The sequence below is a fragment of the Melozone crissalis genome, unplaced genomic scaffold (assembly GCF_028551555.1).
Source record: "Melozone crissalis strain CALT ecotype California unplaced genomic scaffold, PUWL_Pcris_2 ptg000007l_1, whole genome shotgun sequence".
Classification (NCBI taxonomy): domain Eukaryota; kingdom Metazoa; phylum Chordata; class Aves; order Passeriformes; family Passerellidae; genus Melozone; species Melozone crissalis.
Window position 1 is genome coordinate 6,344,140 of NW_026535785.1, and position 121,896 is coordinate 6,466,035.

Below are 121,896 nucleotides of genomic sequence, written 5' to 3' on the forward strand. Positions count from 1 at the left end.
TTTCTTGCTGGCATTCCTGGTGTCATGGGGAGATGGAGAGGTGGCTGCTGCAAATCATTTTCTAGAAGTTGGCAGAGAGCAGCAATTTCTGAGCTGTTCAAAGGCACCACAGGCAGAATGGGAGATTTGGACAAGGTTTATCAGGGAGACCCTCCCACTGAGTCATGAGAAGCAGAAAGGAGCCCCTTGCTTTCTAAACCCCTTCTCAGAGACAAGATGCAGCTGGTTCCAAATCTACCTCCAGACTTGATCTACAGTTTATGTCTAAAGGATTATCTAGGTGTAATTGAGCCTTTGTCCTTCAGGAGTAAGGATGGTAAACCAAATACATTTATATGAATAAAATAGCTTATTTATTTGAATTGATGATGATTAGATTAAGAGATCTTAATCAGAATTATTTACTACACAGAATAGGCAATGCACTACCTGTGCACTATTTATTGCAGCATTATTGAAGCAATTGTAGCCAAGCCAGCAAAATAATTATTAGGTAGAGGTTGATGTTACTCACCCATAGCAAGGATGGACAAATCTCTTTTGCTCCTGTGATGTTTAACTTTGGAGTTGGTGAGTGTGGCTGGTTTCAGCATTCTCCAACACCAAAAACAGCTGACCCTCCTCCTCCTCCATCCAGCTCTGCTCACTTTAGCACTGGGTGAGTTTGGAGCTGTTTCGGTCCCAGGCAGGCAGAGCATCTGACACAAAGGGGTGCCTGTGGGGCCCTGCAGGTTCCCCCACATCATTTTCCTGGGTATTTTCCAGGCAATCCCAGGTGTGGGAGCTCGGGAAGCATGGGGGGAGAGTTTGAGAGGTTAACCATTGGGGTCCAGGGACTGAGGGGAAAATGCAGTTGGTTTTGAGCATCCTATCTGGAAGAATTCCAGTGATTCACAGTGTGGGGGAATGCAAAGAAGAGACAAGACAGGCAGCTTGCATGTCTGACAGCTGAATGGCTCTGTAGTTCTGAGAACATCCTGTCTCGGTGTACCCTCAGATCTGACAGCTTTGCTCTGCCAGGCTGGGGCTGCTCCGTGATCCTGTAAAGTTTATCTTGGTTTTCATGAAACACCCCTGAACATGCCCAGCAATATATCTCATTGCCAGCGAGCCAGCAGTGTGCAAGTGCCAGCAGCTAAATATCCAGGAATGTTATATTCAAAAGTGACAAAACCCCAGGAGATGTGTTAAAAGCAAACACATTTTCTCTGGACTTTGTGGCTTGTACTCTGTGGCAGCCTTTATCACACAAACACAGATGAGGATTTTTGACGGGGTTTTAACCTCTTCTAGGAGAAACTGTATATCTTTTGATTTCCTCACTTTTCTTATAATCCTGTATTTACAAGCAGAGTTAGTAAAATAACAGAAAAACACATTAAGTGGGGAAGGTTTGGCAAACACAGCATAATCTTATTGAGATGACTGATGGGTTTAGATCTTGTTTTCAGAAAAAGGAGTTCAAAAATCTATCTCCTCACAGAATTACAGACAAAATATCTCCATAGTATAAATAGATGTAAATCCACTACAGAAAGTGCAGTTTTCATCAGAACCACTGAGGGTGATTTTGTTGTTTTGTTGATGACATCAACACGTATCTGTTGATAACAATTCAATATTACAATTAGCAGTCCCTAAAGACAGTGACACCTTTGATGGTTGCCTCAATGCAAATGCTTTGTTTTTGTTCTCTTTTGATGAAGTCTCCATCTTAGAGCCTCAGAGTGCATTAAGTGTTGTGTCACAGACATTTTTGCCTTTCCCTGATGTCCCTTCTGAGACTTGCATGCAGGGCAGAGTTGTTTCTGTGCTCCAGTTCTAAATGCCCACAATTCTATGGCTTTTCTAGTAGAGATGCCAGACTGGATGGTGGTTGTTTTTCACTTCAGGTGAAACACGATAGAGTTTGTGGTTCCTAATGAGCTCCTTCCACAAACCAAGTCCCAGCTTTTTGACAGTGAAATGTGTGAGTCAGACCTTGAAGATAAAGGTCTTATGCAACTGCTTAAAATTGCAGCAGGTTGTTTATCACATCCTCAGCATTCAAGCCTGCTTTGGCTTTAAGCATCAGGCAGAATTTTGTGGCAGAGCAGTGCACTGGATCTGTCAGGGTTGGAGTTAACTTTTGTCACAGCTGCCTGGGTGGTGCATTTGTGCCTAAAGCAGTGCAGGGCTCCTCCTGCTCCCTCTGCACTCAGGGCTGGGGTGAGCTGAGAGATGGGGAAGTGTTGGATTAAGCTGGTTAAGCCTTTTTTTTTTTTTTTTTAATTTAGAGATGGGGTAACTGAGAGGTGTTTTAAACATTTTTATTCTATTTTCATGGAATCTTAACCCAACAGGGAAGGGACATGACCAAAGGGATATTCCATTTATCATGACAGTAAAAGCTCAGGGAGAGGAGGTGGAGCAGGGGGATATTTGTGTTCTCAAGCAATGCTGCACATTCTGAGACCCTTCTTCCCAGGCAGGGACTGGGCATCTGCCTGCAAATGGGAAGCAGTGAATGAATCCTTTTTGCTTTTGCTTTCCCTCTTGAACTTGAGCCATGAGCCTTTTCACCTTCCTCTCTTTCTCCCCACAGAATGGAGTGAGCAAAAGGCTGGATGGGTGTTTGGCTGCTGGTTGAGCAGCTCAACCCATCAGGAGCACCAGAAAACAGCAGACACTCAGCTCCTGCTCCTAATAAACATTGCTCATCTTGTTTCCCTGCATGGAATTACATGGTTATTGCAGGATGTTCCTCTGCTTTTACATTTTCACCTACATTCACATTTTCCCTCACATTCAATTTCCTTCCAAATAATTAGTTGTGGAAGTAATGACATCATCTCAATTTGCTCTGACTGCCCACACCAAAACAGCTGGCTATTTCTGCAAGGCTGATTAGGAATGGCACCCTTCAAAACATTGAATTCAACTAAATTAGCATTTAGTTTTCAGAGAGAATGTCTCATGGAAACCCAGCCTCCTGAGATGTCAGAGATGTCTTCACACTAGTGGAGAGTACAGTTATTTCACAATTGTTGTTATTTCCTTCTTTTCAGCTTTTCTTTTGCTTGTGCTTCCTGCAATTTTTATAGAAAGATATTTTTTAAAAGTGGGTGAACTGGTTCGTTACTAATGGTGTTTGCTCTGTATAATGATGGGCATTTCTAGCAGAATCCATCCTTTTAATCCAATTCTTTGCCACATATACACAAAGGGAAACAAAATGCCTTTAGGATATCATATTTGTAAAGAACATTAGTAATGCAGTGAGGTAGATCAGCTTCATGCATTCATTTGAAGACTAGGGTCTAAATTTAGATTTATTCCCAAATGAGAAGGGATTTGTGGCCTCAATTTCAATAGCTGCTGTTTCAAGCCAAAGCCGCCACAGGAGTTAGTGCAATGAGAAGTCCTTGATTTGGAGCCTGGGAAGGAATGGTAGATTAGAAGCTGGACCTTCAGCTTTCAGTGGAAATTCCTGGCAGAAATTCCGTGGATGTCTGACTTGGCTCTCTGTCCAACCTTTCTGTGAGTCCTCAATGTCACCAAATTCCTCTTGATTTACTCCAGGTCACCCACAAGGCCCAGGTGTCCCTGGTAAATACAACAAAGCATTCCTGTCTGTCTCAGGTTGGTGGTGCTGGAAGCATGGGTTTGGTGTGGCAGCCTCTGAGTTTGCTTTCTGTGAGCCATTCCTGCAGTGGGCTGAAAGCCACAGCTCCAGGTGAGAGATTTGGTTTGGTTTGAGGTGTTACCCTGCTTTACCAAAGCCACAGCTCCAGGTGAGAGATTTGGTTTGGTTTGAGGTGTTACCCTGCTTTACCAAAGCCACAGCTCCAGGTGAGAGATTTGGTTTGGTTTGAGGTGTTACCCTGCTTTACCAAAGCCACAGCTCCAGGTGAGAGATTTGGTTTGGTTTGAGGTGTTACCCTGCTTTACCAAAGCCACAGCTCCAGGTGAGAGATTTGGTTTGGTTTGAGGTGTTACCTGTCACCAGCAGTGCAAGGGCAGCACATCCCATCCTCAGCACTTCTGCTGGTCAGAGTGACCCTGAGATGTGTTAAAAAGTCTCTTTTCTCAGCCCAGCAGTGGAAGAAGGAGTCAGAACTCTTCTATTTTCATTCTCAAGGTTGTTTATTATCTATAAAATTATTTCTCTGGTCTACCAAGGTCCACTCAGCAGGACAGAGAGAGGCACTCTGCCTGCCCCCAGGATGGTGTTTTCTTTTTATACTAAAAACTACGTGTACAATATTTACCATAACTTTCCAATACTTATCACCTATATTAGACAGTGAGCTTCTACTCTAAACCAAGCCAAAAGTGCCAGCATCACAGCAGAGGATGGAGGCCAGGAAGAAGAAGGAGAAAGACTGGACATGCTCAGATTCCTCCATCTTGCCTCCTGAACCCCCATTCTAAAAACCCCAAAAATCTATTTTTCACCCTGTGACAAACTAATTATTATTCTGCTTAGACTTTCTTGGCTTGCAGATCCTCATATAAGGTTGGTAATTTTTTCCATGGGTCATAATCAAAACCACAGGTGTCCTGGGCTCTGTGCCAGGGTCTCTGAGCCCCCTGGCAGGGGTTTGGGCAATCCAGGGCAGCCAGAGGGACATCCTGAATTCCAGCAGTCCCAGAGCTGGTGTGGCTGTCACTGCAGAAGAGCTTCTGTGTTATCTGTGACCCTGAAAATGACAAAGCATTTTAAAGACTCACAAAGTTATTGTGTCGTGTGCAGGATGCAAAGCTGGGGTCAGTTCTGTCCTTTTGTCTTTCTGTATTAAGTGTCATAATCTTTGCCCCTTGTATATGTGCAGCCTCCATCAGGGATAATGGTAATGAGTTTTCATACCAAGGGGACATTAAATCCCCATTCCCCTTCAGTAATGTGTAATGTCAACAGCAGCCTTTGATGAATTCAGCTTCTTAATTAGATGCTTGAGCAAGAGATTATTAATCCATTTATCTCAAATTCTAATTGTGCCATGAATTGCTTGCTGTTTCATGCCCAAGTTTATGATCATAGCTATCTTCTTACAACCTTTAAGGAGTCATGCTCTTAAGTGAATGTATTTCTGGAAACTTGAATTTTTGTGTTCTTATTTGTATTACTTTCCTCAATATGTGTGTGTGTGTAGATATTCCAAAAGCCTCACTGCATCAGCCAGGGCTGTCCTGCAATACAGCAATTCAGCAACTGCAGCTAGATGCCATTGCCATGGGAGTGACATCAGGCCTTTAAAAAATGAATTTTAGCACCAATAAGGGGAACTGGGTGCTTCTCATGGCAAAGGCCGGGGGTTTTATACTGGAATTACTGAGTGGGTTTGATTTGAAGACCTACCAGCTTTGAAATGCAGGTTAAAACCGTAAACTTCAGTTGTGATACTAATGTATAATTACTAATGATCCTATAGATCTAAAAATCAGTCCTAGGACACTCAGGGCAAGCCAGCTCATTTGTTGAAAGAGCATGTAGCTGCCTAAGTGACACACATTTGCCTGGATACAGCCAAGGATTCTTTTGAAAATGTCCTCAGAGCAGGCAGAAGGGTTTTTTCCCTTTTAACAGGGTGAACTGGCCTAGTTTGCAATCCTAGTTTGAATATTGCAATGGCTCCATCTGCTGAAACAAGTAAATCACTGGGAGCTTCCAAAAGTTGCAGCAAATGGGATTTTTTTTTTTTTTTCTCCTGCGGTCTGTGCTGTTCATGCCCTCTGTGTTTCTGTGTCTGGGGTGGGCTATTTCAGAATGGACCCAGAACATTCTGTAGCTTCTCTGTGTGTCCCCACAGAGCACTGGGTCTGACAGGCACGTGGCTGACGTTCAGTCAAGTGCAATAACAAATGACAGTGGGTGAAGCCACTTTCTCACTGCTCCTGTTTTTATATGGGCTGCTGTGTGCAAACAGGGATTTAATGGCACCATCTGAATGCTACAGTGATATCTGGGAGGAGAGAAGGGTATTAGAGTGAGGGTAGCAAGTTTTTCTGTTGTGTTCCCTGGTTTTAGCCATCTATCTGGCTGCTATTAAAAAACACAAACAAACCCTGCCACAGTCACTTCCTATCCTGAATCCTGTGGCACATGACAGCTCCTCTGGCTCTGCAGGGCTCAGGTGCTGCCAAAGGATTGCTTTGCACTGGTGTTCCTGATGTCCTCACTGACAGCTTGTCCTGGCTGTCCTCTCCAGGGCAGAGCTTGTTTCTCATGAGGTCCCTGTTTCTCATGGGGTGTCTGCATCTCACTGAGGTCCCTGTATCTCACTGGGGTCCCTGTTTCTCATGGGGTCCCTGTATCTCACTGGGGTCTCTGTATCTCATTGCTGAACAAATCCCACCCAGGACAAGGCTGCTCTGGCTGTTCCCGCCCCTGCAGCTCTGGGACAAGCTGTGAGCGTGTTCACAAGCAGCTGGGCTGAGTTTAGCTCCAAACACACCTAAAATAAAATCATACCTGCACAGCTGAGTGCCACTGTGTCTTGTTTTGGATGAGAGAATGGTTTAGGTGTCTGTTTTGAATGCAGACTGCATGGACTGCAGGGATCTCTGCAGTCAGAGTAACAAGCACAGGGGAGTTTCTTGCCCTGGGAAGCTGTGCTCACTTGGTGTGTGAGCTCCTGCTTCACTGAATAAGTTTTGCTCTCATTTCTCATAGTTGGAGAGCAGCTGACCTTGTTTGTGTATCCCAGTATCCCTGAAACTGTTCCCCACTAGCAGGTGAATCAAATGTGAGAGGAACAGCCAGGACACAAAGCCAGCTGATCCAGAGCCCTTTGCCAGCCTGGGTGGCAGCAGCCATTGAAAACTGAGATCTGTTTGTGCATGGGCTGAGCTCAGAACTGGGATTTCTGCACCCTGCACTTTTCTGAACTGCCCCAGCTCTGCCAAGGATGTGCTTTGTGACCTGGGAAAGTCAGATCTCTCTCTTTGAGCCATTTAAATATCTCCTGCCTCACCAAGACTGGGAGGATTAGTTGATCTGTACATTTGAAGTCATAAATTGCCATGCAGGGCCAGACCCTGCACCAGGGCATAAAGGGAGGTTTTATCATTGCTTTAGAAAGGAGGAAAACTCTGGTTCAAGTGCCCACAAGTGGGCAAACCCCACAGTGACAGGGCAAGTTAATTCATAAATTCTTTCCCCTGTCTTCCTCAGACCTCCCTGTTGGCTTTTCTTATTCACTCAGAAATATTCCTGCTCAGTCTTCAGGCTCAGCTTTCTCCTGAGCTTTGTTTGTTCCTGCTGCTCTTTCTAGCAGGGCTCTTCTGCTTGAAAAGGGCACTTTGATTCACTCTGTGCTCTTGACTTGAAGCTAATGGGGTTCATCTGATCTGGTGAGTCACAGAAAGTTCCTTTGCATCTCTGCCTTGTGGACTGAGTGAAGCAGAGCCTCTGTGAAGGCAGACATGGGATCGTATAAGAGTGTATACACTGTGCCTGACTCAATCTTGTAACCAATTCAGTGTAAAACTTGCCTTTTTTGCCATGAGTGTATGGGGAATAATGGCTAAAATTATTTCAGTTCCTCTCTACCTTTGACAACTTTGAAAGCAGTGCTATGCTGATGCTGAGGGGTTTGTTTTGAATATTACACTGCATGCTTCTTTTTAGTCAAAGTCTTATTCATTCTGCTTTTTAACTTCTCTGCTCTCCACTTCTTAGAACATATGAATCTCTTTAATGTAGTACACAATGTTTTCTGGTTATGCTACTAGTATTTTGTGGGGCACATAACCTCAAAGTGGAGATTTTTCATGACAGGATCTCCTTTAAAAGTTTTTCATTAAAGATTTTTTATTACAACCCAAGAATGGCAGTGCTGGATTCAGCCTTCCCATGCTGTCCATGTGTGGCAATGAAGAAGCCATTGGTACCAGAGGCCCAGCTCAGGGCTGAAACCTTAGAGACAGGAGGAAATGCAGGAGCTCATAATCAAGTGCCACAACACAAAGAGACACAATTAATAATTCGATTAATACAATTAATAATTCTTGCAGTGGTCTGACTGCTCTCTGTGCCCCATTTGGGCAGCAGTGTGGGGGTAAGCAGGCATAGCAGGTAGAAACTGTGGGTGCTCTGGCTCTGGGGTGGTGCAAGGACCCAGTGAACCCCAGAACACAGAGCAGAGGGATCCCTGACCCTGTTTGCAGGAGAATTCCCAGGGGTGAAAGCAAAAGCAGAAGGGGGTGCAATATTCCTGCTGATACCTGATGTCATGAGAAGCTGAGTAGTGCAGGATCAGCCATTCCTGGTTATGTAACTCATTTGTGGCCTCAGATTCATTTGATCCCTTTTATGCATTTTGTTGGCAGCAGAACGTTCTAGCCATTGCCCCAGGAGGGATGAAAGAGGGCAGTCAGAGCAGATCACATACCCAGTGAACCTGAAAGGGAAAGGTAACCAACCATCCCTTTCCAGTGGTTACCCTCTTCTGTGTCAGCAGAGCAGGATTTCTATCACAAACCCCACCCCAAAGGCCAGCAGGTGGGTAGCTTCTTCTCCCACCAAAGGAATAACCATCCCTTTCATAACCTGTTTGATGTGACATCATTCCTTCAAAATCCAACCTCTGCTGGAAATTACTGATTTTAGAAGTGACCCAAGATTGCCAGCTTCAAGCTTGGTGTTGTACATTTGACAGCACTTTGGGTATAAGAAGTTCTGCCACCTCCTCCTGCCTGGTCTGTTTTGTGTCTTTCACCAGGAATCAGAGAAAAAAGTTCAAATGGGAAGCATTTTTAGAAAATCACAAGTGTCGGTGGCTAGTGAGTATTTCAGGGCACATGCAGGTCCTGAGAACATTTCCAAACACATTTTTGAATTATCCCTTTTTGGCGACTGATAAAACTAATTTGCATCTTTGAACAGTCCCTTCCCTTGGACTCCTTGGGTGCTGCGAAGCTTTCTGCGTTCTGAAGGTCAGGGTGTGAGCTCAGGTTCCCAAATGGCAATCTTACATTAGATATGTGTTTTTTGAACATCCCCAAGCTCATCATCACGAGCTGCACATGTGATGCATGTCTCACAGGCCTGCAAGCCATCAGGGCTGCTGTGCAGACACTGCTGCTGGTGGCTGCAGGCTGGGCAGCGTGCAGGGCTGCTCTTTGATCTGCTGGCCACAGATAAGGCCCTGCCCAGGGGATGTGTTCACCTCAGGAGCTGCCTTTGATGGGTCCTCTCGTGGGTGAGAGCAGAGCTCTGTGTCTGCTCAGTTTCTCTGAGCAATCAGCTCATTCCAGCTCTCAGCACAAGGCTCTGGGTGCTGCACCCCTGCCCTGGGCAGCACTCAGCCCAGGGGATGGATGCAGAGGATTTTATCTGCTCTGAAGTGCAGATGGGGCTTAGGAGCCTCTTTCACCTTTGCCCTTAGATCAAGGCTGCAAGTCTCATGAGCACTTTGTCATTTAGGATATGCAAAAATGGAGAAAAACCTTTCAGTTCCCCATCCTTTAATATCAAGAATAGTCTTAGTGGCCTCAACAAAGCAGCAATCACCCAGTGCCATTACAGTGTAGATAATTTCTCTGTGTCATTCAGTGTTATCTCATCAGTGTTGCAGTCCTGAGCTTGGCACCATTCTGTTTACTGCCACATTATTAGTCCTGAAGGGAAGCTTAAAGTCCCAATTCTTCTTTTTACTTGGGGTTATTTTATGGTAGGGGTTCAGTGATGTGCTGGTCATGGCTCTGTGCAGGCACAAGAGGATGAACATTCCCCATTCTCAGGGCTGGGAATGACCTTCACAAAGCCTGAGGTTCTTCAGGATTTGTGTATTTACATGGGTTTCAGCAGAATGGTGACTCCCATATATTTCCCAGCTACAGCAATGAAACCATGACCAGGTATGCACTGATACAGAACCATAGAACAAGCTGAATGTCAGAGCAGAACAGTTTTACACTAGATTTTTCATTTAAAAAATCAATGTGGTATTTCCTTCTTTCTTCCCAGCCTCACACTACTTTCTGCTGGACCCCACAGTTCACTACTACTTGAATTTTCCAAGAAACTCAAGGGCAAACACAGCTGTATCATTAAAAGGCACCAGAAGTAGTGAGAAAATGAGACTGCACTTATCCCTGTCCCCTTCAGAGACTCTCCTTGGATGGTAACAGTTCTTGTGTCGAGCCAAGAGATTCACACCAAGGCTGACAAATGCTCCCTGGGATCCTGACACTACAACTGCGTGTCAAACACTGCCCTATCACATCTTCTGCTGTTTGGCAAAAAGTGGGGAGCTATTTCTGAAACTGAAGAATTATTTTCTTATCTCTGCTGGGCCCTGAAGGACTAAACACACATCCTGCAGACTGTACATGCACTGCTAGAAATGCAGCCATCACCAGAGCTGTCTGACACTCCTCTCCTTGTGTCCAATCAATGCAATCTTGCTGTGAAATAATGACAATTTCAGACATTGCACAGTGGTATTTTACTAGTCATGGCAATTTTACTCATCTTTTTCTAATCCCTCTCCCCTTCTTTAGGATAATTGAATGAAAGTTACTAATTTGTTTATCAAGGATTAACCTTTTAAAGGGCTCTTGTAGGGTCTGATGATTTCACAGACATGATATGAAGCATGTGGGGCTTTCACCTCCTGCCAGATTAATCCCTCTGGTCTAGCAGCTCATCACAGGCAAGACTGAGCATGGTTCCCCCGCTGCCAGTGCAGGCAATGAGCATGGCGAGAGCTCTGAAGCACTGACAGCGAGAGGAGTCCTTGCTCTGAGATGTTGACATCTTGTGCTGGAGTGAGTAATGTGCTGGGATGTGTGCCAGCCTCTGAGACCTTCATGGGGAGGCAGCACCATAAGCAATTTCAGTGTCAGTTAATTACACTTGAAGACACTGTGGTGGTTGTGGTATCTACACACAAAATAGACAGAGATGCAGAGAGGTGCCTCAGGACATGGTGACTTTACTGTGACAGAATCAATGAAGGGCTTTGAAGTCTTGTCTTGTTTTCTTTGCAGATATTTCTCTTTGATCTCATGCTGGGATTTGTTTGGGGTTGTTTTTTGGGTTTTTTTTTTTTTGACAGGTGTTGGTTTTTTGTTTAATGTTAAAAACTCCTTGTCACATATAGCAAGAACTGCTGGATGCAGCCTCTGACATTAAAGTTATGCTGACCTGCATTGCTCAGTTGTCCAAACCTCCTCTGCAGCACCTTGATGCTGGTGTCCTGCAGGGCTTCCCCATTTTGTCATGGCTGTACCCTCCTCATCTCCCTGAAACACAGTGCCTGCCCCACAGATGATGATTCCAGTGCCCACTCAGTGTAGGGAAAGCAAAGGGAAGACACTGTGATCAGAGCTGCTGCCTGTCTCATTTTATGGCCTATTAGATGATCTCTGGATGTTTTCTCTTCTCTGTGAAACACTGACATTTTTCAGGATACTTTGGGATCCACAGAAGAAAAGCTTTGTAGCTGCATTAACACAAATAATTCTTTTCCATGCTTCCTGTGGCTCTCTCCCAGGAGCTGTCACTGGCTTTGTGCAGGACCTCTGGCAGAATTTCTCCAGAACTCTTTCTCTGCCAACAGTGTGGGCAGCTGAAAATAGTAAAATAATATTTTTTCAAAAATTAGTGGGGGCCATAAAGTACATTTTTTATGCCAGTAAGTATGATGTGGTTGTATTAAAGCCATTGCTGCGTTGAAGCACTTAAAATAGCTTCCCCTGCAAGCTGCTCACACTGGGGGATTTGCTGTGGATGCTCTTGGCTGATAAACCATCCCAACAGAACTTTTTTGTGCCTTTCTGTCCCGGACAGAGAAGACTGGAGGGCTTTGTCCTGCTGCCCTTTGTCCTGCCTGCACAGGAGGGCTTCAGTGGGGAAGGCTTTACAGCCATCCTCATCCTCTCTCTGCCAGTGCCAGCATCTCCTCAGTCTGTGTGGATTTACATGCACCAGGGGCTGCAGCTGTGTTTTCTCAGCAGAGCAGGCACAAAATAATGAGTCACTTTGCAGGGCCTTCCAATCAAAACTGTGTGTACCTTAACTCCTCTCTATTTTTCCTTTCAGTGCATTTTACCAAATATACATGAATCAGCAGAGCTAATAGATGTAAGCAAATAGTGCCAGTTTTATTTTCTTTAAGCATATTCTGCTTCATGTCACTGCTAGGGGTGATATTCTAGTCTGTTTTATTTGGTTTTTTTCCTGGAAACAGACTGTTTCTTTCTTACAGAATACATCTGAAATTAGCAGTAAGGTCAATCTATAAGGTTTTTGTTGAACAGCTGCTCTGATGTGTTTGTTACAGAGTTCACCTTGCACTGTAGAACAAAGGAGGTCAGGGAATGCAAGCACGTGAATTCTGTTCCCTTCTCAATGCTGTCAAATTCCATCCATTGCCCTTCATGGTGGTGTTACTGAAACACCTTCACACAAAATACCAATATCAAAACCAATGGATTTCCTGGAGTACCTGTGTCTCTTGTGGGAATCATTATTTTGTGTAGGTGCTTATAATCAGTTTTTATGAGGCTTGAAGAGGTGTCTGTACTCTGCAGTGGAAAGCCTTTTTTGGATAAGAGCATTTTGCAGTATTTTTTAAAACCTGCCTGGAACTTAATCCGCTACCTGGAGAGTATTTCATTTCCAGCTCTTTGCCTGCTCATTTTTGGGCTGCTGTGTCCTGGCAGTGTGACTCTTTGGTGGTTTGGGGGTTGAAGTGTGGGATCTGATCTAGCAGCACCTCGTGCACCCCGCTGATGCTGAGGCAGGACCTGTGAATGGCTGGGTGTGAGCTGGGCACTGACAGCCCGTGCTGGCTGCAGCACACGCTCTGCATTCACAGCCAGCTCCATGCAGGGACTTGTGGTGACACAGCCAGGAGGAGAGGAACACACAGACTCTGGGCTCGGAACAAGAAACAGATATTTTTTTTTTTAGAGTTGGAGTGAAAATTCCAGCACTATTTAGCAGCCAAGTCTCTTGTCCAAACACTTGTGCAGGAAGAACCATCCCATAGCTGAGGGAACCATGTGGGTTTTTTCTCCCCTGGTTTCATTCTCCCCACTTCAGTCACGTCATATTCCTGTGCAAAGCCTCTCCCCAGCTCCCCACCCACTGGCCCTGACCCACTCAGGGGGTCTGCAAACACTACCTGGGAATTCATGAGCAAAGCTGCTGCTCAGGAGGAGCAGGGGGTCTTTGCTGCTGCACCTCAAGCCCTGGTCACCTTTAGAGCCAGTTACTGCCCTCCCAATAATTCACATTATTTTAAGTGGACTTGGGCCCAGACTCAACAACCAATTTAATCCCCAAACCTCCTGCTGAAATTAATGGGCTGCAACATTCATGTTGACTTTAGTGGGATTTCTGTCCTGTGATTCATTCATTGCTCTTTTCTGTATCTGAACCTTTTCCTTTCTATTTAAAGTGTGCAGGGACTGAGCACAGCTCTGCTGTCTCTGCTTGTTGCACAGAGCTCTTTGCACACCCTTCAGGTTGTTAAATCCCGTGATATTTGAGGAAGAGTATTAATAGCCAGGATCCTGCTCAGGCACTGGCTTTGAAGGCTCCTAGGATGGCATTCAGGGATTCAGTGGGATTCTCTGCCACTCTTGCCTGGCTCTGTGACTCAGGGCAGAAGGTGGCCTGTGGACAAGCCCAGGTCACTGCCTGAGCATGGGCAGGATCTCAAAAGATTCCCAAAATCTCCCAGGCTGTTCCTGTCTGATCCAGAGGTGTGACAAGGGGATGACACTGAATTCCTTGAAAGCCTGTGCTTAAAGCCTAAAGGCCCCACACCTCTATTTTCTGTTTCTGGGAAACTATTTATTTGAGAAAATACTATTTCTCTTATTCCCCTGCTTTTATCACAATACTGAGCTGTAATTAGTATCTTGTGTAAGAGCCCTCATGCTTGGAGAGTAGCATTGGTGTAGTTCATGACAATTAGCAGGTTTAATTAACAGCTGCTGCGTGCAGGCAATGTTCAGGTTGGTAACACTCCTGGAAGGTAACATTGTGTTTAATAAACAAGAATTTGTGAACCAAAAGTCTTGAGTAGATGTTTTTGCTGACACCCTTGTATCTTAATGAAGGCTTTTCTTAAAATAACAAATTGCACAGGTTTGCCACCACCACAGGGCATTCCCTGCATCCATGCCTGGAGAAGGACGCTGGGGAATACAAGCACAGACCAAAGCTGTCTCAGCCTTGTTTCCTCAAGGGCTGTTTTCATGCTCTCTATTCCAAAATTATCTCATTACACAGCATAGACCTGTACAGCTTTGCAATAGTACCCTGCCCTCCTTTGGTCTGTGAACTTATTTATATCTGAAACATTTTTATTTATTGTCTTTTTAATGCCATATTTTAAAGCTTCTCGTGGTGCTTGACCTGCAAATGGATACTTGAAACCAAGATGAGCTAAATCTCTCTATAAGAGCAGTTGCTGTGGAGGGGGTAGATTTATATTAGATTATATTCAAACTGTGCTGAAGGAGTGGAATTGAACCAAGAGGGAAATATTATTTTTATTGCCTGCTTCTCCTGTAAATGGCACATCATTTCATCTGGCTCATTTTTTTATTGGTATTTTCCCTCCTGCTTCAGCTGCAGAATTACTGTGATTTGGAGACTGGCAATTTCACTGAGACCAATGTCTTTCAGGTAAGGTGCCTTCCACCTCTTTCAAAAAGTGTGCTGCTGCTTCATTTGAAATCAGACTGCCAGACAACAAGATTTGGGTTTGTTAAGAACTGCAAATCAGTTTTCAAACTAGAACACTGGCACAGGTCTAATTTGACAGATCTCTGGCAGGACAGAATTTAACAAGTCAGGTTCTGTGCATAATCCATGTTTGACGAAAGCAAGATAAGACTTTCACAAAAAAAAAAGATTCAAAGCCCTGGTGTCTCTCACATTTAGGATTGTCATTGATGTTGTGGAGGACATCTTGATATCACTAACAGATGGCAAGGAGTCAGCAGCTCAACAAAAATGTGTGTGTCCAACTAGAGGTTCCTGACTAGAGCTGAAATCTTTCAGAAGCTGCTGTACTTCCCATTGAGACAGAACTATTCTGATCTATTGATTTTTTTTTTTTAAGTGAGATGACATTTTATCAGAAATTCATTTTGTCTGTTTGATTTTTAAATATTTCATTTTCAAATGGACACTTTTTACCTTCTTTAGGGCAAGATGAATTCATTATACCTACATACTATAGCCAGTAAAATCCTCTTAATACCTTTTAATACTAATTACCTATATATGTATAAACATGCATTTTATATTTTCATTAGATATCTATTTACAGGATATTCTAATATCTAATTCTAATACTAATTATTCTTTTGAAAAATATTAAGAAGTGAAAGGTTGAATGCCCAGAAGTTCAAATGTGGGCTTCCAAAGAGAACAGCAACTTGTATTGACCAAGAAGGGAAACAGGATCTGCAGTGCCTTAAAGGAATGGGGTTAGATCTGATAGAGAGAAAGAATTGATGTAAGATCTGATGTTAAAAAGTTGATTATGATCTCTCAAGTTGTGTCACATTAGTCAACAATACAGCTTTTTGTTTTGAAACATTATTAGATTTTTTAAAATGTGGGAAATGCATTTAAAATTGTTAATGCTTAATGTAGATATTTTACTATTATTTTATACTAAAACCAGCAATGATTTACACTTGCAGCAGGGCAGGGTGCGGGTCAGAGCTGTGGTGGCAGTGGCACAGAGCAGGCAGGGATGGCAGAGGGATGCACAGCACGTTCTGGGCTGTGTCATTGCTGCTCTCTCACTTTCCAAGGTGCTATGAGGAGCTCTGTGTCCTTGCCATATCCTCTAAGCCAAGGAGATCTCAGTGTCACAGTGTCTGGTCTCCGGGGATGCTGGCTAATAAAGTGCTCTCCAGCTGGCTGCCAGTGCCTGCTTCTTAGAAATAACCCAAACTCAGGAGGTTACAGAATCCATTAACCCCAGGATGTGTTATTATCCCTAAGCAACAAAGATTTTTATGAGCTAAATCATACCTTTGACAACAATATATTTTAGAAAATAATGCCATGGTTCCTAAAAGTCATGAAGATGTCTTAGAAGTCATAGGTTTTGGGTCTGAGATTTATTTTTTAACATTAGTATCATTATGATGCCTAATTCTTAACAATTTTCAAGTTTTAAAAAAGTACTATATTTTTTTCCTTCTGATGAAATGTGGCTTCAGACCTTGGCCTCTGAGGAAATCAGTAAACATTGCAATACAAAAACATTCCACAGTCTTTTAAATCCTGACTGGTAATTTTTAAGACAGTATGAATCAATTGCAAGTTTCTGACACAGACACAGCATCTAAGAGAACTGCAAGATTACAGTCCCCAGAGTATAATCAGAAGATGTTTTCTTTGGATCCTTCATCCTCTTTCACTGCTGAAAGCATTGAAACGAAGATGAAACTTTATTATTGTGGCAGAGTCAGAGCCAAGGCAGCGAGTGCTGGTAGCTCTCATCCAGCAGAGGTTTGTCACTCGGCCTGACCAACCATTCCTGTTCTCCCTGGTGCCACAGCTGTGGAAGGGAAACTGGCCCTGGAGCTGTTGCAGTGACAGGCTCAGACTGCTCCAGCCCCCCAGCAGCAGCACTGGGTGTGTGGCACAGCTCAGGTGTGCATCAGCCAGGTGTGGGGGCTGCAGAGAGGCAGCTCCTTTCCTGCTCCTGGGAAATACCTACAGCTGGCAGATCATTTCCAGAATATTTTCCAGCATCTGATTTTGCCAAAATCTAAACCTGGTTTTGGTTGGGTTTTTTTGGTTGTTTTTTTGTTTTTGGTTTTTTTTTTTTTTTTTGCCAAAATCTAAAGCTGATGGTTTTGGAGGCTTTCTCTTGGTGCCCATGACTTCAGACATGTTTTGGAGCTAAGCCTGATACACCTTCTTGTCTGTCAAGGGCCAAAAAAAAATTTATTATGCTTAAGTTAGTTGATTTACCACTCCAATGCTGCAGCTGTTGTGTTTGAGGTCATGGTCTCTAAATTCTATAGCTGGAAAATAAAATAGGATGCTGCTATAGAAATGGCTCACAGCAAACAGCAATTGTTGCCTGCATTTCTGGAATCAAGGGTGGCCAGGAGTCCAGCTGCTCACAGGAAGGTTTCAGCTGTGCTGTAAAAGCAGCCCACATGCAATTTGTTTCTTAATGCACCTTCCCCTTGCCCATGGGGAAGGATGCCCATGCAGTAGGACGGGTGTGTGTTTCCTCTGGAGCTGTGTAATGAAGCCTGGTTTAACTCTTCCTCATACAGGAATGCAGACTGCTGCTCTTGCAGCTCTGGTCCAGATGGAATATCCCAGCCCAGAGATGGTCAGACAGGCATTGAATGCTCCAGCTAACATGATCTGTGTTTGAAAGAGGAAATACTGGTCCTGGGAAATCAGTAACATTAACCATCTTCATCTTTTTTGAAGGATGAATTTGCTATGGGAATGCTTGTCTGTCTCCTGCATGGCTCTGAAAATTTGGCTGCCTTGAAATTTAACTCAGAAGCATTGTAATTAAACCTTGGCATTTGAAGTAATTAAGAAGCAGTCTACATTTTAGCATAATCTCAAAGCATCAGCAGGGTGCTGACAAAAATGAAATATGTTAATTTAAAAGTGTCAAAGTTCCTGTAAGCACGTGGTTCATACTGTTGGCAACAAGCTCTTCAGAAATAGCACTGTAGCCCCAGTAATCCAGAACCCAGCCCTTCTCCAAGGAGGGGTCAAAGAGGAGAGTCCAACTGCAGGAAACTGAGGGCCAGAGTTAGCACTCCCCATCAGAGAATACATCTTATATCACTATCTCTGCTCCTTCACATCAAAAATTTTGGGAGGTCCAGGAAGCCCAGACTGTGAGAATCTCCAGGAGATACCTAGGAAGCAAGCAGAATCCAATCCACTGCTTAGTACTTCATCTGGAAACTGAATCTTTTTACATCAATAAATAGCCAGAATATGTTTCTTTCCATCAGTGCCTCTGGGAGCCTGCTCATCACCACATGCAGATTCAGAAAACTAAAAAATAGTGATGTGTTTTAGCCCAAAGGCCTCCAGGAGAGAGACTCAGTCACCTGTCACCCAGTGCCAGCCAGGGAGTGGGTTCACAGGTCAGGATTGCTGCCGTTTTACTGCTTGAAAGTGCTGAAAAGGCAGCAGTGTAAATACCAAGATTTTCAGTGAAGAGCTCAGGACTGGCAGCATCTGTGACGATGACTCAGCCCCTACAAAGTCACAAGCATTTTGTGGAGCACCCTTGTGTCAACCCCTTGGTGATAAGAGCTTTTGCCTAGTTTAAAAAAGTAGTTCATGAAGTCAAGCTCCCAAGGCCAATAAATCAGAAGACAAATAAAGGTCCTCAGATGTATTCATGGCATCCAATAAATACTGAGCACTCAGGAAAAGCAGACGCAAGCTGCACGTTTTCAGCGCCCTCAGGTTAAGGAAACTTCCCAGTCTGACCATTCAGGAGACTCTCTGGAAGTCACACTCCCAGTGCCAGAATTCCACTGCTGGGACATGTTGCATTCACATTCTCTGAAAAATTCCTTTGCCCAGGATTTTTGTCCAGGGAAGCTGAGAAGCCTCAGAGAAAAGGAAAACAATTCTTATCTCATTTTTTACTCTGTTTTACTCATGTGTGGAATGTGTTTGGAGATTGTTTACCCACAGGTGATTGTTTCATTGGATTCGGCTGTGAGTTGTTTTGATTCTTTGGCCAATCAGGGCCAAGCTGTGTTGAGACTCTGGAAAGAGTCACAAGTTTTCATTATTAGCTTTTTAGCATTGAGTAAGTATCCTTTCTGTATTCTTTAGTATAGTTAGTATAGTATTCTTTAATATAATATAGTATCAAAAAGTAATAAATTAGCCTTCTGAGAACATGGAGTCAGATTCATCATTCCTGCCTTTATCAGGGCATTCCCTGCAAATACAATAGGGACAGAAGCCCCTTCACAGTGGGTAGATCCAGTGGATCCTGCTGGACCCTCTTAACACACAGCCAGACCAGTTTAACCCATCTCAGAGTCTCATTTGTCTGCTTCCATTAAGTAATTTATTCCTCCAAGGAGAAGCTGTGACAAAGGAACCCCTGAGCTTTTATAACCTCACAGTCTCCTGACATGCAAGCCTTGCTCTTCCTGCTGACTTCCCATCTCTCTGTGCACCCACCTCACTGACATCACTCCTCTCCATCTCTTAAGAAGTTCATTTTCTAAGTTCTCCTCCTCCTATGTCACTAGATTTCTGATGTGCACGCAGTAAAAATGCCAAGGAGGGGTTTAAACAGATCCTGTATCAAAGCACACGGGGCTGGGCAGTGTGTGAAGGTTTTATTTCAGCAGCTCAGGGCAGCCTCCTACCAAGATCCATCTCTCAATGCCAAGGTTTTGGAAACCAAGCACGTTTCCAGCAGAAGCTTTAGCTGTTGTATGAGATGCTCCCCTCACTCAGGTGTGTGTGTACCTGGAGCAGCTCCTCCAGCAGCTCCTTGGCATTTTGGGGTTGACTCATACAAACCACATTTTCCTGCTGTGTGTGATTAATCTTGATATTAGTGACTAATAGTGTCTATCAAGTTTTTTCCCATTTTTTATGTGCTCTGTAAACAAGCACATCTACAAGCCCTTCCTGCACCATGGTTATGGCAAGGGGCAGCCCCAGCTGGCTGCATTCCCCCTCCCTGTGTGTTCCTGCAAAGCAGGTCACAGGAACAGCTGTCCTGGTCACAGCCACAGCCTCTCACACCTGGAAATCCCAGTTTTATGTGCAGCAGCTCAGGCTGTGTGCTTTGCTTTAGTTGCCTGCAGACCCCAAACTTGCCTTTAGCTGCAACCACATCTAAACCAAAGGAATGAGGTTTGGGGGTGGGAATGAGCTAACAAATGGTTTTACATAGTGATGTGAGTTCTAGTGAGGGGAATCACACTGCAAAATAACACTCAGACTTCACAGACTGATGAGATCACACTCCAGCATGCTTGCACTGGCACTGCTGAGTGGTCAGGTCCCCAGTGCCTCAGTGGCTTGATTGCTTGAAGTTCCTGATCTTCCACCTATGCTAACAACCTGCTAACTTGGGTTCACAGTAAACTCTGGATTAAGCTAGAAGTTTCAGTGATTAAAGGTAAGGCCTTTAGCTGCCCTCTGAAGAAATTTTTTTTATTTTCCCAGGACCTAGGACACAGTGTCTGGGAAAAAGAGTCAGTTAAAGGTAAGTACGCCTGGGGGAAAGTGGCACTGCGGCAATTTAACAAAACTGGCTGTGCCAGGCTCTGCCTCCCACTGCAAAGGATCCAGCACCCAACAGGCAGAGATGTCCATGAAAGTGTCTGTCCCCTTTTGGGACATTTTGGCATTTGGGACATTGGCATTTTGGCCCTGACCAGCTTTCTGTCACAGACTATTGAGCCTGACCCTGTTCTGCCATGCAAACTGTTTCATTAATCATTGGGTGCTCCATCAGTCATTCATGTCTTTGGGCATCCTACAGCTTTGAACATGTTAGAACAGCCCAGTTCCACAGGGATTAGGGATAGGTCACACAAGAAAATGTAGGGAAATTTCACATCCTCACACTGATGAGTTGGGATAGCTGGATGTAGGCAGGAATAAAGGCAGAAACTGGATGAGCCATTGGTCTGCATGGCATCTCCTGCTTCTGTGACAGAAGAATTTGTAGCACAGATCATACTGTCACTTGTACCAAGAACATTGCTTTGTGACTTCCAGCTACTGCTCTGGGGAAGCCAGTGGTGCCCCAATCCAAGGCAGGAATGGAGTGTTAAGCAGACTTCTTTCTCTCTACTCCTGATTCTCACTGCTTAGACTGAAGTGGACTTAGACTATCAGAAAAATGGACAGAGCTGGAAAATTTTTACTTGGGACAGGTGTCCTGGCTTGCCAACTCACTTTTGTTCCACTTAGTGGGAACAGTGCCAAAGACTGGTGGCCTGGCAGAAGCTGTGAATCTCGAGGCCTTCTTTTTGTTTTCCAGATTAATTTTAACTTAAGTTTCCCTCCAAACTGAAGTTTATGAATTCCCACTAATACTGGATCCTTCATGCTTCCTCAACTACACCTCACCTGCTGTTGTACAGAGCCAATACAAGGCATGGTCACACAGATTTCCTCACTGTAACAATCTGTCAAAAGCAATGATTTCTGAGTGCAAAACTTGTGGCCTTCTGCAATCCTTCCCATCTAGCCTATTCCAGCCTTTAAAAAAATTCCATACTCTTTCCATTCCCATGAGACCTGGCAGGTCTTGGTTCTGTGGGAAGGGAAAGACCCTTTCTGTGCTAGCCTGGTAAGATTTTAGCATTAATGGGGTTTTTAATTGTTTTATTATGAACTACACAGACACAGAGCCCTTTGGCAAGGGCACCCTGTAGAAATAAATTGAGTCATCATCCTTATAATAGAAAAGCTAATTCAGTATGGATCTGTCCTCCAGTTAAGGGCATGCACATCCCTCAGAGAATGGTTTTACCAACTGACCAGACTTCTGCTTTAACCACTGTTTGCTTTTCCTGACAGATCCTACTGTCCTGCCTATGGAAAGGACTTATTCATGGCTGTAGGATCAGCCTGGTCCCAGGCCCCCCTCTAACTGTGCTGCTCTACTTCCAGGACTGCTGCATCATCCAAGGCTAGAGGGACTGGGCTTGTCCTGCCCAGAACTTTATTGTCCTCGACCTTCTGCGTTCTTTTCTACACAAAACGTAGCAATACAACCCCAGGTTTGAAATACTCTTCTCCTTAATATGTGAGTCTACAGATGCTGTAAAACTTCCATCTGGTTACAGAGAGAAAAATTAAGAATTTCAGGTTGTTGTCTGTCCATAGTGAAGATGTATTTGTCCTGGATCAGCTCTTTTACCATTGTTATGACAGTGGACAAATGCCTCCTCAGACACTTCCTCTTCTGCCTTGGCTTTCTTAATGCCTTCTCTCTTTTGATTTGATATCCTCTTCTTATTGAGAAGGAGGGATTTCATGTGGGGCTGGGCTAAATGGAATTTCAATGGTCCACTTATTCCAGTATCCTGCAAAAGGTACTGAGTCACTTCACAAAATGTGTCTTTGTGGCCTCTCCATGACCAGGATGCTCCATGCAAACTCCAGACAAGTGACTCCACTGAGCTGCCACCAGCCATGCATTGGAGCACTGAGGGTCACACCAGGGAACAGATCCTGCAGGCAGCACCCTCGAGAGCCTCCATGTGTGCTCTGATAAAAAAGCAAGGTTCCCATCCAGAGGTGTGCTCCAGGAGCTGGCTAAGTGAGCTGTACAGCCAATCTCCTGTGCAATCACTCTGCCTGCCTGGAGCCATTCCCTGCTGGCCACACAGTCCCAGGCCACCTTCACTGAGGATGGCAGACACCAAGGCCTCTGGGGGGTAGATGGGTTTGCACATCTGTGCCCAACATCTGCTGAAAGGAGCTCAACCAAGACAAACACTCTGGTGGCCTCGTTCTGCTGGTACCTGACCCATCCAGGCTGTGCATGCCTTTGCCATGGGAGTCTCTGTTCCAGCACAGAACCAACACCATCCATCACAGCACTGGAAATCTTCCAGGATTACTCACAGGTGGTTCAAATTTTATCTTGGAGTCAAAACTTGTCTTGAGATTTGTCTCCAAGGCAAGATTTGAACCATCTGTGAGTAATACTGTGAGACTTGAAGGCACCAGCGGCCAAAAGCTGTTTTCTTGCAGAGTTCCTCAGCGAAGACAAGGTGCATCATTCCTGCCAGGCACCTGGCCAGGAGGGCTGTCACCAGGAGTCACCAGGAGTCACCAGGAGCCAGGACCTCACTGCTAAGGCCAGCAGCAAGGGGAGCAGCATGGTCCAGAAACACAAGAGGAGAAGCACAAAATGCCAAGGAAATGACATAAGAACTTGTCTTTGCACAACAGCAAACCAGGCTTGGGGAAGGAAGCGACCTGCAAACATCTCACTGCGCTTTGGTAACACAAGCTGTACTCAAAGACTCCACACTGGTGACGTTGCAAGTACCACACAGCATTTGTTTTTCTGGGTGGTAAATTGAATGGACGTGTCCTGAAGGCTGTGAGGGTTGTGCTGTACAGACTGGTTTGGCTGGGTTGGTGCTTTACTGTGGTTGATAGATTTTTATCAGATGCTTTTACTTGTTAAATTTTCCTTGGTTGTGGGAACAATCCAGCAAATAGTAAAAATGATGGAGCACCAGGAGACATGCAGCCAAGGAGATCATTTGTTTGGCTGGATCCCTTCCTGCACAAGGGAGGCTTTGTGTGAGCTCACAGAAGAGCCGTGTTCATCTTGCTGTGGGCAGAACTGGCAGCAGGCTTCAGGCTTTGTCTCCATGCAGAGTCAGGCTGGCTTGGTTCTCCACAGAGCTGAAAACTCATTATTTCCGAGGTTACAGCCAGGCTGCTGGGAGGCTCCAGCTCCTTGTGAGAAGTGCCTGTCTCCCAGCAGCACTGGCAAGGAGGCAGCCGGGCCTTTGGACAAAGGAAGATGTTTGTGCTGGTCTCAGAAAGGAATTCCATGCTGCCTGGGAGAGCTGCCATGGGGTCGTGCTTCTTTGGCAGTGCTGACCTCCTCGGAGAGCTGCAAAGCTGGGGGAACCCATGGCCCGTGGGTCAAGGACACGGGGTGGTCATGGTGCCACCAGCAGCTGGTCTCCAAGGTGAACTGCTCTGGTGCAGGTACAAATGCAGAACTGGAAACTGACCAGGTGCAGTACAAATGCATGTGTGGAGGATTGGCTGCAGTGACGGTGTGATGGCAAAGGGACAGCCCTCCCTGGGGTCTCCTGGGGTGCACATCACTCCTGCTCCTGCAGCACCAGCTCCCAGGAGCTCCTGATTAGGCACTGCCTCCAGCTCCTTGGCACCAGCTGTGCCAGGCAGGACCCAGACCAACAGCTGGGTGGCCAAGGCTCCAGAGGGCTGCAGCAAACACTGTCCCCCTGCTCACATCTGAGGTACATCTGCACCATGGTGGGTGTTTCTCTGTCTGTGACACTGCAATTTCCTCTTACAGACTCTGCTTTGTCACAATCTGGCTGTAAAACTGGGGGAACAGTAGCACCAGCCCTGAAGGCAGCTGTCCCTACAGGCATGCCTAGTTTTAGGAGCTTTGGGAGGGTGTGGAGAATCATTTGAAAGTATTCCTGTTGCTGGATACAGACCATGGCACAGCAGTGTGCTCTGACTTCTCTGTGCTGGATGCTCGGGGCCAATGGCAGTGGGTGGCAGGTCTGTTTAAATGCGTTTGTGTCTCCCCCAAAAGCTGATGATGTGGTCACAGCTTTTTTGGGATGAGGGGTACAAGTCAATCTAATCATATGTACGTGAGGAAAATCAATGCCCTGGCAAAGCCAGTCCCGTTTCTGGCTAGAACATGTCAAAACTCATCTTCAAAATGCATCTTGACTCATAACCACATCCAGTTCATGGGAGGAACCTCACTTTCTGGCCTTGTTGGGTGCAGGGATGAACATCCTTCATTGAGGGATCTTCACCACATACTCAGTACCAGAAATTTACTGTTTTGGGATGAAGAGGAGGGAACAGCATGCATGGGGCATAGCCTGGAGCACATCTTTGCATGCAAGGTGGGATGGGGATCCCATGAAAAATCTGAACAGGGGGACATGAATTAAAAGCTGTCTTCAAAGCAGTGCTTGTGTGTGTTGGCTGATTAAGACTGCAAAGGTAATTAACACCAAGTCTCCACACCAGCCCATGGCTGTGCCTTAACCTGAGACAGGCCATGGTTCAGTGGGTTGGGGAGAGGCAGCTGAGTGACCCAGCAGAGCCATGATGGGATGGTGAGCAAGGATGTCATCACTGGACAGCCAAGAGGTTCTGCAGAAATGTGGTGCGCAGATTTTTAAGGTGTTTATAGCTCTGTCCAGCCACACAAAGCTGTTCAAAGGTCAGCAGGAGACCCAGCACTTTTCTGCCAGATTTGTCCCTTGCTAAACACCAGACTCCAGAGATCTTGTCTTCAGACAAGGTGATGTTTTAATGGTTGAACAAGTATTTTCACTGACTTTGCTCTGGGAAACAGATGGGATGTTATGGCCAGATTTGAAAATAATAATAATAATAATAATAATAATAATAATAATAATAATAATAATAATAGCAGCTCTCTAGCATTTCAGTGAAAGTAGGTAAAGCTTGGCAAACTTCCCATAACTGCAAACAGGGCTTTTTGCTGTGGGCAGTGCCAGGCAGCATTAGAAGGCATCAGGCAGCCGTGGTGCCCAGAGCTGGGCAGCCCAGGCACCAGCTGGAGGAGCTGGCAGCACACTGGCCAGCTTTCCTGCCAGGAACCAGCCTGGCCAGCCAGTTCAATAGCCTGCCTGTGTCCCACTGGAAAGCATCAAGGAAGATGTCACCCGTGATGAAATTGCTGATAATCCAGTGTACTCTACCAGGAAAATTATCCATCAGGAAAAAAAAATTAAAATTGCCAACTCTATGCTTGAGCATCTCTGCCCAAATAGTAGCACCTTGTGGAAGACAAATTCCCTTTTAGCACAAGATTTTGCTGTGGTCCCATGCAGAATTTGCCATGAGAGAAGAACATCTCAGCTGCATACCAGGGCAGCTCCAGCCACCTCACTCTGCAAAACAGCCACCTGCACATCCCAGTGTCACAGCACTGCTTCAAATGGTGACTCAGGCATTGGCCTTTGCATATCTGCCATGAACTCCAGTTTATGCAGGGCCTGATGCTTTGTTTATGCATTTCTACATCTCCTCCAGATCCTAGGAGATGATGTTTGTCTTCATTCTGCAGTCCTGGTAGGAAGGGCCAGTAAGCTGGGCTCAGGATGGGGCAGCCTTCCCAAAGGACAGCTGATCTTCCTCCTGCTTTGTTAAGACAGGTTTAGCAGGAGTGGGTGTCACATTTGCCTTTTCTCTCCAGGGCTGAGTGCCCCAAAAGAGCAAGCACCACATCCTCCTTGTTTTTCAAAGATCCTGTGAAGATCTTGCACTGCAAGTCAGTCAGGACTCAAATATAAAGTCCTCTCGGGTTTTTTCATCATTCAGTCTCAGGCACACAGAAAGGTCACTGGGTTTCGCAGTGTCTGGTTGAATCCACATGCTTATCTTTCCAGGGGTACTTGGGAGTCAAGGCTGATTTCCTAAGCTGATGTTTTGGGGCCAGCCATAAGCAGCCCCACGTCCCAAGCTCTGCTCTGTCACCTCAGGCTGGTGGCTGGTGCTGAGGCCTGGCTGCACCCAGCCCAAGGGGCTTGAGGAAGAGCTGGGGTTGGCAGCTCCCCTGGGACTCGGGGAGGTGAGGGGGATTGAAAACTGGCCCAGAATGTGGTGATTAGCAGCACAAAGTCTAGCTAATCACAGTGTCTCAGGGGTCAAAACCACATCCAGTTCTGTTGGGAAGTAGCTTTTCAGAGAAGGATCTGGGGATCTTAGCAGGCACCACACTGAACATAAGCCACAGAGAAGACAAAGGGTTGCTTTAGTCAAAACATTGCCAGGAGGTGAAGAGAGGAGATGCTTCCCCTGTGCTCAGCCATGGCGGATCACCCCTAGAGCCTTGTGTCCAGTGCCAGGGAGACAGGGACACAATGGGGAGAGGCCAGTGAAGGGACACAAAGGTGAACAAGGGACTGGAGAGCGGGTGCAAAGCAGAGGGAGCCAGGCTCTTCCCAATGGTGCCCAGTGCCAGCACCAGAGGCCACGGGCACACGCTGGAACAAAAGAGGGTCCCTCTGAACTTTGGGAAACACTTTTTCTCTGTGAGTAGGACCAAGCACTGGCACAGCTGGCAGGGAAGGTTGTGGAGACTCCATCCTTAGAGATGTCTGGACATGAGCCCGGACAGCCAGCGCTGGGTGACCCTGCTGGAGCAGGGCTTGGACCAGGTGAGCTCCGCAGGTGCCTCAGCTCAGCCAGCCCTGCCTCTGTGAGCTCCCCCGGAGGAACATGGAGCCCTTTGTTCACCCCAGGTATCACCTTGGGGCTGGCAAGACGTGATGGGGTGACAGGGATAACGAGGGAGTGTGACTGGAGGTGGCGATGGGGTGACAGGGCTGTGACCAGGCTGAGGTGGCAGAGGTGAGGGTGGCAGAGGTGACAGTGTCTGCAGCGGTGTGAGAGAGTGGCGCGGGAGTGGCGGGAGTGGCAGGCTGCGATGGCGCGGGCAGGAGGAGGCTGGGCGGGTGACACGGCTGCAGAGCGGTGTCAGGCTGTGGCGGGGCGGTGACACCGGACAGGTGACAAGCGACGCGAGGTTCGCGTGGCGGGACCGGGAGCCTGAGGGGCGGGCGCGATGGCGGGAGCCGCCGAGGGGCCGGACCTCCGCGCCGCCGGGGGGCGCTGCGCGGCGCTGGGCGGGTGCGGCGGCGGCGGCGCCGTTTCCGGGTTGGCTGCGCGGCGCTCGGGGCGGCCCCGCCTGCAGCCGCCGGCACCGGGCCCGGGCCTCGGCAGCTCCGCGGGCCCCGCGCCCGCCGCCCCCGGGCCGGCCCCGCCCCGCCCCGGCCCCGCTCCGGCCTGGCCCTGCCGCCCGCCGCCGCCGCCCTCCTGCGCGCCGCGCCCCGCCTCGCCGGCCTCCCGCGCCGGCCCCGCGCCCTCCTCCTCCTCCTGCTGCAGCCGCCGCCCGGCGCCGCCATGCCCGGCCCGGCCGCCGGCAGCCGGGCGCGGGTGTACGCGGAGGTGAACAGCCTGAGGAGCCGCGAGTACTGGGACTACGAGGCGCACGTCCCGAGCTGGGGGTAAAGCGCCATGCGGGGACCCGCCCTCCCTGCCGCGGGAGGGCCTCAGCCCGTGGGGAGGGTTCCCGATCCCCCGTGCCGGGCTGGGCTGGGCTGTCCCGGGGGGCTGGGAGGGGACCCCGCTGCCCCGTTCGTTATCCACTCTTCCCCCACCGCCGCCTCTCTCCTCTTGGTGCCCGCAGCAACCAGGACGACTACCAGCTGGTTCGAAAGCTCGGCCGAGGGAAGTACAGCGAGGTCTTTGAGGCCATCAACATCACCAACAACGAGAGGGTCGTGGTGAAGATCCTCAAGGTGAGTATCCCGTTGATGATGTAGGGGCTTGTGGTGGCTGGGAGCGAGAGAGAGAGGAGCTGGGTTGGCAGGGCCAAAGAACTGTTGGATCTCTTTCTTTACCCCAAAACTCCTCTTTTCTCGGACATCGGGATGGTGTGTTTGGAAATGGATTTGGTGTCTTGCGGGCTGTAGCGATGTTTTGATGTCTCCACCCCTCCTTGTCCAGCGTAGCTCAGGGCTGAGAGTTCCTCTGGTGGGGGAGAGCTCTGAGTCCTGACATTTGAACAGCATTGCGTGTTCTGCCTGTGTTTGGCAAATCGTGTCTGGCAATGCCCGTCTAAAACAGCCCAGGGACTGCCATTTCAACAGGAATGTGAAGCCTGGAGGGGAGAATCCTTCTGTTAATCTCTAGACAGCCGGCATGTGGCCTTTTCAGAGCCAGGCTGTGGGATGCTCAGCGGTTAAAAAAGCACTAATATTTTATATTCAGTCCTTTAGAGGATCTGATGTGAAAAATAACTTCATCACAGCCAGACTACAAACGCTATGGAAACTTGAGGAGACTCAAGGAGACCTACCAAAGTTTGGCAGTGTTGGTGACCTGTGTGCTGGTGTGTTGACCCTGGTGGGGTTGGGCTATGGGGACCTCTGTGCAGCACTGGGAGGTTGTAGTTTGGGATGGCTGTGCACAGGTTGTACACTGCAGGGCATGTCTCGCCGTGTTTGACACTGAAGCAACAGCTCACAGCGAGCTGTGCTAACTGTACTAGCAGCACTCTGTGTTGGTGATCTCAGGGCAGGCAGGGGAGTTAAGACAGAGATGAAAGGTTAGAGTTGCAGTGTGTTTGGTTCTGGCTTGGCTGACACTTGTGGCTGTCACTTGTTGGTCCAGCGACACTTGTCACTTGTTCCCCAAGAGCACGTGGGAACCAGTGTCTGACCATGGGTGTCCTGAGAATTTGGGCACACATTTATCCACAGTGTGCAGGGGTTTCTGAGCTCAGTGTGCCCCTGCAGCCACTGAGAAGAGCAGCTTTCCAGGACTTGCATCTCTGCAGGGCTGTAGCCTTAAGGCATTCCCTGGATCCACTGGGATAGCGTGTCTGGCTGTCTCTGCTGACATTCCCACTCTCTCTGTGCCTGCTTCCTTGAGATCTGCATTGCTTTCCCAAAGAACTTGTTATGATTTGTCCAGCCAGCACTCCTGGGGAAGGTGTGATGTTCCATCTGCCTCTGGGAGGAGGCACACAAACCCAGCTTTGGCTGTGGGCAAGGACGTGCCCAGGTGAGCTGTTTGGGAGAGCCTCTGTGGCTGAGCCTGACATCAGGGCAGAGTGGTGAGGTTCATGTGTCCTTGCCAAGCCAGGTTCCTCTGGCATGCTCCCCCTCCTTTGGATGCTTTCTGTGATTTGGGGTTTTGTCTTTTTTAAAGCAGATGCAGGCAGAAGTTTTTGCTGCGAGACAGTGGTCACAAGTGGCAAGTGCAGAGCTGGATTTTACAGCAAGATGCCTTGTGGCTGGCCTGGGGAAACTGCACACTTGTGCATGCTGCTCTGGAGCCCCTGATGGCCTCTTTGGGACTGCTGTGGTTTATTGAAATCCTAGATCTTGTCCCACATGGAAAGGCACCACGAGGCTGAGAGGAGGCTGCAGGGAAAGTCATCAGAAGCCCTGCTCCTGCCTCTTCCCAGCCCAAAGAGCCTCCCCTGGAGCGATGCTGCCCTGCCTGTGGCAGCTGAACTCTGTCACAGCTGGGGAGCCTGTCAGCCCTGGACAGTGAGTCAGCTGGCAAGAGTCATCTCAGGGCAGCTGGGTGCTCCTCCTTGGGGCCTGAATGTGTTGCCTTAATGCCCTGCAAGCAGGAGACTGGATTGTCCCAGATATGAAGTGGTTGGTGTTGCCACTGGTTCCCCTGGCCCTCCCCACTAGCATTAACATGCAGACAGCATTCCTGTGAGTGAGCAAGGAAAAGCAGAAGGTCCAGATAAATAAAGATGAACTTTCTCCTCAGTGGAAAGTGGGTCAGTGAAAAGGGAGTTTCAGAGCACCACGTTGTGTACATTATGAAAACCTGTGAAGTGTGGCAATAGCATCACTCTGATCTGTGGAAAGTGCCTCTGGTTTCCTGTAACTAGGCTCAAAACTTAATTGTGAATGTAATTGCATCTATCTACACGGGAGCCTTGGCAAAGGGGCAGAGGGGCTGGGTGTCTCTGTTCCTCCTAACTGGGGAAAAATTTGGATTCTGTGAGATGGGAAATGCAACCAGAAGTCTTCAGGTTTTTGTGTGGTGCAGGGATGGATCAAAGGGAAGTACCATGGTTGGGCAATGGATGCAATTCTTTAGCACAGCTGCTCCTTTCTCTTTAACATTTTTGAGAGTACAATTTATGTACACTCTAGGTGTTAGAGGGAGTTTTAGCAGGAGTCACTGTCTGGATATCTCAGCTTCATGGGAAGTCACTGGTGATTCTCCCTGGCCTTTGCTCTTTGAAGCAGCTTGTCCCTTCTGAGCTCCAGCTAGCACATAGCAAGTACTTCCCCTGCTTTGGTGTTGTACTACCTGAACATCTTGTACCATCCTCCACAGAGGTCAGGAAATTTTATCACCCTTTGATGCAGAACTGAGCCACAGAGATTTCCTGTGTGACTTTGGGCAAGTCCCTTAGCCTCAACAAAGCTGAGACTAGAGCATGACTCCTGGTTTAGGGCTGCATGAGGGAGATAACTGCTCTTCCAGCCACTTGCCTGGTTTGTCTGTACGTGCTCCGTGAAGAATTTTAACTTTGGACAAGACCAGGGAGCTGAGGGCTCTGGTTGGTACCACAGTGCTCTCAGCCTTTTGGGCTTCCACAAAGCAAGGTGTCCTGTTTCCCTGGCCAGCACCCAGCATTTCCTTTCAGTTCTGCTACCCCAAGTGCAGCACCAGGCATATCCTGCAGGGAAATGGGTTGTTGTTTGTTGTGGTCATAACGTGTATCAGCAAAGGAAGAGAATTAAGATCATGCAAATGGCTTTGACATTACTATTTTCTGGATCAAGGGCCTTACAAATATGATGCTCTCAATGTCACTTTTCCCGGGAAAATTCTGCAGCTCTTTTTTAAAAAGGCAAATGAAGCAAGCAGGTTGCTTCTCACTCCACTGCAGCAGGACATCAGGATGCACTGTGTAGGATGGTGTGTGCAAAGCAGTGGGGCAGGAGCCTGGTTTGCCACACAAGACACCTCCTGCCCAAAATCCTCCAGAAGCTTTTATCCTGAGCACTGAGGCAGAGGACAACTCCCCCATTTTCAATGTATTCAGGGAGCAAAGAGTGAGAAGGTTCTGAAGTGTGGGGACTGCACTGTACTGACCTTCCTGCCCCTCAGGTTAGCAGGGCATGGAGTCAGCCAGCAGCTCTGCTCCACACTCCCTCCCTGGTGCTAGAGGTTCCTGTCTGCTCTTTGATCTGCCTGGCCTGGGCACAGCTGTGGCCCTGCTTCCTGCCTGCCTTGGGGCAGCCCACACCAGGAAGGGGGAGTGTGTGAAACTGTTCTGTACGTGTTTTCATGTCGTGCTTAAATCTGATGCTAAGGTTTGACTCCCAGGATGGGGCCTGACATTCCTCAGCCTGTCCAAAGGAGCTTTAAGACATCCTTGTTGCCAGTGAGCCCTGTGTTGTCTACATGCAATGCAGGTATCTGAAGCACAGCTCTCCTCTTCCACATCTTACCACACAGAAGTTTTTGATGGAGCACTGAGGTCAGTCTGTGCTGTCTCTTTGAAGAGCTTCTCATTTTGTTTTTCTGCTAATGCCGCTCTAAAATGTCTCCCTGCATGCCTTTAAAGTGAATCCTCTGTTCTGGGGTAACTGTTCTTGGAGGATATGAACAGTGTTGCAAGCTGCCACTCTAGAAGCCCAAGGCTGACTTTCCACATTGCTTGTAACTGCTACAGGTGATACCATGTAGTGAGAATGATGCTGCCATAAGGAGTTACCTGCAGTTAGTGCTGAGTGCTGGCTGTACCACCTGTGTAGGTGTGTCCTTCACCTCCCAGTACTGCCTCCATCCCTACTGCACCCCTCCATGGGGTGGAGATTACAGCATCCATGTTGGGAGGTGTCTACAGGAATCAGGAGTCATCCTGCTTTTGTGATGCCCCTATGTGTCCATGAATGCTCTGCTTGCCTGCAAAGCATTAAACCCATCAAAAAGAGGCTGGCTTGTGTCCTAGTGTGGTTACTCTGCATAGGCACAACATGAGTGGAGGTAGGGGAAAAATGCAGATGCAAGGAGAGGGACCAGTAAGATGGAGGTCCTGCAGCAGTGATGAAATAGCCTTTTTCTCCTTTGGTGGCTTTTGTCCCTCTGTGCTGAGTCCATGCACTGGAAATTTCAACCATGTGCATGGTTTCACAAGTGCATTCTTGCTCGTTTGGCTTTGTTTTGCCCCTGTTCCCGCATTTGGGCTGTGTGAACCCTCCAGAGCTGCTCCTTATACCAGGCACTCTTGGAAGATCCTGCCAGTGCTGAACTCGGTTGTCACTCCAGCTACAGAACCAAGTTGGGATGGTGGCTCTGCCAAGTTTTCTTCTGTCTCTACAAGCTTTAGAGCCCACATACATCAGCTTGTTCTAGAGGGGAGATGAAATGACCCTCATGCTGCTGTGCAGGAGGGATTGCACAGGGAAATAGGATTGGCTGCTGTTGGTCCCTCAGGCTGGAGCTTTTGACTGCATCAGTGACCTTCCACCAAAGCCGTTCAATGCCTGCTCCTGCTAGCTCTGTGTCTCTTGCTCCTCCTGCATTTGCATGCACTGAAGCAGCTCCCCCTGGCCCACTTCCTCCTCTGGCAGTCTTGAAATGAGCCCTTTTGCAAGAGAGATGGGCACACAGCTCTGCTCTTTCAAGCACCAGTTGCCCACAATGAGCTTGGCAGAGTTGTCTGCTGGAGCCTAGCCTTGTGAGAGCTGAGACCAACTGGGACAGCACTGGGTGCCTTCAGAGGCCTGGAGATGCAGCTGGAGACTCTCCTGGTGGTGGTGTAACACCAAGGAACTGATGAGCTGCAAAGCTGCAGCTCCCACGTGGACAAGGGTGAGATACAGCCCTGTGTCTGCAGGGGCCTGAAGGAAGATTCCCATCCCATGGAATGGTGGTGGGGATCAGGGCTTGGTCCTCACATGTCTCACTTTTAGCTGCCTGCAGAATTCTTGATGTATCATGGGCAGTTCTGCAGCCCCAGGAGGGCTGGTTTGGGGTGTGCCATGTTGGAATGAAAAGGATGCTAAAGGAAAGAATGAAACTGCCTTCAGAATACATGCTGGGATATTCTACCAAACTTAAGTATATTTTATTTAACTAAAAAAGCAGTAGTACTTTTGTACTTTCAAGGTATGATTTCCCCCCCTCTTTTCTAAAATTCAAGAGCAGCTCACAAAAGTTTGAATTTCCACAATGGAAGTGGTAAAATGCAAACAACCAACAGAATGTTCACATAAGTGGGCTCCTCGATTTTGTAGCTCTTTGGAATACGATTATTTGGTTTCCCAGCTGATGTCTGGCAAAATAAGCAGAGCTGCTCTGAAGCCAATTTTCCTATTGAGCAATTGGTGTTGGGCTTTATAGGCCGATTATTGTGATCCTTTTGATAATACTTGCTAGAGACAAATGAGCTTCTAGTGCCAGCTTTGAAATGTTCAAAGCCTGTGACAGGGATGCTGCTGGAGCCTTTCACTGGTCCTGGACATTGTGTGTTCACATCTCCCTGCTTGTTCACTGGAAGCATCGTTGTATTTCCAGCCTATTCAGACTTGGTGAGCAAATAATTGATTTTTTTTTTTTAATGGGGTGGTGGAATACATCACTTTATTTTCTCATGGATTTGTATCTTTTGACTGCTAAACCTTCTTTCCTGCTGTGCTAACCCCAGTTTTGTTTCAGAGCACCTGCTGGGTAAAGCCCAGCACCTTCTGGGATTCCTTCAGAGCAGCACGTGTGCTCCTCAGCTGGCAGCATGTGTGCACTGCCAGGCTGCCTGCTCTGGGCTAATGGAAAATGATTTTTATGCTTTGGACTTGACTCGTATTTCACATGCCTTCCTGGTCACTGCTTTTCTTTCACAGTGAGGAAACGTGTAGAGAATTTTGGATAACAAATCTGATTTCTCTCTTTGCTTGGATTCAAGCAGTGCCTTCCCAGGTTGTTGGGGAAGGCTGGAACTGGAGCATCTGACAGAACAGTGTTCTCCCTTTGCTCTAGAAACCAAGCAAAAAAGATGCTTAGCCAGGCAGCCATTTATTCACTCTAGACAGGAAGTGATGATTGCAGTCCTTTATTTAAAGGTTTATTTTAGCAAACAATGTTAATTCTCCCAGCTGGTGTTTACTGCAGCTGGACTCCTTCCCTGCTTACAAGTTTGCATGATCCTGTGGGAAATGACCCAGGGTGTGTTCTCTTGGTCACAAAAAGGTGGTTTTGGATCAGGATCTACCTGACTGCAAAGCTTATTGTGTGACATTTTTCACCTGTGCAGAGGGATAACTTTGCATGATGCTCCCCAGACTTTGGGCAAAGAGAGTTGGGATGGCTCTGGTCACTGTCACTCCCTCTTCTGCCTGCCTTTCAAGGGAATTGAAGCATCTTTATCCATTTGGCTGGTAGGGTGGGAATCCTGCAGCCACGAAAGGAGAGGTGGCTGAGGAGAGACACCATCCTCCTGTGGCTGGAGGTGATCTTGTCCCTCTGCTCTGGGCACTCTCAATGAGCTGCATGTTTTGTCTCCACAATCCACAGCCACCTCACTTCCAGTTTGCCTGAGGAAGGAAGCAATTTTCTGGGAAACTGGAAAACTGGCTTGTGCTAGACAGTAATGTTGTTCTAAGGGTACTGATGCAGTTGAAGTAATGAAACCCCTCCCAGTGTAGACACGGTTAAAGTGAGACATGTCTTTTAGCCTGGTTTCCTATGGAAACGAGTCTTACGCAATCCTGCTGTCTGTCAGCCTTTCTCCCCCTCCTCCCCCCAGGAGTTTTTGCACTGGTTGGCCAATTTCAACCAAATGCGACAGAAGTCTCCAAGCTGTCAAGTTTGTACAGATTTCACACAAGTAGGTGTTTGCACAGAGCAGAGGGACTGTGCTGGAGCCCCTTCCAGAGGGAAGGGTTTGACCCATACTGGTCACTGGAGAATTCCCAGCAGGGAGGAAAGCTTTGAAATACCTCTGGCGTGGGAACAGATGGAGTTGGAGGCTGTACCTGTGGAAAACATTGCCTTGCAAACACAGGCAGATCAAACTCAGGAGCAGTTAATTTTGTTGAGGGGCCTGCTCCTTTCCTCTGCTGGAAATCCTCCTCCCAGTGCAGGAGGACTGGCCTGTGTAGGAAGCACAACCTGAAATGCTGCTGTTCATAGCCTGGTTTAATAAAACAGCCTTAAATGAGTATTGTTAAAAATACTCTGGCTGCAAGGGCTGGTGTTTTAGAAGCTATCCCTGCTGGGAGAGGCAGATGGTTGGAGGCCATAATAGCTTCAGTTCACATTTAATCCATGTGTGTTTGGAGTCAACATCCTTGGAGAGACAGATCGGGTGACTCTCAGAGACAGTTGTAGCAACCCAGACTTAATCCTGGTGTGTGGCTGATATGCTGCTGCCAGCCTGTAGTTTCAGCTCTGCTGGGCTCTGGGATATGAGGGGAGGCAGCAAAGTTTCTCTGGTTTGAACATTACCCCCAGTGCAGTGCTGGCCATGTGCTGGAGTGGTTTGCACCAAGGGGTTTGACTTGCTTGACTTGACTTATTGTTTCATGGGATGCAAGAGCTTGGGCTTGGAATGGGTTACTGGGCAAAAAAGGAGCCCCAGTGATGTGCCCTTGGATAGCACATGGTGTTTGCAGCAGTGGTGTGGGACCTGTGGGTGGGAGGTGGTGTGAGGCTGGGGAGGTGAAAGCTGTGCAGGATGGGGTGCAGGCCTGCAGTCACCACTGAAATGGGGAAACTGTTCCCCCCAGTGCTGTCTCTGAGGACACTCCTGGGCAATAGCTTTTCCTCTGAAATGACTTCAGCCAATGGCATTTCTTTTGCCTCATCCTTGTTTACTCAGTGGTGGAAAACTCCACTCCGAGTGTGTCTGAGGATGCAGAGCTTCCCAGCCCTGCCTGGAGGCTGGTGGGGCCCTGGTCCCAGCTCACAGCTGATGTGGGGATGGTGTGGCCAGCCTGGCCTGAGCTCTGCAGTCCTGCAGCTTAGCCAGAAAAAGTCCAAACAGTGAGTGGCTTTTAACTCTCCCTCTTGCTGAGACAGTGTTCGCCCAAGTGTCTTCCCTTGGTGATGTCAGAGATGCTGCTGGTGGTGATCACCTGCAGGCATTTCATTTAAAAAAGACCAACTTTCTTCTCTCCTTTTTCTACAAGTCACTGATTTTGTCTGCTCTAGTGTTTTAGTGTGTGGTGGGTAAGGGTAGATTTCTGATGGAGATAACACAGAACATCATTTTCCCATCCTGCAAAAGGTCAAAGAAACATGTGGAAGTGACTGGAAGAGAACTTCTGCCCCAGTGGGAGCAGTGGTTGCTGTGAAAGGAGAAAAGGGAATCTTGGAGGGATGGAGGGATATCCTCCCCTACCTAGCTGATGCAAAAGGCCCCTGAAATAACTAGAGTACAAAGGAAAAGATGTTTCACAGTGGGCTTTGGATTCTCTTGGCTGTGTTCAGGGGCTGTTTCAGCTCCCAGACAGGTGCAAGTGCTGCAGCAGAGAGGCTGGAAGGCATGTCTGTCATAGCCAGGCCATTCAGGGAACACCTTCAGGATATCAGTGCCTCAATTCCTCTTTGAAGTTCCTTGGAAAACAGCTTGTGTGTGCATCTGCCTCACTGGACAAGCAGAGTAACCAAATTACATCCTCTAATTCCATCTTGGCCTTCTGGTAAGATCTGTGCATGTGGGTGACACAAGGGTGGTGTCTGTCTCCGTGCTGACGTCAATTAAATTAGTTCCTAATGAAGCATCCTCCTCTCAGGTTCCCTCACTCTTGCTGGTTTTCATGCCCCTGCTCTGGCTGATTCTCCCTTTCTCCAAGCTCCAGGAGCTCCAGCATTCTCTGGGTGCTGCCCTGGGGCTGTGGGTCCCACTCCCCAGCAGTTCCTGCCCAGCATCACTCCAGCTCTGACAGCTGCCGTGGCCTTGCTGCCATTTTCCACAGTGGCTTTGTGAGGTGCTGACGCTCCCTGTGCTGGCATTGGTGTTATTTTTGGCACTTTGCTTCAGGCTGAGATTCTCATCTTTTGGCTTTAAAGTCTAGCTCATGCCTTTTAACTTGCAAGAGGAGAAGAGCAGGATTCGAATCTGAAGGTTTCAGCCACCTGAAGAGCCTGGAAATACAGCATATTTTATCACTTACATAAATGCCATATTTTCCCACTATATAAAACCTTCTGTTCTTTCTCCTGTCTGCTCATACATTTCTGCCAGGGGTCTGAAAACAGGAATTGCCTTGGATTTGCCTGTAAGGGGAGTATGAGTTGTACCATCAGCATTCTGTGGCCATCATAGAAGTGGGAGGCTGTGGCAGAGGTGAGGTGGTGAGCATGAGCTGCTGAGCTCCTGTGGCTCCTTGTCCTTCACACAGACATCTGCTAATGTGTGTTACTTTGGAAAGGTGCCTCATACCTTTGCCATTCCTCATCACACCCCTCCACACATACCAGATTCAGTGCCAGATGATGAATGTTTTAGAAAGCTCGAAGTCTGGGGAGGAGTGCTTTCATCAGCAGCCTCAGAGATGGGCCTTTGCTAGCAAAGGGCTTTACCAGTCCCTGCAAGATGTCTCTGCAGTTCTTTTTAGTGGTACTGGTGGGGCAGGAGGGGATGTTCCAGCTATGGAATGAAGGACTGCTGGACTTGGTGACTTGCAGCTGCTGCTGCCCACACTGGTCAATAGCCAAGGCTCATGAAAGAGTCTCACCTCTTATCTGCTCTAAGCTGCCTTTCATTTCTAGCAGGCACAGAGCTGGGGTTGTGCTGGGAGTGGATGAGTTACAGAAACGTTCATTTGCATTGAAGTGAACCACTGGATCAGCAGAGTGTAAAAGCCAGCCCAGGCACTGAGCCTCTGCCTTGGGAGCAGCTGTTCTTTGTCACTCTCCACAGGGGGATGTCCAGAGGAAAGCTTACTTTGCAAAGAGGGCTCCTGAGACTGAGCAGATGAGAGGAGGAGTCAGAACTGTTTAAAATGTCTTTAGGCTTTAAAAATAATCATGGTTATGGATGCAGTGACATGCAGTGCAGTTGGCTCTGTGCATTTGAGGTGGTTGCAAGTGAGGCACAGCAGTGTCTGAGCTTACAAGTAATCTTGGTGCTGGAGACTCTCAGGTTATCATTTCATGGGATTCAAGTACTCATTGGGAAACAGGCTGAAAAGTGAAAGACTGGTTAGTGCTGGTAAATAAAAGCAGAGCTGGGTCCACCATGCTTGTCCTGTGACTCTGAGTGCACAGCATGAATCAGTATGCTGAGGTTACCACACAGCAGTCCAAGGCACTTCTAACCACAGTTACTGGAGTCACAGTTCTGTTTGTCTGGAGTGGTTTGATTGTCCCCCTGATGCATGGAAGGGTTTCATGGATGAGAGGGAAATCCTAGTTCATGCAAAGTGTCTGTCTCCTCTTTGGTGCTAAAAATGTTCCCATGTGAGGGTGGGAGCAGAGAGAGGAGGGGAGGTGATGTGTTCCAGTCAAAATTAGTGGCAGAAATCAGTGTTAATTTCTGGAAGGACTCTCACTTCTAATTTCTTTTGTCTATTTAAGCCAGTGAAGAAAAAGAAGATAAAACGCGAGGTTAAGATTCTGGAGAATCTCCGTGGTGGCACCAACATCATTAATCTGATTGACACTGTCAAGGATCCAGTGGTAGGTGCCTGTGCTGGGGGGGTGTGCTGGGATTGCCTTCCCACCAGCTGGAGGCACAGGCTGATTGGTTTGGTGGGCTCCTCTTCCTTTCCATGTTCCCCAGACTCCTCAACACCCCTTCTGTGTCCTTTGTGAGTTGCCCCAGCTGATGGGGGAAAGTTTTGAAATCTGACAAATTTCCTGTAAGAAAGCAGAGCCTGTAACCTTCTGCCTGGCATCTGTAACCTAAGTACCAGCCAGGGCAACTGGATATTGAGCCCTTTAATCCTTCTGGTTGCTGTCCTACCCAGTGACCAGTGCTCATGCCATGGTCTGCAGTGCCACAGTTCCCCCATTCCCGGGGAGCTCTCTGTGCCTGGCAGCTGGCTCAGGGCTGTGACTCCCAGCCTCTGGCAGCCCTGGAGAGGAAATCCTGCTGCAGTGTCACAGTCCTGGCTGACCTCTCTCCTGGGAGGCCTCAGCTGCTGGTGACAGGTTTTGCCTGGCCCAGTGCTCTCTCTGTTCCGTGGTGGGGGGGAGCAGTGCTGGCCAAAATGCTGATTTGGTGCTCAGAGTGTGGGGTATGAGCAGGGCTGCACTTGCCATGTCCTGCTCCCACCTTGCTGTCCCTAGTGAGGGCTGGGCAGGAAGCAAAGGCTTTCTCAGGTCTCTTGGAGCCAAAGAAAGGTCAAGTGTGTATTTTAAACCATGACTTTTTCTCTCTTGCAGTCAAAGACCCCTGCTTTGGTGTTTGAGTACATCAATAACACAGATTTTAAGGTGAGTTTGCCTGAATGTAGAGGAGGGAGGCTTCCCATTTCTGTAAAATGTTGTGATTTTCATATAATCCTCAAGAGCTGTGGGGGGAATTTAGAGTTTTCACAATTGTCAGCTTCACTTTTCTTTCTCCATGTAAATCAGAAACCTGTTGATGGGCTGTGGATGAAAAGGCATAAAAGATTTGTGTGCTGAATGTCCCAACTCTGAGGAGTAAGGTCAACAGGTTAGATATTCTTGCTCCCTTCTCAATTTAGTAATCACTGCTGTGCTATATATTCAGCCCAAGTTAATCCCTGAGCTGAAGTGCTCTGTTTACAGCAGTGCAGTTGATGGAGCTGGTCACATTTATTTATTCTGATTTATTTATTCAGATTTATTCTGGAATCCTTCAGACCTGGGATCTGTGGGGTGGCAGAGGCTGGAGAGCTCATCTCCCACTGCCTGGTTGTGAGGGGTTGAACATTGTTGAATACATTTTAAGAGCTTTTTTTCCTTGTCTGAGGCTGTAGCATATTCCCTGAGGCTCTTCTGATGTCTGGGGGCTCCCAGGGATATTACTGTTCCCAAAATGAGGGTCCTTCTGTCAGACTGCAGCTACAACTGCCTTTGCTTCCAAAATGCTTCCAGGCAAAAGGGATCTGTAATTAGCAGCCACACCTATCTTAATGGTATCTTTGCTTCCCCCATGTGAGCCTTTGCCCTAAATCACTAAGTCAGTGGTGGAGAATTAATTGAGCAGTTGCCATTAGGAAGCCAGCAGTCATCCCTCCTGCTCCATTCAGGGATCTCTTTCATTCCATGTTATGGGATGGTGTTTTTTCTTCCTTTCTGTCCCAGATCATTATGTAGGTACAGGTTTTGTAGGAAGCAGATGTACCAAACACCCAGAGAAGGATCTTGGGCTGGTGTTGGTTATAAAGGAGGCAGCTCCCAGACCAGCTCCTGCAGCCCTGCATGCTGAGGGGCAGCTCACATAGTTTGTGACATAGTTTGTGTGCCTGTGGGGTGGGCTGGTGAGTGGGTGCTGCCAGGTGGGATGTGTGTATGTGGGCAGAGCTGCAGCCATGCTGCAGTGAGTTCTGAGTGCTGCTTAATCTCATGTAGAGATAACTGCAGGAGCCACAATTACAGCAACTTGCAGCAGCATCTGCCCTGACAGCTCTGGGTGGGGAGAGGAGTGTTGTCTCCATCAAGTAAACAGCCATGAGAGGAGTGCTCTGTGGTGACCTTTCAGGGCTAATTAAAGCAGGTTTGGTTTGCCTGGGCTTTGTTGACATCAGCTGGGCTGTGCCAGTGCCTCTGTGTTGGGAATGTGCCCCTGTGCTTCTGTGACCCACAGCCTCCTTGGAATACTGATCCTAGAAGTTTTTAACTTTCTCTTTAGAGACCTTTTGATTATTTCATTGGTTTTTATTTTTAATACATGTCTTGAGATAAGCTACATTGCTCAGGTACTGGTACACCTTGCTGAGGATTGCTCTGTGTGTTTCCAAGTCAAAATGTGATTACACCACTCTGACATGTCCTTAGAGGAAAAAGATTATCCTCAAGGATATCCCCCAGAAACTGAAGTGTGTCCATGAAGTGTTCAGCAGTACCTTGGGGCTGGTGGCCAGCAGAGACTCCTAAGTGAAAATGCTGGGCTTGGAGTCCATGGTGCTTTGGCCATCCTGGGCACATGGAGAGCCAGGCTGGGCACTGCTGCAGCACTGAGGACATTGGACTGGCACTGCACAAGTGACAGTGCTCAGCTCTGCCTGTTGCATTAGAAACAACCACACGAGCTTGCAGCAGACTTCTGTAGGCTCCTGGGAGAAAGCCTTGCTCCTTGGGGAAGCCCAGATTCACAGCTGTACAAGTCCAGGACAGAAAGTATTGATGCTTTTGATGCTGATTGGTACAAGGCAGGAATAACTTGTCTTGGGAATGCAAGTGTGTCCCCAGGGCATGCAGTGTGGCTTCTTGTGTTCAGAGCTTATTTGTAACCTGAATTTCCCTAGCTGTGTATGGGGTGTGTGGGTTGTTTGATGCTCCACTCCCATGAGCTGTCTGCCTGTTTGAGTAGGTTCTTGGGGCTGCAGCTAATTGCAGATTATAGGGCTGCTTCTGCTGAGGGTGCCTGTGGGTGTCTTCTTCTACATAGAAACTCCCAAGATGTCTCTTCCCTTGCTCTAAGTGCCAAGCAGAGAGTACAGAGTATGTGAGACCACTTGTGTTGGTCTCAACTTGCTCTGTGCCTGCACATGTGAAGCAGCTGGAGAGCACCCAGTCATTGTCCCCCTGCTCCATAGTCATTATATCCCTGGGCAGCCAAGTTCTGCTGGAGTTAAGTGCCACAGGAGCTAATCCAGGTGACAAGGACCTCTTCTCTTTGTTTGGATGTGGCTGTGGCTGATGTGCCCATCTCTGTGTTGGCATCTGGATTCAGCAGCACTGATGAGAGCCAGCATGTCACTGGCAGATCCCCTTCAGGGTGTGTGAGGGGTTCCCAGGGCAGCCTGTGTGGCTCAGGGCTGTGACCCCCAGCTGCTGGCAGCTCCTGAGGAGAGATGCAGCTGCAGTGTTGGCAGTCCTGGCTGACCTTCTCCTGTGAGGAGGGCTGGGAGGCCTCAGCTCCTGGAGACACGTTTTGCAGGCACCAGGTGGTTGCTGACCACTCCACAGGCTTTCATTTTTCTCTGTCCTGTTGGCAGTAATTGCTCACAAACTTGGATGTCTGCTCAATTGTCTCCTTTCTGGAAGTTCCTTTTCCTCCAGCATTGTTATTTTTTGCTTTGATGCTGATACTTTGACCCCTTTGCCTGTTCAAATGGCAGAACACTGTTCATGTCAGTGCACCATGGAAGTGGCTGCTGGATTTCCTCAGCTCTCTCTGCCTGGGCAGAGCTGCAGTTCTGTGGCATCCAAGATCCCAGATCAGAAGCACAAGCTTTTATTTCACTATTCTTAAATGATGAGAATAAACAGGAGACTTAGGTGATACCTCCCCAGAGCTGATTACATTTTCTTAAATTACCTGTCTGCTCCCTTCTGGAAGTGGCAGCACTTGCCAGGAGGATGAGCTGGAGCCAGGCTGGATCTGTATTCTGTATTCTGCTGTGTGAGCACAGCAGCTTGTGTACAGGGTTAGTGTTTCTCCTCAGACCTGCTGCATTACTTGTCATCTGAGAGCATTCAAGCTCCCCACAGCAATTTGCCTTAAATGAAAGCTGCACTGCAGAGCCACATGCAACTGAGGAGCCATCAGTGAAATTAAATGTCTTTTGCTAATTGGTTTCAAACTAGAAATGAGACGCCTGCACTTCAGCCCCTGGCAGCTGTCATGTGTTCTGTACCTGGTTCTGTGCCTTTCATTGCCCCAAAGGGGCACAGGGGAACAGACAGGTGTCAAGGAGCAGTTCTTGCTTGGGTTTGCTCTAGCAGGTTTGGAGCTGAAGATGAGATGGGTAAGAAAGGTGAGCAATGGAGGGTTGCTTCAGGATGTTCAGCCTGCTGGAGCTGTGGGTACAGTGGGCTTTTGAGTCAAGTCTTCCCCTTCACCTGCATTTTGGTGATTTTTCAGGCCCAGTTGCTGTGAGGGAAATGTGTGCTTGGGTTTTATCCTTGTACATCCAGAGTTTGTTTAAAAAAATGGTTGTTGCCCTGCATAAGCAATGCAGAAGTAGAAAAGATTCTCCTCCCTTGTGTGCCTGCCAAGGCTGGATGCTTTGGGAACTGTTTTCCTTTTTTTTTTCCTTTTGTTGCTGCTGCTGCCCTGCACCCCAAAGCAGTGTGTCTCCTCACAGCCACCCTGTTGCTCTGCAGATGCTGCTTCCTGCACGTAGCCAGCTGTGTTGCTCACTCAAGGGAGAGGAATGAGCATTTAACTCCTGTCAGCCCCATGCTGGGGGAAGTGTGTCTCTGCCTCCTCAGGCACAAACAGGATTGGTTTGTGATTTTTCTGTGATGTGTGCCAGAACACCACCAAAAGCTGGAGAGGGGTAGTGGCTGCCTGTGGGTGGGTTTGGCCTTTCCTGGTGCTGTGTATGGAGAAAGGAGACCAGCCCAGGTCTCTGGGGCCTTGTGGGATCCTGAGTGCTGAGCTGGGTAGGTCTGCAAAGGAGGTGACTGTCCTGCCCTGCTAGGCTGGGCAGAGGGGATTTGGAGCCCTCTGTCAAAGCCTGCTTGAGGCAGCTGCCTGTGCAGGAGCCACTTGCAGTGGAAGCCTTGGCTCTGTCCTTCAGAGCTGTCTGCATTCATGGGCTGCCTGCAGGGCTGAGCAGGCTCCTGCAGGGGCTGTTCCCTGTGCTGAGCAGAGCTGGGCACTGCTGGCCTCGGCACTGCCAGAGGTCACAGGGGCTGGGTTTCACAGGCAGCTCTCCCAGGGAAATCTGTTGAATGCTGTTTGCCCAACAGTGTTTGGGCTTATCATGGTCCAGTGCCAAAGGCCATGAGCCAGAGAAGCAGCAGCACTGCAGGTCTGAGAAGAAAGACATTGGTGACCTCCCTTCCATCCCCTCCCTTCCCACTTCCAGGCAGCAAGAGGCAGAGAGCCAGGGAATAGGGAAAATGAGGCTTAGACTGGTAATGCCACTGCCTTCCTGCCCTCCTCCTGCCCCAGGTGCATTGGTGTTGCCAGGTGAAGTCAAACAGGGCAGTGAATGCCAGAAGGAGATGTTTTACACATTTCTCACAGTGTTTGTAACCTAGGAAGCCATTTAAACAGACCTGGAAGGACTCAGCTGTCCTCTGCTGGCCCTGTGTCCTGCATCAGTTGTGCACAAGTCAGGAAATCCATCCCTGCTATGGCTCTGTAGCTTGTGGCTATGTCTTTTTTGCTCTCTGCTCACTTGTCTGCTTCACTGGGTTGCTCCAAAGCATTAGGATCATCCCAGCTCACGAGAATACAATGCAGTTGTGTCCTGGAGGCTGTTGAAGCTCTGTGTGTGTAAGTGACACTTGTATATTGTCAGATGATTTCTGATTTTGGGGCTGGATGGGGGCTCTTTGCAGATGGCCCTCAGTAAGGCAGGAACCTGAGGATCTCAGCATGGGCCTGGAGGGGATCCAGGGCCAGAGCTGGTTCTTTGGAATGTGAATTTCAATCCCTTGCTCTGGGATTTTTCCTGAAGCTGCCAAGTGGTGCCTGTGATGGACAGCGGGCTCCAGTGCTGATGCAATTGGTGATTTGTCTGAGCTGTGAGATGATCCTTGTTTGTAAGAAAGGCCAGAGAGGTCTGGTCCCACTGCTGCCCTGTGAGTGTCCTTCCTTGCCCTGCCCTGGCATCTTGCCTTGCTTTCCCTGGGAGAGAGGACAGCTCAACAAGGTTGGACTGACTCCACAGCCAGTGACAGATACAGAGCAGAAGGCAAATTTTGGGCCAGCTGTGTCCTGGTGTGGGAGCAGCAGGAAGATGAGTTTTCCTGTGATGGTGCTGGTGGCACAGGGCAGATTGAAGTGCCCCTGGAGCTCTGTCACCTCCACATGAGCTGCTGCAGGACACAGGAGAGGAGAGTGGTGGCAGTGAGCACTTCCCAACAACTCAGTTAGTGCTGCCCTTGGTCCTACCAGCATTCCTGTGCTCTTCAGTTGCGTCAGCCTTTACCCTGGGATAGAGGAGAGGATAGAGCCCTGTGGCTCCTGGCTCTCTTTGTGCCTCCCAACCCCATGCTCCTTTAAATTGATGTTTTCCTCTCCCTGTCACACCCTGAACACCTTCCCATGTGTTCCCAGCCCACCTTCTTTGAATGCTGTTGTCAGTGCTGGCATACAAAGTCATCACAGTGACTTGATAACAGAAAGAAAGTCACAATTGTCTGTGCCTCCTCCGGAGCTCTGTTCCCCTTGGACAGACAGCCAGACATCTCCTGCTGGAAAGTTGTGACAAGTCTGAATGATGCCAGTAGCATTTCACAGGAGCTCTTGCATCCTTTCTAGATTTCCTGGCAGGTCTGAGATCAGGAGAGCCCTCAGGAATGGTGGCATTCATAGGGAATCTGGAATGGGTAAATGACTGGAAGCAGGTGGGGTGCAGGAAATTAAACTAATCCAAATCTGGAGTATTTATTTTTTCTCTCTTTTTTTTTCCTCCCTCCCCAAATCTGTTTCAGCAACTGTACCAGATCCTGACAGACTTTGATATTCGGTTTTATATGTATGAGCTGCTTAAGGTGAGTGGCATTGCACATGACAGTCTGGATGGGAGACCAGGAACGAGGGTGGCAGTAGTGGGGCTCATGGGGCACTGTTGCTAAGTTACTTCTCTTGTGTTCAGGGCAGAATCCAAGTCTCATAACCTGGGAAGGTTTGGGAAGAGATCAGGTTACCTGGTTGTTGCTGTGAGATATTGCAGCCAAACTGGGGGCCTTTGGTCACCTCCAAAGAGTCTGTGATGCTCTGAGGTCTGAAGTGTTTGTGGTTATGTCACCAGGCAGAGCTGTGCTTGGTCTCCCTATGACTCTTGCACTGTCATTGTGCTGCTGTGAGGAAAATCAACTCCCAGAAAAACAGCCAGAGCCAGGACAAGGCCCTTGAGGCAGGGCTGGGGAGCTGTGATGCTAGGGAGAGTAGAAGAGAGGGATTGGCAGCTCCAGGCTTTTCCCTGCTGCAGTATTCAAATGCAGCCCCTGAAGGTGAATTCTGCCCAGTAGTTATGCCAGCTGTTAGATGTAACATCAGGACTTTCCTTTGACACCTCCCAGCCAAAGCTTTCCTTGCCCCTCTGATGAAAGGTGAGAAGTGCCCTGAATACCTCCCCTTAACGAGCCTAGCTTGCACTTCCCCATGGAAATTCCCTCCAGGAGCCATGGCAGGTCTGTGGGATGTGCTGCTCTGGCTCTTGGGGGTCTCCAGCTGCAGGGCAGGGGAGGCACAGGGGAGAGCTGACAGCTGTGACCCATCCCAGGGCTGACCTGCTGGAGCAGCTTGGCTGTCTCAGGGCCTTGGCCCTTCTGGGCTGGCTCTCTGCAGCTCCCATTGTCTGGAAATGAGTGGGACAGGCTAGGAAAGCCCTTTGTGCTCCAGGACATGATGATTGAAAGAGAATTCCTGAAACACATCCAGTGGGCTCGAGGGAGGCTTTCTTCTCTTCAGCCCCATGCTTGTCCACCTGTGTGCAAGGGAAGGACCTTCCTGCTGGGTGTGGGAGTGAGCCTGAGGCAGCCTGGGATTGGGATGGGAGGGGTGATGAAGTTGAGATGATACTTGAGACACAAGACACTAGAAGACACACACAAGACACTAGAGGAGCTTCATCCCTGGAGGCAGTTGGTGTAACCTGTTAGAGATCTCCTGGACTGGAGATCCAGGAGCACAGTGTGTGTGAGTCCTGTGAGGCCATGTGTCACTGCAGGGCTGTTCTCTGCTGGGATGAAGCTGTTGCCTCCTTGCTTCCCTCTGTGGCACAGGCCCAAGGACAGCATTGCTTCCCTGGCACTGGTGTCTTGGGTATTGAATGACTACAAGCTGTACCCTCTTTCTGTGCTGCTGGAGATGCCACAGCATCTGATAGATGTTGATGGATGGATCTCCCTCCCCTTGGAGATGAGAAAACAACATTCTCACCCCCTTGCTCAAGGGAACAGCTGCGCTGGGGGGGGCAAGTGGTGCAAGGTCATGGAGCTGGGGAGCTTATATGTGCTCCTGCCTACAAGCTTGAAGCAGCTTTGCTCTCCCTCATGTGCTTTCACCTGCCTATTTTAAGTGCAGTTTGGCTTAAATCAGCAGGGCAGAGGTGACTTTCTAACTTGAGTGTGTTTTGGGACACAAGTGGAAAGCCTCAGTGGAAGGCCATAAAACTGCATGCATGTAGGAATTATTTCCTTGCTAGGGAGAGAGCCTGACCTAGGAAGCACAGGGCTACCCAGGTGGGACACCTCTCTGCATTGTGGTGTTCAACAACTGTGCAGGGAATGCAGGGAACACCTGTGACTGCAGTAGGGCACAAGGTCCACACAGTCTTGTTGCCAGCTTGTCACTTTATCACGTGCAGCATAAGAGCTGAAACTGCTCATTCCATGTGCCAGGGTTATGGCACTTCCTGTAAACTCTTGCTTCTGGCTGAGAACTGTTTCATTGGTGATGCTGTGCCCATGGTTACAGCCATGTCTAATGTGTGTGTGTGTGTCTGCCAGGCCCTGGATTACTGTCACAGCATGGGAATCATGCACAGGGATGTCAAACCCCACAACGTCATGATAGACCACCAACAGAAAAAGGTACTGTGACACCAGGGCTTACAAGCAGGGGTTTTCCAGGGGACCTGGAAACTCTGCTGCCTCTGTACCCATAGCCCTGGCAGATCCCCCTCTAAGCTGCACAGACCTCTGTAACCTTTCTCTTCTGGCTCCCCTCCACCTGTGCCAGCATCAGGAGATGGTCAAAGTCCCACAGGGAAGCACCTCTGTGGAGTCCATGGCTCCCTCACTGCTGGGGTGTGCTGGTTAGGCCACAGGAAATGGGCAGCACAGGGGCCTATCCCATCATGGTACCTGAGTGCTGTGTGTGCCTGCCCCAGGGACCTGGAATTTGTATCAAGGAACTGGTTGGTGGTCCACAGGTCCCTCTCTGTCAATCAGCAGTGGCTGCACAGGCAAGGCAAGGTGTATAAGGAAGGGAATCTCTTACTGGAGTCCATCCCTAGTAAGCAGGTTGTCCATCCGTGCAGCTGTGGGGATGTGCTGAGCCCCTCCTGCCCCATCTTCTGCTCTCAGTCCCCAGGTAAAATCAACACTGCCTTCAGCCCAGCCCTTCTAAACAGTGGGATGAGACTTTTGCCTGTTCCTTAGTACTCAAGGACCTGGTGGTGCTGGTAAAATCAGAAGGCATTGGAGCTGTCTAAGCTGGGCTTTGCCCCACCTTTTGATGTTAGGGGAAAGGGAAAACCTGATCAGAGAACTGCTGAGAGCATCTCCACAGAGGGCTCCCTCCACCCTGGGCTCCACCCTTGCAGCAGGGGATTGAGGTTTGGCCAGTGGCTCCTCGTGCCTGGCTGGTGACTCTGTGTCTCTCCTGCCCTCCCAGCTGCGGCTCATAGACTGGGGTCTGGCCGAGTTCTACCACCCAGCTCAGGAATACAACGTCCGTGTGGCCTCTAGGTACTTCAAAGGACCAGAGCTCCTTGTGGACTACCAAGTAAGAGTCTGTCTCCTCCTTGCTGTCTGTCCAGTGATAACACTTGTGGCTGCACTTCAGCCACCTTTGGGTTGTCTGGTTTTGCCTGTCAGGGCATTGCCTGGGTTGGAGAGAGGCTGGCTGTGAAGTGCAAAGGCTGAGGCTGCCTGTGCTTGTGGGGAACCAGGCTGTGGTGAGTTTCTGACAGCTTCTCCTTTTCTCCCTCAGATGTATGACTACAGCTTAGACATGTGGAGTTTAGGCTGTATGCTGGCAAGCATGATCTTCCGAAAGGAGCCCTTCTTCCACGGCCAGGACAATTATGACCAAGTAAAGACATTGTTACCTGGCTTACTTTGTGAAAAGTTTGTCCCCAGTTCATCTCTGTGTGTACAGTGGGGAGGCTCTGGGGATGGGGCTGCCAGGCTGGGAGGTTGCTGCTATGTTTGGTTGAGCCATCTCTGATTTTGCTGCCTTGTGTAGGTAACTTGTTTTCTGCACCTCTTGCAAAAACAAGTTTCAAGGGAGAAACTCCTTCTGTCTGGATGTTTCCAGAAGGAGGGCTCTTAGATTTGGGCAGCTCTGGCTCTGCAGAAGAGTGCTGGGCTGCCCTTCTGCTCTCTGAACGTGCCTTTTGTTCCAGCTGGTTCGCATCGCAAAGGTCCTGGGCACAGATGAGCTGTATGGGTATCTCAAGAAGTACCACATAGAACTGGACCCACACTTCAATGACATCCTGGGCCAGTAAGTGCAGAAGTGAAATGCTGCCTTTTTTTCCTTGTAAGCACAGAGAGGGAGATCAACTGATGTCTGTACCCTTGAGGCACTCTCAGCAAAGGCCTGCTCGATCTTCTGGATAACGGTGCTGCTTGCAGGCTTCACATCCAGCTGCTCATGCCATCTCAGGAAGTCACTGAATGCAGGCTCTTTTCTTTTGTGTCCCCCATGATTCATGTGCCATCCCCTGTTTCTTCTCTCTCCTGCATGTTCACATACTTTACATGGAGATGTAGAAACTGCAGTTAAGTGTGGGCTGAGCAGCTCAGAGTCTTCCAGTTGAGATTTCTGAAAAGGACAAGTGGAATGGATGGAATAGTGAGGACAACTTCTGTGAGGCTGGCTGGCAAGCCAGACCAGTTCTAGTCCCAGGAGTATCACCCTGCCTGCCACATAGTGTTGTCTAGTCCGTGTAGACAGAAGGGAATGTACAATGCTGTACCTTCCCTGGCACAGGAGATCATACAGTTGTGTACATAAAGAGGATTTTCCACCTTTGGCAGGTGTTTGCTGGGCAGTAGCTTGTGCAAGGAAGAGCTGTGGGCTGTTTATCACAGCCACCTACAGTCAGAAGGGGCTGGTGGCAGGTGATGCCCCTGGGACATGGGGTAGTGCTGTGCAGTGACAGCTGGTCCCTTTGTCCCTTTGCAGGCATTCCCGGAAGCGCTGGGAGAACTTCATCCACAGCGAGAACAGGCACCTGGTCAGTCCTGAAGTCCTTGACCTCCTGGACAAGCTGCTGCGATATGACCATCAACAGAGGCTGACTGCCAAGGAGGCCATGGATCACCCCTATTTCTGTGAGTCTGCAGTAGCTGGGGCCAGCAGGGATGCAGTTGTGGGGGCACATTTTGGCTCCCCACTCCGCAGAAGCCTTAGCAGCTCTGTGGGGTTTCAGGGCAGTTTCTCTGGAAGGATTTGCCTGGGTGGAGCTTCCTCTTCATTAAATGCTGTTTCCTTTTCCTGCCTGGTCTGTCTCCTGCAGATCCAGTGGTGAAGGAGCAGTCCCAGCCCAGCTCAGAAAATGCTGTGCTCTCCAGTGGCATGACAACAGCACGATGAGGACTGGAAAACGACGGGTAATTCAAGATGTTTACAAATAAAAGCAAAACCTTCGGTCACACAGTGAAGGGAAAAGAACCAAGGACCCCCCCCTCCTTTCCCTCCCCTTTATACTTGGCAGAAATCTAACCTTGGGGGGGGTCTTAAACCTCAGTTCCTCTCTGGTGGTTGTGGTTAATGTAACTCTAACCCTGTGGTACCAAAGCCCTGGGCAAATGGTCTTGCAAGAGCTAAATATGTAGTGATATCCCCAGGGCTCCACACAACTGATTCTGGTTCACATCTCTATGGATCCTTCTCTTCCTTCTCAGTCCAGCCTTCCCCACCATGCTGGTGGGGACAAATTGGTCGTTCCACCATCAGCCCTTAGCATGCCTCTTTCTAAACTTGCCTTTCTGACTTGTAGACTCTGAATGAACCAAATTCAGGCTGGGGGTCAGCAGGTGCAACTCTGTTTTGAGGTCCAAGTCTTTACTGCTCACTCTGGGCTTGAATTTGGCCCTTGAATTCCAGTTTCAATTGTGAATACCGGGGTGGTTGGGGGGGAGGGGGGGGAGAGTTTGACAAAAAACAACCCACAAACCCAGCAGCATCTCGGGATTGGTTTGGAGCATTAAAACAAAGGCACCGATCCGAGTTGCTGGGGAGAGGAGATCCCCCCCTCCAGTGTGTTTGACAAAGGCTCGCTCTGAGAAGAAACTCAATAGACCTGCTTTGGAAACTTGTGAATGTGAGGGCTGCTCTTGTGGCAGGAGAGGGGAGGGACTATCCAGACTTTCCCACCGAGCTCAGGAAAGTCAGTGTTGCAAGATTTCTTGTGATAGGTGTGCAACCACGTACCTCATGACGTGGCTCCCATGAGAATTCGTGCCAGACGCAGACTTGTGCCAGAGCACAGCTCTGGAGCGGTTCAATCCAGCACCGCAGCATGGAGGAGTGGAGAGGAGGCCGGGGAGGAGAGCACAGGGAGGGGGGAGGATCCACAAACAGCAGTGTCAGGGCAGGGGCTGTGCAGCTCCTGGTCCAGGCCTTGGGATCCCACGCAGTGTTTGAACAAAGTCAGCCATTTGTTGAATTCCGGGGTGCCGATCCTGTTGGGGGGTGGGGGGTTCGTCTTATGGGTTCTTTCATCAGATCCCTCGATGGCTTTATAGCCCCACAATTCACAGTTGCCTCCTCTACTTGTTCTGTGTGTAACTTCATCAAGTGGTTCTGGTGACACTCAAACCTAGACGCTGGAGATAGTGTTTTCCCACCAGCACCTAAACACAGAATTTCCTTCTGCGGCATTGTTGAAATAGTTAATTTTTTATAAGGTTGCAATGTTTCTATTTGAAACATCTGTTTACATTCCATATTCCAATAAAGTTCTATTGGCATCGACAGCAGGTCAATCCATTTGTATAATTCACTGAAACCAATAAATATCTATACGTCTGAACGTCTGCCGTCTCAAATCTATGGGATAGCCAGAAGGCCTGAGAGCTGGAGGCCTTGTCTCCTCCAGGAGGGCAGGTGGGCTCTTCCAGCCCCTCTTGTCTGTGTTTTTTTGGGATCTCTCACTCAGTCTTTGGTTGCAGTTCTTCCTGCTGTCAGCCCTGAGAGTTTGGGGCAGATTGTCTCTGCAGAGGAGGTGTGAGGGTTTGGGCACAGCGTGGGGCTCAGCTCTTGTGCTGCACTGAGGGACAGACCTGACTGCTGTTACCTGATGGGTCAGACCAGGTCACCAGTGCACAGCTGGAACTCGGGGTTCTCCACCTGTGCGCCCCCCCTGCTCATCTGCTTTCAGCCTGCATGGATGACTTGGTCTAAAGATGTGCTGAGTAGGGAGTAGCTGTCTCCTTGCACCTGGGGACTGTCCTGGGTGTGTGGCTGGGGAGCAGCTGCCGTCCTGCAGGGCCTTGCCAGCATTTGGTCTCCTGCAGAGGCTGCTGAAGGCAGTATTGGTGAGTGTTCCCAGCCCTCTCTTTCCATCTGCCCACCCTCCAGGCTGCCTGGCCTGAGGGGCGGGGGGGGGTCTCTTGTGCTCTTTACGCTCTGCCAGTAGCAGCACGATTGGTTTGGGGTTTTAATATCAAGTTTTGAACTGATTTAAAATATCTATTGAATTGCTCCATTGAGAAGTGGATGTTTCTCATGGCCTGTCCAAGTTGCTGTGGGAGAAGCTTGTCTGTTTTCCAGCTCTTGTGTGTTGGCATTCCCAGCTTCTGGAGGGGCAAGGCAGGAGAGGTGGGGAGAAGAAAAATGGGTTGAGTGGGGGAACTTTGGTAGGTGAACGCCGTTGACCACTGTGTATGAGTGTGCTGCATATAAATGCTTGACAGTGTCTGAACCTGGTGGTGAAATTTCAAGGTGCTACTTGGGGAAGTGTCTGTTCTGTAAACCTGCATCAGGAATTCTTTTCCTGGTACCCTCAAGCAGAGGAAGAGAGTTGCTCTTCCAGAGACTGAAATGGCTTTCCCTGGCTGCATTAAGCAGAGAGGCTGGAACAACCTGCCCCTTATCTCCCCACATCCCTACCCCAGCTCTAAGGTAGGATGAGCAGTGACAGATTCATCCTGGAGGGAAACAGCAGCTGAGCAAGAGTAGTCTGGGAATGAGGAGGGTGTGGAGTCTCCTGATCCCAGGGCAGTGGGGATGTTCAACTGCAGCTTGCACCAGTTTATCTGTGCAGCCAGTGGCTCTTCCAGCACTCAGAGCAGGAAATCCTTCTCTCCTCTGGACCTTAGCAAAGCATTCTCCTGGCTGCAAGGACAGCCAGGAGCTGGGGAAGAGTGCTTTGTACCCAGGAAGTTAAGAGGACTGGGGAACCTGCATCTTCATCTGCATTCTCCTGGAAAAAGTTAGGAGAGTCCTAGTGCATGTTCCTGGCCTTTCAGCTGGCCTGGCTCCAGCTTTCTAGCAGAGGTAGAGCACTGGTTTGGCTGAGTGCCTTGTAAGAGGAAAGGCTCAAAACTGAGCCCCACAGCCACTAAGGGATGCAACAGGAAATGGATGCAGCAAGCAGCTTTGCCAGCTTGTCTGTTGGAAGTGTGCCGGGCATGATGGGCACCTTTAGTGGAATTATGGGAGGTGTTTGTGGTAGTGGAGGGAAACTCCAAACAGCAGGTCATGGAAAAAAAAGTCCAAACTTGTCTCTGGCTGTCTGTGACAGTTCTGCTTTGCTGGACTGCATCTCTCTCTTTCCTTTCTCAGCTCTGCCTTCCTTTCTCTCCTCTTCCAAAGCAGGCTGAGGTTCCCTGCTGTCCCCAGGTCCCTGCAGAGGTTCCCTGCTGTCCCCAGGTGCAGAGGGCCATGCAGGGTGTGCCTGGGCCTGGCTGGGGTGGGGTGGCAGACCGGGGGCAGCGTGCCCAGCCCAGGAGCTCCGTGTGGAGCTGGCAGTGCCCCGCGACGCTCACTTCCCTCCTCCCGTCTCTCCTCAGGTCCGATGCTGTTGCTCCCAATTTTCCATAAGCAGAATGAGAACCAAATCAAACGTCCCATCGGCGCGGTAGAGCGACGGCGGGCGGACTGCGCGGCGCGGGCGGGGCTCAGAGCGGGGCGCACGCCTGGCTGGACGGCACTCGCCTCGCCATGACCGCAGCCCTTCCCTCCGAGTGTTAAAGGTTCTTCTGCCTCTGTTTCCTTGTTGAGCTCTTCCTGACCCAGAAAGCGTGGAAATGTGAAGGGTGTGCAAAGCAGTTGTTGGTTAGTCGTTCCTTCCTCTGTTCCGGCTGTTCCCCCCCAACCTCTGATGGACCATGGTTGGACAGCTCGCGCCTGTCTCTTCCAGGACATGGGGGTTGCAGGGGATGTAGTATCGTGATGGACAGTTCTATACTATAATTAAAAGAATTCTATATTGTTGAATAAAAGTTTTAAAAGAAGCATTCAAGGAGGAGTATTCAGTGGGGAGGGAGCTGGAGAGTGCTGGCAGAGTGAGCTGTTCCCTGTGCCCAGCTAGGGCAGGCTGGGTGAGGAAAGCAAGAGAAAATCCTACAAAGTCAGTGTGAGCAGAGGCAAAGGAGCCACTTGCCACCTTTGGAGGTGTTTCTCCTTTCCCTCCTTAGGCCCCCACACTCTTCTGAAGGTGCCTGCCTGGGTGGTGGCTTGCGTGCTAATGTTGGTGCCTGTTTTTTCCAAACCTGAGGGGGCTTGGACATGGCTCTGTCTGTGAACCACTGGAGCTCCCATCTCTTCCTCTTTCTTGGGCTCAGGTTCTCCTCCTCCTTCCCAGCAGCATGACCACAAAGCTGTGAGCCTGGAGGTCTTGCCCAAGGGCCACTGCACTGCAGGCGTTCCTCTCAGATGTGGTCCTTCACTGGCAGAGCTCAGGAAAGTCTGCCTGCAATAATGGTTGTTGGCCAAGCTGGGCTCTGGTCTTAGGTATTAATGAGCCACTTGAAATTCTTTCTAAAAGCCACCAGCTGGACTCTGTATGACTGTACATGGTCATTTCTCTTGTGTTGTCCCATTCCTTCATTGCCCATATATTTTTCCCCATACAGTTTTCCCCTATACTGAAGCTGCCTGGGGGAAAGGGTACCCCTGAGACAAGGCCCTTGCCTGAGAAAGAGAGACCTGGTGCTGGTTCCCAGGGAGGGAAGCTCAGCCATGGGCTCCTGCCAAGCCCAGAACCACTCAGCACTGCTCTCACCCAGCCTTGGGCACTGGCCAAAGTGGAATTGCACCAGCGAGTCCTTGCATTACCCCTTGTAATGGGTACAGGTGTGGGGAAGCACTGTGCTGGTGTGTCACACATGGAGATTTGCTGTGGGCTCAGATGTGGACATAGGCATCAGGTAAGTTTAAGCTACTGGTGCTGTAAGGCAGGGCATGGTCCATTGCCAAAAACAGTTTAATGGCAGCACTGTTGTATCCAGGACTGTGCTGATCTCTGGCATCTGTGTTCATCAAGACTGGTTTTGGTGGGTGTAGCTCTGGCCAGCAGTGAGAGCAGGGAAGAGCCCATGGCAGAGCCCACAGTGGGCCCCCACTGGGCAGAAGCAGCACTGTGAGCATGTGCTGAGCTGAGGTCCCTGCAGCAGGTGGCACATCCGAGCACTGCTGCTGCTGCTTGGATCTATCCATCTCCTGATGCTGTTGGATCATGTTCCCCATTGCCACCTGCTGCCTGTTGCAGCCCATATCCTTTCCAAGCCAACAGCTTGTCCCCAGAGAATGCTCTCAGTGACTTTTTAAACTGTTGTTTGTCAGAAATAAACTCTTCTTTGCCTATCCTTCTTTGTCTCCAGTTTGTCTGGAGTCAGAAAGGTTTTGGTCATTCTGGCCCCTTGCTCTATCCATTGCACAGCTGTCCCTCCAAGGCACTGTGTCCTCCTTCCTTGATTTTCTCTGCCACCTTGCTCCAGTACACGCTGGCACTGCTTCCTTCTGCACCCACTGATGTTTACACCCTTGTTCTCTTCTGATCCCTTGCTCAGCAGCAGCCCAGCTTCCTCCTCTTCCTCCTTCTGCACTGCTCAGAGTTCAGGCAGTGTGAGGCCCAAAGCCTTCAGGTTGCCTCAGCACCCAGAACCACTTTTGGGCCTTTTCTCTCCTTGCATGGGCTGGTTATGGATCTGGCCAATTGTCTTTTTGGTTCCCCCATTACAGCTGCCCTTCACCCAGTGCTGCTCCTGTAGAAGAGCCAGCTGGAGTCATCTGGACAAATCCTAGGATTTCACAGTCATTGCAGGAGTCATGACTGTTCTTGGTTTTGCCGTGTAGTGAAGGCTTTTGGCTCACAAAGGAACTGACTGAATCTGGTGCTGTTTTTGTTGGTCCAAACTCTGTCCTTGGAGCTGGCCCAGCCCTGGTCATCTGCTCATCAAGAGGGCAGTGTCCTGGGTTAGAATTTCCCAGGCCATGAACCTGGACCAGGTGCTCCAAGGCAAGCACAGACTTGGTGATACTGGAGAGACCTGCTACATTTTGGTGTCATAACTGCACCCAGCAATGTGACACTAAAGAGCAGCAACATTTCAGAAGCTTCCTGAAAACCTCATTCCTCTGAAGGCATCGGATTGCCGAGAATTCTGAAGGGAAGGAAATGCTTTAGTGGGCAGTTATTTCTGGAGCAGGCACTCTCTGCTCACTCCTTGGGCCAGATTATTTTCTTAGGATGGGCCTTTTCCTCCATCTGCTCCCCCAAATTCAATCCCTGTACACCCTGGGAATTGGAAACAGGGGTAAGGTAACATGCCAACATCTTCCTACCAATCTTCCAGGTGGATAACATCAGGGTGTGAGTCTCTGAAATACATCTCTCAGAGACCTCTTCCCAAATGCCAGCCTCGATTATTAATATGGGTTAATGATTTACAGAGTTCTGTCTCTGCCCACACATGCCCAGGGAAGGAGAAGGGGCAACGGGTGCTACATTTTCTTAAAATTAATTGAGAAATAGGGAAAATCTGAAACCACAACCTATTTCTGTGTGCAGCAGAACATGACATTAAAGTGGTAAGTGGAAAGCATGTGAATGAGCCAGCTGTTCAGGAATGGCAGCTGGACATTTGTCCCAGTTGTCTTCTACCATCTGATTAAGGGAACAAGTTATTTCATCCTGCCATATAAAGTGTACTCTAACCCTCTGACTAAATATAGCTGATCATTTCGAACTAATGCCTTGCTTTTTGTGTGCTCTACTTGTTTGTGGAAGGAATTGTGAAGGAAAGAGGAAGTGCTGTTAACCCAGGTGCTGTGAGGGAGCGTTTGCAGCCCATGGGAGAGACAAGCACACCTAGCAGACAACACTGTTAGGATTTGAATGGGGCATTAGTCAGCAGCAGAGGCCTGGAGTTAACCTGAAGAACCATAAAGCCAGTGCAGAATGGTAATTTTTATGCTGTTTAGTGTCTCTACATTGAAAATAGATGATGTAAACAGTTACTATTATAGCCAGAAGTAATGTCAGTTTAGAAATGTAATTTCTAGCCCAAGCTGTTCCTGTTGAGCCTCTTCAGCTGTGCCAAGGCCTTGTCTCTACTCAGAGAGATTCTCACACCCATAGAGCTGTACATCAAACCCCAATATTGCCAGAGCTCTGTATGTTATCCCTGCCTGCCTTAGAGCAGCAAGAACACACAGGAGGCTCCAAGGGCAGCCAGGAATGAGTGCAGCTAAAGGAAGCAACAAAGCGGAGCAAATGCTCCAGTCCTGCAAAAGCAGCACAGGGAGCCCCTGGGAGGAACGAGGAGAGCCCAGGCCGAGAAACACGCCAGGGGCAAAAAAAACATCCTTGGTTAAAGCAAACCACGGCGTCCCCTTTGGCCTGAGGCTCGTGAAGAACGGAGATGTTCGAGAGACGCCCCTGCCTTCAGCCCAGCCCAGGCGTTCGGGGAGCGCGGTACCGACCCCAGGGCACCGGGCACGGTTTGCAGCGGGCTCGGCTCCGGCAGCCCCGCGGAGCGAGGGAGGGCCGAGGCCGGAGCCGCGGTTGCCGTGGCAGCGCTCCCTCAACACCGTCACCGGCCCCGGGAAGTGCATCCGGGGCCGCCCCAAGTAGTTCCTCGGTGACGGCGGCGGCGCGGCGCGGAGGGATCCGCCGTGTCCTGGCAGAGCGGCGGCCGCGGCGCGGCCCGGCCCGCCCGGCGCCGGCATGTTCAAGAACACCTTCCAGAGCGGCTTCCTCTCGGTGCTCTACAGCATCGGCAGCAAACCGCTCCAGATCTGGGACAAGAAGGTGAGGCGGCGGGCTCGGCCAGCGACGCGGCCCGAGGAGCGGCGCGGCCTCCCGGGACAGGCCCGGGGCCGCCGGAACCCCCGGGGCGCTCCGGACACCTGTGGGGCCGTTCCGGACACCTGTGGGGCCGCTCGGGCCCCGCCGGGCCGGAGCAGCAGCGGCCGGGTTACCGGGACCCCGGGAACGGGATAGCGGGATCTCTCGGGTACTGGTTACCGGCACGGCCCCGGGGCCGGTACCGGGCCCCTGGGGTGTGTCTGAGGGGAATGTGTTACTATGAGCATTTTCTGCCTCTGCCCGGCAAAGCTGCAGCTGTGGGGAAGCTGCAGGAGAGGCCAGCAGTGGCCATAGGCAGCGGGATGGCCAGGGCCCTGTGGGGCCGAGGTTGGGGTCTCTTGGTGCATAACCCACCTTTCAAACAGGCTCGCCAGAGGCGTGCAGAACTGGGCTGTGTGGCGGCTTGTGGGTGTAGAAGAAGTTCTGAATGTCTCATCACTTTGTTTCTCCCACCTGTCAGTTTTTAGAGTGGTTTTGCTCAGGGCCCTGTGCCTTCTCCAGGCTATCATCAAGGAGCCGTCCTCAGGATGTTTAGAGATGCTGAGCTGTGCTGCTTCCCCCATCACAAACCATCCATGGTTTTGTGTTTCTGCAAAATACTTGTTGAGGCCTCTGACACCAAGGCTACAACCTGTATTTGGTTGCTTGTGTATGAGCCTTAGCTGAAGTTTTTGTGATTTCAGTAGGAACTGAAACCTTCACAGCAGTTCAGACAGCAGTGATGTTTGACCTGAGTGGGCTTGTGTGAGCATTTACAAGTTGTGAGACCGGGGACAGGAAGCACAGATCTATCCTGTTGCCCATCAGTGGGTACCCATGTAGCTCTGTGAAGAGCTGGGACGCCTCACACTGCCTCTGTGTGTCTGTGTGTGTCTGTGTTCTGCACAAATATTCATGACTTTGAAAAAGGATCAACAGCTTATTTGGATGGTGCAAGGACGGGACGCATTAAAGACTCTTAGACTGGGGATGTAGTGTGCTGTCAGACTGGATAAGCCATAAGCAGGATGTGCTGACTCTGCTTGGAGGTGCAGGTTGGAGTGGAGACCTCTGGAGGAACCTTCCCATGTGAATTGTTCTGTGCAGGGTGATACTCTTATGATTGTGTGGCCCATGAGTGGGAGCAGGAGCTCTGCTTGCAGGGTGGATTTCAGCAGTAGTACTTTCAGCTGCAATAGTCTTGCAATAATCTCTCTTGCATGAAGCATGGCCAGCCTGGGTGTGCTTGTTGTGAGGATTGCCATGCTCTCTTCAGCAGTGCATGAAATGCCCCTGTCATTTTGGTGAGAACTGGAAGCAGTATTTGACATTCTCCCATGTCCTGGGTGCGTGTCTGAGATTACTGGGTTCATAGCTGTCCTAATGTAGACTTTCATATCTTTGCAAAGAGAACCAGCAGGCTGTGATTTCTACTTTTTTTTAGATCTTAGGGAATATCTCGAGCTTTTGTGACGTGGGGAAAACCCATATATTTTTTGGCCTTAGTAGGATGTGCACTGCTTGTGCTGGTGGAGAGAGTGTGTGTGGGGGTGTGCCTGAGTGTGTGAGTGCCCAGAGGCAGTCAGCCATGCCCAGCAGTACAAACCAAGTTCCCTTGGTGACCAGTGGCTGGCTGGTGGCTCCCCTGTATTGTTTGTCCTTGTTTTTACCCCTTATAGCACTCAAGTTTGACTCTTACTCTTTTGTGTTTGTTTATTTGGGCCTCTGATATGAGGCTTGAGTCCCTTGTGTTCAGTGCAGCATATTTGGATAGATGGAAGTCCTGCACTCCGTGTATGTGCAGCATGCTGGGCCATAAACTCTTGCTGGCACTCTGGGGCAGTGATCAAAGCCTTGGAAACAGCAAGGTCCAGGAGAGCAGGAGCCAAGTGAATGTAGATGGGTCCTCCTGGGGTCTTATTCCTTCTGTCAGTGGAGCTGTGTGTGCCTCTTTTCCCCTCTCAAGTGACGCCTGTGCTGTGTGCCCCACTTCTGTTCCAGGTGCGCAATGGCCACATCAAGCGAATCACGGACAATGACATTCAGTCACTGGTGCTGGAGATTGAGGGAACAAATGTCAGGTAGGAGAAGCCTCTTCTGCTGCTCTGGGGGAGCAGACTCTGCCCTGAAGCAGAGTGAAAGATGGCAGTGCCCAGCAGGCATCATCTTCAAGCTACAGCAATGTGATGGCAATGTCTTTGTCAATAAATGGAAGAATCTGGGTCATGTCACTGATACTCCCCTGTAGCAGTGTGCTGTGCATTTCCCTGGATGTGCTTGTAGAGCTCTCATTCTTATCCTCAGTGGGGCTAAGGGATAAAAAATAAAATCCCGTTATTCTTCCATCACTTCAAGGGGAAAAAAGCAGTATTTAATACCCAGCCTCAGTCAGCACTGCCAGTTACTGAAAAAGCAGCACTGTCTGCTGTCTCTTCTATTGTCTTGGGCCTGTTCTCCTCCCGTGACAGCAGGAAGATCAGAGGGAGATTTATGAGAGGAGTTGCTTGTGGAGCTTCTCTTAGCAACCTCGTCTCCATCGCCCCGGGAGACAGACGCCAGCTCCATGAGCGGGCTCAGTCTCCAAGGCTTCTCAAGGGGTGATTCAGAGCAGGGCTCTCCTTATAAGGGCACTGGAGACTCCTCTCCTGCAGACAGACTGAGCCAATGCTTCTCTTCCTCCAAGAAGTGTTGATACAAAACTTGCCAGGCGTGACGTGTACTGCTAGGGCTCACAACCTCTGTTTTGCCAGCTGTATAGAGCACACAGGGCCTCTGCCATGATCTGGAGGGCTTTTCCTGTTCAGTCAAGGGTAGGAGGAGGTTGTGTTAATGAGCAGCACTGACATGGCCTTGATACTGAGGAGGTGAAGCTGTCCAGGAAGGTGTTTCATGCCCTGGGTGAGAAAAGTGCAATTTGAGATGCATTCTTTGTGCCTTTTATCTTTTTCTGACTGCAGCTACCTCTGAAACTCCCCCTCCTGTTAGAGGAAGCCCTGGTTGTTGCTGAGATCTTATGATCACAGTTACCCATTTCTGCCTGTCCTCCAAGGCTGCATTGGGCCAAGGGAGAGACTTGGGTTACCTCGGGCTGTGCACTTTGTGCCCTGTGAGATCCTAAAGTGTTTTTCTCTCACCTCTCAGTACCACGTACATCACGTGCCCTGCTGACCCAAAGAAGACCCTGGGCATCAAACTACCTTTCCTAGTGATGATCATCAAGAACCTGAAAAAATACTTCACTTTTGAAGTGCAGGTGAGGAGTGTGCAGTGGGGAGGCCCCTCCAGGGACCACTGAGGAAGGCGCCAGAGAGCCTGCAGTCTTGTGTTGGAACTTGTCCCAGGCAGTGAGTGATCCCCAAAACAGTTTTGCTTTCTTGGCCATGTGGTGTGTCAGGTCTTCTGGTATGGGGGCATCAGTCAGCTGACAAACACATTGTTGCTATTCCTGAAAATGGGTCTGCTTCCTGTGTTAAATTCCTTCTGCCGTGGAACGGAGGGGTGGGAGTAGAGAGCCCTCCTGGAGTCGGGTGGTGCTGTCCTGGGGAGCCTGGCACCGGGTGAGCAGCCTGCCCTCCTTGCCAGGTGCTGGATGACAAGAACGTCCGCCGGCGCTTCCGGGCGAGCAACTACCAGAGCACGACGCGGGTGAAGCCGTTCATCTGCACCATGCCCATGCGGCTGGACGACGGCTGGAACCAGATCCAGTTCAACCTGTCCGACTTCACGCGCCGCGCCTACGGCACCAACTACATCGAGACCCTGAGAGTGCAGGTGAGGGGCTGCCCTGGGAAACCAAGGGCTGCTCGCGTTCCTGATGGCTGGCACAGCGGGATGGGAATCTGCCTTTAGCCCTCTGGGGTTCCTTTGCCAGCCCTGCTCTTTGCAGAGCACCATGGAAGGGGAGCAAGGCCTGACTGGGGCCTCACCTAGGCTGGGATGAAGGAGCCCATTTCCCTCTGTTTCTCTGGCTGTCTCTTGGTTAAGGTGAGAGTTGCAGTTCCCTGTGGCATGCCATGAAAGCTGTGTATTGCCTTACTGTCCAGATAGTTTGGACAGTGATTGAATGGAACCTGGATGGGAAAGCCCCACAGTGTACAGACTATTCATACCGCTGGTCAAGCTTGTTTCCTAGTGGTAATAGAGTTACCCTGCTTTCACTGAGCCCCTTGTAACAGAGCTGATGCAGGGTTTGTTCCTGCTGAGGACATGGAACTTGTTCCGTATGCTAGGGAGTCATGTTCAGTGGTGTGTGTTATTTTGAGGAATGCTGTGTGTGGAGCGTGCCTGGTCCTTGGTGTGAGGGGAGTGCTGCAGTTCCTTGCAGGATTGCCCTGAGGTGCAGGCAGTCAGCTGAGAGCTGTCTGCCTTCTCACATACTCACGAGGGGGACCAGAGCAACTACTTTGCTGCCAGCTGATAGTGCAGGCAGCACAGGCTGGACAGGCTCATTCCTGACCTCAGGGTGGCCCTGAAGTGGGCGTGTTAAAAATGCAGCAGGCTGAGGCTGTGGGTGTTCTGGTAAGTGCTGATACCAGCAAAGCAGAGGTCGGTTCACAGCAGAGAATCCCCTTAGCAACTAAGACAGTTGACAGAGATACCAGAGCTTGGCCAAATCTTTTGAGTGTTCATACCTGGAGACAGGGATGCAAATGCAAAGCACAGGGCACAGACCAACATCTTGCTGATGCCCTGTCAGATTCAAAAAAGCAGGACAGTGAGATAGATTTCCAGCTGCTGAGCCAAAGAATCCATGTTGCAGCATGACACCAAAGCTGGATGTGGAAAGAGCATGTGGAAAATGGCCTGACTCTTTGTTTTGACTCCCAGATCCACGCCAACTGTCGCATCCGACGGGTGTATTTCTCTGACCGGCTGTACTCAGAGGATGAGCTCCCAGCCGAGTTCAAGCTGTATCTGCCTGTCCAGAACAAGGCCAAGGTGAGCTAGATGTGGGAAGGAGGGTGGGAGAGCAGTGAGCCAGATTGGCATTCCTCTGCCTCCTCCTGCTGCCTTCGCAACCCGGAGTTTCTTGTGGCAGCAGAGCTCCTGCCAGCTTTGGCCGCCGGCCAGGGAGCACCCTCTCTGTTGCCAGGGTGAGCAGTCTGTCTGGGGTGCTTTGTTGTGTAGCTTTCCTGCCAAAACACATGGAAATTGTCATTCCCATCTAGGAGCAGGGTGAGCTGTTCAGCTGCTCTCCATGTCCTCCCTGATTGTGTTGAAGGACTCTGGGCAGTTGCAGCCTCGCGGCATCTCTCCAGAGCTTTCATCCATGACTCAGCTCAGCAACTTTGCTCTTCAGAGCAGCTGCAGCTCCACATTTGTCTTCCAGGAGAGATTCTGTTTGTGTCCCTCTAGCCCAAAATGAGTCCCCTCCGATCTTTTCCCCGCCCAGTACCAGACAGTGGTGCCATGAGGGGGGAAGGAGACGCCATGGGTGCCCTCAGGAGGAGATGCCAAGCTCTGCTCCTGCAGCGCTGGGAGAGGAATGAACATGCTGGCATATTGAGAGATCTTGAGCAACATGCAGCAATTTTGAGGCTTGTGAGGAAGCACCTTCTTTGCCAGGGCCAGCCTGTCCCAATGCAGACACTTCTTTTAGCAAAGAAGATTCCTAGGCAAAATTTCAAGCTGCTGAGGGAGGATATTGGGGGCTGATGGTAGTGGGAGGTAGAAGGCAGTGTTAACTGTAGGTGACACCTCTGGGGGACCTGTCACTGCCTTCTGGGCTGTAGCAGCCTCACACACGTGTCTGGGGAGTGCTTGGAGCCCTCCCAGTACTGTTGTCTTGTGCTGCCAAGTCTTGTAAGTGTCTCCTTTCTTCTCCCTGCTCTGTCCAGCAATAACATCACGTTGGGAAGAGATGTTGGCCTGCAAATTGTACAGAGTCAGAGTTTTCCTGGCTGTTCCTAAAGTGCTGAGCCTAAACTCTGCAGGTGGCCTGGTACCCAATCTTGTCTTGCTCAAAGTGGCCACTGTGCCTCCAAAGAAGGGATTCAGCAGGAGTTGTGGAGTTAAGTGTATCCTCTTGAAGTTAGCAATTTTATTTTTTATTTCCTTGTTTCCATCTCTTATATATGCTCTAAATATGGATGTAATACTTGTTCTTGAAAAGTTATTAAACATTTGGCTCTGTAAATCTGCTTCTGTATTCTTCCTCCTTTATGGATCCTTAACTTTTTAGTGCTTCAGAAGGTACCAGAGAATTTCTTTGAGAACCCAGATGTTAGAATTTGCCTCTGAACTTGACTTTGATCAGCACCCTCACTGTTTAAGGAATAACACAGACACAACCAGAGAGGAAAATTAGTGAGGTTTCCACAGAGAATACAGAAACTGTCTCCAGTCCATGAAGTTTGAGGTACTATGACAAAAACTCATGCTGTTCATAAAAATGGGTTTTTCATTCCCTTTTTCCTTGAAGCCATTTTCCCCAGCAGTGACAAATTAGGCTTACCTGCCTGTTGGGGCACAGTTTTGTTGGCTGTGTGGTTACCAGCTCACTCCAGCTCTCAGGCAGGCCCTCAGCAGCACGAGGCACACAATAGCCCTCCAGCTGCCAGATTGTCCCTTCCCCAGGGATCAAAGGGGAGGTTCAGCACAACAGGAGCGGAAGTCTTTTCCTGTGCTGAAGCTGCCCTTCCCTGCCTCACACCAATCTGCCTTTGTTGTAGAAAGGCTTGTGAAGGGTAGGCAGAGACTCCATCAGTAAGGGGGTGAGGCTGGGAGTAGATGATGCCTTTCCTGCCCAGGGCCAAGCCCCCATCAGTACTGTGGAGGGCAGGTCCCCAAGGCTGGCACTGATCCTTCCCTGGCTGTGCAGTGAGTGGGGAAGACTTCACTTCTGTTACTGCTCTGTAGAATAAAGCTGCTCTCTCCCAGGAGGAGGAGAGCCTGCTGGGGGACACCTGCCTTAGATTCTGGGTTTAATCCTGACCACTGAGACCCTGCCTGGCTTAAAGGTTTGGCATGTCTGTGCACCCTCTCTCTGCACCTCTGTGGCCTCTCCGGACACCTGTAACGGAGCTGCTGGGCTTTGAACTGGAGCTGCTGCCAGGTGGAGCTGGATTGCACCTGCAGAAGGCTTTCTGGAGAAGACCTTTGCAGTTCTTCTAGCAACTGAACAGCTTAGTAGCTCTCAGGAGCCCAGCCAAGGAAGCCTACATGAGAAAGCACCATCCATCTTGCATTGACACGTCAAGGCTTGGCTGCACTCGATCTGTTCAGTGGAATCGCACTGGATATCATGCCAGGGGTTGGCCTTAACGAAGTCCATGGTGAGGCTTTCTCCATGTTTGCAAAGCTTGCCAGAGCTGGGGGAGCTGCTGAGCAGATCCATCAGACCCCAGGAGGGTAAAATGTGCATCCTTTCCCGCAAGGCCTTGCTCAACACCATGTGTTTCTGGCAGTCTTTGGCAGCTGAACACTCAGCAGGAGCTGCTGCTGCCTTTCCCTGCCCTGCTGGGGCCTGTGCTGGAGTTTCCCCTGGTCCTGGAGGAGCTGAGCTCACCCTGAGTGACCAGCCCTAATGCATTGAGAGGGGCTGGGCTCCCCTGGGCCCCGAGCTGGCTGCCTCTGCAGAGATCAGATGAGCCCTGCTGCCAATTCCTGCCCGACCTTTAGGAGCTGTGCCAGCAGATTTGCTGGAATAAACTCCCAGCCACAAACCCTTACATCCATATGGACCGTCTGTGTATTTTTAAATATGAAACAAAATACTGAATCTTCCTGTTTACTTGCTGCACAAAGTGGAGCATCATCAGATACTGGCTCTTTCCTTTACAGCCAGATGCTTGGTGATTTACAGAGTGCTTCCAAAATCTTTCTCTTCTAATCCCTATCTCCCATCAAAACTTTAAGCATCTTGCTGAAGGTGGGTGAAGCTGGATGCTCTTCCTGTGGGAGAAGAGGATGCTGCTGGTGGATGGGCCAGAATGTCAGAGGCATCCTGTCAGCAGCCCTTTCCTAAATGTGCACAAGCAAAACTCCTGTGGTGGAGCACTCAGCTTCTTACTCCTTTGGTTATGGCTTTTCACGTGGCTGGGATGCAATGTCCTCCTACATGGGAAGAGTGGAGGAATGCAGGAAGGAGGTGGGGGCAGAGGTGGGAGTCATGGACGGCTCCTGCCTGCTCCTGGGTGTGAGGGGTGGGCAGAGGGGAGTCCCAGTTCACTGCAGGCAGCCTGTGGAGAAAAGATCTTAAATATCTCCTCGTTCACCTTTCTGTGGGTGGCCTGCTCCTTCCTCCCTGCATAAGTCTTTGTTGCAGTTCATGTTTAGTGGGAGAGAAAAGAATCTTTGTGGGAACCCTGGTTTCAACCCCAGACAGAGCAGGGCCCACCCAAAGATCAGTTTTCCTTCTCTGCAACAGCTTTTCACCTTTGTCTTCCACTGGCTGGGGAAAGGTTCTGCACTTGGACACTTCAGTCAGGCCCTCAGTGCTGGGAGCTGCTTTCTACATGAAAGGCAAAGCTTCCCTTGGAGAGCTTGGCTGCTGAAATTCGGTGAGTGCACAGCCTGCAGCTCCTTGGAGCAAGGGACCTGCCCTGGGCTGGGCCAGCAGCAGCAGGCTGGGGCTGGAGCAGCTGGCAGTGCCTGTGCTGGGAGCCAAGGCTGGGACATCCCACGGCTCCAGTGGCTCTGCCTGGGCAGGTGGCAGCTGCTGGCAGAGCAAGCAGGCAATGGGGCTTTCCTGGAAAGCTTTCTCAGTTTGCTGTGCTGCTGGGGCAGAGAATCCTGTGTGTGTCCAGCCCAGCAGACACTATCTGGCAGGACATTGATACAAACTTCTGTCCCTGCCTGTATTTGTCCCCTTGCACTTTGTCACTTTCCTATCAAGTGGCAAAGAAGCACAGAGCTGTTATTACAGAGGGATAAGCAGGAATCAAAAAAATCTGGGCCAAACTCTGCTTCTTGTCCATTCTGCATCTCCCTGGATGTCTTGGGCCAAATGTTGTCATCTTTATAGAAGGATTACACCTCCAGGACGACGTTAATCCTCTGCAGCTGTTGTCTAATGTGGGGCAGGCAGTGCTGGAGGCAAGGGAAATATTTATTTTGAGTTTTACCACTGGCCACCGCCCAGGAAAACCAAGTGACGGTTCTGGGGACTTTGGCCACTGTGCATGCACAGAGAACTGATGTTCCTGCCCTGCCAGCGCCTGCAGGAGAGGGCTGAGAGCTTCCCCTGGCAAGCTGCAAAATGGGACCACCCAAACACGATTTATTTGGGTAAGAGAGGAATTGTGCACCCTGAGAGCTAACCTGGGATGCAGTGGGGAAAGCCTCAGAGCTGCTAGAGGTGAGATTATGATGGAAGCCAAGTTGTGAAGCAGAACTGCAGCCCATCTGCTTCACCACCCCTTCACGTGTTGCCCCTGCAGCCCCAGGAATGATTTTCTGTGACATGAGTGGTCCCAGCACCCCGGGAGCAGGCTGGGGCTGCCCGGTGGGTGGTGGGGAGGAGAGGGGCACGAGCCACACACACCGGAGCCAGCTCAGCGTGCTTGGTGGGTGCATCCCCCCCTCAGCGGGGCTGTGCTGGCACCGAGCCCTCCCCGGAGCCTCCGCCCTGCGTGCAGCGAGCACGGGCAGCAGGTCCAGCCCCTCCCGGGCCCCGCGGCCCTTCCCTCCATCCCCCGCATTGTTTCCTCCGACCTTGAGCTGCCCGCTCGCTGCTCGCTGTATCCCAGCCCCGCTTCTTCCTCTGCACTGAGCCCGGCTTCCTCTGTGTTTTCCGGGTCCTTTCCTCAGCGCTGAACTGAGGATCGTGCAGAGGAGGAGGAGGATTCTCCTGAGATGCTGCCAGAAGGGCAGAGAGCCCCTGCCAGCCCTGGTGTCCCCCTCACACCCACACCAGCACAGCAGGGCCTGGAGGACGCTGAGCTCCCAGGGTCTTTTCCAGGTCAGGCTCTCCAACCTATTTTTGGGAAGCAGGGAGCTGCCAGGCTCCCTGGGAGTGGATCCTGCCAGGGCCAGGCTCAGCCAGGCTCGCACTCCCCATGCTCCCAACAGCCCTGTCCTTGGAGCAGGTGCCTGCTGCCCTTCTGGGCTCGCACCCACGGCTGGCCAGAGGTGAGCTGACCCCGCTGTGGGCGTGCAGGGGCCTCCAGCAGAGCCCGGGCGCCGCTGAAATGCCGGGCTTTGTCTCCAGCAGGTCCCTCACTGCTGTCCATGAGCGTTTCCAGATGGCCCCGGGCTCCTGGCACCAGCTCTGCTGCAGCATCCGGGGAAGAGCGGGAGGGGGTGGGAAGTGGTGTCCCGGCTCACCAAGCGTGGTGGCCTGGGCCTCTGCTCCCAGCATCCCGAATTCCCGCTGGGGAATTGTTCCCAGCTCCTGTCCCACCCTCCATCAGCGAGGAGGCTCCCCCCCTGCCATGGAAGGGATGCCAGAAGCAGCTGGCCCTGGGCACTGTTGTCCAGCTCTGCCTTTCCCTGCAAGCCAGGCGTCTTTCCAGGTACCAGGCTTTGGGGTCCCAGCCCTGCACCCCATCGAGCCCTCTGTACCCCCAGGAGAGAAGGGAAAGGCTCCTGCCGTGGGAAATACAGCTGGTGTCGGAAATGCATCTGCACGGAAGTGCATCCCGTGTGGGAAATGCATCTGCCGTGGGAAATGCATCTGCACTGGCCTCTGGAGCAAGCTCTGCAGGGGTGGGGAGAGTGAATCCCAGCCGTGCTTTCCTCCTGCCTCGCCTTTTGGCCAGGTTCGTGGCTTTTGGCAGCTCCCGGTGCCTGTCTGGCCCCGGTTCAGCACAGGCTGCAGTGTCAGGCTGCCCCATGGCAGGGCTCCCAGCTCAGCAGAGCTGTGGGTCCTCCCTCAGCTCTGGGGAAGACCCACACGAGCACAAATCTGAGCAAAATGGTCAAAATCAAATTGAAAGAAGTTAAACGCCAAGGAATGTGACCCAGCAAGGCTTGGCTGATGGAATACAACAGCCCTGAGCCACTTGGAGATCTTTTTCCACCCACTCCCCCCAATTCCTCAGGGGTTTTCTGTTCCTGATTTTGACTTCTCACTTGGCTGCAGCGACGTGCTGAGCCTGAGCCAAATGTGTTTTCCAGGGAATCAGCTCATGGCTGGAAATCGCTGCCCAGTGAGGGCAGGGATGGAGGCTGGGGCAGGGGATGGGTGACTCAGGCCACAGGGCTCCCCCCCAGCACCAGAAAAGTGGGGTGAGAGCCAGCATCCATCCTTCCCTTTTACAGTAATTAGTGGCTGACGAGTAGCTGGGCAGCCCAGGGTAATTCAGTGCTGGGAAGTGATTGTAGCAGTCGGGAACTGAGCCAGCAGCTCTGGGCCCTGGGGAGGGGGAAGGATGGGGGAAGCACAAAGTCTTCATATCCTCATCCATGAACTGGGGGAACCCTCCCATCCACCCACCCGGGCTGGCAGGAGGGGCTGAGGGCAAAGGAGCAGCTGCAGCACCAGGGCAAGGGGAGCAGGGCAGGGTGCACCAAGACAAGAGGTGCCTGGGGCAGAGAGGCAGGGGACAGGTGCTGGCACAGGTGCTGGTCCTGCTGCAGGGGAGGCTGAGGAACCAAGATGCTGACTGGAGTCAAATCCCACATGGGGATGCTCCCCAGTTCCACAGGGCCATCCCCAGAGGGATGGGCCAGGTTCACACAACCCCCTTGCCCAGCACAGCCTCCCCACCAGGGCAGCAATGGTGCCAGGCCTTTGCTGCCCACCCCAAGGCTGCACCTGCAGAACAAACCTGGCTCCAGCTGCCACCCCTGTGACCATCACATCACCACCCTCTGTGGTTTGGTTTTTCTTCCCATTAATGGCTGAGCAACATTTTTCCCCAGATAAAGCCAGTTTCCTCCCGCTGGAGTCTAATCTTTCCCACTCCCATGATTATTCCTCTGATCTCTGCAGCAGCAGTGACTCCTCTTGCCTTCCTCTGCCGAGACAGCAGTGGTGAGACAGGATATGGCCACCCCTTCCCCCCAGGAAGCTCAGCAGGGCTGCGTGGGGACAGGGAGCTGGAGCACCCTGTGAAGTGGCTCCAGGAGGGTCCCCCAGCTGCTGCTGGGCCCTGCACGGGGAAGGGAGGTGGCTGCCCAGGGCTGAAGAGCAGGGCTGGCTGGGGGAGAACAAGGCACCCTGTGTTCCCAGCGAGGCCCTTGTCACTGCCATGGGAGCTGCTGAAAGGCTGCTCTGTCCACTGCTGGGGGTGGGGGGGCTGCTGTAGCTGACCCCCCTCAAGTGGCAGCCCCAGGGCAGGGAGTGCTGCAGGGACATCCCTGGCCATGCTGGCCCCTTCCCTGCATCCCCTAGCATGGCACCCAGTCCCCATGCAGGGTGACCCCCCGGACAAGCCCCTTCACCACAAAATTCACCCAGTCCCTCCCAGGGCATCCCCACAGCAGGAAGGACAATGGCACCACAGCTCTCCACACACCCGACCCGTTTAATGGACATACAAGGTGGCTGTGCCCACTGCCCTGCCCACAGGGCCACGTGCCCCAGGGCTTCATCCCACAGTGGCAGCAGCAGGGCCCGGACTGAGCTGAGCCCCAGCAGGGCTGCAGAGGTGGCATCTCCCAGCTCATGCTGTCTTTAGGCACCACATCCCTGTATCCCCGTGGTTCAACAGGAAACACAGCCATGAGCTCAGCCCTCGCTTCCCCACCACTGCAGGTGCCAGAGGCTGAGACCTGCCAGCCCAGAGCACTGGGGAGCAGCCCCCAGCCCGCTCACCCAGGAGGAAGGGACCCTGCAGGGACCCATGGCAGATGCAGGCACGTGATGGGTGGCAGCCTGAGGGTCACAGTTAGGGGGAGGCACAGGCACAGGGAGCAGGCAGGGCCTGGATGCCCTCCAGCCCCCCCATGACCATCCCCGGTCCCAGCCCGGCTGCTCTGGAGGGGCTGGGGGGGTCGGGCATCCCCCCTTTTCTGAAGCAACAATGGGGTAGAGGGGCCGAGGCCGTGGTGAGGGTCAGGGGGAGGGGGTGTCAGGTCCATCTTAGCACCATGGTGGCAGGGCAGGGGCGGTTGGGGAGGGAGCCCGGGTCAGACCCACTCCTGCAAGGAGCGCTTGCAGTACAGGAGCATTCGGGGCGCGCCCTTCCTCTGCATCTGCACGATGACGTAGATGAGGCCCAGGATGCAGAGCAGCAGCACCAGCAGCACCAGCACCATGACCACGCTCATGGTGCGTGTGTACTCATCGATCTGCACCACCACGTCCACGTCCCTGCCTGGCTGGCCATCTCCCTCGTTGTAATCCTCATCTTCCTCCTCCTCCTCCTCACCTTCAGTCCCCCCATCCCCATCAGGGTTGAAGGGGGGTCGGTCCACATCGGGCCAGCGGGGATTGGGGTCTGGGACCAGCTCTGTGTGACAGCCCATGAAGTCCCGTAGGATGGATTTGGGATAGCCTGGCTCTGTCTTGAGACGCTCATTGTCAAACTTCCAGTACTTTGTGCCTCTGTAGAAGTAGGTGGAGGCTGGGGGAAAGATAGAGACAAGGGGTAAGTGGATGGGCAAAGGACACTGCAGAACCTGGGCACCCCTGCAGATGCCCAAGACAGCAGGTTTTACTCCAGGACTGGTGAAACCCCTCAGAAGAGGATTCACTGCTGACTCCCACATACTCTCCCCCCATGTGGCCAGGCTATCAGAGGGATAATCTCATCTCCAAGACCCCCACCACCACCACCCACCCCTCTCCTCCTCTACTTACAGGCGTCCGGGCTGAGGAAGGCTCCCTTGGGCGAGGGAGGGATGCCCACCCAGACAGAGATGGGCTTTGGGTACCCAGGGTCCACCGAGCGCGTGTCCTCGTTGAAGCGCCAGTATCTGGGGAAGGAGATGGGGGGTCAGTGACAAGCACAGGGGTCCCCAGTGCCCAACATTCGCCCCCTGACAAGGCCAGGAGGCAGCAGAGCAAGCAGAACCCCAGAGACACTCACCTGTCCCCACGGAAGAAGAAGGTGTGTCCCGTGGGTTCCCACCAGACAGCCGTGTCGATGCTGTCGTAGGGGATGCCCTGCCCGTAGGTGACCAGGGGCTGTGGGTACCCAGGCTCCAGGTTGGCTTCTCGGAAGAGCCAGTACCGGTCACCTAGAGGGGAAAGAGTTGGAGAAGGGGCATGAGAAGGTCCTGCCCAGCTGCTGTGGCAGGTGCACAAATGGATAGGGATAGTGGTAGATGCCTGTGGCCACCCTGACCCCTTGGGATCACACAGCAGCTGTGGCTGGGGAGGTGGGTCACGATGAGATGAAGCCAACCAGCTCTCAACAGCTTTGTGGGGGACACTGGTGTCTCACTTCCACCTCAGCCCTCCCATCCAGCTTCCCTGCTCACCTTTAAAGAAGACGAACCTCCCGTCATGCCTCTCGTAGGCAGCATCGATGTCCCCAGGGAGGCCCCGCCAGAAGTGTCCGATGGGCATGGGGTAATTGTCCAGCACCCGGTTGTGCCGGACTCTCCAGAACCACCGGCCCTGGAAAGAAACAGGGTGTTGGCAGAGGATGGGCAGGACACAGGGACACAGTCACCTTGCTGAGGGGTCCTCCCACCCACAGACTGATGACATGACCAAGGAAGGGGCAGAAGTGGGTCCTGGCAGGCACCTTGAATACAAACATCTCCCCACGCAGCACCGCCACCGTGTCGAAGTCCCCATCGCAGATGTCGGGGCCGTACTGGTCAGGTCGGTCTGGGCTGCCAGGTTTGGGTGGTCGGTCTGGTTTCCCCGGAGGGGGAGGTTTAGGGGGTCTCTGGTCTGGCCTGCCAGGTCTCCGGGGTGTCACGGTGGGCAAAGGCTTGGTGGGCTGAGGGTGCCCATCCGCGGTACCTGGATCAGGCAGGTGAGAGAAGGGATGTGGTGATGCAGATCAGCAGCACCTGCAACTCAGTTTCCCCACACACATGGCCAGAATCCCACCACTGGGATGATCCCCCCACCAGCTCCTCACCGTAGAGCTGCTGGATGCCCTTGAGGTCATCCTCGGGCAGCTGGAAGTTCTCTGTGTCCATCCACTGGTAGAAGGGTGCCATGATAGCACTGGGGTTGCTGGAGTGCTCCAGGCCCAGCGAGTGCCCCAGCTCGTGCACAGCCACCAGGAAAAGGTTGTTCCCTGCATGGAGAGGCACCATCAGCAAGAGGGGGTGGAGAACATGACACATGAGGCAGATCCCTCAAACCAGCACCCTGCAACAGAAGTGCTCCAGTGGGATCAGCCTGCATCACCCATGGTGGACCTGCTCTCCCTGCCAATCCTGTCCACACCAGCACAGCTCCCCTCTCCACCCACAGTGGCCACCAGGCTCCTCTGGTCACCTTTAGCACCTCCTTGGCCCTCAACTCACCAGACACATCCGCATTCTCCAGCGTCCAGGGCTCATCCAAGTCGAAATGTGTGTCCCCCCCCATACCAGGGCCAGGAAAATAGGCATGAGCCAAAAATCCCCCAAGGCCATCAAAGGGAGAGCTGTCTCCATGGAATCCAGAGGCAAAAAGCACCATGATGTCAGCCTCCTTCTTCCTCTTCTGCCGGATGTCCTCGTAGGCCACCTCCCGGAACACCAGCGGCGTGGCTTGCTCCCACACGCGGAAAGCTCGTCGGACAGCCTCGTGGGAGTGGTACCGACCCAGCTTCTCCGTGTAGTTTTGGATGCTACAGGGGATATAGAATTCACTAGGGAAGGCCTGGAGCAGCACTCATTCCCTGAGGGGCTCCATGGCTCTCCATGGGCTGGGGGAGGGAATCCCTGGGTACCTGAAGGTGAGGTGGCTCTGGCTCCAGCGCCGCCCTGTCAGCGCGTACCGCTTCCGACGCATGTTGGACTTCATCCGTGCTCCAAACTGATCCGGAACCCCACAGCGGGGACGCTTCATCCACCTGCCAGGAGGACACCAAGCCAGGGCTCAGCCCACCACAGTCAACATCCCTGAGGGGTTACAGCACCCACAGCCAGCAGGGACAATATCCTGACTGCAGAGGGGCAGCCCCCAAAAGGGGAGAAGCACCTCCCCCAAAAGGGGGACAGCACCCATTTTTCCAGGGCCAACAGAGCCCCGAGGCTGTCAGAGAAAACCACAGAGCCCAAGAGTGGAGCTGCCATCTGCCTGAGCAAGGGGACAATGGAGAAACTCACGCCTTGGTCTCCTCATCCAGGACGCCGGTGACGGTGATGCCGTAGAACTTCTGCATCTCGGCGAGCGCGGCAGAGAAGGTCTGGGCCGAGCGCATGGTGGACATGCGGCGGCTGGGCTGCGGCAGGTACCCGTAGAGCCGCAGCCATGCCTGCCCGGGAGAGCCGCGCGTCAGAGCGGGTCAGTGCCAGCTGCCAGTGGCAAATGCCACCCCGAGCAGGCAGCGCTGCGGCAGCAGGGCACGGGGACCCTGCCCTGCCCTGCAAGGTGGGAGAGCCGGGGATCTCGGGGGGCTGCTGCCGGATGGGCTGACTCCCGGGACCAGGCAGCTGGCAGGGGGCCAGGCTGCCTGCGGGCTCCTGTCCCCGTCCTCCTCCGGAGGCGTCCCCCGGGAGCTGCCGAGGGATGTGAAGCCTGGGACCCCCACCCCGGCCTGCACCCACAAAGGGGCATCTGTCCTGCGGGGCTGCAGCCCCAGGGCGGGGGGCAGGAGGGTGCACAGGCGCGCCGGGGCTCTTCCTTCCTGCCCCAGCCTCCGCCTCCCCTTGTCTGCTTTAATTGCATTTTATTTTTATCTTTATTATTACTCTTTTGTAACTTTTATTTTCCTCCTAGTTTTCACTTATATTTTCCAAATTAGGGGGGTTTTCCTTTTATTCTTTCAAGCTTTTTTTTCTAAATTCCTTCCAATTCTTTTTCCTTTTCCAAGTATTACTCTTCCAAGTCTTTTTCCTTTTCCAAGTCTTGTTCTCCAGGTTCTCCAATCCTTTTCCTATCCCAATTATTTTCCTAAGCCAATTCTTTTCCTATCACTTTTCCCCCCCCCCCCAAAAAACGGCTTAATGTTTTCAATTGCTAAAAACACTAAAACTATTAAATTCTTCTACCCTCACTCCCCTTCCCCGGCAGGGTGGTGGAGCAGAGCCTTTATCAAAAGCCCTTTCACCCCCTCCCCCGCCGGGCACAAAGCGCTTCCTCCCCACACCCCGCGCCCGCCGCCCGCCACCCCGGGGGCGATCCGCACCGCACCCTCCCGTTCCCCGCCTGCACCTGCCCCGGCCGGGTGCGGCGGGCCCGCAGGTGCCGGTGCGGGCCGGGGGTGCGGGGGGTGCGGAGCCCCGGGCCCGTGCTCACCTCGGCGTTGATCTCCTCGCCCGCCGCCCCCGCCAGCAGCACCAGCAGCACCACGAGCGGCGGGAGGCGCCCGCCCGCCCGCCAGGGGGCGCCGCCCCCTCCTGCCATTCCGCGCCGCCGCCGGGTCGCGGCTGCCCCCGGCCGCGCCGGGCCGGGCCGGGCCGGGCCGGGCCGAGCGCGGCGGTGTCGGAGCTACGCCGCCCTCATGGCCCGGGGCCGAGCCGCCGCGGGGGGCTGCGCACGGTGCATGGGAGGCGCTGCCAGGCGCGGCCCGTCGCCTCCCGGCCCGCCTTTTGTGCGTGAGGTCAGCTCGGCGGCGCGCGGCACATGGGCGGCCGGCCGGCGCGGCGGGGCCCGGCTCCGCTGGCTGCCCTGCCGCGCTCTGCCCGCCGCCGGGAGCACCGGAGCGGCTGGCGGAAGGCGGGCGCGGCGGCGGCGGCGGCGGCGGAGGGGAGCGGTGGGAGCGGGCGGGGCGGGGCCGCGGCGGGGGCGGGGCCGCGGCGGGGCGGGGCCGGGGAGGCGGGGCCGCCCCCCCGCACGTGTGTGAGCGGCGGGGCCGCGGGGAGAGACCCCCGAACCGGGCATAGACCCCGAACCGGGGAGAGACCCCAGAACCGGGGAGAGACCCCCCCCGAACGGGGAAGAGACCCCGCAGCGGGCAGGGACCCCAACCGGGCAGGGACCCCTGCACCGCGCAGAGCCCCCTGAACCGGGCAGAGACCCCCGCACCGGGCAGAGAGCCCCGAACCAGGCAGAGACCCCCGCCCCGGACAGAGACCCCGGCCCCGGGCAGAGGCCCCTGAACCGGGCAGAGACCCCGCACCGGGCACAGGCCCCCGCACCCAGGCAGAGACCCCGCACCGGGCAGAGACCCCCGCACCGGGCAGAGTCCCTCGCACCCGGCCCTGCCGGCAGCCGCCACATCCCCGACTTTGCCCCCACAGCCACCGTGCCCTGTCCCGGGGGTCTCTGACACCCGGTGTTACACAACCGGGGGCAGTGCCAGGCCCGGCTGGGGCCGGTGGTTGAGCATTAACCTGGGAGAAACCGGTTTCACTGAAGTCCCCAGGGGCTAAATATATCTCTGTTTGTTTTTCTTTGCCCCAAAAGAAACTTATCTTGCAGATCCCCATCCCGGAAACTAACTGGCTAAAGACTTAACAGATTTTTTTGTTGAGCACTTCAAAAGGCTGCTGGCAGCGGCAACTGGCTGTGATGCTTCCAGCGACACAAATCCCGACTGTCTGGAGATGCTCCCACAGACAAAGCCACTCTCTGTGCCAGGACAGGCAGCACGGAGCTCACAGGAGCACTTACAGAAGTGGCCTCACGTGAAACCTTGCAGGAGTTGTGCGTGTCTAAAAGGAAATGGCTGAAAAACACCACAGACACAGTTTTATGAAATGAGGAAACAGATTTTTACTGTTCAGAAGTCCTGGACAGACATGGAATAAACGATTCAGGGCATCACATCAGCATCCTGTTCCAAGTACTTGAGAAGTTGCAGCTGACCAACCCATAGGGACAAAAGGATAAAAAGGAGTTTCTCCCAAGGGACAATGTCCAGCCTGCAATCCCCTGGGTCATCATCCACCCAGTGTGCTGATCACACAGTGTGGAGCCTGGGCAGGAGCCGCCACCCCTTGACTCACCTGTGGGCACTGCCCTCCCAGCCCAGGCAAACACTGACACTGTCCCTTCCAGGGCTCACGCACACCTGGCAGCAGCTCTTGTTCTTTGGCAAAAGGATCAGACACTGAAATGTCTCTACAGAGGCAGCAGCAGTGAGAGGGACACAAAATGACTCAGGAGCTTGTCCGAGCTGGCTTACAGTAGCAAAACACTCAGGGAAGAGGATCCAGCTCCGTGTCCTTCCCTCTTGCTACTCAAAACATGCCCAGAGCCTCCCAAACAACAATCTGGCAGTGCTACTTCCCACTGTGCGAGACACTCTCCCTTTAGTAGCAGCTTCCCACGCTACCTTCTTCCTCCTTCCCATAAGGCATCTATGGCTTTTGAAGATTTTTTTTCTCTTTTTAAAAAAATCAGCAAAATTAGCGACCGCGGGATGTCTGGAACCGCCGGTGCTGACTGCAGCACATCCAGCAGCGAGGATGAAATCTGCTACAAGCACACTTTTCTTCAGCCAGCAGCTCAAACTGGAAGTGGCCAACTTGAGGCCACCAACGCCGCAGAGACGCTGAGCAGGCAAGAGGAGCGCAGAGGTGCGTGACAGCCCACGGCACGCAGAGCTGTGCCAGACTGCAGCCTTGTTCCCGTGTCAGGCTCTTCGGGGCTCCAAAAGGCACAGCCCCACCTGCCCTACCTGAGGGGGAAGGAGAAGTACTTGTTCCCCGACTTGCAGCGGATTTGATCCCATTGGATACGCAGCAGGAATTCTGACTCCTCAAACCCATCCACAATGTCCTGGAAAATAGAGGCAGGAGTCAGTACCAGGAGAGTGGATCTGCCAGAGGATGGAATCGGCAGCTCTCTGTCTGAAGGAAGTCACAGATGAAGCCATTTGCAGCTGGAAGCCTCTGACTTCCCTCAGGAGGGTTATTTAATTCACACTCCCCCCAAAAGCTTCTCATCTTTCAGCCCACTGAAGTTCGTCCTGCTGGGTTGAAGAGCACGTCCCACTCTGCCCCCCTGGCAGGGAGATGTGGCTGCAGTCCAGCTCTGCCCTCCCCCTGCCCTCCACACCACCCCACGTCTGTGGGGACACACCTGGAGCTCCCGCAGACACTGCCCCTCCAGCCTGCCAGCCAGGTCCCCCACGCACCAGGCCAAGCTGATGTGGAACGATGGGTCCTGAAGGCAAAACAAACAGGGGTAAGAATGTGAGGGCTAAAGGAGGCTTTGCTCAATGCACAGAGCCAGTGGGAGATCTGGCATGATGCTGCTGCCCTGCCTGGGCTCACAGAGGCTGGAGGATCCCAAAGCTGGGAGTCCCCTCTGCCAACTCAACAGCTGCAGAGCTGCTGTGGACAGTGCTGGAGGCAAGAGGAGTCCTGGGCTTCCCACCCCAGCCCCTTTGGACTCCATGGGCAAGGCTGCTGGTTCCCAGCCTCCCTGTGCTCAACTCTGCAGCTGTGGGAGAATCTCACAGCACTGGTTTTGGAGCAGGTACATGGGCCACTGCTGAATAATCCACATGAGCTCCCTGCTCAGCTCTAAACACACAAACTGGGCTCTGGCCCTTCAAAATCCCAAACCTGTTCCCAAAGCTAGTACTAAGCAAAAAGGCTGGACTAATGCCCAAAAAAGCTGCTCAAGGCAAAGACACAAGGATTGTCCTCAGTCCCACAGTGCCCATTCTATCCTAGGACAACCCCGTTTCCATGCACAGCAGGGCAGCCACTGCAACTGGCTCCTGTTTACTTGAGTGAACATCTCACAGGGAACCAGCCAGCATGTCCAGACTGGCAGGGGAGCAAGCAGGAACGCCTCACCTTGTAGAATGTGGGAAGGTCAAATTCCTCTAGAATGCCATCCACCTCCGAGACCAGCTCCAGCAGCTGGAAATGCCCAGCAGAGACCTCCAAGCCAATAAAGGTCCTAAAGAAAGGCAAGGAGAGACTGCAAGCACTGTTTCATGCTGCAGAAAGCACAACTCTAAGAACACACAGCCCTTCATTCCTACCAGGCAAGTTCCCTACTCCCTAACACAAGGAAATCTGAGGAATGCCAGGTTTAAGCATCCAGGGATGCTGATTGTATTCTGAAGAAAAACAGAAGATGTGGTAGCAGGGAGAAGCAGGGCTGGATGATAAAACCATGTAGATTTACTAGATTAGCCTAGTACATTTTGGGACATGAAAATCAGTTTTCTAGGCAAAGGATGCACTGGGTGGGAATTTCAGCAGAGTGCTGTGCCCATGCAGGAGCTGCATTAAAAAAGTGGAAGTTGCTGGAGAGGTTTTACAGTGTGAGAGGAAGCAGGGAATGGGAAGTACCAGGCTGGAGAGATGTGACAAAGAAGTCAGCACCTCCTCCAGGACTGTTGGGATGACACTTTCTAGAGTCATTTAGAGTCATCATTTCTTCTCATCCAAGAGGGAAGCAGAAGATTCAAGTGTCACCCAGGTTCCACATCCACTTTTTCCTACCCATGACTATCTTGGGCTGCCTTTCCCACCAGATTCAGCAACTTTCTGCAATTTTAATCACCTTTGCTTTGACATTCAAAAAAAACCTTAATGGCATTCTGTTGGAATCAGGCTTCTGAGCTGACGCCCAGGAGAATTAGCACCATCTCAGCTATTTCTCTCCAGCTCTTGGAAGACCTGCACTACAATTTCACGACTGGCACTGCTGCCAAAAGAGGTGGTCCCACTCTGCTCGCCCCAGGCTGTGCACACCAGCTAATGAGACCAAAAGCTTGCAGAGAATCAGTGCCAAAGCCAAAAATTTGTACAGATGGCTGGGGAAAGGTGTGAAATGTCTGGAGATGATCCGGAGGTGATCACAGACTGTGTTGTCACACAGCCCAACTGTGGGACAGGCAGGGTGACACTCCCCATCCACCCAGCACCTTGCTCAGAGTTCTCCTGGGGCAGGCAGGCTGCTCCACCGTGCACTCACCTGGTTTTGTTCTGGTTGGTGTAAACCTTCACTTGGTCAGCCACGCAGAAGAACCTGAAATAAGAAAGATCCTATTTCAGCTGCAGGGAAAGAAAATAAAAAAGGACAAGATGATGAGGGGCCAGGATTGTTACCAAGCGATGGAAAGATACAGGCAAATATATGCTGCAATTGGACCCAATTGGTGCAACCAGAACCTCTTGGGGCTCAAATTAATTAATTCCCCTCCTGTTTCCAACCCTCCAAAGCCTGACAGGGACGGAAGCCTTGAAGCAGCTGATGCTCAACCAGTGCCTGAGCCAGATGTAAGCAACAAAACCACCCATGGTGAAGAGGATGGCACAGCTCTGGCCTGATCCTGGAAAGCCAAAACCTGACGTGTCTGGTGCCAGATCCCGAGGCAGTGAGGAAAAATCCCCAGGGCTTTAATGTGCTGCCAGCACCAGCTGCCAGGGACACCTTAGGGCGTGGATGCTGGCAAAGCACGGGTCCTGAGGGCAGGGGAGGGTGTGCGGAGCGCCCTGCCGGGGCTCTGCCAAACCCACCTGTGGAAGGCTGCCAGGCGCTCCCGGAGGCAGCGGACGAAGGGCTCGATCCAGTGGTAGCGCAGCACCACGCACTGCGAGAGGCTCACGTGGAACTCCTCCATGGCAGCCAGCGACGGCACGAAGGTGCGGGCGTGGGACACGAGCAGCTCCAGCAGCTCCAGGAACTCCTCCTGGGCAGTGTCTGCGGGGTAGCGCCGTCAGAGGGGCCGCGCATCCCCGCAGGGACCGGGGGAGAAGCGGCTGAGCTCCATCCCGCCATCCTCCCAGACCCAGCCCGGTCCCGGTCCCGATCCATCCCAATCCCGGTGCCGGTACCTACAGGGCAGGTAGACGTGCGTGGCCCAGTTGCCCCGCTCGTGGGGGAAGCCTCGCACGCGGCCGCCGTGCCGGGAGCTGTCATCGCTCACGGCCTCATCCGGGTCCGGGTCTCCGGGCAGGCCGGCGGGCACGGGCAGGCGGGGGCGGCCGGCGCTGCGGGACCGGAGCGGGGTGAGAACGAGGAAGAGGAGGAGGAAGGCCGCGCGCTCCCGCCGCCTCCCGCGCGCTCCCGCCGCCGCCACCCCACCGCACCCACCTGGCCCCGGGGGGCCCCTGCGCGCCGCCGCCCCGGCTGCCCCCTTCCTGCTCCTGCTCCTCCTCGGAGCTGCTGTAGCCCACCAGCGCGGCGCTCATGGCCGCGGCCCCGCCGCCACGGCCCGCTCCCCGCTCCCCGCTGGCAGCGCAGTTGCCGGCGCGGCCCGGCAGGGGGCAGCACCCGCCGCGCCCGCCCCGCCTCCTCCGCCGCCGCCGCGGCCGCCCCGGCCCGGCCCGCTCCGCTCGCTCCGCTGCGCTCCCGCCCGCCGCTCGCTCGCTCCCTTCCCTCCCTCCCCTCTTCCCTCCCGGCTCCCGCCTCCACGCCAGCGCGGGGCTCGGGCGCAGCGCGCAGGCCGCGGCCCTGCCGCCGGCGAGGCCTCCTCCCGCCGTAGGTGATCGGCCCGGCCGCCGCCGCCGCCCTTTGTGTGCGCCTCGCCGGGGCGGGGGCGGCCCCGGGCGGGCAGCGACCCCCTACACCCGACCCAGCGCGGGACCTCCCGGCGCGGCGGCGGTGAAGGCCCCGGGGCGCCGTCCCCGCGCTGCCAGCGGGGCCGCCCGATGGGGAGCGGCGAGCGGCGGGCCGGGCCTGGCCGCGGGCTGCGGCGGCGGCGGCTGCTGGTGGCCTGCGAGCTCCCCGGCCGCCCCCGCGCCCCGCGGCCCTGAGGCGGCCCGGGCCCGGCGGGAGCAGCCGGGCCATGCCGAGCAGGCCGCCTCGCCAGTTTGAAAGTACCTCTGCGCTCCCGACCGCGCTCCCTAAATGGTTGTCGCTTCCCACCTCCCACGGAGGGATGAGTTAGGCTGGAGCTGGCGCCGACGCGGGTCCCCGCGCAGAGCCCTCGGTAAGCCAAGGTTGGTATCGCTCTCCCCTGCGAGGGGCACAATTCTCCCTCCCCGTTAGCCCGGGATGCGCCGCCGGTGGGTTCATCCTGCCGCGGTCCGCGGTGTGTGCGGGGGAAGGTGGCGCCCGGGCTGGGCTGAAGTTTGGTGTCCCGCCGAGCTCGGTGCAGGTACCGGCAGTGCGAGCCCTCGCTCCGTCAAGGTGAGCTCTGGAGGAGAAGGAGAGCATCCTGCGTGCCGGCATGGCTGCGATGGTGCCTCTGGGGGCTTTACTGCCCCGAACTGGGCTGGAGCACAAAATAATGAAGTGTCCCCACAGTCAGAGCCCTACCTGAGCTGTGGGGCTCAACCCCATCTCAACTGAGTGCCAGTGGAGGTGGGGATGCTGGGGAGTGGGATTCTCTGGTGCTCTTTATTGCATAGTTTTAAACATAAAAAATATTCTTGTGGTAGACCAAGGATTTCCTTACCCTGAGGGCAGATGGTTTGATGCAGACATGGGGATGCCCTCAAGGCTCAGGAGTGTTGGTGGCTGCTGCTCACCAGGGCTTGCACCTTCTTCTCTCTTGAGGTGTGTTGACACTGCTGCTATCTGCTGCTCGCTGGTGGGTCTTATTCTTCTCTAAGCTGGTGCCAGGTTTTATTGGACATCTCACTTTTCAGTGAACCTGATGATGCTCTGTAGCAAGGCCAGGCTGCAGCTCTGGCATAGGTTGGTTGGCTTCAGTGTAATTTTATTGCGTGGTTTGGTAGGAGGTTCAGCTAAGCCACTGCTTTAACTGTACTTTTATCTTCACAGAGTGATCCCTGTGTCTGAGGATAGGATAACACTGAGGGCAAATGTTCTCCTGAGCTCCCTGGCTCTTCCATTCCACAAGCACTGCCCAGAGAGGGGGAAATTATTTGAATACATCCCTTGGGGGTAATGGGCTCGATATCCAAGCTGCAGGAGGAGCAGAACCGTTTCACAGAGCTGTTTCAGCTGGAGTGGGATCATGTTAGGATGTGTAAAATCTAACCCAGTACCTTCTTGATTGCAGTGTTTGGTGCATAGCCTGTGCAGAGAGACCGATGTTCTGGGACAGTGCCACAGCAGTGCTGGAGATCCAGTGACCACTCAGGGCTGAGCTGAGCAGGCCCTGGGCAGTTGTGCTGCCTCTCGTGAGAGCACAACACCCAAACTGTGTCCAAGCTGAGTCCAGCCCTTTCCAGGCTGAGAACTCCTTGTCCCAGGCCCTTTTCACAGCAGCAAGTAGAGCTCTGGTTCCACCGGCTTCCTGGTAGCTTTTCAGGGATGCAGGAGAGTTTTCAAAGAGAGCCATGAGGGAAGGTTGATGGAGAATTGCCCACGTTTCTTCTAACACCTGACATGAGCTGTCTTCTTTCCTGCAGAGAGAGCTGCTCCCTGGGTTGATTCCTGTGCCCCTCACAAGTGTGAGCACATCGCAGCCAGCACTGAGAAGATCCTCCTGCCCTCTTCAAGGCACTTGCCTCTGCCTCCTGTTCCTTTGTCCAAAAGAAGGAAAAGCCAGACCAAATCAGTCCATAAAGAACCTGTGCTGGTCTAAGGAGGAGGCTCTGGAGTCTCTTCACCACTTTTCTTCCCAGGATCCTGGCTGTGGGCTGGATTTTCTGGTCTCAACTTGAGGGGATCATTTACAGGGAACCAGGATCTCAGAATCTTTGTGTCTTGCTTTTACTTGAACCCTTTCATCCGGGAAGCTGAAGCTATCACTGCTAAAATCCCATTTTTTTCCCCAAGCATGTCAGAAAGCTGGCAGCAGCAACAGCAGCAACCACAGCAGCCGCCGCCACCGCAGCAGCACCACGCTGGGGCAGCCGCCCTCCCAGAGCACTCCATCCCTCCCAGCACTGCTGACAACCCCCTGGGCTGTGCCGTGTACGGCATCCTGCTCCAGCCAGACCCTGGACTGCAGCACCACCAGCACGCCCCCATCCAGGCTGGAGAGCCGTCCCACAAGTGCGGTGTGTGTGGCCATGACCTCGCCCACCTCTCCAACCCCCACGAGCACCAGTGCTTGCCAAGCCATGACCGCTCTTTCCAGTGTACCCAGTGCCTGAAGATCTTCCACCAGGCCACCGACCTCCTCGAACACCAGTGTATCCAGGTGGAGCAGAAGCCTTTCGTGTGTGGGGTTTGCAAGATGGGTTTCTCCCTCCTGACCTCGCTGGCGCAGCACCACAACGTCCACAACGGCAACGCCATGAAGTGCTCCATCTGTGAGAAGACCTACAAGCCTCCCGAGGTAGAGCATCCACAGCCTCTCGACCCCTCGGAGAAGCCCTACAGCTGCTCCATCTGTCAGAAAACCTTCAAGCACCTCTCGGAGCTGTCCCGGCACGAGCGCATCCACACGGGCGAGAAGCCGTACAAGTGCACGCTGTGCGACAAGAGCTTCAGCCAGTCCTCCCACCTGGTGCACCACAAACGGACGCACAGCTCCGAGCGGCCCTACAAGTGCACGGTGTGCGAGAAGACCTTCAAGCACCGCTCCCACCTGGTGCGCCACATGTACGCGCACTCGGGGGAGCACCTCTTCAAGTGCAACGTCTGCGAGCTGCACTTCAAGGAATCCTCGGAGCTGCTGCAGCACCCCTGCACGCCCAGCGGGGAGCGGCCCTTCCGCTGCGGGGAGTGCCAGAAGGCCTTCAAGCGCCCCTCGGACCTGCGGCAGCACGAGCGCACGCACAGCGAGGAGCGGCCCTTCAAGTGCGACCTGTGCCAGATGAGCTTCAAGCAGCAGTACGCGCTCATGCGCCACCGCCGCACGCACAAGGCCGAGGAGCGCTTCAAGTGCAACCTGTGCGAGAAGGGCTTCGTGCAGCCCTCGCACCTGGTGTACCACCAGCACGTGCACGGCATAGAGAACCTCTTCAAGTGCAACGTGTGCCAGAAAGGCTTCAACCAGTCCTCGGAACTGCTGCGGCACAAGTGCGTGCAGAACGCGGAGCGGCCCTTCAAGTGCGCGGTGTGCAACAAGTCCTACAAGCGGGCCTCGGCTCTGCAGAAGCACCAGCTGGCCCACTGCGCCGAGAAGCCGCTCAAGTGCACGCTCTGCGAGAGACGTTTCTTCTCCTCCTCGGAGTTCGTGCAGCACCGCTGCGACCCGGCCCGCGAGAAGCCCCTCAAGTGCCCCGACTGCGAGAAGCGGTTCAAGTACGCGTCGGACCTGCAGCGGCACCGGCGCGTGCACACGGGCGAGAAGCCCTACAAGTGCTCCTCCTGCGAGAAGGCCTTCAAGCAGCGCGAGCACCTCAACAAGCACCACAGCGTGCACGCCCGCGAGCAGCAGTACAAGTGCATGTGGTGCGGGGAGAGGTTCCTGGACCTGGGCCTGCTGCAGGAGCACAGCGTGCAGCACACGGCCGAGGGTGCCTACCAGGTGGCCGCCTGCTTGCCGTGAGCCTCCCGCCCCACCCTGGCTTTCAGCTTGCATGGGACGCTCCCGAGCCTCGGCCTTCCCTCTCCAGCCTCCAGGGAGTGTGGGGGAAAGGGGGGACACGGTGTGTGGGCAGGTAAACTTTCCTCTGGCCTCAGATATGCCACCTGTATGGAAGTAGCAACAGACGACGTGGACATCTCAAAGGGGTGGAAAGGAAAGGAGGGAGGTGGAGGGAGGAAGCTGTGCCTGTAGATGCCTGTTGTTCCCTGGACTGTAGTTCGTGCTGTACCTGCAGTTCCAGTCCTGGGAGCTCAGCTGTCTGTTGCAGGCACCAGCTCTTTGCGTGCAGCCTTTTTCCCCTGTCCTGCCTGGCAGGGTTGGTGGGGAGGATTGGGTGACTCTCCTTCTGGAGAGGCTTTAGGAGCAAGGCAGAGGCAGCCCTCCCTTCTCCCAGGGAGTGCTGCTTGGCATACAGATGGCAGGTTCCTGCTGCTGGGGTCTCCCAGCTTGGTCCAGGCTCAGTTGAGGGCATCATTTCACATCATTAGTGTTGATTGACTGCCCCAACCTCCCCTGCTCTCCCTCCTTCTAGAGTGTTGAAAGGGAAAAGCCATGGGGCTCCACAGCTCCAAAAAGCACTTTGGCATTGCTGCTTTTGCAGTGGCTGGCTGTCACACTCTGCAGGGGTCTGAGTGAGCCTGCCTGCCCCCTGTCCCTGCCAGCTGCACAGGGAGCTGTAGGAAGCTGCCACCAGAAAGCATGGCAAGGAGCACTGGGACAGTCTGCCTGGGGGGAGATCATGGATCCTCCCTTTCTGGAGACATTCAAAACCCACCTGGACAAATTTCTGTGTAACCTACTTTAGGTGACCCTAACTTAGCAGAGGGGTTGGACTAGGTAATCTCCAAAGGTCCTTCCAGCCCTAAAGTTCCATGGTTCTGTTACAGCATTCATTCCCTGCTCCCAGCCAAAGCCTGCCATTCCAGAGCTGCTTCCCAAGGCACTCAGCCTCCTCCTGCCTTGCCTCCAGCCCCTTGGGCACCCTTGGGCTGGCTGTGGTACCTCCAGCAGGGTCAGGCAATGGCTGTCACAGCTCCAACACTAAGGGGTGAGATGAACACTACAATAACCTACAGCTGCAGAGGTGTTGCCATGGCCAGCATAACCCACAGCATGTGCCAGAGGCTTGGTGTCTGATTTGCTGGAGGAACCAGAGCAAGCCAGGAGAATCCTTTATGGCCTGCAGGCTCAGCTCCATGGGGAGGGCAAAGTTAGCAGTGGGTAAAGGAGAAGTCTATTTTTTCCCCTCTTGCAGGAGTCCTGTTTTACCCCTTTGCCCTTTCTTTACCTCGTCTGTATTCTTCAGGTTTTGCACACTTCTTGTAAACATCACTTCAAAATAAATCTCCCCTAGCAAGGTTGATGCAGCCTCAGGTGTTTTCATCTGCAGGAATTTGCAGGCTTCTCATGTCCAGGAGATCCATTACATGTCAGTTAGATGCCTTGGAGGTTGAAGTTGTGCCTACTAGGTTGTCCCCCAGCCTTCCCCCTCCATCTTTGGAGATACTGAGTGTCGATCTGGGGAGATGTTCAGGCCCTGGCTGGATGTGGTCTGAACAACCTGCTGGAGCTGACCAGTGCAAGCAAGGAGTTGGACCTGGGGGTCTTCAGAGGTCCCTGCCAGCCTCAGCCCAACTCTGGTGTTGGCTGGTGCTCCTGTGAGGTTGTAGGGAGCAGCCAGGGTGTTGCCATGTGCTGCACGAGGACAAGGTTATGGCTGTTGTCCATGGCAAGTGTAGACAGATTAACCTTGCAGGACTGGGCCTGCATCCCTGTTGGGGGACACTTGTCTGAAAGGTGGAGAAAGGCTTTCGTTTTCCATTTCCAGCACAGTGTGGGGGAACAGGGTGCATTTTGAGGGGCTGGGACAGGGAAGTGACAGGGTAGACCCTGGGGCTGAGTCTTCTTCATGTGCAACTTAAAGGTGATTAAAACAGACTGTGCTCTCTGCTGCCCAAGGAAGAGGGACCCATGATGGTTATCTCACTTTGTGCTGCCTCAAAGATGTAGAACTTCCTACCAAGTTTTCCATCTGTGTTTCTTTTTCCTCTTTTTTTTTGTTTTACCTTTTTTTTTTATAAAAGCAGTTTGTTAAAATTCATTAAAAATACTGTATAGTTTAACTTGATGTCATACTGAATCTTTAAAAAACAAAAGAGATGTGGTAACTTGGATTTTTAAAGAGCTCTTTAGTTCTAGGTAACTGGTTTTTGCTGTTTAATATGTAGTAAGTTCAGTGTATGCTTTACTGTAGGAGTAAAAGAGAGTCCAAACAAAGGAAGGCTAATCCTGTCTTTGCAGAAGGGCTTGGTGGTGATGGAGGCTCGAATGTGGGACCAGATGAGGGCTGTGGCACCCCCCTGAACCTTTGCTCTGTTCTTGCCTTGGGCCATGGCTCCTCTGCTCTTTGCCAGCACAGCTGCCAGGGGTTCAGTGGTCACTGGCAGCCAGGATCAGTGCCCAGGGCTCAGAGCTTGCAGAGAGGCTCAGCTTTGCCAGGAGGAGGGTGTGAGACAGAGTCAGCTGCAGCCTCCATGGGCTGTTGTGGCTCTGCTGTTTCTTTCTAGAGCAGCAGAGGAGGGTTTGGAGGAATCATCAGCTGGATCAGCTGGCTGTGCCCTGCTCTGTCCCTCCCCAGGAGCCTGGGTGACTGCCTGGGTGACTGCCTGGGTGACTGCCTGGCACCTGGGGCAGAGGAGAGTGGTGCTGGGCCCAGACACAGCTCCACACTGTGCAGAGCCATGGGGCTGCCAGGTGCTGTCCCCTTGTGCAGCTGGACACAGGGACTGTTTGGGGTGTTTCTCTTCTGCTGAGCAGCTGGGAAAGCCCTGGGTGTCCCAGTGAGGCACTGCCTGGAATGTGGCAATGGCCAAGCAGTGCCCTGGGCAGAGAGACTCATCTGGGCTGTGTGCATGGGACCCCAGGCCAGAGAGGGGGTGCTGTGTGGAGTTTGGCAGGGGTGAGCCCAGGTCCAGGTCATCAGCTGGTCAATAGGTGCCTCCAGGTTCAAAAACATCATGGTGCAGGATTAGAACATCATTATTAGGCCTGGCTGTGAGTCCATGGTGACTCACTCTCTTGTTTCATTTGCTGCCCTGCAGGAGCCCAGACCCAGCTGAAGCCCATGGAGAACATGCAGCTGGAGCTTGTGGGTGGGGTGGGCACTGAGTGGCCACAGAGAGCTTTGGGTATATTTTCATAGGAGCATTTTGCAGCTGGAAGCAGCAGTGTTGCCTGCAGGGGTGGGGGAAGCAGCTCCATCTCCATTGCTGTGCCTCTAGGTCGGGTTGTGGCCAGTGAGGTGGGAGGAGGTGGCAGCAGCAGGAGGCACAGGAGTGTCAGGGGCACTGTGCTGCTGTGTGGGGAGGCACAGGCTGGCCTGGGGGCTGCTGTCCCTGGGGCATCACACTCAGGGCTCTGCTCACTGCTGGTGTTTCCTTTTCAAACCAAAGAGCAGCTGGGGCCAAAGCCTGCTGGGGAGTGAACCATGCCTCTACTCTGTACCTGTTGCACTTCACTTCTGGGGTTTATTTCAAGCAACTTTCAGACTCCAGCCTCTGCTTGGCCTCTTGCATTCCTCACTGCCCTGCAGCACCCCAGAGAGCTCCTGTGCTGGAGCTGCTGTGCCATCAGCCCTGTGGCAAGTGCTCGAGGCAGTTCAGGGCCTGGTTGCGGCCCAGTGAGGATGCTGAGGGGCTGGGTAGGGGGTTCCTCCCAAAGGATGGTTCTCCTTGGCGGGCAGGCTGAGCAGGTGGAGAGGAGGGTTAGGTTGGGGAGAGGTTGTGTGGGTGTTCTCTAGGACATAAGTCCTGCTCTCTAGGGCTGCTGTTCCTCTGGCTTCCTGGATCCAGGAAAAGGCAATCTGTAACCTGGACTTCTACTGACCTTCACTTCCCCTGACCCTACCTACAGGATGCCTTTAGCTGTCTCAGCCCCTTCCTTTCCACAGTTTATACTTTTAAAGGACATTCTCAGCTTTGTTCAGTTCTTTATTTGTAAACAGTGGTTTGTTTTCCATTCCTTCTTCCACACTGATTGTGAAGTCTCTTCTTTCCTTCCCACCTCCCTCTGCTCTCCCCAGCCCCAAATTCCTTTCCCAGGCTGAGGCTGGATCCTGGTGATACCCAACCACTGATGGTGAGATCAGGTGTTTAGGACCTGAGTCTTGCTGCTCCTCGCCCACAGCAGGCCATGCATTTCACTGGGCATGGGCAGTGCCTGTGACCTGGCAGCTTGGCATGGGATGCTGCCCATGCTCTGACAAGTGAATCCAAGCCAAGACCAAGAGCCAGAGCAGAACTGCAGGAAATGGGGACTGGGTTGGGAGCTGCCATTTCCATCTCCAAGGCTGGGGATTAGGTCAGTGAAGGACTGTCAGACATTCCTGGAGGTGTCCTGGCACTGGGGTGGGCTCGGTGCAGTTGGTTCCCCTGGCAGTGCTGTGGAGCAGCTGTGTGCATCAAGCAGGCAGCTGAGCTGAGTTAGCTGTGGCAGGGACACCCCTGGGACCATGGGGATGCTCAGGTGGCCATGCCAGCTCTCCAGTGAGCAGATGCCATCTCTGCAGTCTGGGTGGGAAGATGTTCATGCTCTGGTCTCAGGGCCCATGTGCTGGACTGGGGGACAAAGGGGAAAGCATCCTCTGACAGAGTTTTGGGACCATCTCTGGGCACTCAAGGCTGCCCTTGCAGGGAGAAGAGGAGGGAGGAGAACACTTTCTGCACTTCCTTGGGTATTTACCATCAACTCCAGGCTGCAGCTGAAGCCTGACCATTACAGAATAGGCAAAACCTTCTTGTTATACTTCAGAGTTGGACTCTTTCTCCATTGGGTGGTGAGTTCCCCTGTGGGAAGGTTCCTGTGCATGCAGGTGAAATCTGAGATTCAGTAAGGGCAGGCCAGTGAGGTCTGGGGCTGCAGCTGCCCCCAGGCTGGGTGAGCACCCAGCTCTCCCCAGCATCTCCTGGCAGCCACCCCTGGCACTCAGTGGATGTGAAGATGCTGCTCTCACAGCGTGCCTGGGATGCTCAGTGGGGAGAGCAGGAGCACAGGTGGCAGCTGGACCGTGGGCTTGTTTCTGAGTGCCTCCAAGCGTGGATGTGAGGGACTTCATGGTCAGGGAGACTCCTGGGCACCTCCCAGCCTGTGCTCACGACTCCAGCAGAGTTCCCAGGGCTGTCAGGAGTCACAGCCAAGGTTGCTGAAGTTTGTGTGGCTTGCAGTGCCTTTAACACTGCTCTCCATGTGTTTCTAAGATGATACTCCATGTATGTGTGTATATATATTGTAATAACACATCCCGCTCTTCTGTGTGAGTGTCAAATGGTTTTGCTTTACTAATAAATTTATAGTTATTTATACCTTCCTGTGGGTGTGTAAGGTTTCTGGAGAGGAGGCCATGTGCCAAGCACTGCCTCCTCATCTGTCTCGCTCTGCTTGGGGGTTTCTTTTCATGTTTTCTTTCTTTTCCCCTGAACTTTTTGAAGTAGAATTGATGGTCCATCTTCGTGGTAACCAGAAGATGCAGGGTATGAGCAGGGTATGAGCAGGCTCCCAGGGGCTGAAAACAAACACAAGCACATTATGCTGAGTGGTTTTGCCCCATGCTAGAATTGGAATAATCCCTTCCCAGGGCAAAACTCCTCCCTGGGAGCTTCAGGGCAGGAGCAGGCAGGAGTCTCATCCTGCCAGAAGGGAGCAGCTGTTCAGGGGGCAGAAGCTGCTGCATGTTGTGCTCTGGGATCCCAGCCCCACATCCAACTGTTCAAGCTTCTCCTGAGAGTTTGTTTTGCATCCCCCGTCCTGTGATAGCAGGAGAGGAGCCTGCTACAGAGCTCTGGGGCCAGGCACGATGGGTACTTGTTGCCCACCAGGATGGAGACACCATGGAGCCAGGGAAGGAGGAAGCAGTCAGGGAGCTCTGGGCATGCAGAAACAGGCTGGACATGGGCCACAGAAGCCGTGCTGGATTCCAGGGTGTCATTGTGGCCAAGATTAGGGGCAGTGGGAAAGGCTGGCAGTCGTGCAGGGCTGGAGGTAAACGGATCAAGCACAATTGGCAGGCTCAGCAAGGGGAGGCTTAGCCCAGCCCAGCGCAGATTTGCTGTGGTTGCTCAGGAGCTGGGGCAGAGCTGTGGGTGGAGCACCCTGGGCACATCACCTTGTGTCACCCCACGGGGCTTCAGCAGCTCCAGTGCTGCTCCTCTGCACATCCCTGCACCCCTGCCCATGGGTGAGACGCCTGACTTCCCTACATCGCTGCTGGTGAGTGCCTGGGGTACCTTTGGGATTTTGAGGCTGCTCAAACCTGTTTGATTTTAGGGGGTTTTTTTGCAGCACCCTGCACCAAAGGCAAGCAGGCTGCTGGAAGCCACTCAGGACAGCTGAGTAATCCCATTTGCAGGCAGCACGGGGCTAATCCCCCAGAGCCCTGAGCCGATCGGGGTGGCTGGGGGAGCAGTGGCGAGCTGCAGTGGCCGAGGGAGCTCCCTCCGTGCCAGGGAGGCTGCCCAGGGAGGCAGTGCTGAGCCCGCGGGGGTAAGTGCCAGCCAGGGAGGCGAGGGAGGCTCTGCAGGGCCACCTCTGCCATCACAGGGGGTTTGGGGATCTGGAATAGCTGTGCTGGTCCATGGGGAGTGATGCTGCGAGGGCTGGGTGGTGTGGATGGAGGTTTGATCAGCTGCTGGGGGGGAGGAAAGGCCACGGTGCGCCCTGCTCCAAATGGGGATGTGGGTCTGTGCCCTTCTTGCTCCTAGAAATGAGACCAAGGCCCTTTGCTGGCTGGCCAAAGGAGCTGCCACAACAGGTGGTGGCACCGCTGGGTGCCTGCCGTGCAGCAGGTGCGTGAGGCTGCCAACTCTTTCGTGTCCCTGAAGGCAAATCCTGGCTCCTTATTCCTGTTTCTTTTAGCAGCTAGTTTTGTGGGGACCCACAAATGTTTCTGCCCATTTCTTGTTCAGATCTGGCAGAGGAACAGCCTCTGCCCTCCACTTTCTTTCCCAGACCAGGGACGGGGATATGGTCCAGGCTTTTACAGCTGCACAAGCTCAGGGTGAGGGAGGAGGAGCCCTTGGCTGACAAGGGGGGCTCGCTGCAGCCTCAGGGGGCTTTCTCCAGGATTGTTGGGGCTCAGTTGTGTACATGGACCCTGGGCTTCTTTGGGACCTGTGAGAGTGGCAAAGCATGGGTGTAAATGCCTCTGCTGCAGGCACTGGCAGCTTTTCCTTGCTGTTCCCAGGGTGTTCACAGCTCCTTAATCCGTTGTACCCAGTGAGAGACACAAGGTAATTAAATTAATTTCTGGCTGTCAGGCCTCAGGAGGTGTTTTACAGCCACTCTGTCCAGCTGTGGGGTCTGGGGGTCTGGGAGAGTGCATGGAGGTGCAGGCGAGCAAAGGGCTGAGGGCACACATCACCCTCCCTGCAAACCCCAGCCTAGATTTAAGGAGCCAGGCATTGGAGAGCCCCCAGTGAGCCATCTCAAGGGAACTGAGGATATCCTGCATGCCTGAAAGCTGCATGAGGGGTTAATTCAAAGAGCCCAGTGCTGAGCAGCTCCCAGCCTCTACCTACTGCATGTGGGACTGGGATTGAAACCCCTGTGCAGTTTCCTGGCCAGGCTGGAAGGAGCTCAGGGCTCTGCTTCCTTTTGCCCTTCACAGGTGTCACCTGGGGCTGTCTGAGGTGCTCTGAGCCCTTCATTTTGGGCAGAGTGGGGTATCTCTAGAGGGGCATTTTGGGCAGAGCACAGCCCTTCAGAGGGGCAACAGCAAGTAACAGCAAATGTGCAGCATCACTTGGCTCACTGGTGTTGTATCCCAGCCTGGAGCTGCTTCACAAAGGGAAGGAAGGGACCCAAAAACACCAAGCAGCCAGAGCTTGGACAGCTCTGCACATTCTCACTTTTCCCTGCCCTATCACCATCACTATCACATGCTGGATGCCTTTGCTGTCCTGCCAGAGCCCCCAGCAGGTACCTGCCCCAGCAGCCACCATGGCCCTGGGGTGGGGCTGAAAGGTGGTGGAGCAGGGTTGTTTTGTAGGGGCAGAAAGAGGGGATTTGTGTGTTGTGACATGAACTTCCTCATAAAAAAATTCTGTTCAAATTACTGTTCAGCTTCCCTCAAATGAAAAATGATGGGGAGAGTAGGGCAGAGCATCACAGCTTTTGTGATCCATCTGCAATGGCTTCCTGGTGAGGACAGGTGTGAAAATAAAACATCTAACAGAGGAGATACCTTCAGGAAAAGCAAGTCTAACTGAGATGGTGAGAATAAAGCAGAGTGTTTATTTTGCTCACAACAGCAGTGAGGGATGAGGGTTGAGTAGGATTTGCTCTGGCTGTGCTACAGTGCTGTGTTTCCCAAGCAGGACGTGGACACAGAAGGACACCAAGGACCTTCTTGGGCTGCCCAGGAGCCAGCCCAGTGAGCAGCTGGTGTTTCCTGGGCACCCTGCACCCCGTGCTGGGCTCCTGCCAGCTGGAGAGCCCGGGCAGTGCCCGCAGCCAGCGGGATGATGGGCTGGATTGACCGGGTGGTGCCCCAGCCCCCGGTGCCCCACGTGGCAGAGGAGAGCCCTGTGCAGCCAGCCAAGGTGAGCAGGGAGCCAGCCTGGGGGGTGATGGGGACACCAGGAGCATGGTGAGAGGTGCCTGGTGCCTCTGCAGCCATCCCCAGCACTGCAGCATCCCCAGCAGGGAAGGGGGCCGGGATGCATTCCTGCTCTGAGCTGCTGGGAGCAGCAGGAGCACGGGGAGTCCCTGGGGTTTGCAGCCACCTTTGAACAGGGACAGTGTCCCCTGTGCCTCATTCTCTGACTCCTCCCGCCTTTTGTCCTGAAGGCACCGACAGCAAAGGCTGCTGGCCCCACAGATGCTGCTGAGCGGGCGCGCACGGAGGGTAAGCCCCACATGGCTCAGGCTGCACATCAGTGCTCCTTCACCCTCCTGTCCACTCCTGCCTGGCCTCCTGGGGCTGCCAGAGTGCTGACAGGAGCTTGTCTTATTTTCCCCTGCTGCTATTGAAGAAACAGAAAAGAAAGTGACCTTTGTGGCTTCTGAGGACTCGAGTTCTGTGTTTGACAGGTACGGCTCCTGCGCCCTTTGTGCAACATGATTTGCTTGGGATTTTGCTTTTTGTTGGGGTGCTGGATGCCTTGGATGGCATTCCCAGCTTGACTCACCTGTTTCCCTGGCAGTGTGGGGAGCAGTGTGCTCTCCTGGCTCTCCCATGGGCTGGAGAAGGTGATTCCCCAGCCAGCCCCAGCCCCAGGGCTGCAGGCACTCGGGAAGAGCTTCGAGACAAGCATCGACGTTGCTGATGAGGTAGGAGACAGATCTGGAATATGATTTTGTATGTTTGAGCTTCTGCCTCTTTTTACCTTTTCTTTTTCCCTTCTTATCACTCTCCTCGTGCTAACTGTGAGCATGAAACCTGCCCTGCATGGGTTTCTACCTTCATGCATCCCTGGGAAAGGGCAGGTTTCCCTCCCCACCCAGCCTCTCTTGGGCTGTCAGGTTTTCAGACAATATGTTTGGCTTTTCAGACAGAGGTCCAGGTCATTGGGGATGAGGACGACGATGGCCTGGGTAAGGAGAGCTGCGAGTTTGTAGTGTGCAGCATCCTGGGACTCCCCATCCCACTCCCCGGCTGGTGACACCGGCACTATTGTCCCCTTGTTGCTGGCTGATGGGGACACCTGGAGCTGCCAGCAGTGCAATTCCCCATGCCCACAGCAGCACTCTCCTTGCAGAGATAACTCCCTTCGATGCCGAGGAGGACGCGTCCGAGGGGGAGCTGGAGAGCGCCCCGGAGCAGTGGTGGGTGCCCGGCCGGGATGGGGGATGCGGGAGGGCAGGAGGGAGCAGGATGAGCTGGGGGATGCGGGAGGGCAGGAGGGAGCAGGATGAGCTCCCCGGAGCAGGATAAGCTCCCCGGAGCAGTGGTGGGTGCCCGGCCAGGGTGGGGGATGCTGGAGAGCAGGAGGGAGCAAGATGAGCTCCCCAAGCGCGGCGCTCTCCCCGCAGGGCAGGACAGCGGGTGCTCAGCTGGCTCTCACAGGGCTTCGAGAGGATTTTGCCGCAGCCAGAGGGGATGAAAAAGCCGGAGGTGAGCGCTGCCGAGCTCGGGAGGAGCGGGGGCTACCGGGCAGAGAGGAGAATGGGGCGAGCTCCCTGCCTTCATCCTCTGCACACCCCAGCTGGGACCTTGGGGAGGAAAACCCAGGGGAATTCCGGAGAGCAAAAAGAGACGTCTGGGTGCTGTCCCGGTGTTCCTCCATCCTGATGCAGGGAGGACCCTTCCTTTGGGACTGGGGTCAGCAGCGCTGCTGTCTGGGTTAACTGCTTGTTGTCAGGGCAGTGGGACTGAAATCAGAGCAGTGATGTGTGGGGCTGAGCATGAGGGGCTGAGCATGTGGGGATGAGCATGTGGGGATGAGCATGAGGGGCTGAGAACGTGGGGCTGAGCATGTGGGGGTGAGCATGAAGGGCTGAGCATGAGGGTCCTATTGCGCTGGGGACATGTCCACCTGGGCTGGCCTGAGGCCGCGGGCAGTGCTTTGCCACGTCCATCCGTCCCTCTGTCCCTCTGCAGACAGAGCCGAAGGAGAAGAGTGAAGGCGCGGTGGAAGGTGAGCGATCTGATCTGCTGGGCCTGGCCGGGGTGGGCTGCCCTCGTCTCCATGGCCGGGATTCCCTCTGTGCCAAGAGGAGTGAAGGAGGGGTGGGGACACGGGTCCCAGGGGTGGGGACACAGGTCCTGCCATCTCTGCACAGCCCTCCACAGCCTGTGTCCCCATGTCCCCATGTCCTCACCCAGGCAGGCTGCCAGGGGAGCCCCTGAGGCCTGTCCCTCTGTGGGACAGGGCAGCCCTTCTTGGCTTGCTCCACTTCTCAACGATTTGTGACAGCTCCATTGCCAATCCTCCTTCTTTCCAATAAAATCGAGCAGGCACAGAAGGGACTAAAACCCAGGCGAAGTCGAAACCCAGCGTTCTGAGTGCCCCGGCGGCAGCGAAGGCAGAGGCAGCCCAGGCCCAGCCGGAGCCGGGGGCTGCCCTGACCCCTCAGCCCAGGGCTATGGATGGCACCAGGTAATCACCATGGCACCTTCTGCCAGGCTCTGGGGCCACAGGGATGGCTGATGCAGGAGAAAGGCTCTGGCTGCCTGTTTTAGCAGGGGTTTCTTGTCTGCAGGATGTTCAGCTGGTTTGTCCAGGGGCTGGAGAAGGTGATGCCACAGCCGGTGACCAGGGAGAAGCAGGACACACAGGTAGGCTGACTGAGGGACAGGGAAAGAGCACAGGAACGCCACATCCCTGAGGAGCAGGGTGTCCTTTGCCCTGCAGATGCCACTACATCAGTGCTGGGACCTGCTGTGCTTTGGGCTGTCACCCAGTTCTGTCAAGAGAACAAGTCCCCATGACCTGCTTAGCTGATATAGGCCAGTGTTTGGCTTCTGTGCAGCAGGAGATCCTGTAGCATGTGCTTTCTTTACTGTTCCCTTGCCTTTCTGTGCAGCCCTGGCTGGTGTCCAGGCTCTGGCATCTCATGCAGGTGTGGTCCCAGCTCTAAGGAATAGCAGCAGCAGCTTTACAGAGCTCTCCTTCCCTTCTCTCGCCCCCAGGCAAACTCATTTATGTGCTCCTGAGCAGGATGCTCGTGCCCATGGCCAAACCATCCAGCTTGCCACAAAAATGGGGTATTTAGAGTGAAAGGGCTACCTGTACTGAAAATGGGGCATTGAGGGTAAAAATTAAGGGTTACTGAAAATGAACAGTGTCTCATGGTTCCCTTCTCCTCTTGACAGGGAGTGGCCACCGCAACCTCGAGTCCTGTGGAACAAAGTAAGTGATGGCTCCATTTCTCCATGATGGTTTGACTGCCAAGCTCGTTATTGGCTTGGGTTCCTGGGAAGAGGGGTCACTGGCATCTTTATCCCCTGGTCTGCTCTGGGTGCCACCTCAGGAGCCCCTGGAACCCCCCAGGGAAGCCAAGGGAGGTTGTTGACACTGGAGAAGAGGGAGGTGTTGCTGAGCTGTGTTGTGGGCTTGGTAAAACTCAGGCTGAGGGAGGCTCCTGGTGCAGCATCCCACACCCTCAGGTCCTGGGATTTAGTGCTGAAATCAAGGTCTGTCCTGAGCTGTGCTGAAGCTGGAGGGATTTGATCAAAGAATTACAAGGGAATTCAAAACTTCTGCTTTCTTTCTTTCTTTTGGTGTTTGCCAAGCCTGGTGTGAGATGTCTAGGAAGGTACCCCAGGAAAACAAAATGCTGAGATTAGATGTTTTAAAATGGAATCTGCATGGTTGTGGGAAAACCTGCAGGGTTCACACTGCTGTGTGCCCATGGAGGGCACCAAGCACCAGCTCTGCAGGCAGGGGGGGCTTGGCTCCCCACTGCAGCCACTTTAGGGATGCTGGACAAAATGCAGAGCCACAGCTACCCCTGTGGATGGTCTGGGCAGGGTTACACACCCCTGTGCAAGTGCTGTCCCTTGAAAGGAGTGGCTGGTTGGGCTGTGGGAGCTGCAGATGGCAGCAGGGACAGATGAGGCACATGGAAAATGCACACCCCTATGGATATGCTGGGAACTTGCTCCTGGAGGCCAACAGCCCCTTGGCAGAACCTGAGAGAGGGAAATCCTGTGGGAAGGCATTTCTCCATGTGTTTGTGCAAACTGGAGCCCTGTGTGCTGCCATGGATCTCGGGAAGAGGCAGAGCCAGGGATGCTGCTGGGTTAACACAGCCCTGGGTCCCCAGCTGGCTTTGGTGCCTTCAGGCATCTCCAGGTCCCTTAACCTGCCCAAGGAAGGGTCAGGCAGGAGATCTGCCCTGGCACCAGCCTGCCAGCACGCTCATTAATGTTTTCCTTCTCCTTTTGTTTCAGGGGGCAAAGGGGCTTAGCGCCTCTGAAACAAACGGAAAACGAAGACCGTGGCAAACCAGCCCTTCCCACACCCCAAAGAGACCAGCCTGAGGAGAAAGCACAGCTGGGGAGGAAAAGCAAAGGGGAATCTGCAAAAGGTGTCCAGCTCCTTCCCAGCTGGGGCAGTGGGGACCCAAGGCTGGCACAGGGACCCAGCCCCAGGGCTGTCCCACTTGGCTCCCTCTCTGCTCTGGGAATTGGAGCTGCTGCTTTTGCAGGAAGGTGTCTGTGAGATGGGAGCTATAATTTACAGGATGGTAGAAAAGCATCACTCAGGGCACCTCAGAGGCAGAAAGCCTCTTGCTGCAATGTCCCAGCACTCCTGGCCCTCTCAATGCCCCCACAATATCTGAATATTCACCCCAAGACCCCCAGCTGAAATCTCCAGGCTTCTTTGAGTCAACTTCTGCCTCTGAGGTGTAATGTTATAAACCTCTTGAAGCTCTTGTCAGCTCCTTGTTGCTTTTCTTCCATAACTGAGTGTTTCCTCCCAGCAAGTGGAAAGGGCTCTGATTTGCAGCAGCAAATCAGGAGGGTGAGGTTAATCTCTAGGTGAATAGGTTGGAGTTAATGGTTAAACATATTTGCCCAGGCTCTTCTTCTGAGAGAACTTACCCCAAACTCTCCTTACCCCCAGCTATGGCTGCTCCCTCCTGAAGCTGAGAGCTTCAGCACTACCTGCAGCAGCAGGAATGTCCCAGCAGGGAGGGGGTTCCAGGGGCTGTCTCCAGCCCGGAGGTTGCAGGCAGGCATGGGGAGTGGGAGCCCCTACACCCCAGGTTTTGGATACAGACCTTGGAGCAGCAGACTGGTTTGGGTTGTGAGTGACCTTTGAGGATGATCTGGTCCAACTGTCCATTAGACACGGTTGCTACAGGCTCTGCCCAACCTGGCCTTGAACACTTCCAGGATGGGGCAGCCACAGCACACTATTCTTTCCTTATATCCAATATGGATGTCCCTCTTTCAGTTTAAAACTGCTGCCCCTTATCTTTGCAGACCCTGGTACAAAGCCTTTTTCCATATTTTGAATAAGCCCCCTGATGTATTGACAGGCCAGGTTGAGATCTCCCACTGTTGCATCTCTTTAGGATCATCCAGGCAACTCTAACAATGAGTTGTGAGCCAAGAGACCCCTTGAGATCTACCTCCTGTGTTTAAAATGAATCTTGCTTGTACCAGGACACAGTTTTAGTATTTACCACATTTTCATATAATGTATCCAAAAGCCATGGTGTGCTTTAGAAGCCATTTCCCTGATTGCTGCCCCATGTTTTAATTAATGGAGATCCAGAGGGAATGGGCTGAAGGCATTGTGGACACCATGGGGTGGGTAAACAAGCCACAGATATGACACTGCCTGGGTTTCCTGCCTTTCTGTAGTTCAGTTTGCACGTTTCCTATTAGCTTTGCTGTGGATATGTAAGTTTTGCTGTCAGGCAGACCTCAAAATAAACTGGTTTTCCAGCGAGCGGATGTGCTTCCTCCTCCTGTTTCTCTGGTGTGAGCCTGACCTGGCAGGATGGGTACCCCTGGGACAGGGAGAGGGCTCCTCATGGCTCAGACTCCTCACTCTGCAGCTGCTTACAGCCCCCAGTAACCTGCTGGGGGTTTTGCCCCAGAGCTGCTGGGAAGTGCTGTGGGATGTTCCTTGCCTGGGAGGGTGCTCAGAACAGGCAGGACATGGTGCTCGAGTGCTGTGGTGTGGGCTCTGGGTTGGGTCTTGCAGACACAGGGCCCCCATTGGGCTGTGCTGGGACAGAAATTCACAAGGGGGAAAGGCTTTGGGCTCTTCCAGATTGCAAGGAGGGACAAAACACAGCCTGGAGATGGGCCAGGGCACTGCTGGTGCAGGAGGCTGCATGTGCAGGGCAGCCAGCACTCATCTGTGTGCAGAGGATTGTGGCTTTCACAGAATCACAGCATGCTTTGGGTTGGCAGGGCCCTTAAAGCTGAACCGCCCCCCTTTCTGTGGGCAGGGACATTTCCCACTAGACCAGGTTGCTCAAGACTTTTGTGGGTTTTTGGCTGTGCTTGGCAGAAAATGGGGAATTTTCTTCTTCCTTCTGCAAAAGGGCCCAAGGCACCTGTGCAGCCCAGCTCAGGGGTGAGGCTGTTGAATCAGGGACAGAAAGAGAGACTTCAGTCTTCAGGTGGATCAGAAGGCCCCTTTAATGAAAGCTGTGGGTCTTTTATAATGTGACTCACTAAGGTGATCCTTGATTGGTCTAAAAGCAGAAACATCTCACACTGTTGGTGTACTATGAACAGCGCTCTGTGGAGAACCGTAACTATAAACAGTGGTTACAGAAAGAGAGATAATAATTGTTTTCATTCTTTTCCTCTACAATTCCCAGAACAGAAATTGTCTCTGTTCTTTCTTGGACTGAACTGAGAATCTCCACACAGGGGCAGCAGAGCTGCCCAGCTCTGGGCAGGCTGAGAGCTGCTCCAGCACTGCCCCACTGAGCAAACCTGGAGGACCAAGAAGGTCTTCCAAGGAAGGTCTTCCTGGAAACCAAGAAGGAGCAAACCTGGGTTCTGCCCTGGCCTCTGGAGAGCCTGCTGCTGTCCCTGTCCCTTCATCACCTCCCTCTCCCCATTCCTGTTTCAGTTCATGCAGCCCCTGGGCAGCAGGAGGAAACCCATCTCGTCCTGGAAGAGATGGAGGATGGCCAGATGAAGGAAGAGATGACAGGCTGGGCTCACCAGGCTGAGCTGCAGGCAGATGCTCATTCCCTTCCCACCATACAGGAGGAGCCTCAGGAAGAAGAGACCAGGTAGGAGAAGGGAGATGCTGTTGAAGGACCAGGTGGTGGCCATGGGAGGGGACAGGCCTGTCCCTGGGCATCCATCCTTGCAAGGGCTGGTGCTGGAGCTGGCAGTCAAGGTGTGTTTCCAAAAAAGGGGACATCTCCCAGCAGGATCCAAAAGGTGCTTGATCAAATGTCTTTTTCTCCTGGTGTCTCAGTTTTGGTTAGTGCAGAGCCATGGGAGCAATGCTCACAGTGCCCTGCAGAGGATAGATGAGGGAGGCTCTGCTTGGGTTCCTGTGAGTAGAATTTGGCCCCAGGGTAAGAGGCTTTGGACCTTGTTCCAGCAGTGGTGCATGCAGCTGGAATGCCATTCAGAAATGGAAATTGTCCCTTTATATTTCACCCTTGCTTCTGCCATAGAAACCCTGCTGGGTCTGCCCAAGGGCTGGGCAGTGTGTTCAGAGCTGGAGGGCTTCAACTCATGAGCTTCTCCTTTCCAGAATCTGTTTGTGCTCCCCAAACACTGCCAAGGGGGATGAGGAAAAGGAGGAGGAGGAGAAGAAAGAGGAGGAGGAGGAGGAGAAAGAGAGGAAGAAAGAGGAAGAGGTAAGGAAGAAAGAAGAAGAGGAGGAGAGGAAAAAAGAAGAAGAGGAGATGAAGCAAGAGGAGGAGGAGAGGAAAGAAGAGGAGGTGAAGCAAGAGGAGGAGGACAGGAAAGAGGAGGAAGAAGAGAGGAAGAAAGAGAAAAAGGACAGGAAAAAGGAGGAAGAGGAGAAGAAGCAAGAGGAGGAGGAGTTGAAGCAAGAGGAGGAGGAGGAGGAGGAGAGGAAAAAAGAGGAAGAGAACAGGAAAAATGAGGAAGAGGAGAAAAAGCAAGAGGAGGAGGAGATGAAGCAAGAGGAGGAAGACCGGAAAAAAGAGGAAGAGGAGAGGAAGAAAGAGAAGGAGGAGAACAGGGAAAATGAAGAAGAGGAGAGGAAGATAGAGGAGGAGGGCAGGAAGAAAGAGGAAGAGGAGAGGAAGGAAGAGGAAGAAGAGAGCAAGATAGAGGAGGACAGGAAGAAAGAGGAAGAGGAGAAGAAGGAGGAGGTAAAGAAGAAAGAGGAGAAGAGGAAAAAAGAGGAGGTGAAGAAGAAAGAGGAAAAGAGGAAGAAAGAGAAGGAGAGGAAAAAAGAGAAGGACAAGAAGAAAGAGGAAAAGAAGAAAGAGGAAGATAAGAAAGAGGAGGAGCAGCAGGAGAGTGCAGAGTGAGTGACTCCTGTTGCCTTTAGGGCTTTGCTGAAAACGAGCGTGATTGCAGCTTTTGTTTCAAGTGCGTTCACCAGCTGGAGAGGCTGAAACAGCCATGGCAGGGCACAGCTCCCAGCCTGGCAGGATGGGCAGGGATGGATGTGCTGGGCAGGGATGGGTGGCATGCAGGAGGGATGGCAGGAGAGAGGGATGGCATGCAGGAAGGATGGCATGCAGGAGGGATGGAAGGCAGGAGGGATGGCATGCAGGAGGGATGGAAGGCGGAAGGGATGCAGGAGGGAGGGATGGCATGCAGGAGGGATGGAAGGCAGGAGGGATGCAGGAGGGAGGGATGGCATGCAGGAGGGATGCTTTGGCCAACCGGCTGCCCCAGGGCTCGCTGCTGACGCGGCACCTGGTGACAGGAGCGTCTCCTGTGACTCGGGCTCCGTCTCCATCGCGGCCGCCCGTGGCAACCGCAGCCCCTCCTGCGCCTTTGGAGGCGGGAGCAGCCGGCTGCGGAGATGGGCCGTGCTGTTTGAACCATGCCCATTAATTCAGGGCACTCGGGATTGTTTTGAGTGTTACAGAGCTGAATGTAAAGACAGGATTATGTGTTGATGCTGCTTCATACAAGTAGGTACAATTTTACATTTTTTCCTGTTGTAGAAAATAGCCGAGATCTTGTGGAAGGTGGTGACTTTGGTCTGGATGGGATTGGGAGACATCTTTCTGCTCAGATTAGTAGTTTGCTCTGATTTCACATGAGATAAACATTTAGGGATTTATTACCTAGCACTACAATATTATTCTGTGTTAATTCCTCTAAAGTAGCTAGATTTTCAGGAAGAAGCTGAAAACACATGATTACTCACTGTCAAGCCCATATGTTAAAATCTTTTCCTGGAGCTTCACTGTAGAAACTTGAGCTTCAGTGTGGGGTGAATGAGATGCTGCTCCATCCTTCAATGTGTTTGTTTACTGGAAGAAGAGAGACCAACAGGTTCTCTAGTTTAGGATGGAAAGATTTGTGACCACATTTGAAGGGAGCATAATTTTAAATATGAAGGGGGAAAATTATTAAAAAAAACAAAACAAATATTTTCATGCATTTAGCTGTCTTAAAATTCTCATTATCCCAAATCCCTGCTTTGCATTTCTTGCCAGGAAACAGCAAATCAAGAGGTAAATGCACAGAGCAACATTTGAGGTGCTTTTATTTCAGTTATGAAGTTATATTAAAGCAATACAATCAGTCTTGAGAGCCTCTTTGTCAGAATGGTGGAGCTGAGGCCTGTGCTTGCTCAGGAAGGAAAATGAGAATTATGTGTCCTGGTGGTGTCTTGCACAGGCAAACGTGGGATTTGAATAGTTCTTGTGGGAAAGCCTTGCCTGGAAATTAGATTTTGGCTTTTTATTTGTCCCATTTTAATTATATGAGAAATGATGCACAGGAGGAGAAACATTCTGCCTGGATCTTTCTGCCTCTGCAGTTTCTGCCCGTGCCCATGCAAAGCCCTGATTTATCCATCACCTCTTACCTGGTCTCCCAGACAGTATTTCTTCTCTCCCTTGCAGGCCCCTGCTGCAGCCTCCTTGTCCCCCTGCTGATGAGGGTGTGGATGAAGCCTGCCTTGCCCAGGAGGCCCCCAGGGCTGAGCAGCTGGAGGAAGTTGAGATAAGCAATCTGCAAGGTGCCCCTGTGCAGGTACGGCACCGCTCCCTGCTCGGCTCCCTGCACTGAGCTCTGCTCTGCCCTGGGGCTCAGAGCTTCTCTGGGGGGATGCAGTGCCCTGGCAGGGGCAGGCTGGGCTGGGCACAGGCCATGCTGCCCACCCGGGTGTCCCCATCCCTGAAGCTGGGCAGCAGAGGTGGCTGTGGGTGGAGGGAAGGCTCCTCTCACTCTCCGGAGTGGGCACTGAACAGGCTGAGTGTCTGAGAGGAGGGTCAAGCTACAAAGGCTGCTCTTTCACTGACAGAATGGGCTTTTTCTCCTTAAAATGGCTTTCTTTTTCATTTTTAAGGTGGAAGAGGAGCCAGCTGAAGCTGCTGAAACTGATGCTGAAGGTACAAGGGGTAGCAGGAGGGTGCCAGACTGGGATGGAGTGAGGCAGGGATGGGGGGAGAATCCAGCTTCTCCTCTGCTGCTGGCAGGGAGCAGGGAGCTGCCTTCTCTGCAGCCTGCAGGAGCAGTCAGGGCTGTTCACAGGGTAAAACATCCTGTGGGCACAGCACAGTGGCAATATTGGCATTGTCTGCAGCTAGCTCTGCATGCACAATGCTTAGTCCTGTTGATTCTGCAATCCCTGATGTGAAATAAGAGTTTCTCCTTCAGCCAGAGGATGTAAAGGGATAAAAAAGTATTTTCTCTACCACTTTTCTCCCTTTGGGAAATTACCTGTGGCATAAAACAGGTTTTAATATAATATTTTAGGAAGCAATGGTTGGTAATGAAAATTAGGTGGCGAGTTCCCATTGCAGCCTGACTGAGCAGAGGCACATCCTGGCAGAACTCCACAGGAATCAGGAAGTTGCTCAGGGAATGGCTTGCCCTCACCCCTGAGATTCTCTGCATGCATCCCTTGCAGAGGGGCAATGATGCTGGGAAATGCTGATTTGTCAGGAACTGTAGTGATGGGACAAGGAGTGATGGGTACAAAGTGAAAGAGGGGGAATTTAGGTTAGATTATTAGGAAGAAATTCTTCCCAGTGAGGGTGGTAAGATACTGGAATATGTTGCCCAGGGAGATTGTGGATGCCCCAACCCTGGCAGCACTCAAGGCCAGGCTGGGTAAGGGGTAACAGGAGATGTCCCTGCTCATGGGACACAACCTTTAATGTCCCTTCCACCCCTTAACCTTCCATGACTCCATGAAAAACACGAGCTGGGATGGCCACCACTGCCACCAGCCCTGTGAGCAGCAGCAGCCGCCCCAAACCCGGGTCAGCCCCACATCCCTGCAGTGTCACACCCCTCCCTTCTCACACAGCCAGCCCCACACCCCTCCCTTCTCACAGCACTCTGTTCTGTTGCAGCTGCAGATGCCTTGTCCCTTGCTTGAAGCTCCCAGCAGCTGCTAGCAGCATGGCCAGGCGGGCCCAGGACGTCGAGCTCTTCCAGCTGGTGCAGGACAAGCCCTGGGCTGGCAGGGCCCCCTCTCCTGCTGGCCACGGGGCTCTAGAGCAGCTGCCCAATGTCCCCAGTGTCCCCAGCTGCCGAGCCCCTGCTGCCACCCCTGTCCTTGTCGCCAGCAAGCCAAAGGCTGGACTTGTCAACCCCAATTTTTGCACTGAGGAGCAACCCCCACTAGGTATTAGAGATGTTGGCTTTGATGCCTTGTGTAGCTAGAGGGGTGCAGGGGGGTTCCTGGAGTAGTTGCTTTTTTTGTTGCTTTCTGAGGGAGGGGGGAATCATTTAAAAAAAAAATAAAAGCATGCTTCATGTTGCAGCACAGAGGCTGGGGAACAAAACCCACGTGTTTGTCTGCTTCTGCCTCATCACCATGTGCCTTTTTAGCCAAGCCTTGAGTGTGTCTGCAAATGCTGCGTGTTTAGAGCTGCTCAGAAAGGCTCTCCTGAAGGAGCTGCAGGCAGAGGGTGCAATTTCACCACACACAGTTTTCTCTCCAGCATTTGTGCAGCCTGCTCGTGCTAACAGGAGAGGAAGGTGCAGGTTTGCTGCTCATGGCTTTCTGCCTTTTCTGCAGCTTTGCTTTGCTTTGTTTTTCACCAGCAAGCCGAATTCTGCTGCTTTTCCTTACATGCAACAGGATTTTAACTTTGCCACCCAAACAGGCATTTTCTCAGGCTTTTAATCCAGCCACACTCTGATCCCCTAGCCTCACATCAGAGTGAAGCAGGAGAAGGTGCGTGGGGTCTCTCAGATGTGTGAAAAGAAGAAATCCCGCAGGAATTAATTTTATTTTGTTGAATAGCTAAGGAAGACATTGCACTTCACACCCAAGTGACTGTGGGGTGAGCCCAGGGTAGCCCCCAGTGCCATTTCTCCTTTGGACAACTGGCATCTTTCTTTACCCACCACAAACATCAAACCTTCCTGCTTCTGACCTTGCCTGTGGCAGGGAGCAGTTATTACCTCTGCAGAAGAAAGAAGCCATAAATGCTTATTGAAATAGTGCCTTATTCTGCATGAAAAGCCAACACTGTGTGGTTCAGGGCTGCCACAATCCATGTGTTTACATTCAGAAGAACCAGAAGAATCTCTACACCCCGGGAGGCAGGTTTGCTCCTGGAAATCCTGGGTTCCTGCATGGCACCTGCAGCTGGGAATCCTAATTTCCATGGTTTTCCAAACCACAGGAGCCCAATACTCAGATGGAGTAGCTGCAATCACTGCAAGCTGGGCAAGCAGAAGGGCAGCAGATGGCAGCTCTTAGACTGTTAAAACTGGGCAAAAAAAAAAAAAAAAAAAAAAAGAAAAGAAAAAGAAAAAGATAAAGAAGTGCTCCAAATGCTTAGGAGAAAGGAGAGCCAGGCAAGAAGGGAAGGGAAGGGAAGGGAGGGAGGAGGAGAGTCCTTCCCACACTCTGCAGGGCCTGGGGGCAGCTCTGGGGAGCCGTCCTGGCTGCAGGGGGGCCCTGTGCCCCCTCACCTGCCATTGTTGTCCTTCCCCACGGAGCAGGTCACCCCCCCACCGTGGAGATCAAGGATGTGGACAGCCCAGAGCGTGCTGTGGAGATCCACGGCACCTATGGAGAGCTGCCTGCGGCCGGCGCCCCCAACCTGCTGGCCGTGCCCGGCGCTGCATCCCCCAGGTACAGCAAACCCCAGGCACAGCATCCCCCAGGTGCTGCATACCCCAGGTACAGCAAACCCCAGGTACAGCAAACCCCAGGCACAGCAGCCCCCAGGTACAGCAAACCCCAGGCACAGCATCCCTCAGGTACAGCATCCCCCAGGTACAGCAAACCCCAGGCACAGCAAACCCCAGGTACAGCAGCCCCCAGGCACAGCATCCCCCAGGCACAGCAAACCCCAGGTACAGCAGCCCCCAGGTACAGCAAACCCCAGGTACAGCAAACCCCAGGCACAGCATCCCTCAGGTGCTGCATACCCCAGGTGCTGCATCCCCCAGGTACAGCAAACCCCAGGCACAGCAGCCCCCAGGTACAGCAAACCCCAGGCACAGCATCCCCCAGGTACAGCATCCCCCAGGTACAGCATCCCCCAGGTACAGCAAACCCCAGGCACAGCAGCCCCCAGGTACAGCATCCCCCAGGTACAGCAAACCCCAGGCACAGCAAACCCCAGGTACAGCAGCCCCCAGGTACAGCATCCCCCAGGTACAGCAAACCCCAGGCACAGCATCCCCCAGGTACAGCAAACCCCAGGCACAGCAAACCCCAGGCACAGCAAACCCCAGGTACAGCAAACCCCAGGCACTGCATCCCCCAGGTACGGCTCTGCCCAGTGGTCCCGGCTCCCCTGCGGCTGTCAGCACGAGAACATTTATTATCCACGTTTATCCACGTGGAGATGCTCATTCCCAGCAGATTTGGACAGTGCTGTGTGTGCAGTGGGTGTCACCCCAGTGCACAGCAGAGGAGATGGCCAAAGCTTTGCCTCTTGTTTGCATTTTTAAATTAAATTTTGTTTAATGCTTTTATGGTCAGGGACAGCCCTGTCTGTGTGTTCTCCTGGAGATGGGCTGGATCCCCAAGCCATTGGCAAATCCCATTTGTCTCTGTTCCCAAATTCAGAGCACAGAGGTTCCATGTGCTGTATATGAGCCTGCATCTTAAAAATAATCATTTTCTTCCTGTATTTTTGCTACAAAGGTTTGAAGCACGTTACCCCTGGGTTTGAACTTTCAGAGGAGTGGTGGAAGCCCCATCCTGCAAAGTGTTCAGGGCCAGGTTGGATGGGGCTTGGAGCTACCTGGCCTAGCTGGAAGGTGTCCCTTCCTGAACTAAATGGTCTTTTAAGGTCCCTTCCAACCCTGATCATTCAGATTCTATGCTTAGAGAGAGGGAGGATTAAAACTGAGCTTTAAAATTTAGGCTGGAGAAAGCTGAGGGATTTTTTTCTGTGGTGGCACTAGGTTTGTTTGAGGCTCACCCTTGCAGAGGATTCAAAATGAAAGCTAAAGTGGGATTATTTTCTGTGCTGTAAACCAGGTGCTGTAGTCATTCTCACTTAATAGTTTGGATCTTTTAGTTTTTGCTCCTGAAGGAGCAAAAAAAAAAAGGCAAAAATGTCCACAATCCAGTCTGTTGAACAGCTAAAAAATGGCAAAAATGTCAACAATCCTGTTGAACAGCTAAAAAAAATGGCAAAAATGTCAACAATCTGGTCTGTTGGTCTGTTGAACAGCTATTTATACTGGGACAGCAGAGCCCAAGGCTTCATGTAAAATACCTGCAGTGAAAACACAGGCAGCATTAAACACATTTACAGTTACACATGTGAGCACATAAACCCTTCTGCTGGGTCCCAGGGAGTGCCTCAAAACAACACTGGATATTTTTAAAAGCAAGGAACTCCTGTTCTCCTACATAAAGAAATAAAAATTAATTATTGTGAGCCAGAAGGAAAATGCTCATGTTTCCAGAAGGAGAAGACATAATTCTGCATTGAGCAGTTATCTCTAAATTCCTTCTACTGCCACAGCCTGGAGTTATAACATGGCTCTGGCAGGGCCCATTTCTTGGGAAATGAAGGCTCATCATTCTTGTTCACCTGCTCCACCTCCCAGCAGGACACACCTGGGAGCAGAGAGGCTGGAGGTGGTGGGTTCACAGCATTTGAATCCCATTTGACTCCCATTCCTTTGGGAGATTGGTGCTGGCAGGATGCTCCCTCAGCATCCTCCTCCTCCTGCTCCACACACAGCACTGAGACATTCTGTGCCCTGGCCAGTGGGATCTGCACTTGTGGTGGCAGGAGACAATTTCCTCATCACAGCTGGAGCTCTGGGCTTGCAAACCAGTCTAGATTTTTGCTGGGACTGCTACCTTCATATTCAGCTTCCCTTCTGACACCTTTTGTGCCCACACGTAAGGAAGTCACCTGAGAAACCCATCTGTGCCAAAGGGAGCCCCAGCTGAGTTAGGACACAAAGCTCTGGGTGCTCTGGTGCACTTTCCTTGCCCCTTGAAGTGCAGTGATGTGGAGCTGTGGCACTGGGGGCCAGCACAGGATGATGCCTGCCCTCTGTGCATCTTGCCAGGTACCCAAACTGAGTTGCAAATGGGCCAGGTGGCTACAAGAGCTGGTTGGTGCTCAGGGGGAGCAGGGCTCCAGCAGGAAAGGAGCAGGAGGCTCACTCCCACATACTCCAGACAATGTCACAAAAATCAGGGGAAACTGACCCTAGCAGGAGAAGGGGGAATGGAAAACAGGTCACACCTGGGAGGAGGAGGAGGAGGAAGGAGAGGAGCCAAGCCAAGCCTTGGTGTCTGTGTTTGTGTCTGCAGGAGGAAGAGACTGCTCCCAGAAGATGCTCTGGACAGGGGGCTGGTGAGCCAATCCCCCAGCCAAGGGCTGGGCTGGGACCAGGAGCACAGGGAAAGGTGAGAAATGGGCCAGGGGCTCCAGATCAGCCTGGGGTTCACATCCTGGGGTTCACATCCTGGGGCTTGGGTGGAAATGGCAAACACCCCAAATATCCTTTGGGATACCAAAGGGAGAGAGAGCCATGCCAGTTTGTGTTCTTCTCAGTACACAATACCCCAATAAACACAGGTAAATCCTAATTCAGATGCAGTAGGTTAAAGAATGGGAATAATGACTGGGTCATGGGGCTGGGAGCAACCTGGTCTAGTGAAGGTGTCCCTGCCCATGGCAGAGAGGCTGGAATGAGATGAGCCTTAAGGTCCCTTCTAGCCCAAGCCATTCCAGGTTTCTGTGATCCCATGAACCTGCCCTGGCCTTTCCTTTCCCTTCTAACCCAAACCATTCCAGGTTTCTGTGACCCCAATAACCTGCCCTGGCCTCTCCTTTCCCTTCTAACTCAAACCATTCCAGGTTTCTGTGACCCCAATAACCTGCCCTGGCCTTTCCTTTCCCTTCTAACCCAAGCCATTCCAAGTTTCTGTGACCCCAATAACCTGGCCTTTCCTACCTCCATGCAATGCCCTCTGGTGTCCCCCAGCCTGCCCGAGCGCATCGGCTCAGCCTCGAGCCTGAGCAGTGCCATCATCAACACCCGGCTGCAGGAGCTGGTGAGGCTCTTCAAAGAGAGGACTGAGAAGGTGAAGGAGAAGCTCATTGACTCTGATGTCACCTCAGATGATGAGAGCCCCGTGGCATGTGAGTCCAGGTGGGGCTGGGAGTGTTTCCCTGGTGGGTCCCCGTACACGCTGTGGTTTCTGGCTGCTGTTTTATTAACAGTTTAAAGACCTTAAGAAAAACTGCAGTAAGAAGATTTTTTGAAATAACTGTGTGGCCTCTCCCAGCTCCCAGCAAGCCAGCACCTGCAGCAGCAGCAGCGCCTGCCCCAGGAGGGGAGCTGGAGGGGGACAAACCTCTGGGGGATGACCACTACTGTGAGATGCTGTGCTGCACCTTCAAACGCCGGCCCTGGCTGGAGCGCCTCAAGAGTTACCAGTTCCCCAGCAGCATTGACCCCCTGACCAGTGAGTGATGGGGCACAGCCTGGGCTGGGGGCACCTGCTGGGACTGGGGGAGAGACGGTGATGAGAGGGGAGGAAAACTAAGCAAGAAGCAACTTAGCTTTTTCACTAAAGCTCAGACTTTTCAATTCCTCTGCAAGGCACAGGCTTTCCTCAATACTTCCAGCTGTGGAAAGGACTGGGCATTCTGCTTTCCCTGTGGTGTGGATACCCCCCCAAAAAATTAAAATCACAGAAGAAGATTCTGTGTGGCCACCCCACAGAAGCCCAGCTCTTTCCTTAGTCTCTCATATTCCTCAGTCCTTTGCCTCTGGGATCAGGCAGCCAGCCACCAGCTCAGCATGGCTGGAGAGGAAATACAAAAACAGGGAAATTGGAGTTGTGAGAGCAGAGCAAAAGCAAATATAGCTGAATACAGCAAAGTTAGAAGAAGCTTTCTGCTAAAATATGGTGTGTTCTGTGACCAGGGGTGTTCACTCTGTGCTGGAGATCAAACACTGTCACCAAGAGACTTCCTGCAGGTTTTCCTTTGTGCTGAGGGCAGGTCAGGGGATGGAAACCCCTCTGTGCAGAGGATTCCCCCAGAGCAGGGATGTGTTTCCAGCTGATGGAGGTGCTGTTCCCTGTGTGCAGATCTGATGTACGTGCTGTGGCTCTTCTTCGTGGTCATGGCCTGGAACTGGAACTGCTGGCTGATCCCCGTCCGCTGGGCCTTCCCCTACCAGACCCCAGCCAACATCCACTACTGGCTGCTGGTGGATTACCTGTGTGACCTCATTTACCTGCTGGACATCCTCATCTTCCAGACCCGGCTGCAGTTCGTGCAGGGGGGAGACATCATTGTGAGTGGCAGGGCACTGCACCCAGCACTGGCACCAGCTGGGCACTCCCACCCCATCACCCTGAGGGTGCTGCTGGACCCTGAACTGAGCCCTCTCACCATGGCCATGGCCACCAGGTGCTGCTGGACCCTGAACTGAGCCCTCTCACCATGGCCATCAGGGCTCTGTCCACTCCCAGACACCACGAGCATCTCCCCTGACACTGACTGGACAAGTCAGCAATCTTTTTGTCTGCCAAACACACCATTTTCCCTATAAAATCAGTTCCATCTCTCCATACTGTGTGGCATTCCTGTTTCTGGGCAGGGATGCCTGCAGGGTGCTGCTCCAGGGGGTGGCTCTGCCCGTGGTGAGGGGTTCATTGACTGACCCTTGTCGTGCCAACCTTGGGCACGGGTGTAACAAACCCTGGGGTTAATTTTCAGGAGCACACCAGGCAGGATGTGTTAGCAGTTGCAATCTGAACACACAGATCACTCCCTTGAGATAAGGCAAGCCTTGATTTCATTTCCATATTCAATTAAACAAACTGAAAAATCACACCTTGAGGGTGCAGCCTTCCCATGCCCATGCAGATGCTCAGACAGGCAGTTTCCCCTGCAAATGCTGATTTTGTGGTGCTGGCACTGTGATGTGCTTTTCCTGGGATGCAAAATCAACACAGGATGTCCCAAGGTAGGATGGGAAGATGGCAAACAGCCAGGAATTCTCTGCTTGCTCTTCCCCCTTTCCAGGCACAAAGGGAGCATCTTCCCTGTTGTGGTGCAGAGGAGGAAAGCCAGGCATGACCACACTGGCCCTAGCTTTCCTTTCTCTAAGCAATAATCAATATTCCTCTCTCTCTCTCCCTCCTGTTCCCCCCAGACTGACAAAAAGGCCATGAAAGAAAACTACCTGCGGTCACAGCGCTTCAAGGTTTGTCAGCATTGTCTTCATCCACTGAACCTTTCACCTGCCCTGTGGGTTCAGCCCCACCCCGGGGCCCCTGCAGCTCCCCACAGAGGTGTCTCCTGTGTGCATTTCAGATGGATGTGCTGTGCCTGCTGCCCCTGGATTTCTTCTACTTCAAAGTGGGTGTGAATCCCCTGCTGCGCTTCCCCCGGTGCCTGAAGGTGAGCCAGGGCTCACAGACCAGAGCAGCAGCTGCACAGGGCACAGAGGGCTCCTCTGCTGCCTGGGTGAGCTGTGCCTGCTCACACCCATCCATGGTGACAGGAGGATTATAAAATTGAGGGGAGTTTTGTCCCAAAGGCTTTGCAGGTCACACACTTCATTTCAATCCTAAACCACTCACGTTTGAATAGAAGGGCACTGAAGGATGGAGACAAATCTGCCTGTGGCAGTCCAGCTGCAGAGGGGCTGCAGGAGGGAAATGAGGGGCAGGGGGGTTTTATGGGGAGGGGATTCTCCCAGGGGAACCTGGAACATGCAGCTCTCCTTCTCCCCCCAGTACATGGCCTTCTTCGAGTTCAACAACCGCCTGGAGGCCATCCTGACCAAGGCTTACATCTACAGGTGAGGGCCCTGGGGGCAAGGAGGGAGCATGGAATTGCTCTTTACCACACTGGGGAGGAAGGTTCCCTTCATTCTGCACTTGTTCTGGGCCCCTGATTTCTTTCCCTGCTGTGCCTGGGCTGGCTGAATGGACTTTGGCTGATGTGGTGGGACATGAGGCTCCCAAAGCCTGCATGGGCAGGATCAGCTCTCCCCAGACCCCAGGAACAGGGGGGCTGGCAGTGAAGGAGAGCCATCAGCAGATAAAGTGCTTTTCCTGGCATTTCTGGAGCTGCAGGAGGCAGCAGCAGGGTTGGGGTACTCTGTCACCTGTGTGGTCACCACTTCAAGGCTCCCACTGATCCCATGGGGGACCTGACACCTTTCCCTGGCAGATCTCATCTCCCTTCTTGCCCTCTCCTGGGTTTCTCTGCAGGGTGATTCGCACCACTGCCTACCTGCTGTACAGCCTGCATGTGAACTCCTGCCTCTACTACTGGGCATCAGCCTACGAAGGACTGGGCTCCACCACCTGGGTCTATGATGGCGAAGGAAACAGGTACAGGCCAGGGCTGGGGGTCTCACACAGCACAGCCTGCTGGAGCTGGAGCAATAAGGGAGGTGTTGGGATGCACTGAACTCATAAAAACCCCTGAAGCAAAGGGCTGGGAGTGCCAGGAGAAGATGTGGACCAGGGAGAATGGCAAGGACAGCAGGGATGGGATGTGCAGTAATACACAGTGCTGCAAGGTGAGGCTGCAGCTGGGCAGAGGGGGAGAGCAGCTGCAGGTTGAAGGGGCTGAAGTGGGATCCTGGTGCTGGGAAGCAAAGGAATGCTCCCTGGCCACCCAGGAGACATTCAAAGCGTGAATCCTGCTCCTGTCTGTGCTGACGGTTGCCAGGCTGGGATGGAGGAGTGACCCTGTGTGTCCCTGTGCCCTGTGCCAGGACCCTCAGGCCAGCCAGGTGTGAGATGGGGACAGTGGCCAGCCCTTCCCTCACCATGGCAATACCTGTGTTAAATGTCTCCTGTGCAGTCAGTGATTGATGCCACAGGCAGAGTCCTTGGCTCACAAGCTGCATGCCCACACCTGTGTTAATGTGGAATCAAAACACCCAAGACCAGGGAATCAGGAATTCACTTGGCTTCTCTTAAATCCTATTCCAACAATTTGCTCACAAAAATGTTTTTCACCCTGATGATTTCTAAAAGTGTAAATGTGGCTGAAAACATGTTGCTGCTTTATGGCAGAGGAGCAGAAACCAGAAGTAACCAGAGCTGAGGCTCCCAGGTGGAGGATCCTGGAGGGACCATTGGTTCCCTGCTCCTGCAGCATCTCCTGAAGCACCTGCAGGGGAGTCTGAAGCCCTGCAGTTTTTCCCTTTGCCATCTATAATTACTCTCAGCAGGCTCTGGCTTGCCATGGCCAGGGTCTGTGAGCTCAGTGCTGAGGGGTGAAACAGAAATGCCTTCAGAGCTGCCTCCTCTTCTCTCCTCCTCCCAGCTACATCCGCTGTTACTACTGGGCAGTGAAAACCCTCATCACCATCGGGGGCCTGCCAGACCCCAAGACCCTGTTTGAGATCGTCTTCCAGCTGCTGAACTACTTCACAGGGGTCTTTGCCTTCTCTGTCATGATAGGGCAGGTGAGTTGGAGTCAGGGGGGATTTACAGCCTCAGATGGGGATGGGTTTGGTGGGTTTGATCCACAGGTTTGCCTCTCTGGGTTTGTTTTCCCCATGGGAACGCCTGCTCAGCATTGGTGCAAGACAAAAAGGATCTGACAGATGCTGGTAGGGTTTGGATTATGTGTTTAACATGCTGAAGGATAAGTGACAGCAACCTAAAGTTCTCCTCCACCTCTTCCTTTCAGATGAGAGACGTGGTTGGTGCTGCTACTGCAGGACAAACGTACTACCGGAGCTGCATGGACAGCACCATTAAATACATGAACTTCTACAGGATCCCCAGGGCAGTGCAGAACAGGGTGAAGACGTGGTATGAGTACACATGGCACTCCCAAGGCATGCTAGGTGAGATCCAGCCACTCCAAGGGTGAATGCTTGAATCTCATGTTTTATCTCATGTTTTATCTCATATGGTTGCTCTGCAGAGCTGAAATGTTACCGTCAAACAGCACTACAATTTGGAGGTGGAGGGTGGGTTTATTTTGCTCTTCAGCACAGGGGCTTGTTTGCCCATCTATGGAGTTTACAGACTGCCCCTGGGTCACAGCAGCACTTTGGTGATTTGCGATCACTCACAGCACACTGAGCCCAGTGTCCCAGGTGCCCTGGAGGGTGGCCAGAGGGTGTCCAGCAGCAAAGCCACCAGCTCACCCTACAGTGAGTCATCAGGCAGGAGCAGAACCTCTGTGCCCACCCTCCGGACAGGGGTCGGTGGTCTGTTTCTGGGAGCCATCAGGGCAGGGATAATGCAAAGGGTGATTTTCCATCCCACTTCAGATTTAGACCTGCAGATTGCTGGGAGGGCAGAGGCTGGGGGAGACCTTTCTGTGCGAGCTGGCTCCTGCCCTCTGCCACCACAACGTGGGCTGCTTCCCCGCTGCCACATGAAGGACACAGTCCCAAATCAAGTGCTGGAAGCAGCCACTTTTCTGCTGTGTCTCACAGATGAGTCAGAGCTGCTGGTGCAGCTGCCAGACAAGATGAGGCTGGACATCGCCATCGATGTCAACTACAACATCGTGAGCAAAGTGGCCCTTTTCCAGGTACCCTCTGCAGCCCAGCCCTGCCTGGCACGGCCTGCCATGCCAGCACACGCTGAGGCTGGCATGTTTTGGCTCTGTTTGGGCTCAGGGCTGTGACAGACAGATGATCTTTGACATGCTGAAGCGGCTCAGATCAGTGGTGTACCTGCCCAATGACTACGTGTGCAAGAAGGTAAGGGGATGCTTGGGAGTCACAGCCAGGCTGTGCAAGGCACAGGGGGAGCCAGGCCTGGCCCTTCACCCTGCTGGGCCACCTCACAGGGAATTTGGAGCAAAAACACCCCTGGTCTTGTACAAAGCAGTTCTGAACAACAGGGGAAAGCTTTTTGGGTGTGGGGTGTTCACAGGAGTCCCAGAAAGAGGGAAGAGATGAGAATCTGATCCATGTTTCAGAAGGCTTGATTTATTATTTTATTATATATATTATATTAAAACTATACTAAAAGAATAGAAGAAAGGATTTCATCAGAAGGCTAGCAAGCAAGAAGAAGAATGATAACAAAATCTTGTGTCTGACCGAGAGTCTGAGACAGCTGGGCTGTGATTGGCCATTAATTAGATACAACCAACATGGGCCAATCACAGATCCACCTGTTGCATTCCACAGCAGCAGATAACCATTGTTTACAGTTTGTTCCTGAGGCCTCAGCTTCTCAGGAGAAAAAATCCTAAGGAAAGGATTTTTCATAAAACATCATGGCTACACAGTTGTGGTCTTGGGGATGCTGAGATGAGAATGCTCAGGAGTGAGAATCATCAAGACATTTTGGGAGCTTGGAGAGGCCATGGGGATTCCCAGCAGGATGCTCCTTGGGCATCCATGAGGTGTCCCTGGCCAGCTCCCCCTTCCCTGCAGGGGGAGATAGGCCGGGAGATGTACATCATCCAGGCGGGACAGGTGCAGGTGCTGGGGGGACCCGACGGCAAATCCGTGCTGGTGACTCTGAAAGCTGGATCTGTCTTTGGGGAAATCAGGTGAGAGAAGCACTGTCAGGGAGCCGGGGAAATACAGCCTGTGGGTGGGAAGCGGAGGGATCAGCAGCATCCCAATTAATCTTTGTGACTGAGAACCGTGAATGCTGGGCAGAGGCTGAGACACAAATTACAGCTTTCCTGCTGTTTCTGTCATCGTGTTGTCTTCTGCCTGGGGAGCTGGGGATGGAAAACAGGGGAATATGGATGGAGGAATGGGAAAATTGATCAGAAAAGGTGTTTCACAAACACAGTCTCCCAGTCATTAACCCTGCCCTTCCACGGGAATGAAAAGCCCTGCACCAGTTGTTAACACAGCAACACTGCTGCTTCCCCACAGCCCAGCAGACACCAGACTGGTGTTAAACACAATATTTAACCCTTCAAACCCACAAATAATATTTTATATAGTACTCCATGCAAGGTTTCCCTTTATCATTCTTTAAAAACAGCACGATAAATCCCATCAGGAGTGAAAATTAATCTCTGAGTCCCCTGAAAGAGAGAGGTGCAGAGGTGTAAAGGAGATTTGCAGTTCTGAGCCTGCCAACAGAGGTGTTGATGTCTCGCATTGTCTCTCCCAGCCTGCTGGCAGCAGGAGGGGGAAATCGCCGCACAGCAAACGTCGTGGCCCACGGCTTCGCCAACCTTTTCATTCTGGAGAAGAAAGACTTGAACGAGATTTTGGTGCATTACCCGGAGTCCCAGAAGCTGCTGCGCAAGAAAGCCAAGTGCGTGTTGGGCTGCTGGGCTGCTGCTTTCTAACCTGCGGGGGTTTAAAACCAGCAGAGCCGGGGCCTCGCAGTCTCGGGGGGGTTTTCTCTCGGCGCGGAGCCCTGGGGATGCTCCCGGAGCGGAGCTGGGCTGCGGCCGCCGTCCCTCGGCAGAGGGCACCCGGGCCCCGGCGCTGAGCGGAGCCTCCGCCGGCCGAAACCCGCCTGGCACAGCGGCTGGAGCCGGGCACGGAGCGCGGCCAAAGCGCCTTCGCTTAAAAATCCCTGTAAAGATTCCGTTTAACATTTAGCATCGCTCAGATTTGTTGTCCACAGCGGGTGGAGCTGGGCAAGGAGCGCGGCCAAAGCGCCTTCGCTTAAAAATCCATGTAAAGATTTGGTTTAATATTTAGCATCGCTTAGATTGGTTGTTCTGTCCTCGATAAGACACACAAAGCTCCTTGTGCTTTCAACGCTTGGTTTCTCTGCATTATAAAATCCAGCTAACGCAATGTTCCTGGACTGACACCACCTCTCCCTTCCCGTGCTGCAGGAAAATGCTGAGGAGCAACAACAAACCCAAAGATGAGAAGGGAGGCCCCGGAGATGCGCTGGTCATCCCCCCGAAAGCGGAGACCCCAAAGCTGTTCCGGGCTGCCCTGGCGGCCACGGGGAGGATGGGGGGCAAGGGGCCCCTGGGGCGGCTCCGCTGGAGGCTGCAGGAGCTGCAGGAGCTGCAGGCGATGCAGGAGCTGCAGGCGATGCAGGAGATGCAGGCGATGCAGGAGGCACAGGCGATGCAGGAGATGCAGGCGATGCAGGAGGCGCAGGTCAGCACGGGGAGCAGCATAGACATCCGGCTTTGCTTCCTTAGATACCGAGTGTGCTCTCCCCACCAGCTCTGGAGGGGTTAAGGTGCCTTAAAGAACCGAGCTCAAGCTGTTGGGGTCTGTCAAAGCGTGGGCAGGCAGGAAGGGGTGACCCAGCATCTTGCACAGGCCTTTGGTGGAGTGCCAGTGTTTTGCTACACAAAAGGGAAATACATTAAATGTTTGCCTGCCTGTGCTAAGCCTGAGCCAAATTTCTAGCTAGGCTATAGCCACAGATGAATGAATGTATCTTCTATCCTGTAGACACAGGATAATTAATCATAATTATGATTAATAATTAATCAATATATGAATCAATTAATCAATGCACCCACAGCCCAGTTGATGTCCCAAATCTTTCCCCAGGTGACCAGGACAGAGGTGCCCACAGCCTGCAATGCCATCCTGCCACCTCTGCAGGAACCCCTTGCTTTTTGCCACGAGCAGCTGAAAAGGAAAACAGCCCTGTACCTTTTTCCCCCCTCCTTTTTTATTTCCAGCTGTCTCAGCTAAACTTGTAAGGGAAGTTTTGTCTCCGTGCAGCCCCTGCTGTTGTTGTTCTCAGCATGGAGCCAGGCACACTTATCACATCTGGATGTGCACAGGGAGGGAGGGAGGAGCTGCCAGGGAGTGCAGTGACCTTGGGGCTGGGTAAACACCAGGCTGATGCCAAGCATTGCTGCATTTCTGCAGCCCTCCAGAGGCTTGAGAAGCCTCAAACCACGTGTTGTTTATCATTAATCCATAACCAGTTAAGAGCAGCAGTGAGCAGTGGCACTGTGGGCTCTGAATGAGGGAAAAGAAGCCCTGAAACAAGTGCTGAAGGGTGAATGAACTGGAACTGACCCCACTGGTGGGTAAGCAGGACCTGCTGAGCAGAGGACATCCCTCTCCTTGGCACATCCCTGGGGCTGGCTCCTAATGCTCCTCTCCAAAGGAGCTCAGGGCAGGCTGGGGCTGCTCCCTCACAGCAGCTCTAGCACCAGGTTTGGCCAAGACCAGCCCTTCCAGAAGCTTCAGGAGCAAACCAGGAGTGTGACAGTGTTCACAGGGGTCCCAGGAAGAGGGGAGAGACGAGGATCTGACTCCATGTTTCAGAAGGCTTTATTTATTATTTTATGATATATATTACATTAAAACTATACTAAAAGAAGAAGGGATTTCATCAGAAGGCTAGCTAAGAATAGAATAGGAAAAGAATGATAACAAAGGTTTGTGGCTCGGCTCTCTGTCTGAGCCAGCTGGGCTGTGATTGACCATTAATTAAAAACAACCAACATGGGCCAATCACAGATGCACCTGTTGCATTCCACAGCAGCAGATAATCAATGTTTACGTTTTGTTCCTGAGGCCTTTCAGCTTCTCAGGAGGAAAAATCCTAAGGAAAGGATCTTTCATAAAAGATGTCTGTGACACCAAGAGTTAGTGCAGAGGTGGGAGAGCTCTGCTGTGCTCCTCTCTCTGTGCTTCTCAAGACATGCAGGATAGAATCCAGCAGCCCCTCTGGCCTCAAGCTGGCATCCCAGTGCAGAGATGCTGTGCTGGAACCACAGAACTCTGCCCAGCTTTGCCATGTTAGGGATCGTGGGCAAGGATCTGCTAAGGGGGTTTTTGCCTCTTTTTTAACTTTTCATTGCAGGGTTCCAGTGTCAGCCCAACTCCACCGAAGTCACCAGTGCACCAGAGATCTCCTGTCGCATCCCGCAGAGCACAAACCCGCCCAGGAGGAGAAATATCCTCAGAATCTCCTGATCATTCAGTCACCATCCGTGTCATCTCCACAGCAAGAGAGGATGAGGAAATCCTTGCTGCTGAGATTTCAGAGAAAGGTGAAAAGGAAGAAGAGCAATGAAAGAGCAGCAGGGCCCAGGGCAGGCATAGGAGTCAGGCAAATGCCTGGGCCAGCAGATTCTTGTTGTTAATGATTTCCATGCAGTGGCTGTAGGTTTTGCTATGTGCTGTGGGTAGGATCTGCCTCTCCCTTCTGCCCAGACCCTCAATCATTGCATAAAACCCTCTGCCATTTGACCCAGAACCATGTAAGGTTTCTCCACTCTGCACCTTTATGAATTCCCCACTAAATCTCAGGTCAGCCCTCTTGCTTTGTGGAAGGAGAGCTATGGAAAAATTGCTTTTTATGGCTCTGGATGGTTAATGAGTGTTCAGACAAAGCATGAAGAGTTATTCACCTCTGACAGCTGAGTCACCACTTGGCTAGAAACAACCCAGGGAAAAAAAACCACAAGGTTTCTCTGTTGGGCTCAAGGTTGACAGCAGCAGTGGGGAGTGATTCATCTGAAAAGGATGTGGGCTATGCTCACAGGCCAAGCTTGACTCGCTCACAGACCAAGCTGTCATGAGAATGCCAAGCTCTGTCCCCAGTGCACAGACTGCAAGGTGCCTGAGGGACCCTCGTGGTGCCAAGACCACCTTGGCTTTGCCATGGGAGGAATCCTTGCTGGGAAGGTGGTGGGCTCTCCATGGCTGGGGGCTGTTATGAGGAGATTTGATGAGCATCTTTCAAGGACGGAGAAGCACAATCCTGGATGAGATAGATGTTCCTGGAGTTCTTTTCCAGCCTTGGGATTTTTCTGTGCTGCCACTGCTGGGAGGGATAAACAGAGAGCAGGAAGGGAGAACTGAGCTGGTTCCCAGCTGGGAGGGGAAAGAGAAGGGCAGTGAGTGCTCTCCTGTCCCAGACAGTGTTTCAGAGTCAGCTCTGAGCCTGCCATGTGCCAACAAGCATTCATGACCATGCAGGGGCTCCCCTGCACTCCCTGCTGGACCTCAGTGCCATCCTGTCACAGGAGCCCCCTCCAGCCAGGTCTCACAAGCTCTCAGAGGTCTAAAACACACCCAAGACAGCTCAGCTACCTTTGGAGGCATAGAAATCAGCAGGATGGCTTCTGTTGCAGTGTTGGAAACAAAAAGGTTTAATAAAAGGCAAAATAAGAAACAGAGAAGAACCAAGCCAGGTGCCGGAGGTTCTTGCTCCTGGTAAAACAGCTCACAAAAGTGATTACTTTCTTTATTCTCTTCTTTTGCTAGTTAATTGCTCAGGCAGGACTTTTTGGCTTCTGTCCAATTAGCTGTCCTTAAGTTTGAGGTGAAGTCCCCTAGGTCTATGAGATGTCTTTTCACCTAATTGAGGAGAGAAACTTCTGGTCTCCTTTCCTTTTTGAGTGGATGAAGGAGAGTTCTGTCACTCCATCAACAGGG

The 121,896-nt window shown here is 52.5% G+C and overlaps 6 protein-coding genes across 9 annotated transcripts; 4 read left to right on the top strand and 2 right to left on the bottom strand.

Moving 5' to 3' along the window:
- Positions 1 to 27,635: 27,635 nt before the first annotated feature.
- Positions 27,636 to 54,434, top strand: CSNK2A2 (casein kinase 2 alpha 2). 2 transcript variants are annotated; one of them, XM_054296362.1, is made up of 12 exons: positions 27,636 to 27,744; positions 27,927 to 28,038; positions 38,807 to 38,908; positions 39,617 to 39,667; positions 45,758 to 45,817; positions 47,780 to 47,863; positions 48,669 to 48,779; positions 48,987 to 49,088; positions 49,402 to 49,502; positions 50,187 to 50,335; positions 50,521 to 50,614; positions 54,020 to 54,434. In XM_054296362.1, the coding sequence occupies exons 1-11, from the start codon at positions 27,641 to 27,643 to the stop codon at positions 50,595 to 50,597; spliced, it is 1,053 nt and encodes a 350-aa protein (XP_054152337.1). In that variant the 5' UTR covers positions 27,636 to 27,640; the 3' UTR covers positions 50,598 to 50,614; positions 54,020 to 54,434. The 2 variants fall into 2 exon arrangements, with proteins under 2 accessions (XP_054152337.1, XP_054152336.1); XM_054296361.1 differs by lacking the exon at positions 54,020 to 54,434 and having other exon boundaries at positions 50,521 to 52,038.
- Positions 54,435 to 58,113: 3,679 nt separating this feature from the next.
- Positions 58,114 to 64,435, top strand: CFAP20 (cilia and flagella associated protein 20). 2 transcript variants are annotated; one of them, XM_054296221.1, is made up of 6 exons: positions 58,114 to 58,263; positions 60,301 to 60,380; positions 61,441 to 61,552; positions 61,882 to 62,070; positions 63,127 to 63,237; positions 64,137 to 64,435. In XM_054296221.1, the coding sequence occupies exons 1-6, from the start codon at positions 58,180 to 58,182 to the stop codon at positions 64,140 to 64,142; spliced, it is 582 nt and encodes a 193-aa protein (XP_054152196.1). In that variant the 5' UTR covers positions 58,114 to 58,179; the 3' UTR covers positions 64,143 to 64,435. The 2 variants fall into 2 exon arrangements, with proteins under 2 accessions (XP_054152196.1, XP_054152195.1); XM_054296220.1 differs by lacking the exon at positions 64,137 to 64,435 and having other exon boundaries at positions 63,127 to 63,246.
- Positions 64,436 to 70,689: 6,254 nt separating this feature from the next.
- MMP15 (matrix metallopeptidase 15) lies at positions 70,690 to 75,646 on the bottom strand. The gene is made up of 10 exons (XM_054296219.1): positions 75,539 to 75,646; positions 74,407 to 74,555; positions 74,028 to 74,150; positions 73,618 to 73,925; positions 73,224 to 73,385; positions 72,879 to 73,102; positions 72,610 to 72,748; positions 72,216 to 72,366; positions 71,987 to 72,102; positions 70,690 to 71,750 (listed from the first exon to the last, which is right to left on the bottom strand). Exons 1-10 carry the CDS (start codon positions 75,644 to 75,646, stop codon positions 71,314 to 71,316), a joined length of 1,917 nt encoding a protein of 638 aa, XP_054152194.1. The 3' UTR covers positions 70,690 to 71,313.
- Positions 75,647 to 77,149: 1,503 nt separating this feature from the next.
- On the bottom strand, positions 77,150 to 81,345 carry USB1 (U6 snRNA biogenesis phosphodiesterase 1). The gene is made up of 7 exons (XM_054269596.1): positions 81,248 to 81,345; positions 80,993 to 81,189; positions 80,671 to 80,854; positions 80,126 to 80,179; positions 78,994 to 79,099; positions 78,269 to 78,352; positions 77,150 to 77,965 (listed from the first exon to the last, which is right to left on the bottom strand). The coding sequence occupies exons 1-7, from the start codon at positions 81,343 to 81,345 to the stop codon at positions 77,861 to 77,863; spliced, it is 828 nt and encodes a 275-aa protein (XP_054125571.1). The 3' UTR covers positions 77,150 to 77,860.
- Positions 81,346 to 81,896: 551 nt separating this feature from the next.
- On the top strand, positions 81,897 to 87,670 carry ZNF319 (zinc finger protein 319). Of its 2 annotated transcripts, none has more exons than XM_054296227.1 (2): positions 81,897 to 82,095; positions 83,476 to 87,670. In XM_054296227.1, the coding sequence occupies exon 2, from the start codon at positions 83,847 to 83,849 to the stop codon at positions 85,506 to 85,508; it is 1,662 nt and encodes a 553-aa protein (XP_054152202.1). In that variant the 5' UTR covers positions 81,897 to 82,095; positions 83,476 to 83,846; the 3' UTR covers positions 85,509 to 87,670. The 2 variants fall into 2 exon arrangements, with proteins under 2 accessions (XP_054152202.1, XP_054152203.1); XM_054296228.1 differs by having other exon boundaries at positions 81,897 to 82,085.
- Positions 87,671 to 94,063: 6,393 nt separating this feature from the next.
- On the top strand, positions 94,064 to 120,738 carry CNGB1 (cyclic nucleotide gated channel subunit beta 1). The gene is made up of 29 exons (XM_054269597.1): positions 94,064 to 94,141; positions 94,389 to 94,446; positions 94,574 to 94,631; positions 94,745 to 94,871; positions 95,093 to 95,135; positions 95,300 to 95,366; positions 95,574 to 95,655; positions 96,142 to 96,210; positions 96,766 to 96,819; positions 102,405 to 102,478; positions 104,040 to 104,169; positions 104,486 to 104,528; positions 107,104 to 107,236; positions 109,898 to 109,993; positions 110,575 to 110,732; positions 110,879 to 111,058; positions 111,689 to 111,897; positions 112,762 to 112,812; positions 112,923 to 113,009; positions 113,348 to 113,412; positions 113,828 to 113,950; positions 114,897 to 115,038; positions 115,266 to 115,425; positions 116,026 to 116,123; positions 116,212 to 116,295; positions 116,980 to 117,098; positions 117,680 to 117,826; positions 118,362 to 118,638; positions 120,317 to 120,738. The coding sequence occupies exons 1-29, from the start codon at positions 94,064 to 94,066 to the stop codon at positions 120,527 to 120,529; spliced, it is 3,225 nt and encodes a 1,074-aa protein (XP_054125572.1). The 3' UTR covers positions 120,530 to 120,738.
- Positions 120,739 to 121,896: the final 1,158 nt, after the last annotated feature.

Bases quoted from the DNA above. Each gene is read 5' to 3' on its own strand.
- CSNK2A2 (XM_054296362.1), top strand. From the start codon at position 27,641: ATGCCCGGCCCGGCCGCCGGCAGCCGGGCGCGGGTGTACGCGGAGGTG. The intron at 27,745-27,926 runs GTAAAGCGCCAT...TGGTGCCCGCAG, and splicing joins GCGCACGTCCCGAGCTGGGG to CAACCAGGACGACTACCAGC. The intron at 49,089-49,401 runs GTAAAGACATTG...CTTTTGTTCCAG, and splicing joins GCCAGGACAATTATGACCAA to CTGGTTCGCATCGCAAAGGT.
- CFAP20 (XM_054296220.1), top strand. From the start codon at position 58,180: ATGTTCAAGAACACCTTCCAGAGCGGCTTCCTCTCGGTGCTCTACAGC. The intron at 61,553-61,881 runs GTGAGGAGTGTG...CCTCCTTGCCAG, and splicing joins ACTTCACTTTTGAAGTGCAG to GTGCTGGATGACAAGAACGT. The intron at 62,071-63,126 runs GTGAGGGGCTGC...TTTGACTCCCAG, and splicing joins TCGAGACCCTGAGAGTGCAG to ATCCACGCCAACTGTCGCAT.
- MMP15 (XM_054296219.1), bottom strand. From the start codon at position 75,646: ATGGCAGGAGGGGGCGGCGCCCCCTGGCGGGCGGGCGGGCGCCTCCCG. The intron at 73,386-73,617 runs GTGAGTTGAGGG...CTCTCCATGCAG, and splicing joins GGAGAATGCGGATGTGTCTG to GGAACAACCTTTTCCTGGTG. The intron at 73,103-73,223 runs GTGAGGAGCTGG...TGCCTGATCCAG, and splicing joins GGGCATCCAGCAGCTCTACG to GTACCGCGGATGGGCACCCT.
- USB1 (XM_054269596.1), bottom strand. From the start codon at position 81,345: ATGAGCGCCGCGCTGGTGGGCTACAGCAGCTCCGAGGAGGAGCAGGAG. The intron at 80,855-80,992 runs GTAGGTACCGGC...GCTACCCCGCAG, and splicing joins CACGCACGTCTACCTGCCCT to ACACTGCCCAGGAGGAGTTC. The intron at 80,180-80,670 runs GTGGGTTTGGCA...TTCTTATTTCAG, and splicing joins CGCCTGGCAGCCTTCCACAG to GTTCTTCTGCGTGGCTGACC.
- ZNF319 (XM_054296227.1), top strand. From the start codon at position 83,847: ATGTCAGAAAGCTGGCAGCAGCAACAGCAGCAACCACAGCAGCCGCCG.
- CNGB1 (XM_054269597.1), top strand. From the start codon at position 94,064: ATGGGCTGGATTGACCGGGTGGTGCCCCAGCCCCCGGTGCCCCACGTG. The intron at 94,447-94,573 runs GTAAGCCCCACA...CTGCTATTGAAG, and splicing joins TGAGCGGGCGCGCACGGAGG to AAACAGAAAAGAAAGTGACC. The intron at 115,039-115,265 runs GTGAGTTGGAGT...TCTTCCTTTCAG, and splicing joins TCTCTGTCATGATAGGGCAG to ATGAGAGACGTGGTTGGTGC.